This window comes from Eublepharis macularius, chromosome 11 (genome assembly GCF_028583425.1).
Source record: "Eublepharis macularius isolate TG4126 chromosome 11, MPM_Emac_v1.0, whole genome shotgun sequence".
Lineage (NCBI taxonomy): Eukaryota > Metazoa > Chordata > Lepidosauria > Squamata > Eublepharidae > Eublepharis > Eublepharis macularius.
Genome location: NC_072800.1, coordinates 8,828,076 through 8,972,254, shown reverse-complemented (window position 1 = coordinate 8,972,254; position 144,179 = coordinate 8,828,076). Strand labels below are relative to the sequence as shown.

General features: G+C 43.4%; 2 protein-coding genes across 2 annotated transcripts in view; both read left to right on the top strand.

Annotated features, from left to right (window-relative positions):
* FRRS1L (ferric chelate reductase 1 like) overlaps positions 1-7,321 on the top strand; it is a 10,139-nt gene extending 2,818 nt beyond the window's left edge. Inside the window, exons 3-5 of the mRNA XM_054991710.1 lie at positions 1,562-1,700; positions 4,526-4,772; positions 5,866-7,321. Coding sequence (XP_054847685.1) covers positions 1,562-1,700; positions 4,526-4,772; positions 5,866-6,038 — 559 coding nt within the window. The 3' untranslated portion in view covers positions 6,039-7,321. The remainder of the gene's footprint in view (positions 1-1,561; positions 1,701-4,525; positions 4,773-5,865) is intronic.
* Positions 7,322-35,453: 28,132 nt separating this feature from the next.
* TMEM245 (transmembrane protein 245) lies at positions 35,454-114,566 on the top strand. The gene is made up of 17 exons (XM_054991071.1): positions 35,454-36,042; positions 40,358-40,475; positions 42,938-43,039; positions 44,694-44,801; positions 47,023-47,229; positions 50,054-50,223; positions 67,193-67,297; positions 68,228-68,310; positions 82,263-82,353; positions 85,141-85,239; positions 85,862-85,993; positions 86,897-87,019; positions 98,015-98,160; positions 104,028-104,128; positions 104,764-104,938; positions 107,055-107,249; positions 108,354-114,566. The coding sequence occupies exons 1-17, from the start codon at positions 35,503-35,505 to the stop codon at positions 108,397-108,399; spliced, it is 2,541 nt and encodes an 846-aa protein (XP_054847046.1). The 5' UTR covers positions 35,454-35,502; the 3' UTR covers positions 108,400-114,566.
* The last annotated feature ends 29,613 nt before the right edge of the window (positions 114,567-144,179 follow it).

Sequence of the window (144,179 nt, the reverse complement as noted above, 5' to 3'; positions counted from 1 at the left end):
GTTAGTAATGGAGTTACACTTATGAAATCGTTGTTATTGGTTGATAATTGTTATTAGAAGAACCAATTATTCACTACTTCAGTAAACAGTAAAATGTATGCTTAGGAAGTTACATACATGCAGGTTTTGACCAAAACACACAACCCACAAAGAGCTAGGTACACCTGCATGAAACCTACATATACAGTGACTGTGATTCTGGGCACCTGATGTAGGACCATATTCCTCCATATTCACTCTAACAACACAATCATTGGATTTAACAAAAGCTTATGCTACAATAAAGTTGGTTAGTCTTAAAGGTGTTACTGGACTCTACTATTTTTCATCTTCCAATGTTATATATGCCATCAAATGTCAGCAGTGCTCTTCAGCTCTCTATATTGGACAAACAAGTCAGTTCCTTCACAAAAGAATAAATGGACATAAATCTGATATTAAAAAAATCACAACATTCAAAAACCACTGGGAGAATATTTAAATCTGCTAGGACATTACATCACTGACCTAAGAGTAGCTGTGCTCAATTATAACACAAGATTGCTGAAATTGAGTTTATTTGGAACAATGAACCTCCCCCTAGATTGAATTGTGATACTGGATTTTTCTAGCTCTATGGATGCTAATTTTCTGCACTTCAAACCCATGCTCTATCAAGCTAATTACAACATGTATTATAACTAGCTTCCTGACATTCTAGTTTGCAATAGTCCTCTGTCTGAATTATAAAGACTCCTAGTGTCATATATGCCCCTGCATATCTGCCATGAATATACGTGTGTTCTGTCTATGGTTCCTGAGAGTGGGGGAAGTTCTTTATTGTTCCATGCCTGTTATCTTGCAATGCTTACTTTCTCGCTCCATTGAGCTGGTGTCCTTGACAGCCAGCCGAAGCTGGCTCTTGGTGTGCTGTGCCTGGGAATCAAAGATAAGTCCCTCTTTCTCACTGCTTGTTCTAAATAAGGTTTTTACTCCAACAGTCATCTGTCCTAAGGTGGGAAGATTCCCTATAACTAAGATTGCCAGCCCCACATACATCACTTCTGCCAATTTTCACCTGTTGATGCACCAAACACTGAATGGATCTCTAATAAAGTTACTTCAACTGGAACACCTGTGTGTTAACTGTGGAGAACTTAGGGACCCAACTGCCAGGGACTGACACCTAGTTTTGTCCACTCTGTATCTGACGAAGGGAGCTTTGACTCTCAAAAGCTCATATCTTGGAAATCTAGTTGGTTATTATTAAGATGCTACAGTACCCGAAAAACTTTAATGCATATCTCTAATGTATGATTTTTTTAAAATGTTTTTGAAATCTTTCATGTTTTCTCAAACATTAATCTATGTATTTCACCTTATATAGAAGATGGATGAATTTGAGCCAAGGGGAAAAGTAAAGGCTGTGTAGGACTGCAAGCTTTTGCATTGTTGATTTCAGTGGGATTTATTTAACTTTATCATTAAAAAAACTTTACAGTACATATAAGTGCAACAGAAAAGTTCTTTATATCTCTCTGAGTTGCAGGAAATGATGTTTTGTTTCCTTTATCACATGTAGGTATGGTAAACCTGGATGTAATGCAGAGACCTGTGACTACTTCCTCAGCTATCGCAGAATAGGAGCTGATATAGAGTTTGAGCTGAGTGCAGAAACGGATGGCTGGGTGGCCGTGGGATTTTCCTCAGATAAGAAAATGGTAAGGTGGTACTAACTGTTTAAGTAAGCATTGATTTATTCAGCAGAAGAGATGGCGGTGTTTTAATGGGGATAAATGCAACACAATTTTCTGCTTGTGCAAGTGGAACTTTCCCTGCCTATCCCTTCCCCAGCACCATCTCCATCTTCTCCATCAAGGGATCCTTGTGGAAGACAATCCAAGTGATATGCAGGGCTACAGTAAGGAAGAGAGTGCAAATGGATAGCTTGTAAAATCCAGCCCCTGCTGTTCCTGAAACTATGCCATTCCGGGTCTGTCTGACAAGATGCTACAAAATCTCTGTATTCTCACAAACATTTACTGTCAGTTTGTGTCAGAGATTGTGCTGACTCTGTGTTCATACTTCAGAACTCTTCAGGCACACAATATTTATTTCATAGAATCATATGGTCGGAAGGGCCATCTAGGGCCATCTAGTCCAATCCCCTGCACAACGCAGGAAATTCAAAAATATCCCCCCTCGACTGCCCCAGTGGTCCCTGCTTCATGCCCAGAAGATGGTGAAACACCTCCAGGATCCCTAGCTAAACCAGCCTATGGAAAACCGCCACCCGACCCCAAGGTGGCAATAAGTACCACCCTGGGCATTTAAGAAGGGCCACTGATGCAACCCCTTCTGGCCTCCCCCTCACAATCTGCCCAAGCTCACAGAATCAGCATTGCTGTCAGATGGCCATCTATCCTCTGCTTTAAAACCTCCAAAGAAGGAGAGCCTACCACCTCTCCAGGAAGTCTGTTCCACTGAGGGACTGCTCTGTCAGGAAGTTCTTCCTAATGTTTAGCCGAAAGCTCTTTTGATTTAATTTCAAGCTGTTGGTTCTGGTTCGAGCTTCTGGGGCAGTGGAAAACAACTTCGTGCCATTCTCTATATTGCAGCCCTTCAAATACTTTACTTCAATTATGCCTTGCCTTTCTCCCTAATGGGTGTGGGGTGTGAGACCCAAAGCATCTTATGACAGTCTCATCTTCTTCATAATGCATATAAGGCTAATTCTCCCGTTTTAACTTCACAGCAGTCCTCTGTGGTAGGTTAGGCTGGGAGTGTTTAACTGGCCAAAGGTCACCCAGCAAACTACCATGGTAGAATGGAGAAATGGACTAGACCAACACTAACTAACAGATGTATGCAATATCAACCTCTGTGATTGACAAACTGTATGAATCTTCTAGAATGCCTGGGTTTGGAATGGATCCTAGAAGCCTGGCCTTCTGCCTTTACCTGGTCAATAGACAAATGAATTCTGCTTGCTGCACTTAGCTGGAGATACTGGGCTATGCTGCACAATCTGCAAGTCAGAATTTTCCATTTATCTTGACAATCTGAGTAAAGTTGGAGATTTTCTTAGTGTCCAGCAGAGAAGAAGCAGAAATAGTAATTGGTTAGTGCTTAAGAGGCAGATTCTTCTCATTTGAAGTAAATAGGATGAAGCAGTAGGGTGTGCCCCTCCAAGTAAACTCCTTTTTCTCTTAAATGGCAGTGTGGTGATTCTTTAGTTTAGCAAGCAAAGCACTGCAGGCATTCTAAACAATACTGCTTTGCCTGGGGAATGTACAGCTGTTGTCCCTCCCCCCCCCCCTTTTAATGGAGGATCTGGCAAGCTATTCAACAGCTAGTACATCCATTCCTAAGAAAATGCGAACTCCTACCCATCCATGCACAACAAGATGGACAATCTGATAGCGAGTTCTATGTAGATGGTATGGGCTCCAGCTGGAGGATGGACAAGTCTCTCCACCTACATTTTTATCACTCCTTAAAAATAATTTCCTGCATTCATCACAGAGCAACAGTCCTCCACAACTTGTGACCTAACAAGATGTATGCAGCCCGTTAGCCATCTATGGCAACCCAATGGGATTTTTATAAATCTCTGGTTTTGACTCTCTATCTGGGACTGCTAAAGTGACAGGATTATCAAGCACTAGTAGGCAACAATTCTTGTCTGTATTCGGTTTGACATATCACAGGCCCTTATGATGCTTTGGCATAGTTCTCCCCTTGACAGGGAAATTTACTAGTGGTTTGCAAATTGCTTGTCTCTACAAAATAAAATTACAAATTATTTTTTACTAGGCAACATGACAAGTATTAGGAATAGGATAACTGCTATTGCTGCTTTGTTTTCTGAAAAATCAAATATTTCAAAATACAGAAAAACTATCAGTTTGACCTTGGGGCCAAACTAGACAGGATTGGGGACAACCATGTTAATCATTACCTCAGTATACATTGCTCTAGGCAGTTTCCCCCCCAGCCTAGCTTGCTTCTGTTATCAAAACTGAGCTAGGAGAAAAGTGTTTGGGGTAACGGGCCACAGGGAAATGAGAGAGAGGTGGGGATAAAGCGACTGTCCCCACTCTGGTACCCATTAAATCTTAAAAGGTAGACCCCTGACCTGTTGAGAAGTCACCTGGAGAAAACTACACATAAAGAAGGCCTCTGTTTCCAGCCTTACATTTTATAATTTAAAGTACTCACATAATATATATATATAGCAGGATTATAGCCGCATGCAGGACATAGATGGGGTTAATGCCACCTGCCTAAGCTGCAGACCATGACAGACTGTCCAACAACCTGTGATTATTTGTTTATATGGATACAATTCATAGTGTATGGTGAAAAATAAAACTTCATCCATGCCTGCTTAAAGGGGGAAAATAATATAGAATATACATGGGGACGCTCTTCTAAGAAGTAAGAGATGTACTGTCTCAGTTTAGCCTAATAGTCAGTTGTCAAAAACAAACCCTTGTTTTTTCAGCTATAAACAATGCAATCATGACTCAGTTTTATCATTTAGGGTGGAGATGATGTCATGGCCTGTGTTCATGATGACAATGGAAGAGTCCGAATACATCATTTCTATAACGTCGGTCAGTGGGCAAAAGAGATCCAAAGGAATCCTGCTAGAGATGAAGAAGGTATTTTTGAAAACAATCGTGTAACGTGCCGATTCAAGCGTCCTGTGAAAGTTCCCAGGGATGAAACTATTGTAGATCTTCATCTGAGTTGGTACTATTTATTTGCTTGGGGCTCAGCAATTCAAGGTAAGTTGACCTTTTTCTGTTTCCCTAATTACACCACTGTAGTACTATGAACCAAACTGCTACGAAACTGAGATATCTGTACACTGATCTCCCCTTTTTGTTTCAGGTCAGTAAGATCTTTGAAAATGGTCAGTTGGCAGAGAGGTGTTCAGATCTTTCCTGCCACACTATTTTCATGATCTCATTCAAATCCTCCAACTGACTCCTTGTCCCAGAAGGGGTAAACAGGAGCTCAGGGTGAGGAGTATATGACTGAGGCCAGGACAATAAGTAAAGGATTAAAGAACACTGTCTCTCTGTACCATAACCTGAATCTAAATGCCTCCCCCGTTAGCTGCTATTTGTATTTAAAATATATTTTCTTTGGTGCTGTAAAACACTGGTTTTCCAAGTGTGTCCTTGGAAATTACCTGAAACAGTTCTAATCTACCACTTCAGTGAACAGTTAAAAGTTTGGAACAGTCTAAGGTGTATCCTTAGTTCATTGAAGGCAGTCGGATTACATGTGAATTTCACCCTAGAGTCTCACAGAATCCTCTGTGATGCATTGGAGGCTTATAGGAGACATACAGATGTTTCTTTGTCAGCCACACTTTAAGCTTTCCACAATGATCTAAAATCTTTGAAAATTACTGCTGTAAAATAAATCCAGATAGGTTGCAAAAGGTTATCAATTTCTATTTACTTTTACCATTTTTTTGAATGGTAGCAGAAAAGTAACAATGACCATGTTGCTTATTACCTGTATTCCTGTCCTGCAATGCTACTAGGGTGTTCATAGGGTTATAGTAGAGAACCTGGTGCCTTAGAGAAGGAGCAGAAGAACCCATGTGTGGCTCTCCTGGCAGTAAGAGGACCCAGATGGATTTTGTTGTTTTATTCCAGCATAATATATTTGTAGGCCTTTTCAGAAAAAGCAAATTTATAATTTCAGGATGAAACCATTCATCCTGAAGCAGGATGAATGGCTGGAAATATGGCTGGAAATATGTAATGAAATATGGCTGGAAATATGTAATGAAATATGGCTGGAAATATGTAACGAAAGCTTAAGCAACACTGCTAATACTTTTTCTTCATTTATCCATTTAAGGTTCTATAACTCGGCATGACATAGACTCTCCCCCTGTCTCAGAGCGCGTGGTCAGTATTTACAAGTACGAAGATATTTTTATGCCATCAGCTGCCTATCAGACCTTCTCTTCCCCGTTCTGCTTGCTGCTTATTGTTGCACTGACATTTTATTTATTGATGGGAACTCCATGATCACAGTTGCTGTGTGTGTGTGGCAAACAAGGAGATGTCAGCAAATCTTTTCTACTGGAATTTTTATTACTGGACACTTAGCTGTTTGTTCAACGTGATCTCCTTGGGTGACATAAATTAGGAACCTTGCTGCTGCTTGAGCCATAGAGATGTGCCAAATAGTCATGCCAGTTGCGAAAAAGCAGGGGGGGCACTGAAATTGACTCATCACTTTTATTAGATATGTTGCTTGTTTAATTTAAAATGGTGTAATAGAGTAATATTTTGAATAACATATACAGTTTCACTTTCTAAGTTTAAATTGCCTTGAGAGAATAGGGGAGATGCATCTTATTCATATAAGGATTTAGGTAATATTTTGGTATAATTAACATTTATTATTTAGGCTTGGGATCCAAAGTTACCGCATTTCTCATCTTCCTGAGAATTCTACATCTAACAGAAATAGTTGACATGCTTAAATAGGTGCAAATGACTCATAAACTAGCCAATACTACATTGTCTGTAAGGAAAAATGTCTGGAAAAGAGGAAGCTTTTGTGCAGAATGAGAATAATTGGCTTTGCTGCCACAGTAAATTGCTGGCATAGACCCCTTTCAGAAAATGGTTGCTAGTCAACTAGTTTCATAAATAAACAAAATTAGTGTCATTGGAAAGGCTTTTTCTACAACCATATATGGGCATGAAAAAAATAACAGCTAGCTTTCTAGTATGGTTAACAAATTTTTCTTATGTTCCCCAAAGTTGGCACTATATGAGTTAAGCGAATTAAAAAGTAACGTGTTTCTATATATTTTGGAATAGTTTGTGTTGTTGAATACATTCCTCTTTTATTATGTATGCATAAAAATGAACAAAGTGTGAGAAGAAAAAATACCAATTTATAGTTTTCATGTTCCCTTTTTCTGAGAAGAAAAAAAACATGTAGGTCAAGCAAAAGATTGAATTAGTATTGAATACATCTTTGAAACTAGAAATAATATAATCCCTAAGTATATACAAAGCAGTATATTCTTAGGAAAAATAATACATAAAAAATGTAAAATGAGATCCCTATTGCCCTCAGTGAGAAGTACCCTGTGAAATATGAAGACGATCAGTAAACAATGTTTAAGTCAAGTTTGCGTATTACTTATTAGGCTTTATATTCCACAAAGATAATTAGCATATTTAACAAAATTTGTCATGGATGCCAAGCATCATCTCCAGGCAGATTGTCCATATAGTTCAAATACATTGCTGGCAAAAATTGTTTCTGCTTGGAAAAGTATGCATTCGTTAAACCATATTTCAAGGGATAATAGCCAATCACATGAAAATCTGATCATGCGAGCTTTTTCCATGACACCATAATAGATTCAACGATGTTTTTCAGACAGTGACCAGGATTTCAGCTGGTCATTGTCTAAAAAACATTGTTGAACCTATTATGGTATCATGGAAAAAGCTCGCATGATCAGATTTTCATGTGATTTGCTATTATCCCTTGAAATATGGTATAACAAATGCATACTTTTCCAAGTGAGCAAATTTAATGTAACTCATTGGGTTTTTTTTCCCTTATGAAATTTATCCATGGGATGGGAATGCAGACACCCCACATTTTTCTGAGTCTTACTCATATGCAGTCATTATTAAATTTCTACTGAAGGTTCCTAGTCTCATATTTGTACATTCCAATTTTTTTTGCAAAAATAATTGTTTGACAGAGCAATAGTAGCACCCATGTTTTCAAAGTTGATTCCAAATCCTGCTCATTTTATCCAGATCACATAAATATGGGAAGAGATCTGAATTTAATATACATAAGCATGTTAAAGCATAAAATATGTCATAAAGTCTTATAGCCGAATCCCCGACCTTCTGCCAAACACATTCTATGTAAAAGAATGGACCACAGGCAAAAATATTTGACTTTTGCAGTGAAGCATTTAAATGTGATCCAATAGGGCATGTTTATTTGAATGGATTCTGTAACTCCCATAACACCTGCTTACTAGAGAATAGAGAATTGTAGGATCTCATTTAAACAAGCTACGGATTTTTAGACAACCAGCCCAAGAGAATATTTACTTTGAGTCTCACGAAGAAACACTGTTTTGCCAAATAATTACTAACCCTTACTTCTAGAAAGGTCTTAGGGTGGCACTGCAAGTCTTCAGGTCAGTGATGTTGTTTACTGTGCAATCTTATGCAAGAGTTATTCCAGGGTGTGGGTTTGAATGGGCTTAAACCTGGGTAACTGCTTAGGGTCTTTAGAAATATACCAAGAAGTTCTTGATTTCACAGATTTGCTCCCCTCTCTCAAGCAGATAATTTTTTTGCAGAGTGGAAAGAAGCCATGTGGGCTTGGGACTGCTGTGAGGAAAGGAATCAGGCGAGATCAAGCAGAAAAGTGGGCGGGCTCCAATCCATGTTAATCAGGAAAACTGAAACTAAACCAGTTTTTTAAACAAGATTCTTCCCTTGATTTAAACTAGTGATTTAAATTGCCTGAAAGCAATTCATCCTGTTAGGCAGGGGAAGGTTAAGTGCCATCTTTTCCCTTTTTTGCAGGCCTGGAAAAAATGTCCTGTCCCTTCAACAGAGTTTTAATATGTGAAAACGGACAGGTACAGCTTTTCATGGCATGGAGGTAAATAACATCACATGATAAATAACACTCCATTTATGAAAGGAACAGGATATTCTTCTCCAGTCCAGTTGACAGTTCCACAAACCACCACATCCAAAGCTGATTTTCCTTTTTAAAAAAGAGCTGTTGAGTTTTTTATTGCATGCGCTTGTAACATGTAATTTGGTCCTAAGTGATCGGTTGAAATTGCTCTAACTTTAATAAGTAATCTCCTCTCTCAGAAAGCAACCACTGGTGTTTCCACTTGTGACTGCTGTTGCTGGGGCTGACTGAAATGAGATGGCAGCAAGGCAAAGAGCTCTTCATGAGAACGGGCAACGGCCCAGTGTCTCTTTTGCATTGTGCTATAATTTTTACAAAACAGCTCTGTAGGCTCAGTTGCCATGCCAGCGCAGTTTCCAGAAGGTGTGCAAATTAAGCACATAGAGCTGCAGCACAGTTTTCATGAGATGCTGAGTCCAAGCCAGCTTGGCTGGCAAACTCTTTCCTGTGCCAGCATTATGTTTAAATCAGACCTCAGATGTGATTTTCAAAGCATTTGCCTTGAATGTGGCTCTGTGAAATGTTTTCTAGTGCTTTAGAACTGGTGATTGTTGTCATAACAGCTTTTTGCATAACTTTGTCACAGTTATTTATTATTAAATGTTTAGCTCTACCAGGGTGCAGAATGCTGTGTGGAACAGAGAAATACTAGTGAGTTTACAAACCAGAAGTTATAAAAACTTATGTTTTCTGATTAAATGAATTGTATCTAAAGGAGAGATTATCATGAGAGGGTTTTTAAAAAAATGCTTTTGAATATTGTGTACACTGAAACAGAAAAGCAAGGTAAGCTGATTCTAAAATACAATTGGAAATTGTTTTTTTTTCTTCAAAAAATGAGCTGATACAGTATTTGGAAATGTTGCACAAGGAAGAAAAGCAGGATTTCCAACAGCCTGGATATAAAAGAAAAATAAAAAACCCATGAGCAAAAATAACCAAGTTGTTGGCAGAACAATTTATTTCTCCATGTTCACTAAGACAGTGGCAAAGGAAACAAGAAAAAGCAGCGAGGATCCCTCCTACTTGACAGTAGTGGAGATGAAACCAAGAGACAAATGTACACTTCTTCCCTCCCATTTTGAAGGAAGAAGTGAGGGCTCAGCTACACACTACGAAAAACTTATACATGACTGTGGCTGCAAATCCTAGGACACTTTCCTGGTAGTAAGCCCCACTGACTAATATGGAATGTCAGAGTGGACCTGCTTAGGATTGCTCTCTGTATTTTGCTGCCTGTGTGTTTCCCCAGTGGGGTAATTAGCAGCTCCCTGAGGCCTTTTCAGATTAGGAAAACTGCAGGGGAGGGGAGCATATTGTTGAGCCCTCATGTGATAGGGGTGTGCAAGGCCTGCCTGTTTCGGTAAACCTGATTCGGTTTTAACTGAATCAGGAAACTGTTTTGGTATTCGCGTTTCGGTAATATTTTCGGCTTTTTGGCTTGATTTGGTCATTGTTTTCAATGAGAAAACCTCCTGGCTTTCCGGGAGTCTGGGGGGGGCATTTTCTGTCCGAATCACACCAAACTTGGTGGGGACCTTCTCCTAACTCTCCACTAACTACCCCCCAAGTTTCACAAAGTTTGGACTTTGGGGGGGCCATGTTAAGCCCCCCCAAAAGTGCCCCCATCCTCCTACATTCTCCATGGTTCTCTATGGGGAAAAACAAGTCATCTTTCTAGGTGGCTTGGGGTGGGATTTTGCAAGCAAAATGCACCCAACTTTCAGGGGACCTGCTCCCACCTGTCCTCCCACCCTCCACCAAGTTTCAGGCAGATTCCACTTTGAGGGGCCATTTTATTGCCTCCCAAAGAAGGTGCCCCTATCCACCTCCACTCCACTATTCCCTATGAGGGAAATAAGAGAGGCTTGTCTGGCTAGGGGTAGCATTTTGCATGCAAAATGCCCCCAACCTTCAGGGGCCCATCTCCCACATGTCCTCCCACCCTCCACCAAGGCCCAAGTTGATCCCACTTTGGGGGGCCATTTTATGGCCGCCCAAAGATGCTGCTCTTAGCCCCCCCTTCATTATTTCCTAAGGGGGAAATGAGAGAGGCTTGTCTGGCTAGGGGTGGCATTTTGCATGCAAAATGCCCCCAAATTTCAGGGTCCCATCTCTCACCTGACCTCCCGCCCTCTACCAAGGCCCAAGCTGATCCCACTTTGGGGGGCCATTTTATGGCCTCCCAAAGATGCTGCTCTTAGCCTCCCCTTTCTCCATTATTTCCTATGGGAGAAATAAGAGGCCTGTCTGGCTAGGGGCGGCATTTTGCATGCAAAATGCCCCCAACCTTCAGGGGCCCATCTCCTATCTGTCCTCCCAGCCTCCACCGAGGCTCAACCAGATCCCACTTGGGGGGGGGATTTTATGCCCCCCCAAAGGTGGTTCTCCTGCCACACCACTTTGTCTTTCTACTGTGGGGAAGACTTCCACACCACAAAAACACATGGGATTGGGGCTGCCAATGGCCACAACCACAGTCCACCTGCACCCAAACTGCCAAATACCATACACACCCTCCCCAAAACCTAACCTCCCACAGCAGGAACCCACAGAATGTGGCATCTATGGCCACAGGCACAGTCCCCCTTTTAAATCCACCCCCCACAGCCCCACACTGACCCAAAGACACCCTCCCCAACATTCCCACACCGGCCACTACCCCAGGAGCAGGCTGGCCAGCCATCCCCCATTGTTCCCTGTGATGGGAACTTTTAAACTCTCTTTCCCAGGGCAATTATGCACAGCCCAGGGGTGCCACAATGGTGGGCATACTCCTGAGTGCAAGCTTGTCCCTCTGAAAGAGCACCTGAACCACAGACACCCTCCCCCAAATTCCCCCACCACCTACAGAGATGGCTGGCCGGCCAGCCCCATTGTTCCCTATGATGGGAACCAACTGCACAACAAAGAATAAAACACAAACACACTGAATAAAGTTTTTAAAAAATATTTTCTCACTTTCAAAATACAAGTAGGCAAAGCATTGTGACACATTACACCAGCAGTCCCCCACACAGAAAAATAACACAACTCACTTAACATCAGAGAATCACAAAAACACAATTCCTGTCAAAAACACTTTATTTCTTTAACAGCTATAGGTTACAGAGCAAGGGGTGGGGGGCACACCAAAGGGCATTCCAGCATTCCTCTACACAAAAATAACAACTCACTTCACATTAAAGAATCACAAAAACACAATTCCTGTCAAAAACATTTTATTTCTTGAACATCTTTAGGTTACACAGTAGGAGGGCACAACAGGGCATGAAAGCAGTCTACTACACAAAAATAACACAACTCACTTCACATCAGAGAATCACCCAAAACACAATTGCTGTCAGAAACACTTTATTTCTTTAACTGCTTTAGGTTACACAGTAGGAGGGCACAACAGGGCATGAAAGCAGTCTACTACAGAAAATAACACAACTCAGCACTGTTTTTGACAGCAATTGTGTTTTGGGTGATTCTCTGATGTGAAGTGAGTTGTGTTATTTTTGTGTAAGATACTGCTGGCATGCCTGTTGGTGTGCCCCCCTGCTGTGTAACCTAAAGCTGAATACTGAAAAAAACCGAAACGGCTCTGGTTCGGTACCTTTAACCTAATCAGAACACCGAATTGCACACCCCTAGTGATCAGATCCCTCAATTAACATCTCATCTCATTTTTCCAAACGAACTGGTCAGCCCGTTAGATGGTCTACTCTGCTTGCACTACTTGGACCTGTACTCAGCGTCTCAACCTGTGGACTTTTTGAACTTTACATAAGAATTTGTAATTGTATCTGTCCTGAAGGTATACCAGTTGTTCACGAACTATAACATCATTATGATTATGCTCTAGCACTTTATGTATGGGTCCATATGAAGACTGTGTGTACTGAGGAATACTGAATGGCAATTTTCTTCTGGCAATAATACTATAAGTTGTTTGTAAGTGGTTGATAAGTCTATTTCGTTAGCATGTCATGTTTCATTGCTTTTGGTATCAGGAGCAGAGCAGGTGCCAATGCTTGCCCCCCCCTTTCAGCCAGCTAGGATCAGGAACGGAGAAGGTGCAAATGTCCGCTCCCGCTTTACCCAGCTGGGACCAAGAGTGGAGCAGGTGCAATGTCCGCCTCCCACCTTCACCCGGCCAGGATCAGGCGTGGAGCAGGTGACAATGCCCACCCCTTCACCTGGCCAGGATCAGGACGGAGCATGAGGCAATGGCTTCCCCCCTTCACCCAGCCGAGATCAGGCATAAAACAGGTGGCAATGTCCCCCCCCCCTTCACCCAGTGGGATCAGGAGCGGAGCAGCTGGCAATTCCTACCTCCTGTCTTTCACCTGGCTAGGATCAGTCGCAGAGCAGGAGGCAATGCCCGCCTGTCGCGCACAGGGCTGGGCTCAGCAGGCAGGAGGCCCACTGGTACTGCAGGGCAGAACACAACAGGCAGGAAGTCAGTAGTCCAGGAGTCAGGTCAGGTGTCAGAGCCAATATGTCAGTCAGAGAGAGGAGCAGGCAGAAGAGTAGTCAGAAAGCAGGCCGGGGTCAAAATCCAATCCAACAGCAGGGCAGGGCACAAGGCAGGGCAAGAGCGTCCAGGCGTAGAGCTCTGGTAGCAGGGAGTGGCGAGCTGAGTTGCTTCCACGCTTGGTTTCCTCGGCGTCTTCCTTTTATGCTGTCCTAATGAGGAACAGCTGTTGCCTCTCTCTCTAACAATTCAGTTCGGTGTTGCGCCTGTAAACGGGCGCTCCTTCGCCTATCCAACAGAGCTGACTTATCTCTATGTTTCCTCCTTTCAGCTGGCCCCAGGTGCTCAGGTTTCGCTTTTGCCCTGTGGGAGTCTTTGTCTCTTACAGCCTCTGTGGAGGTTTCTGGCTGTTCCTCATCCCTGACAGTCTCTGCAGAAGCTCCAGGCTGTTCTTGCTGAATTCCTCCTGGAGCAGCAGCAGTGGTTTCTGACTGCTCTTCCTCTCCAATAGCTTCTGAAGGGGCTTCTGGCTCTAGAGAAGACCCTTCTGGCCCTTCCTGCTCATCTTCTGAGGAGGACTCTGAAGCAATAGGTAAGGTGGCCAGCCGGGGCTGGGGCTGACTCATGACACCATCCCCCCTCCCAAGGCCCCCTCCACCCGAAGGTCCGGGTTTGCTAGGGTAGGTCCGATGGAATTGGCGGATGATGCGGGGTGCGTGGAGGTTCTCGGCCGGTTCCCATGATCTATCCTCGGGTCCATAGCCCTTCCATTCCACCAGGTACTGCAGACGGCCCCGGTGCCAGCGAGAGTCTACGAGCCGTTCTACCTCGTACTCTTCCTGTCCGTCTACCAGGACCGGGGGAGGCGGTGGTACAGGTTCCCGGAGGGGGTGTGGAGGTGCTACCGGGGTGAGCAGGGAGCGATGGAACACGGGGTGGATCCGGAGTGTTGGCGGGAGCTCCAATCGGTAGGCAACAGGATTGATCTGGGCGGTAATTCGGTAGGGCCCGATGAACCGGTGGTCCAATTTCTGGGAGGGCCGCTGTGACCGAATGTGCCAAGTGGAAAGCCACACCGAGTCCCCCACCTTCAAAGGGTCCCCTTCCCGCCGTCGCTGGTCCGCGGTTGCTTTGTAGGCCCGTTTGGCGCGGTCTAACTGTTCCCGCAGAACCAGGTGTAGGGCCTGCAGCTCCCGGACAAAGTCATCTGCTGACGGTACTGATGAGTTTGGCGTTGTTCTGGGAAAGTAACGTGGGTGGCGTCCGTAGGTGGCCAGGAATGGGGTCTGGCGTGTGGAGGCGTGCACTGAATTGTTATACGCAAATTCGGCCATGGCTAGGAGGTCTGCCCAATCATCCTGCTGGTAGTTTATATAGCAGCGCAGGTATTGCTCCAACGTGGCATTGGTCCGCTCCGTCTGCCCATCGGACTGTGGATGATGGGCCGAGGACAGGTGAACCTGGGTTCCGAGCAGTGTCTGGAGGGCCTTCCAGAAACGCGACGTAAATTGCACCCCCCGATCTGAGACCAGGTGCCGGGGAATCCCATGGTGCCGGAACACGTTTTGGACATACTGGTATGCCAAATCTTTGGCCGTAGGCAGCGATGGGCAAGGTACGAAGTGGGCCAGCTTGGTGAATAGGTCAACAAACACCGCAATGCATGTGTGCCCTTTAGAGGGTGGCAGGTCCGTGACAAAATCCATGGAAACGGTTTCCCAGGGCCCCTCGGGTGTGGGCAGCGGTTGTAACAGTCCTGTTGGCTTCCCTGGAAGGTCTTTGGCCCGCCGGCATGTATCGCAGGAGTGCACGTAGCGAAACACGTCCACCTGCATACGGGGCCACCAGAAATCCCTGGACAATAGGTGCAAGGTCTTGTATCTCCCAAAGTGACCAGCTGCTAGGGTGTCATGAGCAAGCTGCAGTGCCTCCCCTCGTAGAGCACCCGGGGGAACATAGACTCGGCCTTCATATGTAAGGAGGCCCTGCTGCAGGAGATAGCCTGGGGGGTCTGGCTGCGCGGGGTCCTGTAGTCCCTGGGTGATGCGTTGTGTCCAGGGGTCTGTGCTTTGAGCTTGCCGGATCCGATCCTGCAGGGCATCTGGGGCATTGGTGGCTGCAAAGCACTCAGGAGCCAGAATGGTTGTGGCTGGCGGCTTCTCTCCTGCCTGCTGGCTGAATTCAGGTTTCCGGGATAGGGCATCCGCCAACTTGTTCTGTGAGCCAGGGATGTATTGGATAGTAAATTGAAAGCGGGAGAAGAACAACGCCCATCGGATTTGGCGTTGCGTTAGGTTTTGGGTGGTTTGCAGATGTTCTAGGTTACGGTGGTCTGTATATACCACCACCGGGTGCCGAGCTCCCTCCAAATGGTGCCGCCAGGTCTCAAAGGCAGCCTTGATGGCCAACAGCTCCCTCTCCCAGATAGTGTAATTCCGCTCAGCTGGAGTGAGCTGTCAGGAGTAGAAGGCACATGGTTGGGGCACCTCGTGGGAGGAGCGTTTTTGTGCTAAGACTGCTCCCAAAGCGGTGTCAGAGGCGTCAGCCTGCACTATGAACGGGAGGCTCGGATCTGGGTACACAAGGACCGGTCCAGTCGTAAACCGGGTCTTCAGGGTTTGAAAGGCCTGTTGGGCTTCCTGGGTCCATTGGAATGGCAGGCGGGGCCGTGTCAATCGGGTCAAGGGGACGGCTAGTGCAGCAAAGTCAGGGATGAACTGTCGGTAGTAGTTTGCAAACCCTAAGAAGCGCTGAACCTCTTTACGGTTTCGGGGAGCCTGCCAGGAAAGTACCGCCTCGACCTTAGTGGGATCCATCTGTACTCCTTGGTTGGACACTCGGTGTCCCAGGAACTCAACTTCTTCCCGGTCAAATTCGCATTTCTCGAGCTTGGCATACAACCCATGCTGTCTAAGTCTCTCCAACACAGAACGCACATGCTCCCCATGCCTGGCAGGGTTGCGGGAGTAAATCAGAATGTCATCCAGGTACACGATGACATAGTGGTTGAGGAGGTCCCGGAACACGTCGTTGATGAAACGCTGGAAGACCACTGGCGCGTTGCATAGACCAAAGGGCATTACCAGGTACTCGAACTGGCCGTAACGAGTCCCGAAAGCTGTCTTCCATTCATCCCCTGACCGTATCCGGATGAGGTTATATGCTCCCCGCAGGTCTAGTTTGGTGAACCGAGTTGCTCCTTGGAGCCGCTCTAGGAGGTCAGGGATCAGAGGTAGTGGGTAGCGGTCTCTGACTGTAATCTGGTTAAGGGCCCAGTATCCGTTGCATAACCGCAAGTCCCCTCCCTTCTTTTTGACAAACAGGACTGGTGCAGATGTCGGAGAGGCTGAGGGTCGGATAAACCCCCGCGCTAGGTTTTTTGCCAAAAAGTCCTTGAGGGCCACTCGTTCTGGCTCCGACAACGAGTACAGGCGTCCGCTGGGAAGGGGTTTATCAGGAATCAGGTTGATGGCACAATCGTACGGTCTGTGCGGAGGTAGTTGATCAGCCCCCTTCTCGAACACGTCCGCGAACTCTGCATAGTGGGGTGGCAGCAGGGATCCCTGGACCTTGGCGTCTGTGCTGGCGAGCAGCTTCGGGAGGGGATCCGGCTTCCTGGTCGGGAACTGGACGACTTGGCGCTTCCAGTCGATGAGCGGGTTGCTGCCCACGAGCCAGGTCAGCCCCAGCACCACCGAGAAGTGCGGCATGCAGACTACATCGAACTGGACGCGGTCCCGGTGGCCTTCCACAGCTACCTCCACCAGCTCAGTCTCGTGGGTTACTGGACCGGATTTCAGTAGCCGCCCGTCGATGGCCTCCACTAGGGCAGCAACAGGTTTTTCGTGCAACGGGATGTGGTGCTGATGGGCAAACTGCCGGTCCATGAAACTCCGGGAAGCGCCGGAGTCGACCATGGCACGGGTTTCCACGCGCCGCCCGTCTGGCAACTGGATTTCTAGGTGGAGGAGGAGGTGTCTCCCTCTGACGTCAAGGGCCCCATTGGTGTAAACCTCTCGCCCCAGTCCGCGTGGGTCGCCGCGAGCCGGGGCTGGTCTTTTGCGGCACCTTCTGGGTGGCGCTTTTCCGGGCAGGCGTTGGCATAGTGGCCGGCCCCGCCACAGTACAAGCAGAGCCCCTGGGTGCGTCGCCTTGCTTTCTCCACGGCTGTAAGACGGGGTCGGGCACCGCCCAGCTGCATGGGCTCCTCCCCCTCCGCCCCCTTTGGAGCTGTGGGGGCAGAGGAGGGGCCTGCAGGCACCAGCCGGGGCATCCTTCCCTGCCAGGCCCCTTCGCTGCGCGCCTGTCTCCGGGCTTCCAGGCGCTGGTCAATGCGCTGGCACAGCACTACAAGGTTTTGAAGGGAACTGGGGCGTTCCGTTCGGGCCAGCTCATCTGCAACCGCATCAGACAAGCCCTCTATGAACTGGTCCTGCAGCGCTGCCTCGTTCCACGCGAGGTCCTGAGCCAGTAACTGGAATTCTGTCGCGTAGGTGGCCACGGACCCCCGTCCCTGGCGGAGCCGTCGGATGCGCCGGTTGGCGCTCTCAGCCTTAACGGGGTTGGCGAAAGTTTGCTGGAGCCGCTCCACAAACCCAGTATAGTCTTGCAGCAGCGGCGATGATTCCAGGAGCAGAGGGGTAGACCATTTGGCCGCCTGACCTTTCAAGAGACTCAGGATGAAGCCCACCTTGGTCTTATCATCAGGAAAGTCTCGGGGGCGCAGGCTGATGTACAACTGGCACTGGGCTAGGAAGACAGGAAACTCCTCCACATTGCCCGCGAACTTTTCTGGTGGACTCACTGGGCACTTGGGCGTGGCCGGCGGCGGCACTGCCGCAGCTTGCTGCTGAAGCTGTTGCTGAAGCTGAGCCACAGCATTGCTCAGTTGGGTCACCGTCTGCTGCAGCGTCTGGTTCTGAGCTACAAGTGCAGCAGCTGTGGCTGCATCCATGCTGCCAGTAGCTGCTGAGTTGTGGGTGGAAGCAACGTGTCGCGCACAGGGCTGGGCTCAGCAGGCAGGAGGCCCACTGGTACTGCAGGGCAGAACACAACAGGCAGGAAGTCAGTAGTCCAGGAGTCAGGTCAGGTGTCAGAGCCAATATGTCAGTCAGAGAGAGGAGCAGGCAGAAGAGTAGTCAGAAAGCAGGCCGGGGTCAAAATCCAATCCAACAGCAGGACAGGGCACAAGGCAGGGCAAGAGCGTCCAGGCGTAGAGCTCTGGTAGCAGGGAGTGGCGAGCTGAGTTGCTTCCACGCTTGGTTTCCTCGGCGTCTTCCTTTTATGCTGTCCTAATGAGGAACAGCTGTTGCCTCTCTCTCTAACAATTCAGTTCGGTGTTGCGCCTGTAAACGGGCGCTCCTTCGCCTATCCAACAGAGCTGACTTATCGCTATGTTTCCTCCTTTCAGCTGGCCCCAGGTGCTCAGGTTTCGCTTTTGCCCTGTGGGAGTCTTTGTCTCTTACAGCCTCTGTGGAGGTTTCTGGCTGTTCCTCATCCCTGACAGTCTCTGCAGAAGCTCCAGGCTGTTCTTGCTGAATTCCTCCTGGAGCAGCAGCAGTGGTTTCTGACTGCTCTTCCTCTCCAATAGCTTCTGCAGGGGCTTCTGGCTCTAGAGAAGACCCTTCTGGCCCTTCCTGCTCATCTTCTGAGGAGGACTCTGAAGCAATAGGTAAGGTGGCCAGCCGGGGCTGGGGCTGACTCATGACACCCGCCCCCCATTCAACCTGCCGGAATCAGGCACAGAGCAGGTGGCAATGCCCCCCACTTCACCGAGATGGAATCAGTCAGAGAGCAGGAGGCAATGCCCTACCCTGCTTCACCTGGCCCGAATCAGGTGTGGAGCAGGTGGCAATACCCGCCCCTTCATCTGGCCAGAATCAGGCGCGGAGCAGGTGGCAATGCCCGCCCCCTTCATTAGGCTGGGATCAGGCCCAGAGGAAGTGACCATGCCTGCCCTGGAGGGGGGGGACATCTTCATTCGGCTGTTATCCATGACGGAGGATGGGCCCCAAATGGCATAAAGGGGCTGAAAATGGCCGAAAAGGGGCCCAAAATGGTCAGGATTGGACCACTGCTGAACAGGAGAGTGATCCACCACCCATCAGAGGCCCAATCCGGAGGTTTGAAGCTGGAGGTTTGGAAGTCCTTGGCTGTGCTTCGCCTGTGGTGTTGGAGCTGGAGGGTGTTGGTACCTCTGCCTCAGCTGCTGGCTGTGGACGCTGATCAGCCAGCAACTGTTCTTCCTGATCCCTGGCCTCTGCTGAGTTAGGGCTGGCTACACGAAGCTCTTCTCCTCTTGAGAAGTCCTCACTATTACTGAGCCCCATAACAGCTACACTGGGAAACGGTTCTCATAACAGCCACCTGTGGCTCTTGAGCCACTGCGTAAGTATCACTGCTTTAAATGATCTGTGATTAGATACCTTTAAGGAGTGCCTAATCTTATATGAACCCGCTCAACCTGTCAGAACCTGTTTAACCTGCGTAATGCCATGTTTAATCCTGTAGTGTTTAGTCTTCTTTCCCTCTAGGCACCACCACCTGCAAAGAGCCGATTCCATGGGAAAGGATACTGTCTTATCTGTCGTCTCGACCTTGGCCAGCTCAGCGCTCCTCTGAGAAGTTTGCTGTGTGAACTCGGGGGGGAGGCTGGGCTCGGGGAGTGTGAAATGTAACAACTTTCGTTCTATGATTCATTCCTAACAACGCTTTGCTCGGCCAGGACCTCTAATCCTGGAATATGTACATCTGGGCTTGAATGCTGTCTTTCACAATAAACCTTTTGAAACCAAAAGACCTTGTCTTCTTGCAGAAGGAAGTGAGACAGACTACCAGGTCTGGAATGCCATAGTCTGACATTTTGTTAGAAAACATCCTTGAAGTCTGCAACTCCTCACCCAGGGAGGATGGATACCGAGGAATCCTTGATTGATCTAGTCGACCCTGGACACGGGGGGATGACTCAACACTGTTGGTACCAGTGCATGGACCAGGGGAGGCTCCGGATCCAGGCGAAATACCCATCGAAGCGCCTTCCGTGGTTCCTACCGGAGGAGCGGTGTCGGTTCCCGCCACCCAGACGGAAGTTGTGCCCGTCAGAGGAGAGGAGCAGGCTGACCCGGCTATAGCAGGTGCACGACTGAAGGTGTGCAACACTACCAAACAGAATCAGTTTCTGCCGACACCGCAGCAGTGGGGCTCCCAACCTTGAGAGGCAAGGGAGAGGAGAGCGGGGACCATGTTTTCCCGGTCGATGATCGATGTGAGACGCACTGTCGGGTCAATGGAGCAGGAAGGCCCCAGCATCATATGGGATCTAAGGAGAGCAGCACGCACTCCGGAAGAAACGCGGGCCAGCAATCAACCCTGGTATAAGTGGGATGTAGATGCTGGCCACCTGGAAGAGTGGGATCCCAGAGGTGGGGCAGAGGATCTCCAGGATTGGGAGACCACCCGGCAGGAACTCATGAGCTGGGATTATACGGACGTGAACTCAGCCAAAATTTGGGAGCGTGGACGCACCTGGCAGTTGGAATATTGAACCCAGGTAGTGGATACCGGGATTTTGGCAATTACTGGCTTAACAAAAGGGATTTTAGCCAGCATGACTATAAAGGAGGAGCAAATTTTACAAGGTGGTGCAGTAGTAGGTCCGACACAGCCCTATGATGATAGGAGTACGGACCAGGAATGGAGGACAGTCGGGGGTGCAGAGGGACCAGTTAGGCCGTGGCCCACGGACTATATCCCTCCGAGAACATCTGAACCCAGTGAGAGAGGGGAAGAGGGGGCTAATCAGGAAGTCGCAGAAGTCGCAGAATATTACCGCCGAATAGAAGGACGGATGGGAGCGATGGAAGATGAATTAGCTCAAGCTGTCTACCTTATTGGTGAGTTAGTGAGAGGACAGAGGGAGGCGCGAGACACGGCCGATCAAGTACGGCAAGTGCCGGCGGTAGCGCAGGGACAAGTACCTACGAGTGACCCAATATCGGTAGACACACAATCCACTCCGGCATCTGGAGTGGGCCCATCGCCAATACAATAGCAACAGCCGCCAGCCCAAACTACGCCAGCCCAAACTGCCGTCCCGCAGCAGTTAGTCCCGCAGGTGCTACCAACCCCTCTGCAGATGTTACAGCCCCCAATTCAACCAGTGCCGCTTCGGACAATCCTGCGGCAAGTACCACCACCACCTCCACCTCAGATCGTTCCTCAACAGCAAACACTTCCTCCCCTCCAAGACGGGTGCCTCCACCACCACCTCCACAGATACCTCCTATACAATTGACACCCCAGCAACCACCAACACTACGACCTCCGCCTCCAATGCAAATTCCTCCGGGGGCCCCGGGGCCAATCCCGAGAGCTCCGCCGCCTGGAAGCCTGCCCAGACCTCGGCCGCTAGGGATTCCCAGAGATCCGCAAGACCGGCCTAGAGGACTGATGCAGGGGCCGATGCCACCGCCCGCCCCGGTGCAGCTACCGCCAGACAGACGGAGAGAACTGGAATTACCATGGGGATGGATTAAACTGGAAGCCACTTTTGATGGCGATACACAAAAGTTGGGATTCTTCATAGTACAAGCACTCCAGTTTTTTAACCGTTGGGGACATCTGTTTCCGGACGAGGAAAGTAGAATTGATCACCTGGCATCGAGATTGGAAGGCAAAGCAGCCGAATGGTATGTAACTCTTTATGACTCTGGCGCTCCAGAATTAGACACTTTGCAAAGTTTTATGACTGCGTTACGTGCCCAGTACGAAGATCCCCTTGAAAAGGATTGTTCCCGCACAGAATTGCAGACTTTACGGCAAGGTACTCAACCAATCAGGGATTATGCGGCCAAATTCCGGCAGCTGGTGGCCAAATGCCCCCACTGCGAAGAAGGGACTAAAATGTGAGTTTCACAAAACAGAACTGGATTATTTAGGCTACTGTATATCGGGGCATGGATTAAAAATGGATCCTGCCAAAATCAAAGCCGTACAAGACTGGCAAATCCCCTCCACCCGTAAACAATTACAATCTTTCCTGGGATTTGCCAACTTCTACAGAGACTTCATAGAAGGATTTGCCCAAATTGCGTTGCCTTTAACTGAGCTCCTCAAAACGAAAGGGAAAGGGGAGCAAGCAAAAAAGCCCACTTCCAAATTAGAGTGGGACCACAATTGCCAGGCAGCCTTTAATAAACTCAAACTTAAATTCACCTCAGAACCCGTTTTGCAAAACCCCGATGAAAATCGCCCTTTCATAGTACAAGTCAATGCCAGCGATGCAGCCATGGGGGGTGGGGTGTACTTCTGCAAAAGGGGGAAAATGGGAAAGCCATATCTCTCTAGAAAATTTTCTGAATCTGAACGGCATTAGAATGTATGGGAAAAGGAAGCCTTTGCCGTTAAAGTAGCTCTCACAGTATGGCGCCACTGGCTTGAAGGGGCCCGACACCCCTTCGAGGTTTGGACTGATCACAAAAACTTAGAAACACTAAAAAGCCCTAGATGACTTAACGCCAAACAACTCAGATGGGCGGAATTCTTTTCCAAATTTAATTTCACCCTCAACTTCCTGCCAGGAAAGACTAACTTCTTAGCAGACGCTCTCTCGCGCATGCCCCAACATCAGAGCAAGAGAGAGGAAACCATTGACACAGTATTCACTCCCCACCAACTAGGAGGAGTGGTTACTACTCGCAGCCAAACTGCGCAAACTCAAGCAGAGGAAAAGGGGTGGAGAGCAAAAGTGAAAAGCGAGGTGGAAAAAGAAGGGGAGGGAGCGCCCAAAGCAAAAATGTCTCAAACGGCGGAGGGTTAAAGAGGATAGACTGTATATACCAGCCAGTCTCAGAAAGGAAGTTCTACAACGTTGTCATGATGCCCGCACTGCGGGTCATTTCAGCTATCTAAAAACCCTCCACTTAATTCAGAGACAATTTTGGTGGCCTGGAATCCGAAAAGATGTATCCCAATATGTATCTTCATGCCCAACCTGTATAAGTGCCAAAACTAGAAAAGGGAAACCACCGGGACTTTTACAACCGCTGGAAACCCCCAGTAGACCCTGGGAAGTAATATCTATGGATTTTATTACAGATTTATCTCCCTCCAAGGGTTGCTCCTGTATTTTAGTGGTTGTGGATTTGTTTTCCAAACAAGCACATTTCATCCCCTGTACAACCATTCCCACCGCCAAAAAACTAGCTGAAATATTTATGAAACACATTGTGAAGCTGCACTCTTTTCCTTCTAAGGTGATATCGGATCGCAGCGGACAGTTCATTGCCAACTTTTGGCGGGAGCTACTGCAATTAACTGGAATGGAACAAGGAATCAGTTCTGCTTTCCATCCACAAAGTGACGGACAGTCGGAAAAAACTAATTAAATATTAGAGCAATTCCTCCGCTGCTATATTAACTTTCAACAAGACAACTGGGCGGAGCTTCTCCACTTTGCCGAATACTCTTATAACAACGCAGTCCACAGTTCAACCGGTGAAACCCCCTTTAAAATTGTACACGGCTTCGATGGCAAAGCATTCCCCTTTGAACTACCCAAGGGTAAACAGCCTGCGGGAGACCTTCACCAATGGTGGACTACCCTATTCTACAACACCTCTTCTGTTATGTCTGTATTATTTATGCCAATAAAGGTTGTTGCTGTAACTGACTAGCCTCAGTGAACAGTGGACGGCCATCCAAACCGCCCTAAACAAAGCAAAAGCAGACTACAAGAAATATGCAGATCGCCACCGTATGAAACAATGGGAATTGCACCCAGGAGACAAAGTATACATTTCTACAAAGAACCTTAGGATGGATCAAGCCAGCAAAAAGCTCGCTTTAAAATATTTGGGACCGTTTCCTGTCAACAGAGTGATTAATCAAGTGGCTGTAGAAATCAGTCTTCCAAAAAACCTACTCCACATCCACCCAACATTTCATGTCAGTCTCTTGAAAAAGGCTCCTGCACCAGACAAATGGCATCCATCACCAGCCACCCCCATTCCCACCATGATCAATGACCAAGTTCACTATGAAATTGAAGAAATTCTGGACTCTAAGATCAGATATCACAAACTTTTTTACTTGGTTCGCTGGAACGACTTTGAAGAAGGGTACAAAGAATGGGTAGAGTCCATCCATGTAAAAGCCCCCCGACTTCTTAAATAGTTCCATCAAGCATATCCGGACAAAACGGGGGGTGAGGGATCTTAAGGGAGGCAGAATGTCAGAACCTGTTTAACCTGAGTAACGCCATGTTTAATCCTGTAGTGTTTAGTCTTCTTTCCCTCTGGGCACCACCACCTGCAAAGAGCCATTCCATGGGAAAGGATACTGTCTTATCTGTCGTCTTGACCTTGGCCAGCTCAGCGCTCCTCTGAGAAGTTTGCTGTGTGAACTCGGGGGGGAGGCTGGGCTTGGGGAGTGTGAAATGTAACAACTTTCGTTCTATGATTCATTCCTAACAACGCTTTGCTCGGCCAGGACCTCTAATCCTGGAATATGTACATCTGGGCTTGAATGCTGTCTTTCACAATAAACCTTTTGAAACCAAAAGACCTTGTCTTCTTGCAGAAGGGAGTGAGACAGACTACCAGGTCTGGAATGCCAGACCTGCTCAACCATTACAACTGGCATTTGAGGTCTTGTTGAGTATGCCATGGACTTTTGCATGAGGGGGGTGCCTCTGTGGTAGAACATCTGTTTGGCATGCAGAAGATACCAAGTCCAGTCCCCAGCATCTCCAGCTAAAATAGGATCAAGGTAGTATGTCATGTGAAAGACAGTCTGAGTAGCCAATACGGACCTTGATGGACTGGTGGTATGATTCAGCTTTTTTTCCCCCTGGTGGTATGTCAGACTGTGGCTAAATAAGGCACTCACTACAGGGTTCCCTTTAGAAGCAAACACAAGTCCATTGTTTGGAAAAGGAAACTTTACTGCAGAAAAGGTCCATTATAGTCCACTGTCCTGAATAGGAGAATCAGGATGGTACATGATCATTGTTACCAATGAAGAGCAAGCATAAGATACAGAGTAACAATACCCATCTGGATCAGCCTCCCCCCACAGTTCTCAAAACAACATCTCTCAGTCCTGGGAAGCTGCTCTCCTTCAAGGCCAATGCTTGGTGGAACGGTGTTAGACAAAACAGTCTCCTCCGGTGGGAATGCTGCCTGGGAACTGGTGCACCTGGGAAGAAAACACTCAAACACTAGAAGCATTAGAAAATGGAGTCAGTACAGTTTAGATATACACTGGACCTGACATTCTGCCCCCCTTAAAACAGATCCCCCCCTGGCTTATATGGGTAGCGAGTATGAAAAGCTTTGGTTAATCTAGGAGCATGAACATGTGCAGAGTTCACCCATTCATCGTAACCAGAATCAAAGTCCTTCCATCTAATGAGGTAAAAAAGCTGATTTCGTTTGAGTTTAGAGTCCAAGATTTGTTGTACCTCATAGTGTATTTGGTCGTCAATCAAAGTTGGAATGGGTGGAGCTTTGACGTGCCATTTGTTGTCGGTGGGAGCTCTCTTTAGAAGACTGACATGGAACGTATCATGCACATGGCGCAGGTTCTTGGGCAAAGTTACAGCAACAGTCACTTTATTTATTATCTTGCGCACAGGAAAAGGTCCTAGGAATTTCAGAGCGAGTTTGCGGCTTGTCTGAGCGAGTTTTAGATTTTTTGTGGAAATATACACATGATCTCCGGGTTGTAATTCCCATTCGGCCACACGATGGCGATCTGCGTATTTTTTGTAATCCAGTTTGGCTTTTTCAAGGTGTTTCTTAATAAGAGTCCATTGCTGCGCCGCCTCCCCCCACCACGAAGATACATCTGGCAATTTAGAGGAATGGAGAGGGGGTGCATCCAACGGGAAGGGATTGAAGTGAGTTCCGTAGACAATTTTGAAGGGGGCCTCCCCCGTTGAAGCGTGTACACTGTTGTTATATGAGAACTCGGCCAGAGGGAGAAGGTCCACCCAATTATCTTGTTGAAAATTGATGTAGCAACGAAGAAACTGTTCTAATATTTGGTTTGTTTTTTCGGATTGCCCGTCGGTTTGTGGGTGGTGGCTTGAACTGATGCCTTGTTCAATATTTAACATTTTCAAAAGCTCCCGCCAGAAGTTGGCAACGAACTGTCCGCCGCGATCCGAAATCACCTTGGACGGAAAAGAATGTAATTTTACGATGTGTTTTAGAAACAAATCTGCTAGTTTTCGAGCGGAGGGTATAGCAGTACAGGGGATAAAATGAGCTTGTTTGGAGAACAGATCTACCACAACTAAAATGCAATTATGTCCTTTTGAGATAGGTAGATCAGTGATAAAGTCCATAGATATTATTTCCCAGGGTCTGTTTGGCGTTTCCAATGGTTGCAGGAGACCCGGAGGCTTCCCTTTCCTGGTTTTGGCGCTGAGGCAAACAGGACAGGAACTAACGTATTGGGAAATGTCTTTGCGCATGCCCGGCCACCAGAATTGTCTTTGGATTAGGTGCAAAGTTTTCAGATACCCATAATGTCCAGCAGTGGGAGCATCATGACAGCGCTGCAAAACTTCCAGTCTGAGGCTGTCTGGGACATAAAACTTGCTCCCGGCTAACCAATCCCCTTGTGGGGATTGGGTCAGTTTGCTTCGCGGAGCTCTATCCCCCTCCTTCTCCACTTCAGTTTTAAGTTTCGATTTCCACTCTTGGTTGGCCGGGAGGGGCTGCTTGGCGCGGCTGCGAGTAGTCACCACGCCCCCAAGTTGCGTAGGCGAGAAGACCGTGTCGACAGTCTCCTCCCGTTTGCTCTTATGTTGGGGCATGCGCGATAGGGCGTCTGCCAGAAAGTTAGTTTTGCCCGGGAGATAATTTAGAGTGAAGTTGAATTTGGAAAAGAATTCCGCCCAACGCAATTGCTTGGCATTCAGTCTGCGTGGGCTTCGGAGGGCCTCCAGATTTTTATGATCCGTCCAGACCTCGAAAGGGTATCGCGCCCCCTCCAGCCAATGTCTCCAGTTAGTAAGGGCCGCTTTTACTGCAAAGGCCTCCTTCTCCCACACATTCCAATTCCTTTCCGCCTCCGAAAATTTTCTAGACAAGAAAGCACAAGGCCGCAGCCTACCATCCTCCCCCTTCTGTAGTAAACCCCCCCCTATCGCCGTATCGCTGGCGTCGACCTGTACTATGAAAGGGGATTGTTCGTTGGGGTGGGAGAGGATGGGTTCTGTTACAAATTGCTTTTTTAGACAATCGAAGGCCATTTGGCAATCGGGGGTCCATTGCAGTTTGGCAGAGGGTTTTTTAGCTTGGGCCCCTTTATCTTTGGTTTTTAGCAAGTCTGTTAAAGGGAGCGTGATTTGGGCGAAATTTGCTATGAAGTCTCTATAGAAGTTGGCAAAACCCAGGAAGGATTGTAGTTCTTTACGGGTGGTGGGTTTCTGCCAGTCCTGGATCGCCTGTATTTTGGCTGGATCCATTTTCAGACCTTCTTGGGAGATACAATACCCGAGGTAAGTGAGTTCGGTTTTATGGAATTCACATTTGGACAGTTTGATGGGCAGCTTATTCTTCATCAGGGTGGCTAAGACTTTTCGTACCGTTTGAATATGTTCTTCCTCGGTGTCCGAGTAAATTAACACATCATCAAGGTACACCACCACCCCTTTGTACAGAAATTCGTGTAGAACTTCGTTTATCATGGACATGAATACAGACGGGGCTCCCGTCAAACCAAAAGGCATAACTAAGTATTCATATTGTCCGAGGGGCGTATTGAAAGCGGTTTTCCACTCATCCCCTGCCTTGATACGAACGTGGAAGTAAGCATCTTTTAGATCTAATTTCGTAAAGATCTTACCTTGGGCCACGACGTTGAGAAGGTCTCGGATGAGCGGTATAGGATAGGCGTTGTTGGTGGACACTGCATTCAAGCCTCGAAAATCTGTGCACAGTCGAAGTCCCCCATCCTTCTTTTTCACGAAGAGGACTGGAGCGGCGTGGGGGCTAGCGGCTGGGCGGATGAACCCTCGTTGGAGGTTGGTGTCAATGAATTTCCGGAGCTCTTCGCGTTCATGGAGACTCATGGGATAAAGTCGTCCTTTGGGCAGTGAGGCTCCGGGTAAAATTTCTACCGCACAGTCCGTTCGTCGGTGCGGGGGTAGAGTATCTGCTTCCTCTTCAGAGAAAGTATTTAGAAAAGGCCAGTACGGTTCGGGTATTTGGTTGACTTCTTCTTGGGTGAGAAGGGCCTTTTCTTTTTGAGTTGGATCTTCGCCCCAGTTTTGATTCCAACGGTGATTTTTGCAGTTGGTATGACTGAAGGTAATACATCCTTGTGCCCAGTCTATGTAGGGATTGTGATCACATAGCCATTTGCTGCCTAGAATTAACGGGTACTTGGCAGTAGAGCTGATGACAAAGGACCTCTTTTCCCAATGTTGTCCCATGCCTGTGATCACTGGGATGGTTTCAGTTGTTACAGGATTCATGTTGGTACCATCCATTTGCTCAAAGATTACTGGATTTTGTAGATCCCGAGTTGGTAGGACTAGTCCATTGACTAGAGCAGGGGCGATGATGTCTCTTGAGCAGCCCGAGTCAATAAGAGCTTGCACTCGAATGTGCATCTTCCTCTCTGGGTTAATTAGAGTCACTGGCATGAATAAGATGGACCCAGGCGGCCGGTTCCGTGCAGGGACGGGCTTAGGGCGGATCTGTCGTTTGGGTCCTTTCACGACAGATCCATTTCGTTTCCCGACTGGGGACTTTCTGGATTGGCTTCTGCGGTTGGGGAAGCGGGATCGTATTCCATGACTTCTTCCGCTTCCAGCCCTCTCTCCGAGGCTGGCCTTTGGGAAGCGCCGCGGCCTCTATTTGCTCGTGGTGCTGGAGTCGGGCGTTGGAGCGTAGGAAACGGAGCAAGGGTTGGACGCCGTAATTGGAGCGGAGGTCTTTGCACAGGCCGGTAAGGGCATTGTGCTGCAAAGTGACCAGCCTGTCCGCATTGCAAACACAGCCCTTGTTGCCATCTAGCATCTCTCGCTCCACGGGTGGCGTAGCTAGCTCCCCGTGTTCCCCTCTGTAAGGTCAATGGTCTTCTTTGTCCCGTTTGTTGTTGTTGTTCAACCAAACGGACTTCCAAAATGCGATTCTCTACTTCGCAAACAAGTTGGATCCACCCTAACAGCGTGGGGGGATTGTCTTGCATGAGGGCTCTGTCCAAAAGTCTCGGGTTAAGGCCTTGTTTGAACAAAATAATCTTGGTGGACTCCTCACACCTAGGGCACTTGGCTGCTAATTGCCGGAATTTTGTGACATAGTCTCTTGCTGACATGCTGCCTTGTTTGATGGCTTGCAATTCTGTTCGGGCCCTGGTTTCTTCTAAGGGGTCTTCATATTGCGCTCGGATAGCATCCACTAACCCCTGGAGAGTATCGAGTTCTGGGGCCCCGACATTGTATAGTCCTACATACCAATCTGCTGCTTTGCCCTGTAAACGAGATCCAAGATGTTCGATTTGACTGGCCTCACTGCCGAAAAGGTGCCCCCATCGGTTGAAAAACTGTACCACTTGTACTAAGAAAAATCCCAGTTTGGAGGGATCCCCATCGAAGGTGGCTTCCAGCTTCACCCAGCCCATCGGGAGTTCTTGTCTCGGAGCAGGCGCTGGGTAGAAGTCCATCGGCAGTCTTAGTTGCGCCTGAGGCACAGGAGGAGGTAACTGGAGTCTCGGTCGGGGCAACGGTGCCGGCTGTACTGGCGGTGGTTGAACCGGCGGTGCCGGCTGGGGTTGGGCTGGCTGTGCGGGCGGAGGTTGGACCGGCGGTGCTGGCGGAGGTTGCCGTGGTTGCGCTGTCGGGGTTGGTCTTGGTTGGGCCGGAGGCTGCAGTGGCGGGCGAGCAGGAGGCGGCAGTCTCGGTCTGGCTGGTAACACGGGAGGCGTTGGCGGTAGCTGTCGAGGTGGAGGAGGTTGGTGTGGTTGAATGGAGATCGGCCGCTGAGGATGGGGTTGGAGGTGTCGTAGTGGTGCAGGCCGTCCCGGTTGGTTCGGGGGTGGTAAGACGGGCTGGTCCTGGGGCTGCTGCAACGGTATGAGCTGCGGTCGAGGTGAGAGGGGCCGCAGCGGCGAGGGTTGAACAGGTGGAAGGCCGCGCGGGCTTGCCCCTCCGGGCGTTGTTAATCTGGGAAGCAACGGCTGGCCTCTTGGCGCTGTTAGACCGTCTCCCGTAGGTTGCCCGACGGGGACAGTGTCTCGCGGTTGACGAGGGGCTCCCTCCTCGGATGGAGCCGCGTGTGCTCCCGCTTGGTCCGGCCGGACCGTTATAGGAGAAGTAAGAGGGGGTATCACCGGTGTATCACTTGGCTTTTCTTCCCCTTCCGTAGGCCTCTCAACGGGAGTCTCGTCTGGCGGCGTATCCCCTCCCTGGTTAGGAGGTTCGGTGGGGGTCTCTCCGGGTGGCTCAACTGGGTCATCCCTTCTCGGTGGAATTTCCTGCTGTGCGGGAAGTTCCTTGGGTTGCTCTCCCGATTCGCCAGGATAGGTGCCCCCCTCGCCGGTAGGTGACGGCCGCTGCTGGACATCCTCCACCGGATAGGAGATGACACTTTGGAGGGTAGCTATCTGTATCGCCATCTCTTCAGGAGACAGTCTTTCCCCTGCTCCCATTGCCGAAATTAAATGGATGGCATGAGCCAAACTTTCTTCCATATCCATCAGTTTAGCTTCTAACTGTTGCATTCGACTTGGCCCCGGTTGCTCGCTTATGGAACCTTCATTCGTTGCACTCACCGGGGAAAAGGGGCCCCAAGGAGGAGGGTCCCCTTGGACGACTCTCGATCTCGCGGCTAGAATTCCCTTGGCCATACCCGTCACGGCCGAGATGCTGGTATCCACCGCATAGGTGCGACCTTGTATCTGCTCCCAACTTTGTTCAGGGACCTCCGTTGGCTCTTTCCACGGAGCAAGTTCGGAGTAATCCCAACTCAGGGCGCCGCGGCGAGACGTGTCCCCCTCCGTCTGCTCGAACGTCCTGTTCCAATATCGCCATGGTTGGCTGCTGTCTAGCTCCGGGACGGTTCCTAGGCTTCGGCGCCCTTCCATCGAAACTCGTGGATGGAGTCCACCTGCCCGACGCTCTCTGGTTTCTCGGGGTCTGGCTCCCCACTCCGACGGGGTGGGTACCGAAATCAAGGGGAGAGCGGTCGCTTTCGGCCTTGCCCCTAGGTCGGCTTCGGTCTCGTCCCGAGTACTGAGTTCGATGAGAGGCGGGGTGGAAGTGGAGGCTCCGGTTCCGTTCCCGGCTGCTCCCAGCTCCTGGGAGTCTTGGGCTTGCACGGGTTGCACAGGTTGATTGTCGGGAGACGCATACGGATCAAACAAAGGATCCCTGTCCGGGACAACCTTGGATTCCGCTGGGCCCGACTCAGACATGATTGGTAACAAAATGTCAGACTGTGGCTAAATAAGGCACTCACTACAGGGTTCCCTTTAGAAGCAAACACAAGTCCATTGTTTGGAAAAGGAAACTTTACTGCAGAAAAGGTCCATTATAGTCCACTGTCCTGAATAGGAGAATCAGGATGGTACATGATCATTGTTACCAATGAAGAGCAAGCATAAGATACAGAGTAACAATACCCATCTGGATCAGCCTCCCCCCACAGTTCTCAAAACAACATCTCTCAGTCCTGGGAAGCTGCTCTCCTTCAAGGCCAATGCTTGGTGGAACGGTGTTAGACAAAACAGTCTCCTCCGGTGGGAATGCTGCCTGGGAACTGGTGCACCTGGGAAGAAAACACTCAAACACTAGAAGCATTAGAAAATGGAGTCAGTACAGTTTAGATATACACTGGACCTGACAGTGGTACTCAGTAGTATGAAGTACTGGAACTTTTTCTGGGGAGAATCTCCCATGTCCTGCATGCCCTCGATCTGCTTTGAGTGAGAGTCTGAGTAAAATATGATATAAATTCAGGGCATTGTGTGCTTTATACTTACAAATACATTTCTGTTTTCCAGGGCTTTCAATGATTAGCTTGATGTATGTATGGCTGAATTTCTTAGTCATCAGATTTGTTGGATTTGTACTGCTGCTAAATTATATTCATTTTTATCTTGCTATCTCATCTGCTGCTAAATTGAAACTATTGTCCTTACTGGTTTAATATTACATTTGCAGATAGTTTCATTTACTGTTTTTATTCTTGTACTTTGCCTTGAGAATTTACCATGACAAGGTGCTACAAAGTTAAGTAAAAATTAATAAAGAAGCAATGAGATTCCTAATTGATGATTAAAATGCTTGGAAATGTACATGATGTCAGCCTTGCATATGAAAAATAAAAGTACAAGTTTTAGACAAAACATTTTAGACAAAATAATGGAAAGTACACTTAGAATGGAGCAATTTTTATTTAACTAATTAACGTGGAAGAGACTGAAGAGGTTGTTCTTTATTAAGTTAAATCATATTAACATACTATTAGCAACATACACACTTAGAAGAAAAGATAAACCAAAATGGATATTCAGTAATCTATAATGATGTATTGTCGAAGGCTTTCACGGCTGGAGAACGATGGCTGTTGTGGGTTTTCCGGGCTGTATTGCCGTGGTCTTGGCATTGTAGTTCCTGACGTTTCGCCAGCAGCTGTGGCTGGCATCTTCAGAGGTGTAGCACCAAAAGACAGAGATCTCTCAGTGTCACAGTGTGGAAAAGATGTAGGTCATTTGTATCTACTCAGGAGGGGTGGGGTTGAGCTGAGTCATCCTGTAAGAGTTTCCCAGGGTGTGGAATGTTAATGGCGGGAGGCTTCACTGTATTCTGAAATGTAACAACTTTCGTTCTATGATTCATTCCTAACAACGCTTTGCTCAGCCAGGACCTCTAATCCTGGAATATGTACATCTGGGCTTGAATGCTGTCTTTCACAATAAACCTTTTGAAACCAAAAGACCTTGTCTTCTTGCAGAAGGGAGTGAGACAGACTACCAGGTCTGGAATGCCAGACCCACTCAACCATTACAACTGGCATTTGAGGTCTTGTTGAGTATATAATGAATTTAAAAAATTCAAAATGAACTATGAAAAAAAGTTTTCATAATTGCATCACTTTGGTCATGAGAATCACAAAGGAGGGACCCAATGTAGAGCTGGTTCATTTTATTCTCTGAATTGGTCATGGCATGAATGTCCTGTCCACCACTTTTGTGCGTCAGGCATAATTTCTTTTGTTCTGTTTTTGTTAATTTTGGGCTGTGGTTAGTTTAGCTTGCTTTCTGGTTATGTTTCAAATTACTTCTGCTTTGATGTATTGTCTCCTCTGCTTCCTCTGTGGGTTATCTAGCTGTTAAAGTCTTGTTGCTTGTTTATTTAATCTTGGAGATTTTGTTGCATAACTATTTTAAACAATATAGTTGGGTAAAACAAGACCATTTCAGATAGTGTGTGGGGTTCACATGATTTAATGTGTGTGTGCACATGTGCAAATCCCTGCCAAGCAGAAAACTCGATTTTAAGGAGAAGAGTTCTAGTCTAGCCTTCTCATCACGTTCGTTTTCTATGAGAAGTTAAAAAAAAAAGTTAAGAAACAACACGTGAGCTCACAGCTGCAGTCTAAAATTATATAACCCAGGCATGTTGTACAGAACTCTTCTCCGGAGACAGCACCTGCTGCTTGCTCACTCAGAAATCTGATAAACAAACAGACAAACAGACAAATACAAACAAACAGACATCCAGTTGGCAGACCATAAAAAAACCTTCTTCCAGCAAGTTCTTTTGGATAGAACTGTGTGCCAAATATTCTGGTTCTTTAATTTGGTTTCCAAGTTAATGGTGTGTCAAGTAGTGGAGGAAGACAATATTAAATAATTAAGCCAACAATGTTTCTTTATCACTACAACCCATCACTCTCTGTCTTTTCTAACCATGATTTGGGATGTTGCCTTCAGTTTTTAGCAGCAGAGGTTTCCAACTTTGTGTTTGCTCACTGACACTCCAGATGCTGTTATGATAAGAGTTCTAGGAAGTAAAAAATGTGCTATAGAATTATACTCCAAAACTTTAACCTTTATTCATTTGTTATTTATAGTCCACCTGAACCAAAAGAATTATTAAGAAATTCTCCTTATCTGTCACAGCCCCTGCTGACTAACTCTTTGGGCTAGTTCAGCTTAGACAACCAGTTTGGTGTAGCGATTAAGAGTCACAGCCCCAGCTGACTAACTCTTTGGGCTAGTTCATCTTAGACAACCAGTTTGGTGTAGAGATTAAGAGTGGCAGGACTCTAACCTGGAGAAGTGGGTTTGATTCCCCCCTTCTCCACTAGTAGGCCAGCTGTCACAGCTCTCTCAGAGCTCTCTCAGCCCCACCCACCTCACAGGGCGATCGTCATGGGGATAATAAAAACCTACTCTGTAAACTGCTCTGAGTGGGTGTTAAGTTGTCCTGGCGAGATATAAATTGAATGTTATTTAACCTTTAACTTGGGTTAGATTAACCAAAAAACAATAGAATGCTTTAGAAAATTAAAGTTCAGTTATATATATTTCATTTTAATGAAATGATACACGTGGGCACACACATTTAATGGGAGATCCTGGGCCTAATGCTGGGGCCTTCCCTATGCAAAGCAGCTCCTCTGCTGCCCCTGAGCCAGTGCCTGAGTGTGTTTGTGCGTGCACACACTGTACAGAGACAGTGTTGTGTAGTAGTTAGAGCAACTAGGCCCTGGGAAACCCAGGTTGGACTCTCTGGCTGACCTGGGCTTGTCGTTCTGTCAGCCTAACCCATCTCACAGGGGAAAAGAGCAAGAGTCCAGTAGCATCTGTAAGACTAACAAAATTTGGGGTAGGGTGCTTTCGTGAGCCAAGTATACTTCTTCAGTTACTTCAGTTGCAGCACTTCTGAAGAAGTGAGCTGCAGCTCACAAAAGCTCCTACCCTACCACAAATGTTGTTAGTCTTATAGGTGCTACTGGACTCTTGCTCTTTTCCACTGCTACAGACAAACACAGCTAAACATCTTGATCCACCTCACAGGGTTGTCGTGTGGATAAACTAAGACGACTGATTAAGGCTGCTTGGGGTCCCTATTGGAGGGGAAAAGCGGGCTCAAAAAAACTCAAATCAAGAAGCCCGTTTTGCCGTTGCTCCGTCATCAGCGTGACGTCGCGAAGCTTGGGCGCAGCCCCCGGGAGGCGGCGCAGGCCCGAGGGGACTACATTTCCCAGCACCGCCCGCGCCCACCCTGCGCTGCTGCGGACTGCCCGGCTCGGAGGCCGCGGCTGAGGGAGGCGGGCGAGGCGGAGCGCAGGGCCGCGGGCATGGCCGAGAGCGGGGACGGCGGGTCGCCGGAGCCGGGCCCGTCCCCGTCCCCCCCGCCGCCGCCGCCGCCCTCGGCGCCGCTGCCGCTGCCGCGCCTGGAGAAGCCCCTGCGGCAGGCCTTCTACAACACGGGCGCGCTGGTGCTGGCGGGGCTGTGCTGCGGGGCGGCCGTGCTGGTCTACTTCATCCTGGAGGCCTTCCTGCGGCCGCTGCTCTGGGCCGTGCTGTGCGGCACCTTCCTGCACCCCTTCAAGAGCTCGCTGACGGCGCTGGGCCGCGGCTGGCTGCGCCGCCTGCGCCGCTCGGGCGCGCCCGTCCTGCCGGCGGCTCTGCTGCTGCCGCTCTGCTTCGCCAACGCCGCCGGCGAGGCGCTGGGCAGGCAGGTGCTGCGCCGCCGCCGCCTCCTCCTGCTGCTGGGCGCCGGCGGGCCGGCCGCCTACGGCCTCTACGCCCTGGGCTCCTCCCTCGGCGTGCAGGCCGCCCTGGCCCAGGCCGCCCGCATCATCTACCGCGGGCTGGACTGCTTCAGCAGCCGCTGGGTGAGCGAGCGAGCGAGAGGGCGGGCAGTCGGGCCTCTGAGCGCGGGCAGAGGGCAGCGCCCTTCTTCGGAGCTAGAGTTGCCAGCCTCCAGGTGGTGGCTGGAGAGCTCTAGGAATGACAACTGATCTCCAGGCCATAGAGATCAGTTCACCTGGAGAAAACGGCTGCTTTGGAGGGTGCACTCTAGACCCAGTTGAGGTTCCCTCCCCTCCCCAAACCCAGCCTTCCTTAGGCTCCACTGCCAAATCTCCAGGAATTTCCCGACCAGGAGCTGGCAACCCTATTTGGAGTCGCGGAAGGAGACCGCCCCCCTGGGCATGTGCAGAGGGTCTCCGTGGTCGGGTTGCCGACCTCCAGCTGGGGCCTGGAGACCTCCTGGAATGACCAGGCTGTAGGGAGGGGGATTCTCAGGCATCACATCTGAGTTGAATTCCTGCCCAACCCCCCCCCCCCCCATCCAGGAATTTCCCTGCCCACAGCTGCCAACCCTGCTCCCCTCCCCAAGCTCTACTCTGGAAGCTCCAGGGATTTCCCTAGCAGGAGTTGGTAACCTTTCTACAAGGCCTCCTGTTTATTGTAACCTTTTAAAAGCCCCCCCCCCTCCTCTGTAACTGACATGAGCAGCAACCCCTGGGTTGAAGAAGAAAGAGGAGTTCAGCTCAGCAGCACTTCAGAGGCTTAATAACATCTGTTCTAGCAGACGTTTTTGTCAGCCAGCGGCTTGCTTCATAAGATGCATGAAACCTAGATTTCATGTGTTGGATATATTTATACCCACAGCTGCAGCCAACAGAAAGGCAGGGGGTGTTACAAAAAGAGGCCAGCGCCCATCGAAGAAGTAACCAAGCCATTAGGAGTGAGCGAGGAAGATTCCCCACTGATAGTAGATGGGAAAAGTAGGATAAGCATAATTTCGGAAAGTACGGGGTGAAGTATGTTGAATAGATTTAGCTAGCAAAGTGCAGGTGACGTGTTAAAATATAACTGAACTGATGAGAAAACCCTTGCTGGGTTCTACAAACTTACTTAGTGTTCGAAGAACGTAACATTTATTTATTTACTTCGTTCATACCCACCTTTTCCCCCAGTGGGGATCCAGAGGGAGCAATCCTGTTGGTCTAATCAGAAGGAAGCACCATGTGAAACGTGGAAATTTCCTAGAAAGGCGCATACCTGCATCAACAGACATTACCCAGCAGTGTAGCATATAGTCCCTGTCCCTACCAAAGCATCTCTCTGAGAGTTTCTTTTGATATAGCCTTATAATTTGGGTAGAAAGCCTTCCTGAATAATTCAGTTTTACATAGTTTGCAGAAAGCCAGGCGTCTGGGAGCTTTCCTGACCTTCTCCGGCAGGTCGTTCCGTAAGGTGGGGGTTATCACAGAGAAAGCATGTGTGTGGGCAGCTGTTGATTTTGCCCAATTGCAGGGTGGTATCTGCAGAAGGTCCTGACCAGATGAGCAACGCTGCTGTGGTGGCAAATGGAGGGTGAGGCGGTTGTAATGATATGAGGGGCCAGGCCATGAATGGTTTGAATATGATACTCATGATCTTGAATTGATCCTGGTAGCCAATGGAGTGACTGCAAAATGATACAGACGCTCCGGTTAGCTCCTGAGAGTAAACGAGCTGCAGCATTCTGCACTAGCTGGAGTCTCTGAGTTGACTGTGAGGGGAGACCTATTTATTAGAATGCATTCCAGTAGTTTAGTCTCGATGTTAACTTTGGCATGAATTCAAGAGCAATAAACTGTCCCTGCAGTAACCAGATGCTGGGTAGCAGGAGACTGGGCACAAGGCAGGGGTGTGGGGAGTTTGTTGGCCCTTCCCGCAGGCAATTCCCACAAAGGCCAAGTGGTGACAGCAGGTGCAAGAGAGAAGGAGCACCACATGGGTAGCAAGTACCAGGCAGGGACTTGGAGCCAAAGTACATGAGATGCCAGACACTTGGTCTTCATGTGTTGGGTCTGCAAGGTTCCCTGGGTAGTGTAGTCTTACAAAGATGTGATTGTCCACTGGGGCGGCGGGGGGGGGGAGGGGAAGAATGGGAAGGATTCTGTCTCTTGCAAAAAGCCTTGCCTTGGCTTTTCTTTGGGACGGGGCGGGGCGGGGGGGGATTAACAGGAGGCAGGAGTGAGAGAATCCCCCCCCCACATCTCTTCTCCGTGATGGAGAATCTCTCTCTTGCAAAAAGCCACCCTGGGTTTCCTGCCTCCTGTTACACCCCCCCCCCCTTCAAGTTCCCAGAGAAAAACCCGAGCCAAGGCTTTTTGCAAGAGAGAGACAGAGAGTTCCTCCCATCACTGTTCTCCCAATGGAGAATCACATTGAGTGACTGATCTTTGTAAGACTACACTACCCAGGGAACCTTGCGGGACACAACATGCACCCAGGTGTCTTGTGTAGTTTCCCTGTTGAACAGGCACTGGTGAACCTCAGAAACCCCAGAGGGCAAAGAAGGGCAGTACTCACAGGTCAGCAGGGCTGTTCCAACACATTTTGGTGGTACAGGTAGGATAAGAACAAACAGTGGATAAGAATAAGCAGAGAACTTGATTGGTTTCGTAATTTGAATTTGGCATGCACGTGCACAGAGAAAACAACAGAAGATTGTTTTGTGAGGTGGGAGGTTGACTGGGTCCAAAGCAAGGGAGTTGTCCAAGAAGGCCTGGAGTTGGTCAGCTGTTGCTCTCTCGACCTCTTTGCCCTGAAAGGGCAGATTGGAGACTGGGTGATAAATGACGTCATCTAAATGATTACCCATCCTGTAGCAGAAGAATGGTGCAAGTGTTATTTCATAGAGTGAGGCAGTAGATGAGGGGGATAGCGTTTTGGCCTATAGTCCTTCAGACTGTGGAGCTTATTATATTGCGAATGCTTCCTGATAATTAAAAAGCCTCCCAGAATCATGCATGTAGTAAACTAACACGTGTGACACATTAGCTTAGTGTTGTGTAGTGGTTGGACTAGGATCTTGGCGATCCAGGTTCTAATCCCCACTCTACTATTAAAGCTTGCTGGGTGACCTTGAGCCAGTCTCGCACTCGCAGCCTAATCTACCTTACAGGGTGGTTCTGAGGATAAAATGGAGAAGAGAATGAGGCAAGCTGCTTTGGGTCCTCATTGAGCAGAATGGTGAAGCATAAATAATATATTTAGGGAGCTCTCTACATAGAAAAGCAATTAAAAATCTTCCACCTGCACTCTGGGGTAGAACAGTGTAGTCTTCTACCATCTCGGCCTGTGTAGGACAGTTTCACTGTTGTGACACTTAAATGTGGGGTCAACTAACTGACCAGGCCACTTAATCCCTGTCTTACTATAAAGGTTGTGCAAACTTCGTTTGAATGCATGACTGTTGAGCGTGCACTCAAATCTTCCTACTTCTCATTTGATTTTGTTGTATTATCAACAACAAAAACTACAGTTTGCTTACTGTTGTAACATGCCTGAGTCTTGTGATTAAAGATGCTTTTGAAAATGCAAGGTCACGTGGCATGTGATACAAGCATTGAACCCTCCACTTCCCCCCCCCCCAAAAAACCTTTATGACATTTACGGCTGGCAGTAATCTTGCCATTAAGATCATTTGGAGGACCCCATTGGCATTCCTTGCCGGCAGTACCACCAGGGACGTTCAGAAGATGTGTCTGTATCAAATCGCTGCACTTGGTGCTTAGAGAGATTCTTTAACAAGCCTTTGAGGTTGCTGTTTGCAGGCCTTTGCCTTTTTCTTTGTTAATCAAGGCACACTTTGGGAATTATGACACGAACCATTGTGAGACTTCCTGGAGACTGCTGGGTTTTTTTCACGCAACACTCACACTGCAGATCACTGTTTGGATTTTTGTTTCTCTAGTGATATCTTCAGAAAATAGCTACTTAGAGATTGCCAAAGCCTGCAAGAAAGAGATGGGGGAAGAGAGAGCAATAGAACATTCTCTAAATAGGAATTGCATATATAGTATTCACATTGGCATACATTATTCTCATTGTTACTCCTGCTACACTGTGAAATACAGGGAGGGACTCCAACATATGGAATGCTTAGTATTAAGGACATCATTTTTGAGCTCTCCATGGCATTGTATGCAGATCCAAAAGTTTAGTATTAAATGTCATGTAGAAATTGGAAAACATTCTTCCCTTTGAATAATGTTGTCAGCCAAGTTTTTGTTGTACCTTTGAGTAACAGTAGGTATGGTAGAATAACTTGGTCTGAATCCAGCGTCTGGGTTGCCAGTCAGTTTGACCTATTGACTTGGGTCTGCCGAGAATGAATATTGATGGGTGTTTTGCCTTTCCCTCCCTAAGATATGGACTCTGATTGTTGGCTACTTGTTAACTGTATTATTCAAGTGGAATCCGAGCACTGAGCGTTACTTAAGAACAATCGCTGTTCCTGTCTGGATTGTATTACTTTTTCATTTGGGTGAGTTGATGTATAACGTTATCTACATGTGTAGAATATTTCTGTAGACAGTTGAAAGAAATACCATATTGAACATTTGTCAGAAATCTGTGCTTATTAGGTGGCGGTTGTGGTAATTAAGTCATTGGCTCCAACTAAAAATTACCCCATGGGACTTGGTGACCTCGGAGCCTCGTATTTCCCTGAAGCTGATAGATGAGGAAAAGCTTCTGTCGCTCCAATGGGAGGAGGTTTTAGGATACGAGGTGTTTTGGGGGTAGTAGTAGTAATAACAGTAACAACAACAACAACATCTGTATACTTGTTCTCCTGGACAGATTAGTGCCCACTTAAAGCAGTGAATAAAGTCACTGTCATTATCTCCACAGTACATCTGGGGAGCTGGGGCTGAAATGAGTGGTTTACCCAGGGCCACCTGCTGAGTTCGTGGCAGAAGCGTCATTCAGACCCGCAGAGTGCTGCATCACAGCTCAACCGCTACGCTGCACCAGCTCTCACAGTGCCTGCCTAAAAATGCTTTCCAGGGAGTAAGCCCCACTGAACAGACCCAGTTAGAACTGGTCTCTTAAACAGGTTTTTGTTATCTCGTCCTTGAAGTAATGCTTAAATTAAGAAGGCTGTTTTTAATAAAGTTGTACTTAGAATACATCAAATTGCCTGAAAATAGTGACGGGGAAAGCTCCCTTGGAACAGTTTGGAATTGGGGTTGGTTAACAAGTTGGAAAATGGCTCCCTGCCCAAACCCAGTTTGAACTATGTCGTACTATGAATGGCCTAATTTGGAGCTTAAAAACAAACCAGGATCACAGTGTAAAAAACACAATTAGCAAAAAACAAACAATTGCTGTTATTTATGGCTACTGTATATTATAATAGAAATAACTTGTGGTCCTTACATATTACATAGATAACAGAAAATCATCACAACATATAATGTGATCCTGTATCACAATTTTAGAAAAGTCACGTCCTTGTGATAGAGTAGAACAGCTTTTGTAGTATGTAGAAGTAAGACAAGCATCTAGATATAAGCCCGTTTCATAGTGAGCGTTTTGCCGGCTAATTAGAACAGTGGGCTTTGTACCAGATTAAGGAAAGGCTGTTGGACTGGCTTGCTTCTTATGTAAATAATGAATTGTAAACAAGAGGGAGGTAACTTCTGAGGAAGGTTCACTGAGAATAATTTCTGAGGAAGGTCCATTATGAAACGGACTGCTCATCTTCTACATATTACAAAAGGTGTTCTACTATGTCAGAAGGACGGGACTTTTCTAAAATTGTGATACAGGATCACATTATTTGTTATGATGATTTTCTGTTATCTATGTAATATGTAAGGATTGCAAGTCATTTCAATTATTATAATATATGGTAGCCATAAATCACATTGATTGATTGCTTTTTGCTAATTGTGATAATTTGGAGCTTGACATAGTCAGAATCCTGCCCCCATCCTTTCCCAAAACTCCCTGTATCTTCCAAATTCCCTTACTGCACATTAGAGGCAAGCAGAAAGGGAGGTGTCTTTCTTGCCCTTTTACCTTGGCCCCTAGAATGCTGCTTAAAAGCAGCATCTCAAACATCAGGGAGACTGGATTTCCTTAGCATTCCAGATGATAGGGAAGGCAGTGAGAGATAATTGCCTTTCTCGCTTCTTCTATAAGGGTAGCTGGGTAGGGTTGGGAAAGAGAATTCTTTGTTTTAGATTACAGTCACAGCCAGAGCAGAATTCTGGGGCTCTCCTTGGATTGGTGGTGAGCACTGTGTGTTTGTGAAGTTTATGTACCAAACCAGGGAATTACAAACTTTAATAATCCAGGACCTGTAGTTTGTTTATCTTTACAGGGCATCTGCAGTAGTAGTCCTAAATATCTGTGTGTCTGTTACCATGCACAAAGATAGTTTGTGTGGCCATTTAGGTTAGATGCTGTTCCTTGGTTGTTTTAGTATACTGATAAAAATCATTGCAGGAGTTTAAAAAAGAAACAGCTGTTACCCAAGTGGAGAAAACCTTCTAACTCTGAATGGACACTCAGTGAGACAAAGCAAATGCATTTCTTTCCCATGCCAGATTTTAGAGTCCTTGGAGTCTTCAATTTCCCTGAAAAGCTTACATTAATTTAAATGCATTAAAAGAATATTTAGAGAAAATAGACAGATGATGCACTTTTTGTACTGTGAAATATATCATGCTATTCAGCTGCATAAAATGGATGCTTGCAGGACCAGAGGAAATTTAGGAATTTTGCAAGCAGCAGCTGAAAAGTGCTTTAGAAATCTTGTAAATAAGTATGTTTTATTCTAATGTTCAAGTTTTAATTTTTTTGTCCATTGATTTCTGTGACAGTCTGCAGTAAGCAGTGTAAATATGGAATTTATTTTGTTTATACTTTTTATTACATATGCATTTTATTTATCTGAATATGAAGTGTGTTAATGGGAAAACACTGCATGTTTTCCAGCTTCTGCAGCAGGCTCTTGGAGAATTCCCGTATTTCTGGTTATAGTTGTCTTGATGACTGTAGGCATGGTTCATGAACATCCAAGCGGGAAAGGTCCTTCGGGTAAGAAATGGGCTTCTCTTGTAATTTCATTTAAGACACCCAGTTGAGAATCATGCAGTTTGGCGTAGTGGTATAGGTATGCAGGCCCTCTTGACCTTCTGAAGTTGCTTCAGAATTCTAAGGTAAAGTGGGGATCAGTAAATGGAACAATCTGTGATGAACAGCAGTTCTGGGATATTGGGGCAGTACAATTTGTTCTTAGTCCATAATTGGGAAGTCAAAGCTCTAAGGGCAGAAACACTTCCAATTTGCACTTTTGAAAATGTAGTCTTTTACTCAATCAGACCCCTGGTTCATGCGGCCTAGTAGTGTCAACATCGATTGACTGTAAGCTCTTTCAGGCCCTGCAGCCTGAGATCCTTCTAGTGTGAGATGCCAAGAACTGAAACTGTTTGTGGCATCACTGAGCACAATATGGTAATTCCCTGGAAACAGTTAATCTGAAAAGGGGGAGATGGCAGCAGAGTTCAGGAGCTCAAGTCCTTTTCCTTCTCTGTACCTTAAGGGGAGTCCTTTTCCCTGTTACCCTTCCCTATGTCTTCCTCTTTGAACCCCTACTCTAGTTTAAACCAGAATTTTCTAGAAATAGTTTCAGGTAAAAAAGTATAGTGACATATAAGTAGGCAGGTTTGTGTAAATGGCCTGCGTCAGATTCACCAGCAGGATCTCCTAAGACTGTGGGTCATGACTGTCTCTTGCAGGTGGGTTGCAAGGCTCAAATGCATGAGCCTGAGAGAGGAGGCTCTGGGAAGGAGAAGAAAGGGCAGAGCTGCTGTACTCCCCCCCCCCCGCCCCGCTTCTGCCCTGTGGTCTTATTCATTCCTAGGGGCTTGGCTGCTTCCAGCCACTGGCAGTACAAGAGGTGGTGGGGAGAACAAATTCCTATTAAGGCTCAAAATCCCCGCCACCACCACCAATCAGTGTCTGAGTCTAAACTAAGCTCTGCAGTCTCAGAAGCCCAGCTTGCTCTGAGCCAACAGCAGCTGGGAAGTGACAGGTGGAGCTTAATAATGCATGTTACCTTCTGGGCGGCTGCTGCTGAGGTTAGGATTGGCAACCTCAGAGTGTGGCCTGGATATCTCCTGGAATAATAGCTGATCTCCAGATGACAGAGATCAGTTCCCCTGGAGCAAATGGCTGCATTAGAGTGGTGACTCTATGGCATTATACCCAACTGAGGTCCCTTCTCTGCCCAGACTCCATTCCCAGATCTCTAGGAATTCCAAACCTGAAGTTGGCAACTCTAACTGGGGTAGACATAGATCCATTTCATTAGCAAATGGCATTTTCCTCTGGTGCAAGGAGATCTTAGATTGGCAGAAGTTCCTCGTCCCGGAGGAGAGTGCCACCACTAGTCGAAAGGTTCCACAAGATCCAGCTTCCTATCATTATCCAGTTGTGTTCATAGACGAAATCGTATCAGAGTAGTCAATACTTTGTCCCTGTTTTTAAGACATAATTGATGCCAGATATTTAAAGTAAATCACAATTTTAAAAAATTCTGAGTTTTGTATATAACTCTACAGTCCTGTGCTGTAGCAGTTGAACTGGAATATGTTCACTGGGGAAAAAACAACAAAAGCCTATTACGAAAATAGGATTGAGCCTCTGCTTGTTTTTTTATTTACTATGTACTGATATCTTTGTTTTCAAGGGGCAGAATTTCCTGGCCAGATGATGTCCATCGCAGCGTCTACGATTGCCATGGCGATATCAGTCACAGGGTATGAGCCAAGTAATGAGCATCCACCACAACCCTCAGGTGACTGAACGCGCTGCAAGAGGTCTAGACGCCTTCCAGTCCGGCTTGCATGCTTTTGTTTGCTGTTTGAATTTACCTTTGTGAGGTGGTTGGTGGATTCAGGGGCATTCCTGGCTCTGGAACTAGTTCCTGGAGGCTGGTTCTTAGTATGTCTTCTGACGGTTAGAATTTTTCCTTCTTATTCAAGCTGTTTTTCTTTCTGGTGAAAGCTTAGCAAAAATGAGGGAGGCCCAAGATTCAAGAATGGATAAAGACAGAATGGAATAAACAGTGGCAGCTGTGCTACTCTGCTACAGCCAAAGTAACGAAAGGAGCTTTTTGATACTTCAAAGACTAATACATTTATTATGGCATAAGTTTTGGTGAACCAGGGCTCCCTTCATCAGATGCATGAAGTTTTACAGTCAGTTGGCAGAGGTTTATACTCAGAGGTACAAACACCACTGTGAGCAGAAGTTACTACAAAGGGGCCAGAAGGCATGCTTTTCCAGAACAAGGAAAAGCACAGCATAGATTAAAGCAAGATCCAGTTTAAAAAAAAGTAAACATCTCTTCAGAATAGGCAAGAACTATTTCCAGTTATTAATGAATTGACTGGATCTTGTCTTCAGATGTGTGCTGCAGTGCGTCGTAACACATTTTGTCCTAGGAAACTGGGGCTTTTGGCCTATGTGAAATAGCTCTCCCACCCCAAGGTTTATAGCCTTTGGTATAAACCTCTCTGTCATCTGAAACATGTCATGTTTATAAAAGCTAATGCTTTAATAAATGTGTTAGTCTTTAAGATTCCCCCAAGACTCTTTTATTAGTGTATCAATTACAGTGTCTGTAAATTCCATTCTAAGCTGTCAAGTCACATGAGTAATTACTTTAGGTAGTAATGGAGTATGATGAAAAATATTTTCCAGGTAAGTTCAGCCCCATTTACAATGATTGATTGGCAGATTGAAAGAATAACATTTTAGTTAAGTTTATGTTCAACATCTAGATGGATGACTATTCATTTAAATGAAGCAGCTTACCAACCAGCACTCCATAGCATGTGTTGGTGCTTGTGAGCTCCTTATAGAATTGTAATATAGGAAGATCATGTTTCTTATTTCAGGGTGCTGGATTCTATTGGTTACCTCTGTTTTATGCTGTAATTTACAGACAGTAAAGGCTATTGCCTACAATTCTCACCATTTTGTAGAATGTAGTTTAAGTTATGAAATCAGAGGCATTTTTCTCTCTAAATTGTCCAGTTTCAAAAACATATTTTTCATTATCGAACTTTGTGATATATTGTACAAATTAGTAGCAGGGATATTGGTGCCCATATACTATAATCAAAATATGTGAGACTTAATTCAGACATTTCACACAAATCATAAATTTGTCTTACAAAGTTAAATCATGGTCCATAGTTTAAGCTTTCAAATGTACAGGCAAGCTTTAATGTAAGGTGAGAGTCTGCCGTAATTTTCCATCTCCTTAATTCTCTAGTCTGCAAGTTCAGAGACCTTTGGAGGTGCATCTTGAGAGACTTTGCCTGTCAGTTTGGACATCAGGCAAAATGATGATCTGTAAACTCGTAGTTTTTAAAGTTTATTTTAACTGTTCAGCATCATGAGGTCCTTAATTGGGTGGAAAGGAGGGATAAAAATGTTTTAAATAAATTAATACATTTCAAACCATGTTTTCTGATTCTGGTTTGCAAACTGTTTGAAAACATAGTTTTTCAGTTTGAACATGATGCCACACTGTAGGTAAGTTTAATTACAGAAGAACTACTAGTACTGAAATTTACATATAGAATGTTGGGAATGCCTGGGTGTATCACATTTTTGGTTAAAAACCAAAACACTTGTAGGCAAGTGTTGATTTCTGTTGAATTTTTATACGAAAGATATTCCTATATGCTGAAAAATCAAATATTCCCTGAAAACTTCATTCATGGAAAACAGTATGCAATTTTAACAATGGCTTAAGTTCTGGTGGTATAGGGAATAGGTGGCAATGGGGGCGAGGTACTTAAAAAGCAACAGTCTGCTTGAGTGTGACATGGAAGTGACAGAAGAGTGATGAAGGTGCGTGGGGCTTCTCACCGCTACGGCTAATGAGACTGGAAATGGTTCTGGTTGCTGATGTTCTTTTCAGCACCAAATCCCATCAACACTTGCTGGCCCGTAAGGAAATATTTCTTGTAGAACATATAAGAGAGAGTTGGTTCTTCTCCTAGGAACCACAGACAGTGGCAATCCTTCTTCATCGGCTTCATCTCCTTCTCCATCTACTGTGAGTGGCAGACCGAGACCTGAGGTTGGAGCTCTTCTTAGAAAGAAGAAGACCAGTGACGTCTATTTTGTGCTGCTTATGTGGGCCATTGTGATAGTGCAAATCTGGTTGAACCTCTGGATAATTCAGTTGCTGCCAGTTCCTATTGCAGGTGATTCATTATTTTCTTACCTTGTCAGGTAGAATATTCTGAATGGCAGCCCTGACAACTTATGTAATGTTGGGTGGTTTTATTTTTGCTATTACATGTTGAGTGTTGGTCCCGCTCTCCCTTCCCAGTCAAGCCTTTCCTAAGTCAAGGCTAAAACGGTTGAAATCTCCAGGTGCAATTGTGGGAGGGCAGGGAAGGGAAGAGAGAGGGCATATTCATAACATCTGTGCTAACTGTAAAAGTCCTCCCCCCCTTTGCTACTCTTCGCTTTATCCCTGCTTGATGCTTCCTCTTGCCCCTTGTTCTTCTGCTTCAGTAGAGGTTTTTCACTTCACCCGCTACCGAATCCTCTAAACTGGAATTGCTGGGGATGGAACCTGGAACTTTTGTGTGCCAATAAGGTTCTTTGTCACTGAACCACAGTCCTTCCCAAAGTCATCTGTCTTACCGGAAAAGGTCTCTACTCAGTTATACTTTGGTACCTAATCATGGCTCAGTTCCTTAAATGCTTTTGACCGCTGAATCTAAACAAACTACTTACCAAACCACATACCTCTGAAGAGTTTGGAATTCTTACGTTTTTTTCCTCCATTTATTCTATATACCCTTGGATAAGAGATGTTTATAATAGTTTCTCCTAAAGTTACAGTAGCCCCATGTTAATGCTAACTTTCCAACTTACTTGCTTTTTAAAAAAGTGCTTTGTTTGATTCTTAATCCAGTATGATGAACTTTACATAGCAAATGGCAGCTTTTGAGAGGTTCTGGTTGCTAGGGAGGCTGTAGAATACCTGGGGCTCAGTGACAGTTAAGAAGAGTCAGTTGGGAGAGTTGGAAAGGTATTGTTGGCACTGAAGAAGCTCCGAAGGGACTGGAAGGTTGTCAGACCTGGACAGTGGCGTGTGCGGGCCAAATCTGCAACTGGACGCAGTGTAACTGATAGTGTATGCAGCTCAAGAGAGAAGCTGAGATACTGACCCAGGAGGAAGCCATTTGGACAAGGCTAAGCAGTCACATGTGAGCTTTCGAGGAAAGGAAAGATTAGTGGACAGAAGAACGTAGAAGTGCCAGAAGAACCAAATTGAAGAGAAGGCACATAACCACCAATTAACTCCATTTCCACCTTGCCTCATATGTTGGGAGGCAGCTGTTGTGTGAGTGTATATAGATAGAGAAGTAAATATATATTTAATATTATTCATTTAAAACTTTTATGAGCTATCTTTCCACCTAACTCTGGGTCCCCAAGGCAGCAGATAATTTCAAATGTTAAAACAGTATTTAAAATACAAGTGTGTGTGTGTGTGTAATATTTCAAGCAATTAAATGAAACATATAAACATACAAACAGGAGGGTTATTAAGAGTTGGTGAGGAAACACTAAAAACAAATAGTTTTGTTGTAAATATTAGTCAGGATTTATTCAATCACTTAACTGTTTATTATCCCTAAATAAACAAAGTTGGCTCTCATTAAGACACTGTTATTTTCATATCGTAATTTTTGCTATCAAAGTAGGAAAACATAGAAGTAGAAAACAAATTTTGTAGTAAATAAAAGAGCGTGTTATTTGTACACTGTAATAATTTATCATCATTAAATACATTATAGATCATGATGGGTAGCCGTGTTTGTCTGTAGCAGTAGAGAAGAGCAAGAATCCAGTAGCACCTATAATACTAACTTCTGAAGAAGTGAGCTGTGGCTCACGAAAGCTCATAACCTACTACAAATTTTGTTAGTCTTAAAGGTACTACTGGACTCTTGCTCTTTTCTAAATACATTATAGTATATTGTTACCAAAATTATTTTTTTAAACTAAAATAATTCTTGAACATGTTGTTTGGGTTCACGTAGGAACTATACTTATCTAATGCTGTAGATTTTCATACTACACATTTTGAATAAAACCTTTGTCTTTCATTCATTCGGATAGGGGAAAAGCATAAGAGGTTTTTTCTCAGGACTCCAAATTTCTCAACATTTCCATTGGAATAATTGGAATAAAGTCTTTTCTTCCTGAATTTATGTGATTTCCCCCCCTCCAGGTATTCACATCTTGACTCCTGTCCTTAATGCTTCTAACAGCAAAATCACAATAAAATGTTTGGCTGTATATTCACAGGAAGAAAGTCTGATTGGTACAACTGTGACTTTACTTGATTTCCCATTAATGCTATGCATTTCAAGCTAGATAAATCATTTTAGGGTGTATCCACCTGCCCACATGGGATTAAGCCAGTTTTCAGGGTTTTATTGTCTTGGTGTGTCACTTGTTTGACTATTCTAGACAAGTCAGTACATTCATGTCAATATTTGCCTCCTTAAATTTGTTTTCCTCACTCGTTTCCCACCAAAACCTGAGCTTCCCACTGAATACTAAATGCTACTTGGCTTAGTGAAACTGAGGCTGCTGAGTTCCATAAAGTAATAAACCTTACTTTATTATACTTTTAGAAAACAGTTTTCCCCAGTGTTAAATATATTAAGTCTGTGCATTGGATATATAATCTATGAGCAGAAATTAAACACTTTGAGTTTAAACATGCTTAAATATTATATATATTGAAATCAATGGGACTTCTGAATTGTGCCCCTTGTATGAATATAGATTCTTTGTATAATTACTGAAGATATAATAGTTTGTGGTGATAAATTAGAATCATGCATTATGGAAAGCCTTTGTTTAAATGTTTTTTCAACCTGTAATAAGATTCAGTATATTTGGGGAGGGTGGAGGAGAAACATCCCCGTTTAAGCCCATTTCAGTGTAGTTAAGAACATTTTTCATTCTTTTCACTTGCGCTTTTCTTGCTGATTGCAGTCTGGGTCGTCAAAAATCTTGTGGTCCACTTTGGAGTCGTGAATTTCCTGATGAGCCACTGCAGCAGCTGGTGGTATATCCTCGAAGGCTTTCTGCGAGAGCGCCAAGAGGCTCTTGCGCCATGGCCAGTTAAGGGGCTTGGAAGAGTCCTTCTCAAACTAGACAGTAAGGTATTTAAAGTTAATTTGTTTAACTGGTCCAAGGAAATTATTTTTTTCTTTGTATGTATTTGTGTGTTTATCGAATCTGTATTCTATGCACTGTAAATTAAGAGCTTGAGGTGAATGTATTCATGTATTTAAAATCCTTCCCGATTATAATTATACTAATAGGGTTCTAGTCTGTAAGCAGTTACTTGACCCATTCAGTTTTCAGAGTCTTTAATCATGTTACAGTCCGTTTCTGTTAGTCATTATTCAGGGGCAATCAGGGCTGAATCTGAATAAACCCAGCGTTTACATGATTGTATGTAAACAAACATTACATTTCACTGTAAATTAATCTAAAGCGGCTGCTTTGTTAAACTCAGCTCCAGTCTACATGAATAATGTTAAAACACTGACTGAGAGGAATTCCATACATTTGCCCAGGCTGCTATGCACTGCATGTATAAAGAATTAAATACTCATTTTCTACCCTAACATGAAGATCCTAGTAATCTCCCAACTAGCCAGGTTGATAATTGCTTAGTTTTACCAATTCTAGAGCATCAGATACTTGCTGGTTCACCCAGTGCCCTTTCTGAGGACGGGGAACAGTAGGCAGGATTGGGCCTGCTATTTCTATGATGCAACTATAGCAGACAGTAAAATTAACCATAACTGGTAAAGGAAAGCAGGGTTGTCACAAGTAATTTGCCATCTCAAACAGGGTATTTTGCTTCTCTTCCCTAGCATAACAATGTTTCATGAAAAATAGTCAACCATGTCCTAGGGTATAAAGCAAGTCAGAATTATCCCCATACTACAGATGTGAGGTAAGAGAGAGCTACTTGCCCAAAGTCCTTTTGTGAGTATGGTGGATGTGTGAGATTTGAATCAAGGTCTTCCCCATGTTTCACACAGCCAGTACAGTAGAACAGCTGTCTAGATCATCAGGGTCCAACATTTGTAGACAACTGGTGAGTTGTGTGCTCAAAAGTGCCAAAGTGTTTTGTTTTTAAACCAAGGCCAGCTAGATAAGTAAGAAGCACCACAATCCTTACAAGATCACTTGTCCAAAAACAACAGCCTCTGGTTTACTTACACATTCACAAAACAAAACTTTACAGACTGTTCACAGACTGATGGCACAACTCACAAACACATTAAAATCCCAGCACCCCTTTCTATAGAAAGCATGAATCCCATCAGCAGACTACAGCTAGGAAATGTGTAAATCCTACTCCCCTTGACTCTTTTCCCCTTCACCTCCACACCTCATAAAAGCAAGTTCCATTTCATAGTCTCCTCTTCTACCTTCACTTGATTTATTTTGTGCCAGGACCTCAAAAGGGGCTTAATCTAGGAATTTGTTTCCAGCAACAGGACTAAGAAAAGTACTTTTGAAAATGTGCCGTGTGTGTTTGCCTCTCTGCATAATGTTTGTAGGCTAGAGAAGAAGCTAGCCAATAGCAAAAAACATTTAAGTTGCATTTTACTCCTAGGTATTTTGGGAAGAAAGTTCAGAGAGAAAAACACTCAACTTCTGCATTATGTTGTATGCAAGTTTCTCAGTTTGAACTTGAAGGACTAGGGATCAAAATTCTTAGGTGTCTCAGCTCCAGTATAGATCTCAGAAGTAAAGGGCAATCTAAAGACAGCTTGGTAGGGCTCATAATATTTTTGTGCTTGTTATGGGCTTCAGCTGCCACAGGCCATTAGCAACAAGAAAGGGGAAAGGTGCAACTGTTGCTTTAAAGTAAGGATGCCTTGCATCCAGTATGGTGCCTGCTGCCAGTGATCCCTCAAGAAATGGACAGGGAAGAAAGGGGAGAGGAGAGCATTCCTGTGTAGCGAGAATCCCTACCCATTCTGTAGAAGACTGTAGAAGTCAGCCAGTTTCTGTAGTTGTTAATGTTGATGATAATCTTTGCCACCTTTAGCATTTGGACAAAAGGCCACCATCTGCATAGATTTTTGTTCAACAGTGCCCTGTTCTGTTCACTGTGTGTGGTACAGTGTCCTAGTCATCAAGCTGTGATCCATTCCTTGAAACTTGACAGGGTTTGCCCCTCCATCTGTAATACTGTTCCCTAAAATCATGACGACATGGAAATTCTTTCCTTGCATTGCTTTTTCAGATTATGTTTTCAGATCAGTGTTTTAGTGTGTGGCATAAATAGAGGCTAACTCATTCTGGCGTAGGGGTGTGTGCTTCGGGTTTCTGATTCGGGTAAAATTCCCGAATCGGACCTAATCTCTAAAGATTTGGGATTTGAAAATCCCGAATCAAAGCTTCCCCGAAGCATTCAGGTTGCTTCGGGAAGCTTTGGGGCCAAGTTTAAAGGGTCCTTTCCCTGCCTCTTGCAAGCAGCAGGGCCCTTTAAACATCCCCCCCCAGCCCCAGTCCCCCATCCCACTTACCTTGGCTCTGCAGCCGCAGAGGTGATGGGGTGGCAACGGCGGCTCCAGCCTTGAATTTGTTAAGGGTTCTCACAGAAAACAAAGATTAAGCTTGTGTAGACTTTGATCAGAATTGCATTCTTAGCACCTGGAAAAGCAGAGGGGGTGGAGGTGTCTGTAGAGAGAAGATTCACCTTGGTATTTGTCTTGGGTACTTGAGTGGAAAAACAGCTGGATTTTAAAAGGTATCTTTTGTTTGTGTTGGTACAGATCTCTTCCATGTATGTTGAAGCTTTAGATGTTTGCTTTAAAAATGAGCAGTGTGATGGAAATAATCTTTAGAGTCACCTTGTGGCTTACAAGTAGCATTGATACACAATGATCTTAATGAGTTAAAAGGTTTATGCGCCTTAAGACTTGGGGCTTCTTACAATTCCAGTAATTCACTGGAGAGGCTTTTTTAACATAAACACACATGGTAAATGGTTGGAAAGCATACTGACTGTAGTATCTAACCGTAACAAGAAGTGTAAATAAACACTGTAAATTGAACAGTTTTTCCATTCTAGTTTTCATTACTGCAAAGCCAGAGAATAATTCTACAATTGTAATTGCCATGACCTCCTCTGACAAGGCCAGCGACTCAGGCCTGGAGGGCTCATATGAAGAGCCTGGAGACCAGCAGGGTCAGGAAGGGTCTGGTGCTAGCAGTGCCAGAGACCACCCTGCCAGATCCTGCAAGCAAGCCCTTGCCTCCTGGCTCAGGAAACACCACGAGGTCCCCGCTAGGCACGACACATACCCGTAGCATAGCCCCTCAGGACTGCTTCCCAGGCTGCAGAAATGGCAGTGGCGAAAGGCCCAATCAGGTGGTGCAAAGGAGGTAAAGTGGAAGGCTGGCAGTGCACCACTTCCCTGCAGCCTCAGAGCAGAACACTGAATGTGGTGCTTTCCTTGCAGGATCCTGGCCAGAGCACAGTGCAGCCTCTTGAGCTCCAGCTTTGCCAGCAAATGCAGCTGAGCCGGATCACCTCGGCTTGAGAGAGCGGCATTGCTGGTCCACTGGTCCACGAGGTGCAAACCCTGTGTTTCAAGCTCTAGCATCCAGCCCCACCCACTCTGCACCTCTGAGGTCAGCTGGCCAAGTGAGTGACTGACTCTGGAGGGGAGTAGAAAAGAGCAAGACTCCAGTAGCACCTATAAGACTAACCAAAATTTGTGGCAGGGTATGAGCTTTCGTGAGTCACAGCTCACTTCTTCAGATATGGTATCTGACTTCAGGTATCTGAAAAAGTGAGCTGTGGCTCACGAAAGCTCATACCCTGCCACAAATTGCGTTGATCTTATAGGTGCTACTGGACTCTTGCTCTTTACTACTGCCACAGACAGACTAACACGGCTCCCCATCCTGATCTGACTCTGGAGAAGTCCTGCTGACTAGGTATAGGATAAGAATGCTGAAAGTATTGTAAAATCCAGGCAGTTTGTCTCATCAGTCTAAAATTTGTCACAGAGGATTTATGAGTGATGTAATCTTTTCAGATGTCAGAAAAATCTGATTAAACTAGCTGAGTTACAGCAGTTCTAACAATTTGCTTTGAGCTTCCAGGGGCACAGAATTTACTACTTACATTTTGTGCAAGTGTATTTTTTTTCTTGTTTAAAACTCATTAAGTCTGAGCTGTTAGCATTGGAAATGGGGAAGGGAGTTGGGGCTGCTGGAAAAAAGCTTTTTGGATACATTTTGATGGGGTTTTTGACTGTTTTTATCTTTTTTATTATTATCTTTTTTGTTATTCTATTGCAGTTTTGCAAAAAACTGAAACAGATTTAAAAAAAAATCTCCTACAGAGGACTTGCATTTCCTTGCTGCTTGTATGGCATGATTGTCCACCTTCCTGGTCTCCTGGCTGGCTCCATGTGGCTTGCAAAACTGACAGAAGGCTTAATCTGGGCAGCTGAGGTTGTGGCCCATGACAGTTGCTGCCAAGTTGCATGGCCTCCCTTTTGCACACTCAGGTAGCCTGTGGTGGTCCAGACAGCTATTGGGGCAGTGGCAGAGGCACGTGGCCTGGCTGCTCTTGAGCCTGCTGCCATTCAGCAGAGGACTGGATGCACCACATATCATCAGATTATTGGCAAGGGGAAGGGATCCGTAGAGTGTGTGCGTGTCTCTGGGTGTGGAGAGAAAAAGAATGCTGCGGTGGGGGGGAAGGACAGTGACCGTGTGTATAATGGGGCAGAAAGAGAAGTGGGATACCTAGGTTTGATTAGGGCACAGAGAGAGAGAATGGAATGTCTTGCCTTCTCTCCCCCCTTCTTTGCCAATCTAGTGTTCAGAGTTATATTCTGGCAGAATATTTTCTGGCTTAGCTATTATAATTTTTGAATGTTTTTCCTTTTTACAGATAAGGGAATATCCTAGAATTCTAAACAAACCCCATCAGCACTTAGAAATTCTCCCCTGCTCTGAAAAGCGTGGAGTTAAGTAAATGATAGTAAGCCTTAGTTCCCTGTGGCATAAGATTTGAAGACGTTGCAGAGACTTGCATAAATCATGCACATACAGGTGAGGCTGCTTGAGGCTCCGCCTCGGACTTTCAGCTCTATATTGGGTGCAAGGGATACATCCAGCTAGAAACGTAATAATAGTCAAGAGATTTGCTGAGGAATCCTGCAGTTCCCATAAGGATGGGCCTGTGCGTACCATGTTGTGGTCTCTGGAAGTTTCTGAATCTAAGCTCTGCACAGGCAAAAAGTTCCATCAGTAGGAATGCACAGTTGCGCACTCTCCAATAGTTCCAGGTAAACCACCTGTTTTTCCCCTGCTTCAGCTCTTCATAACATAGTCCAACCCGCTGCCCAATGCAGGATGAGCCTAAAGCATCTCTGACAAGTATCCATCCAGCCTCTTCTTGAAAACTGCCAGGGAAGGGGAGCTCACCACCTCCCTAGGCAGCTGATTCCACCTTTGAACTACTCTGGCTGTGAAAAAGTTTTTCCTAAGATCCAGCTGGTACCTTTGTGCATGTAATTTAAGCCCATTGCTTCGCGTCCTACCCTCTGCTGCCAACTGGAACAGCTCCTTGCCCTCCTCCAAATGACAGCCTTTCAAATATTTAAAGAGAGCAATCATGTCCCCCCTCCTCAACCTCCTCTTCTCCAAACTAAACATTCCCAAGGCCCTCAGCCTTACCTCATAGGGCTCAGTCTCCAGACCCCTGATCATTCTCGTCGCTCTCCTCTGCACCCTCTCGATTTTGGCCACATCCTTTTTGAAGTGAGGCCTCCAGGACTGCACACGGTACTCCAGGTGCAGCCTGACCAAGGCAGTATAGAGAGGGACTATGAGAGAGACTTCCCTTCCAAATATAATAAATATATAATAAATTGTACTTTGAGTGCCCCCCCCACCTAATGATTCATGCATGTGCCAGGATGCTTACACAAGCACAGTAATTAATTTTGATGTACATACTAAAGGTCTTTGTGAGATAATGTATGGATGTTGAGTGCACAAGTAAGTGATCAGGGGAGGAGGAGAAGAATTAGGGTCCTGCCCCATTTGTTTGCCCCCATGTTAGATTACTCAATTCAGTAATCCAACTGTGCTATTGATTTCTTCTTGCAGAGTTTCCTAAATTGTATACATTTGCATTGTATAAATGTATCTGGCAGATATTCAGTAGATGCATGCATAGCAAGTGTTTGAGAAAGATGCACCTGTCTCTATAGATATTTGGTACAGCTGGGAAACACTGTGCATCTGGCAAATGTATGAGAAAGCTGCCCCAAGGCCTTGTTGAAAGTCCAGAGCAAAGGGCAGGTGCATGTGATCTGAGTTGTAAGCAGGCTGTACAGGTGACACTGCAGTGTGCGCTAGAAGACATCAAGGTGTTGTCACTAGAAGTTCCTGCCCAGTTTTCCTTTCAGGCATCTCCCTTACAGCAAAGTCGATTTCTGTGCTTTCCTGTTCAACTGATGGGACTCACTGCAGTCAACTGCAACATTACGTCCAACTTTTGAAGAAATACTTTCTCTGCGTTCTGCATGTGAAAACCATGCTGCGTTTTTTCTAAAAGGGGCAGAGGGAGTCCACATAGCTTATTTGATCCTTCCTGCTCCAGACTCACTGCATGTTGCAGACTGTTGTGCTGAAATCAAAAATCCTCCTCTTTGTACGCTATCCAGTTTCCCTGGTCTGGCATTACCTCTTCTTTTCCTATCCATCCATCCTTTGGATTTCTATTCTGCCCTCCGCACGAAGGGCTCAGGGCGGATTACAACATTTTAACAACACATTAAATTTAATTTATACAATTAAAATCATAAATAATTTTTTTAAAAAACATTTTTTAAAAAAAACATTCACACGTAAAAATATATACCTGTCACCTTCCCAAGAACCAGTGGTGGCCTGTCCATTTCCCTGTGTAGGCCAACTTCTTTTGGGGCTGCATGCGTAAGAGAGTTAGGTAACATAAGGTGTGGAAACAGACCGTTCCTCTGCTGACTAGTCTCCAGTACTTCCCTCCAGCTTCAGGGTTTTCAAGCACCCTTCCCCATTGATGCTGCTGTGAAAGGCTGTGATGGAGTGGTTAAAAAAATAAAAATCCATTATTTATCATTTTTCCCAACTTTTGTCTGAGTTTTGCAAAATTGTTACTAGTCACAGGGAGACAAAAGGAGTCGTGCAAAGTATTGAGGTCACTCCTTGTGACCAGTGGAAAATCTACTGAGTCATAAGGGATGTGATTGTCAAGTTGTTGAATTCCACACCTGTTCTTTAATTGTATGTTTGTGAAGGATCGCTGAGGTCCACTTAGGCTGGCTACTCTGGTCTAATTCTGGTGGAGATTCTCCAGTGGGAGGACATGGTGCTCAAAGAGCAGTGACAATGCAAATTTATGGATAAGTTTTGAGCAAAGTGTCACCTGATGGAAACAGAATAAATGCTAGGAACATGTATAAGATCATACTTCTTATTGTTAATAGATTAACAACTCAGTTCTATACTTAAAATCACTATAACTCCCTCCCCATAGCATGCTTACAAGGCAATCTAGTGTAACTGTTCTGCAGTAAATAATCTAGGAAGCCATTCTGCTTTGGGGCAGATCTGTATTCTAGCCTACAAGTTAACAGTAGGAAACAGTGTGAGGCTTCAAGCATCACTCATCCTATTTCTTAATGAAGAGACTGTAAGTTGTTTCAGTTCTTCATTAGCCTTTCTGTACAGTGATTTGTCTTCCCAACCCCTGAGATTCTTATTTGAATGTAGAATCTCTCATTTCATGGAAGACTGAACCCTCTAAAGAGTAATATCCACCCAGTCCCTGAATCAGTTTGGCATCTTTAAGTAATTTTTTTATATATTTTGGTTAACAACCATAGTCCAACTTCAGCCCAAAATGACACCAGTGTCAACCAGCAGTACCTTGGTACTTGTAAGTACAGTGTGTGTTTTAACTTACTTGAGATCATCCATTTTTTTGGTTGAAAAATAATGGCTTTAATGGTACCTCCCACTTCCTGCTGTGATGAATCTTGGAATCTGGAATGGTTTCATTTCATTTCTTGGAAAATTGTGTGTGTGTGTTTTTCTTTTTTGCGCTGTGATTGCATTCTTCAATAATCCTTCACTGTCTTGTCTTTTTTCTCTTCTCTGTTTTCCCACTTTCCCTTCCCCTAGCTGTGGCATTGGCTTAATAAGAAGGTAAATGGCAGACAGACGGTGTTTCCAGTTCATAGATGATTGTGCCCTTTTATCAGCGTGGAGGTGTCTCTCCCTCTGTGTGTGTTTTGCGGGTTTTTTTGTAACATGCTTTGCTCTTGATTTATGTCACAACTGTTTTCTTGTTCCAGGTTGTGATATAGGCTACAGAAGGTCATTCAGTCCCATCCTTTGGGGAAAACCATGGCATAGTCAATGTGGAATGCAGGGAGACTGGCTACACTTAGTGATGAATGTTCAAATTTGGCTCCAGTTGAGAGTTTTAGTTCCACTTAGTTTGCATTTGCGTACAACTCAAAAATTAATCCTAATTTCGCAAGCTCTCTTTTTAAGGATGTTTTCAATGTTAATGAAGCTGAGGAATGTATAGTTATGCAGAACTCTCATAACTCTTAGTGTGATTTAAATAGGATGATTGATGAGTCTACGTAACAGTCGCACAGGGCAGAACTATATTTATGTGAATGTTTATACCCTGCCTTCCCTTCACGGAGGCTCAGTGTGGCCCACTGCTTCCCTCCCTGTAACCCCCCTCACCCCCATTTTGCATGGTGGGCAGATAATGTGGCATCAGGAATCGCATGTTAGTGTCATAGATGCAGAGGAGTTAGCCGTGTTAGTCTGTGGTAGCAAAATCAAAAAGAGTCCAGTAGCACCTTTAAGACTAACCAATTTTATTGTAGCATAAGCTTTCGAGAACTTGATTCTCGAAAGCTTATGCTACAATAAAATTGGTTAGTCTTAAAGGTGCTACTGGACTCTTTTTGATGATGTTAGTGTCAGTTTCTGTTCAAGGGATCCTCTCAAAATATCCGCGCCGATCAGATCAGGGCAAAGGCAGATTCAGTAAACGGTTTTATTCAGGAATTCCAGTACAACCAACTAACATAAGGCAATTGCCGGGAATGACTGTTTAACTGCAACAAGGCTGACTATATACTCCTTGCCCCTCCCCTTTTCCTACGGAACGGAACTCTTGGCTTTGACAGCCTTTCAACGCTAGAAAACTCAGCTGCAACTATGTCACTTCCCTACCTTCTATGACTGACAGGTTAACCCCTGTCTGACAGTTAGCTAGTAAGTGAGTGTGTGGCTTCTGGGGAAGAAACACTTCTAAAACAAAATGTGAGGGCAGTATCTTTCATTGTTGTGACAGCTATTCCAAGAACCTGAAACAAAGATTCCCCAGTTTCGTTGAAGCTGTAGGTACTTTTGGAATTCTCAGCACTACAAAATGGCTGTCACAAGGGGAGGTGGGTTATGTAGGCCTAGGGGCAGCTGATTTGGAATGAATGGTCCTGCAATTGTTTCAGTTTCCAAAGAAGGCAAAGGGTTTGCTCCATGAATGGCCATGGGGAGAAATTTCCAAGCCCAGAGACTAGGGTTGCCAACTTCCTGATGGAGCCTGGAGATCTCCCAGAATTACAATTCATCTCCAGACTACAGTGAACAGTTCCTCTGGAGAAAAATGGCTGCTTTGGAGAGTGGACTGTATGGCATTCTACCGTGTTAAGTTCCTTCTGCTAACCTTACCTCCCCTAGGCCCTTCCCCCAAATCTCCAGGAATTTTGTAACCCAGAGTTGGCAACCTTACCAGAGACATAACATCAGTCTCTGGTGAAGCCTGGGGTGTACAGATGTAGCATGTTGGCCCAAGATGATCTCAGGGCTTTGCTTGTTGGTCAGCTGGTAGGCAGCCATTCAAAGGTCTCTGTTGTTCAGTGCTCTTGCAAATTCAAGAAGTTTTGATTTTATCCTCAAGAGGCAAATGGGCGCCAGGAGTCCCACTTTGAGAGTGCTGTGCTAGAGATTGCGTGTCTAGAATGTGGATGAAGATAGGTTTTCTGGGGGTTTCATTTGTAGCTAAGAAATGATCAATTGATAGATAGGAAGAGGCATGGTAAGGTAGGGGAGCTTGGGAAACCAGGCTTTATGTTTGCATCAGACTGTGTCTCAGTTCATTTGCTCACAGTTATAGTTTGTTAGGCTATCATTTGCACTGCCTTAATATTTGGAGTGGTCTTCTTTGGGACAGTGCAGAAATAACTCTTCAGTATGTTTTGAAGGATCACAATAAAAGCAAAGGGATTGTGTGCTCTGTCTTCCTCTCATGTGCAAGTTCCCTAGCTGTTCTTAACCATGGTTCATTGTTGTTCTTGCACTGATTAACTTGTCCGGGAGCTTTAGTGTCTTAAAGTAGAAATAACATCTGGCTGTTCAAATGGCAAAATCAAAGAAAGTTCTTTATCAAGAAGACTTTAAAAGGGTGTAAAATTTCTCATGAATAGAAGTGTTAGACATCACACATCTTTGAAACCAAACTTGTTAAATTTGTTTTATTGCATTGGCTTATGTAAGTTAATTGATGCCCCCCAGTGATTGCAAATACTGAATTGGGCCGAATTTGAACATTCATTCATGTGTACCCTGTGTGTGACATTCCATATGTACATATTCTTTTGTAAGATAATCAGCTCAGATGTTCGTGAAAGCATTTGTTTTCCGTTCTTAAATGATTGTCAGTTTATGCATGAACAGTGTGCTTAGTTATGAACAGAAACACCAAAGGATTTGGTCTCCCTGTATGTATGAGTCTCATATTTCATACTGAGTTCTAGGTAGACAAACAGCTGTTACTGAATGCAGCATATTTTGTTCTCTGGATTATTTTAAGAAAATAAATCAACAGATAAGAAGATATTTCTGTTAAAATTGTAGTTTATTAATGTATTTGGTACTGTTGTTGTGAATGCAAACATACATTTTTAGCACAATTTTTAAAACCTTTTTTAAAAAAAGAGGTTCCATTGGCTGAAGTGAATGATCTTCTGTAGTTTACAGGGCTGGTTTATCTAATGCTTAGATGCAGTCATGGCACCTGCTTACTGTTAATAATTGGGTTTACTTACATGAAAGCAAAACTAAAACACTAATGTCTCAGGGCATTTCTGGTGGAAGAGTGTGAAACCAATGGTCAAGACAGCATGGGAAGGGAAAGAGAATTCTGTATTTAATGGAAAGTAGAACAGTTCAACTTACATTTTCTTCCAGCTCCTCAGAGATTAACTCTCCAGAGTTTATACCCTGGAAACTCTCTGTTGCTTTATAAGGTTCAATTGGATTCGAACCTTGCTCACCAACTCAGATTCAGTTATCTTGTTCCATGGCGTGGGATTAATGGTGACTGTCCCTCACAATGAGTATTTCCTTTGTAGCCCTAAGTCAAAATATCCTGGAATGAAAGTGCCCTTCTAAGATGTACGTTTCATCATGTACCAAGTGGTCAAGATATTTTGGCCTTGCATGTTTGTGTTTAAAATGGCTTTATTTATGTCCACATAGGTAAGCTGAATTGAATTGGACCTTGTCAGATGCGTCCTGCTTATGTGCCACGTGTGCCTATTATACTCTGTATTCTGAACCTCTGAGAATGTGTAAAGAACTATCTGTGTAGGTGTCTAACTGTGTAGCTCTGAAGTGCTTATCTTGCAGGTGGTTGCTTTCACTTTCTCGACTGGCATGTGAAAGTGTCCTTGAAATGCTGGCCGAAACCGTATCTTCCTGAGATATGTAATGAGTGCATCCTTGTCTTCCCCTGTCCTACCCCCTCCAACCTTCTCGGCCCTGTGCACCTAAATTCTAACAGTCTCTGTCCCAAGGCGGGAATCCTGCCCTATAACTAACATTGCTTGTCCCCTCTACATCACTTCTGCCAATGCTGTAGTCTGAGTGCACTGATACTGATGGATCTCTAATAAAGAAACTTTGACTGGACTCTTGGAGTGTCTTCAGTGAAGTAACTGGGGATCTAACTGGCAGGCCCTGGCAGACCCATTGCTTGGCGTAATTAATGTACAGAAGGCCTATAAGAGAAAGGGGTTCTGTAAGAAGGCAGTTTGGAAAAGAGAGAAGGTATACAGTAATATATAATAAGAGTATAATCCACTCTCAGGCTTCTTCAGTAGAGCTCCTCTTTGTACCGATTGATCAATTTTCAAGAGTCATTTAGTTAATAGCAGATAACAAGAAAGTATTCATTATAGCTGCACTTCAGTTTAGCATTATTGACTGGCATCTGAATTCTTGGTGCTCTTTATCTTTAGTTCTCTTATTGCTTCTAGATCCTCCCGCTGTCTGGAGTGCACAAAAACCTGGGAGGTATATTTGACTGAGAAAGAGTGACTGTCCCAAGTTCACCCAGGGCATTTCATGACCGAGTAGGTGTTTGATTCCCCTGACTGAGGTCCAGCTCCCTATGCCAGTCCCATCTTTCTGAAGCTGTCACTTCAGTAGGCATAATATATTGATAATGATGTCATAGGTATCAAAGGAAACTTCTGTATGCAAATTTAAGAAAAGAAACAAAGTAACAGTTTTAGAGCAGCTTTATGTTAATGTTTTAAAAGGTGTTCTTCACACATCCTACTACAGAAAGAACCTTTGCTGTGACTAATATCTACATTGAGATAAAATCAAGAGATCTTTGCAAAGGTTCTCCTGCCCTTTTCTCAGGGGAACAGTGCTTCCATCTATCTGGAAGGAAAGGTGGTTTTTCTGGTGGCTGGGTGCTGTATTGCAACTGTTGGCTTCAGAAAGTGAATGCCATCCTTATGACAAAATCAATGCATGTTAGAGTCTGTGTTTGAGGATTACATTGAGAGCCAGTTTGGTGTACAAGTTAAGAGTGCTGGATTCTTAATCTGGAGAGCCGGGTTTAATTCCCCACTCCTCCACTTGAAGCCAGCTGGGTGACCTTGGGCTACTCATGGCTCTCTGGAGCTCTCTCAGCCCCACCCACCTCACAGGGTGTTTTGTTGTGGGGATAATGACTAGGGGTGTGCACCCGAAAAATATTCGGGTTTCCTGCTTCGGTTTTACATAAAGTGGGAAAAAGCTTCAGAAAAACCCTGAAATCAGAAGCGGCATGCTGCTTCGGATTCGAGTTTCTAAGTCACTTCGATATGCTCTGTAAAGATTCAGAGCATACTGAAGTGACGGGAGGGGGAAAGCCACCCCCACCCTTAAACTCCCACCTCCACCCTTTAACTCCATCCCCCCACCCCCACCCCACTTACTTAGGCTCCAGCCACCAGTGCCCAGCTGGCCAGTGGAGAAGGCCTTTCCTGCTGCTGCCATGGCTGGCTGGCAGACAGGGCCTTCCCTGCTGCTTCCGCTGCCAGCATGGCTGACCGGCAGAGAGGGCTTTCCCTGCCGCTGGCACTGCGCCAGCGCGGCCAGCTGGCAGAGAGGGCCGCCACTGCTGGAGGCCAGCGGGGAAACAGGAGGGCCTCCTTCTCCAGATGGTGCCACTGGGGGTGGGGAGGAAAGGATGGGAATAAAAAAGTTTAAAGGGCCCTGCTGCTTGCAACAGGGCCCTTTAAACTTAACCCCCAGGGCCCCTGAAGCTTCCCAAAACATTACGAATGCTTCAGGAAGCTTTATTTCAGTATTTCCAAAGTTTTCCGAATCAGGCCCGATTCGGGTATTTTACCTGAATCGGATACCCGAAGCGCACGCCCCTAATAATGACATACATTGTAAACTGCTCCAAGTGGGCATTAAGTTATCCTGAAGGGCAATATATAAATTGAATGTTGTTGTTGTTATTGTTACCTTGCTGCTGCTGCTGCTGCTGCTGCTGATAACATATCTGGGTTATTGAAGTGGGAAATGCTATAAAACCCATGAAACCTCTGAACTGTTGCCCAGAATAATTCGGTTTCAATAAAATATAGTATCAGTTACGTTATTTTTTAGGAGATGGGGAAATGTAGGGAGGAAGCCAGAAGTTAAATTGTTTTGAGTCGTCAGAAAAGGCAGACTACAAATGCCTGTAGTACATAAATCATGACAATGTTTAGATTCTTGTGTGTGCTTCAAGAGCAATAATGCTCATTATAAAATTATAGCACCAGAGCCTGTTGTGTGAAACAATACAATGGGCTCTAGCTGTGGGACCACACCTGGGCTGCTGCCTCATATCTGGGCCACACAGGGTCATGCCGGACTGGCCACCACATCTTCTTGCTGCTTCCACAGCCCCTCAGAAACCTGGCATAGGTGCACCCGCAGGCCCCTCACTGCACCTGCACCAGGATAAAAGGTGAGTCGTCACCAATATGGCTCACCTTTTATGTAGTAGGATTGAAAATATTTTAAATATTCCATATTGTTCCCATAATGTCAAGTTCACACGAGCACATATTCTGAATGCCACTATAATGTAAACATATATTTGTTCTCTAACCAGTGTTTTCCCCTACGCCTTTTTATCTATTTTGACTTTAACATAGTTGCCTTTCTCTAGGTCTTATTCATATTGAACTATACTGAGTGATCTTAGAGATGTTAAACTTACAGAAATGTTGGAGGCATGGGGGGAAATACTTTCTCCCCAAGGTGTTGTGTGTGGGGGGGGGATTAAAGTCTGTGCAATATTTGCCTTGTACTTATTTGCCTTGTACTAAACTTATTTTACTGCTTTAACTACTTAAAATGTATCATTTCTAGCTTAAAGCTTTACTATTTGGCATGTTTATGAAATTTAGAAATATACATGCCTTAGATTTCTATAAGCAAAATTACAAACTTACTCAGTACTTGAGAAAGCATGGTATGGACTGCTGAACTTTATGCCAACCCTAACACATGTATCTCTTTGCTCTCAAAGAAATAGGAAAAATAAAAGTTAAAAGGCGAAGGCAATCTCATTACAATCACAGTAGGACTGGCAGCTTACTGGGATATTAAGTTAAATGTTATTACATTGAAAGCATTAAACATTTTAATGGTGTATCACCATCCTACACCAAGCATATTAATTGTGGACAAAAGTAGTCACAGTTAAACATATCCTTGAAAATAAGTTGTGTATTTTGTAGCTGCAGGACTTATTGCCTAATACTGTAGGATGTCTTAAATAAAAATTTTCATATTTCACGTTTTGAGTTAGTTAAAGCCACATCTGAAAGCATTTCACTAATTCCAGAAGAAAAAACAGTTTGTATGAGGTTTTGGTTTTTTCCTGCATCTGACGAAGAGAACTGTGATTCTCGAAAGCTTATGCTACAGTAAAGTTGGTTAGTCTTAAAGGTGCTACTGGACTCTTTTCTATTTTGCTACTACAAAGACGGCTAACTCCTCTGGATCTATGGTTTTCTCCTGTTTTCCTTTTTTTTTTTGCAGGATTTCTCCCCTAAACCTTCACATCTCTGCTTTAAATACAGCAGTACAGTTTTAAGACGTTCCAGGATCAAAGTAGTGATCTGGGTAAACGAGTGGGCAGGAAACTTGTATATTTGCTAGTTATAGGATATGCTCAGTATTAGGAAGTCAAACATAAAAATCTACCTCCTGTCATTTTATTCAGGGCCACAAGAGACTCTAAACATAAGATTCAGGATGAGGTATTGCCATTTAAAAAACAAACAGTTGATTAGCAGGCCAACATGGTTGCTTTTGAAGATTGGAGAAGGGCTACTGTGAAAGAGGGTGTTTAAGTCTTTCATCCTCTAGCTCTTTCAAGATTTAATTCCTTCCACCCAAAGCTGCTGGGGAAAGATACTACAAATTCATGTATTTAAAGTACTAAAGTGCTCAATGAAATCAATTCAACCATACAAAATATCTTGCTTCATATACACCAAAATTCAACGGTGGTAGAAAGAATCAAAGTTCATTCATACAATGCGTACAGCAAAGTGCTTGGAATCAGTTCATAACAGTCTGTAACAGAGCAAAGTTTTGCCACGATCATGTAGATTTCAATTGGTAGATGCCTCCTCATGAGTAATTCATGCCACCTCTGGGTTTCGCTGGCATGTAAGGAGTCCAGTCCTGTTTCGCACAAAAGTCTTCACAGGCAAAACATAACGATCTAGATCGTCCAGAAGTAATTGTAATGGTGGAATGATACTGCTTGTTATGCTCGTTATGTTTTGCCTGTGAAGAAGCCTTTTATGTGAAACGGGACTGGACTCCTTACATGCCGGTGAAACCCGTTTGCTCTGTTACGGACTGTTATGAACTGATTCCAAGCACTTTGCTGTACGCATTGTATGAATGAACTTTGATTCTTTCTACCACCGTTGAATTTTGGTGTATATGAAGTAAGATATTTTGTATGGTTGAATTGATTTCATTGAGCACTTTAGCACTTTAAATACATGAATTTGTGATATTTTTGGTTATTGTATACTCCAAAGGGCTTTTTGTACTTCATGCTAGTTTGGTGCCCCTGGAGCAGCTCTCTTGTTTCCTTCGGGGAAAGATCCTGCACATACTTGTGCCTGAAAATATCTCTTACCGCACAGAGTTAACTGCAGGTTTGGTGTGGTGTGGTAAATCATGGAAGAGGCATGGAGGGAAAGGTTAAATATCCTTCCCTCTAGGGCACCTTCCTCAATCTTCTAAGTAGATTTTTTTTTAAAGCGTAGAAGGTCCTAATCACAGATCTTTTGCACTGTGTGTAGTGTGGCCCCTGAAGTGGATTCCTTTAGAGTCCACAAAGAGTTTCAGTGCTTGCAGGGCATCAGGTTATTCAGTACTAAACGATGAGAAATCAAGCCATAGTCTATGTCTGAAGTGTTGCGGAGTTTTGATAATTAAATTTTAAGCCTTTGAGTGCTTTGCTAGATGTTCACTTGGTGTTGTGGTACTGAGTTATGGAATCACTCACACTTTAATATTTCTAACTTTTCATACTATGTGTTTAGTTCTTGGGTATGTTCAGCACCCTATCTTGCAGTCAGTCTCCATGAAAATTATCTTGCTGAGACAGCAGCTGCCAGAAGGGGTTCTGTATGTGTACAGGTGGTTTTGATTCTTGATTTTTCAATGACTTCTTTTTTTTTCTTGACACAGATGATTGTCTGGCTGGAGAAAATGCTAGATAAAATCATTAGCATTTTTATTATATTTGTGCTAGTGATAGGAACCCTTCTGCTTGCTCTTCTCCTCACCGCCAAGGTACTGTGTCAAATTATTCCTGTCTGCTGAGCTTACTCATGTTCCATTGTTTGTTTCCACTTGCAATTGGAGTAATGCTGCTGGCTGGGGGCTTGATCAGTATCAGTGTGTATTAATAGGTTATTTTGACATTTCGTAGAAGTATACCTTGGGAAATAATGCCTCACACACAAAATAATAATGCTAGAACTGTAAACAGAAGTGTTGTTATTAAAATAAGTGTTGCTAAACCACAACGCAGGAAGTAAATACATGGAATAGTTGATGGGAGGGGGTAGAGTGTGTGCTCTGCATGTGGGAAGTATCAGACACAGTCTGTAGCATCTCCAGTTAAGACCCTTGGGGCACAAGATCTGGCAGTTTAATGGTCTGACTCATTTTAAAGCAGATTCAAATATTCATATAATCAGTTGTCACTTTCATGGTGAAGTTCTGCTTTACATAAGAGAATATGTAAAATGTCTCGTTAATTTTTTCACTTTGAATACATATGGAGCTATGCCTCTCTCTTCTGAACTCAAGTACTGCTCCAAATGATTGAATTAAGAAATACAAATCAACCATGCTTTTTATATAATTAGACCGTTGTCTCACCAGAGCTCTTTCAAAATAGTTCATATTGTGTACAGTAAGTACTTTAAATTAAAAAAAGGTTTTAAATTCATGCTTTATAGAAGCATTGTTGGAAACTTATTTGAATGTTGTTTCAGGTGGGTACTGTGTTGGTCTGTAGTAGAACAGCAAGATGAGTTTTCGAGAGTTTGACTGATGAAGGGTGCTTTGCCTAGTTGGTCTTTAAGATGCTACTGGACCCAAGTCTTGTTTGAATGTATTCCAGTTAGCTTAGAACGTACTATTTATAGGGTCATGCAGCGTTGCTGTTCTTACCTTGATACTTTATTTTCCTCTCCCTCTCTCTGTTGAACGTAGGTGCATCAAGAAAGCGTACACATGATTGAAGTCACAAGCAGCTTGATCAATGAAACTGTAGCTAATCACCCAGAATGGGCCAAGTAAGAATACTGAAGTAATGTGACAGAATTCAAAAGGACAATCCTGTGAATGCCATACCCAATCGTGTATGAAGGTTCTCTTAATACTTGAAAGCAGGGGGCTCTGCAACAGCAAGCATTTTTTTACTTGGCAAGAGTGTCTGTGCTAGGCAAAGGGGGAGATGAACATAGGCTTCTTGGTAATTGATTTAAGTTCATATTTAATTATGAACAGGTCTTTTTTTCTGGGAAAAGAGGTGGTGGAACTCAGTGATGGAACGCAGGACCGCACAGTGACATCACTTTGGGTCAGCTGGAACAAGGGGGGAATTTTTTAAAGTTTAAATTGCCCTCCACGAAAATGGTCACATGACTGGTGGCCCCGCCCCCTGATCTCCAGACAGAGGGGAGTTTAGATTGTCGCTTGGTGGCACAGAAGGCAATCTAAACTCCCCTCTGTCTGGAGATCAGGGGGCGGGGCCACTGGCCATGTGACCATTTTCAAGAGGTGGCGGAACTCCCTTCCACCGCGTTCCAGCTGAAAAAAGCCCTGATTATGAAGTAGGTCATTAGATGCACATGTCAAACAAACAAAGCAAATTTAAGATTAGCTGTGCTCTAAAATGCAGATCTAAGTGTCCTCCAGGTTCAAAAGTCTATAAAGGAGAGCAAGATTTCCCTAAAGGAAGCAAAATAATTTAAAAGTGCCTTTTATGGCAGCCTAGAATTAATTTTGTGGCTTCTGTGCAGGATTACATTGGGGCTGTCCATGCACAGGCCAGCCACGGAGAAGAATTCCAGAGCTTTCTAGAAGACTAGGTGCACCACTCCTTCCTTTGCTGTTTCCCTGCCAAAAAAAATCACATGACCAGGAGGAGGGGCACTCTTCCCTCAGTTCTCTTTTTGCTGCAGCAGAAAGAGGATCTCCATTGCTTTTCTCTGCTTTTCCCTCACCTCATACTTGAGGCTGGGAGACATTTCTCTCATAATTTTTTAACTATCAATAGTCATTCTAATGAAGAATAAAACTGCATTTAAAGAAGTTAGTAACATAATGACAAGTCTTGGATCCATCAGTGTAATGATTGGGGCTCCTTAGCTGCTTCTTTTCTGTCTGGGCATGCATCTCTAAGCCCAATGCTTTTTGAAAGCAGTTTTTTCCTGTTGGTTCCATATGCGTGCCCACAATCCTTTTCCTACTAGGGAATGGTACTGGCTCTCCCCAGAGTTCTCAGTCTCATTGCTGTAAGATTCAACAGTCAATGAGTCAGAGGGTCTCTTTTGGTCAACACAGAGTAACTTTATTCAGCAGAAATAAAGAACACAAAGCCTAGCACAGGCCTTCTTTAGTAGTCCTAACATGAAACAGACTCTACAGCATTACAATTGCCACTGCTAGAAGGGAGTTCTTGTTGCAGTTATGTTCATCCTGTCTCTGGGGTCATTCCTGTATGACACTATTTCTAACTAGGAATGTGCGATTCGGGTTTCCGATTCGGAAAAAATACCCGAATTGGACCCAATTCGCAAAGATTTGTGATTTCCGAAACAGCCCCAGCATGATAGGTCTGTTTTGGAAATCCTGAATCAAAGATTCCTGAAGCTATTTGTATAGCTTCGGGAAGCTTCAAGTCAAGGAGTTTAAATACCCATTTCCCTGCACAGCGGCAGGGAAAGGGGAATTTAAACCCCTGAATCAGCTGCTCGTCAGCAGCCTGGTGGCGCCCTCCCGATGCAAGAGGGACAGGGAGATTCTCTCTGCTTCTCTTGCATCAAGGGAAGAGAATGGCGGGGAAGTAGGCTTAAGCCTGCACCTCCCCGCTGGACACTCCATTCACCCGCAGCTGTCGGGGGCAGGGAACTCTCCGGTCCAGTCAGCGGGTGAAAGGGGCGGTGAGGAAGCAGGCATAAACCTGCACCTCCCCACCGGGCACTCTGTTCACCCGCTGCTGATGGGGCCAGGGATTTCCCTGGCCCTGTCAGCGGCAGGTGAAAGGGGTGATGAGGAAGCAGACATAAGCCTGCAAGTCCCCGTCCAGCACTCCGTCTCTTTGACACTGTAAGAAACAGCCTAGCGTGCTCGCTCTCCCAGTGAGGGGGGGGAATCTCCCCTCCCTTTTGCATCGGGAAAGTTGGTGCCGCCAGGCTTTTTCTCCCTGATGTCAAAGAGACAGGGAGATTTTCCCCATCTCGTTGACACCGGGTAGAAACAGCCCAGTGCGCTCGCTCTCCCGGTGGGAGGGGGGAAATCTCCCCTCCCTCTCAGCACCGGGAGAGTCACCGCCAGGCTTCTGCCGGGTGTCAGAGGGTGCAGCCCTGCTGCCTGCCAGCTGATAGTTTAAAGGGATCTTTAAAGGGCCAGGTAAGTGGGTTGGAGGGGGGGTAAGTGCAGGATTTGGGGTGGGGGTGCTGGGAGAAAACCCTGCCCCCTGAATCACTTTGGAATGCTCCATATCTTTACAGAGCTTTCTGAAGTGATTCAAATACCCTAATCCGAAGCAGCTTGCCGCTTCGGGTTTTTATTCGGTATTTCCGAATATTTTTGGAGTGTACACCCCTATTTCTAACAAGAGCCAGTTTGGTATAGTGGCTAAAGCATTGGGGTAGGATCTGGGAAATCCAGATTCAAATGCCATTGTGTCTGAAAGGCTTGCCTGTAACCTTGACCCTGTTGCATCCTGCATGTTGCATCTTGGGCCTGGCCTGCTTTGCAGGGTGTGTGGATGGAATGGAAAGGCATAAAATGTTGTAGCCTCTTTGAGTTTCTATTTGGGCTAAAAAGTGGGGTTTAGATAAACTCCATGCTAATCTTTTTAAAGAACATCTTATGTTTGTCTTCAGAAAGGGTACCCCTGGACAAGAAGTCCTTGACACACAAACTTTCATTACATTGGCTGTTGTCAGGGCCCTATTGCATTCCTTTAGCAAATTTATACTTTATTCTAGTGGTCATCGTTATTGTTGTTGATGGCCAGCAGATTAAGTAATGCTTCTTCTCTGATTCAGTCACTGTAGACTGCAAATGCTGTAAGCAGAATTCCCCTGCTCCAATTTTTCCTTGAATCTGCTAATGGGGGCAGTGGGAGGGGGGCAGAGCTGAGCTGAATAATGGTGGATGCTTAATAATAACATCATAATAATAACATTCGATTTATATATCGCCCTTCGGGACAATTTAATGCCCACTCAGAGCAGTTTACAAAGTATGCTATTATTATCCCCACAACAAAACACCCTGTGAGGTGGGTGGGGCTGAGAGAGTTCCAGAGAGCTGTGACTAGCCCAAGGTGACCCAGCTGGCTTCAAGTGGAGGAGTGGGGAATCAAACCCGGCTCTCCAGATTAGAGTCCCGCGCTCTTAACCACTATACCAAACTGGCTTAATCTGAGTGCTCCACACCTAGATGCTTGAAAAGCCTCTAAATACAAGCTTAATAGCATCAGCCATAGGCAAACCCAACCATAATAGAAACCAGATGTCTTGAAGAGTTCAAACATCCAGCATAAACAAAGCCTCCTTCAAGAGATAATGGAGAAAATAAGCCTCTTATAACAAGCCGAGCTGATAACATGGCTGCCAAGTTTGCAGAGAAAGATAATGAAACTGCAAGAATCTTAAAAGGTATAGAAGGCCAATTATTTCAATTAAAACAGAACTTGAAGCAAGGATTAATGGATGGATGGAGGGAATTGTTAAAACCAATAAACAACCAATTAAAGGAATTGGCTGATAATGTGAAAACAGTAGCAAGAGACTGCCAAACAACACATTGTATGACTAAAGTGCATCATGAGAAGATTTTAAAATTGGAGTACCAAAACAGAACTATGAGATCGAAAATAGCAGACCTAGAGGACAGAGGTCGCCATACAAACATTCGTATTCATGGGGTGGAGGAGTATGCAGAGGGAGAAAATATGGTCGGATTTCTCATCAACTGGTTTAACTTCCTGGTCCCAGACACCCCACTAAACAGAACAGTCTTGGAAAATGCTCATAGAATTGCGACTTTAAAAGCAGCAGGTACTTCAACACATAGAGATATTGTATGTTTTGCATGTTATGCAGTAAAACATGCAAGACTTAAGCTCAGAAATGCTTGGGAGAAGATGCACTCTGCGCCCAGTTACAAAAAAAATTACAGGAAGCTAAGATAAAATACCGTTGGGGATTCCGTTTCAAATTAATTATACAAAGAGAAAATAAAATTTACACTGCTACCTCTTTTAAAAAGGCAGTGGGAATCTTGAAGGACTTACACCTGGAACTCTCAAGCGAGTGTGACAACATTACAGATAAGGACTCAGAAGATGAAGAAGAAAATGATGATGGTGGTGGTGGAAAAGAACAAAGTAAATGGCAGGTACGGCGAAGGAGAATAAAGAGAAGGAAATAAACTCAGCAGACAACACAAAAAACTGGAATGCATCCTTGTCCCAAACTTCCAAGACAAGTAAAGGTTAAATGAGGGGAAAGCTACAAAGGTGAAGGGTCAGTTTTAACTTAAAGATACAATAGATTCAAAATGAAAGGATTTAAATTAAAATATCAGTCTTATTGAGAAACTTTGTTAAAAATGCTATTAACAATTTAAGTAAGATGGGTTAAAGGTGTGAGTGTGGAGAAGAAGTTGGGAGGATGAATCCCGTAAAGGTGTCACAGTATGGCATAGGTGATAATAACTTATGCTGTCTCACTTCAGAATTGAGTGGATGGGACACTTAGACAGTTTAAGTTTGTTTTACATGTTTGGATGGAGGGATTAAAGCAAGGAGGGGAGAGAAGAACCCAGAGTAAATATAGAGGGAGTGAATATGGCAACAAATCTATACATGTAATTATTTAAATATAGAAGAGAACACAGGAAAACAAGTTGACAAAAATATTACTGGAATTCAATCTCTCAGATGCTTGGAGAGCAGATAATCCACAGAAGATAGATTTCACATATTATTTACATAGACATAATACATTTTCCAGAATAGACTTCATTTTAATAGCATCAAATTGAATACAAAATAGTCACAGTTCTCTGGAGCTCTCTCAGTCTCACCTACCTCATAGGGTGTTTTGTTGTATGGATAATAGTAACATACTTTGTAAACCGCTCTGAGTGAGTGTTAAGTCATCCTGAAGGGTGGTATATAAATCAAATATTATTATTATAAAGCAGAAATTGACATTTTAAAAGTCATACCCAGCACACATCCCTCCCTCCTGCCCCACTGTGAGCTCTCTGGAACCTTCGTTTCGGGGCGGTGGGTCTCTGGTAGCAGCATGGAGAGAACTGAGAGAATAGCGGTCGTCCTCTTGGACATGTGATGTTTTGGTCGGAAAGCGCCAAAGGGAGGAGGGGCACTCCTAGTTTTCTAGAAAGCTCTGAAAATCTTCTCCGTGGCTGGCCTGTGCATGCGCAGTCCCAATGTGTGCCTGCACAGAAGACCGCTTGAAAAACAGTAGTTACAGGTAAGTGCAACCCTGTTTACAGGGCCATAAACTGGGTGCTTATGTCTGTTGTCTTCCTTGTCATCATATAACATCAGCATTGTGGTATATAGGAATATGTGCCTACCTCTCTTCCAGCACTGTCCTCTTCAGCACTGATAGACCTAATAGATAAGTAAAAATGAGGCAAGGCATTTGGGAAAGAATCGAGTTAAATTGCTAGCTGATCTTTATTTACAGCCTCTGCATTCCTTTTCTTGGGAATGGGTCTGAAATAGTGCATCTTGGCACGGCCAAAAGGAACAGTTTTGATATCAGAGTATTGACACAGAATTGCCATGCAGTCAGTCCTAATTATGAACTTTATGTAGCTTGGGAACTCCTTTCTGGAGCAAACCAACATTTAGTGTGTAGGCTCAAAGTTTTCCTCCAAGCTGACTTTTTAAAAAATACTTTTTATTTTATTAATATTAAAAGTCCAATGAAAGGGCAGAGAAAAGAAAAAAAAGAATAGAAAAAGAGAAAAAGAAAACAAAAATTAAAGAAAGGAAAAACAAATAAAAATAATACATATTTCATTTTCCATTTTCCTCTACAGCACCTATCATACCTTTAAACACATTATACTTGGAGTTTTAATACCTCTAAAATTTACCTTTTCGATACTGCCCTCTTCTATTTATTTTTCTCAAGTTTATCTTCTTAGAAATCAAATCTGCAAATCATCAGTTCATTTTTTCTCATCTCACACAGAAAGTCAATAAGGAGTTTCCAATTAATCATAAAAGTAGACAGTGTTTTATCTCTGATCAGAGCTGTAAGTTTAGCCATCTCCACTAACTCCCATCATTTTCACAATCGAGTCATCCATTGAAGCTAATACTGTACCCGGATACCATATATATTTTCCAACTATTGTCCATTAGTCCCAACAAAAGGCTTCTGGTTTAAATTGTATATTGATCTTCAAAAATTTTTGTATTAGCATATACATTTGTAACCAATTTTTTTTTGCTTTAACCCTCCCAAGGAAACAGGGTTATTTTGACCCCAAAAGTCATGAAAAAAATAGGTTTACCCATTTTAAAACTCTATGGACACCAAACTCTTATGCCTTCTCCTCAATGAACTCCAGTGCCCTGAAGTCCCTCTCTTCCCTCCACACTTCCTTTCTTTTTTAAGTCTGAGGTTCATCAAAAGTGGGTCATTCTGGTCCCCAATAGACTTGGCTTGAAAATGAAAATACTTTGCATACTTGTAAATGAGGGTTCTGTTGACCCCAACAAATACTGAAAAATGATTTTAGCACTGTTTCCATGTATAAATAGATGGACTAACACCCATTATCTCCATTTTATAGGAAGGTGGAGCAAATAGTGAAAAGTAACATTTCTCTCCATAATTTATATCCATAGATATTTGTTCTGCAAAAATATCACACTTTTGGCTTTGGGGTATTACACTACTTTTGGAATTGAGGAGTCACAGTGACCCCCAAGGAAACCACTGTTTGCAACCTGAATTGTTGTTTATATAGTAGAAGCAGGTAAAAGCCCTGTGTTTGAGCTCTCTCAAAACTTACCTTTTGTCCATAGCTACATGGAAAAGCTCAAATTGAAATGTATTGCAATTTTGGGAAATGGGGTCATTCTAGCCCCCTGCAAGCCAAGCCTGGGAATGTTTTTAGGTGTCCTTTGAACCTCTTCACATTTTCCAGACTTGAAGGAGCCATTCAGCATGGAATTTTAGATGACTCCTAGCCATCTGTCCACTGAGCTGATTGTTTCCCTCTGTTGTGCTCTATCAAAGCTTCCTTTCTGCCCCATAGCTACTTTGAAAAGCTCACATTGAACTGTATCAAAATCAAAAAGAGTCCAGTAGCACCTTTAAGACTAACCAATTTTATTATAGCATAAGCTTTCGAGAATCAAGTTCTCTTCGTCAGATGCCTGATCAAAACTGGGCAGATACAGAAGAGGAGGGGGAAAGAGAGAGAAAAAAGGGGAGGGGGCATAAATCACAAGAAGGCAGAATGCAATTAGCATGGAGGCTATCAAAACATTCCTTTGCTTGGAAATGTAAACATTTCCTTTTGGTGTGCAGTCAGTTTGTAGCAGTGAAGGTATCCAATTCCTATGTAGTATAAGCCTTCGATGACCACAGCTCTCCCTGCCAGCTGCATCTGACAAAGAGAACTGTGGTCCCCGAAAGCCCACACCAGGCGTCACTGGGCTCCCCCAGATCACGCCTCTGTAAAGAGAATCTGTTACCTGTGGTAATGTGATAACCATTCATAGTCTCTATTCAGTCCCCGCTTGACAGAGTCAAATTTGCATATGAATTCCAATTCAGCAGCCTCCCGTTGGATTTTGTTTTTGAAAGGTTTCTGTTGAACCACAGCGACCTTTAAGTCTTTGGTGGAATGTCCTGGTAGATTGAAGTGTTCTCCCACTGGTTTCTGGACGTTTCCATTTCTAATGTCAGATTTGTGTCCATTTATTCTTTTGCGTAGAGGTTGGCTGGTTTGTCCAATGTACAGAGCAGAGGGACATTGTTGGCACATGAGGGCATATATCAGGTTGGAGGATGAGCAGCTGTAAGAGCCAGAGACAGTGTAGTTGATGCCATTGGGTCCTGTAATTGTATTCCCTGGGTAGATATAGGGGCAGAGCTGGCATCTGGGTCTGTTGCAGGGCTTGGTACCTGTGCTGGTGACTCTGCTGGCCGATTCATGATTGTAAGTGAGAAGTCGTTTAAGATTGGGGGGCTGTCTGTAGGCAAGGAAAGGTCTTCCACCCAGGGCTTCTGAGAGAGAGGTATCATTTTCCAGGATGGGTTGTAGCTCACTGATGATACGTTGGATCGGTTTGAGCTGGGAGCTATAGGTGACAACCAGTGGTGTTCTGTTGTTAGTTCCTTTAGGTTTGTCCTGGAGCAGACTGTTTCTGGGTACTAGTCTGGCCCTGTTAATTTGTTTCTTCACTTCATTTGGTGGGTACTGTAGTCCCAAAAATGCTTGTTGTAAATCTCTTAAGTGTGAGTCTCGGTCGAGAGCATTGGAGCAGATACGGTTGTAACGTAAGGCTTGGCTGTAGACAATAGACCGAGTGGTATGTTTAGGGTGGAAGCTGGAGGCATGTAGATATGAGTATCGGTCTGTTGGTTTCCGGTATAAGGTGGTATTTATTCGTCCATTATGTAGTTGTACAGTGGTGTCCAGGAAGTGTACCTGTTGTGTAGAGTGGTCCAGGCTTAAGTTGATAGTAGGGTGAAAGTTATTGAAGTCCTGATGAAATCTCTCAAGGGCTTCCTTCCCATGGGTCCAAATGATGAAGATGTCATCCAGGAATCTTAAGTATAGTAGTGGTTCCAGTGGATGGGAGCTGAGGAAGCGTTGCTCTAAGTCCGCCATGAATATGTTAGCATATTGTGGTGCCATGCGTGTGCCCATGGCTGTGCCATTAACCTGTAGATATAAGTTGTCACCAAATTCGAAGTAATTGTGAGTGAGCACGAAGTGACAAAGTTCAGTGGCGAGGTTTGCTGTGGTTTTGTCCGGGATAATATTCCGTATGGCTTGCAATCCATCTGCATGTGGGATATTGGTGTACAAGGCCTCCACATCCATGGTTGCTAGGATGGTGTCATCTGGTAGGTTGTCAATGGATTGTATTTTCCTGAGGAAGTCAGTGGTGTCCCGTAAATAGCTGGGTGTGCTGGTGGCATAGGGCCTGAGGATAGAGTCCATGTATCCCGAGACTCCTACTGTGATGGTGCATTTTCCTGCAACAATTGGGCGTCCTGGGTTACCCGCTTTGTGGATTTTGGGTAGTAGGTAGAATCTTCCTGGTCGTGGTTCCTGGGGTGTGTCTGTATGGATGCATTCTTGTATGTCCATGGGGAGTGTTTTTAATATTTTATTGAGTTCCCTTTTGTATTGTTCAGTGGGGTCAGAAGGTAGTATTTTATAGAATGTTGTGTTGGAGAGTTGTCTTTCTGCTTCTTGTATATAATTTTGTTTATCCATGATGACAACCGCTCCGCCTTTGTCAGCTTCCTTGATTACGATGCCAGAATTATTTTGGAGGCTGTTTATGGCCTCTCTTTCTCCACGGCTGAGGTTCTGCTTTAGGTGTTGTTGTTTGTCAATTATCTCAGCCTGAGCCCGTCTACGGAAGCATTCAATGTAAAAGTCCAATGAGGAGTTATGGCCCTCAGGCGGTGTCCATGTGGAATTCTTTTTCCTGGAGTTTTGTAACGATGGTTGTGTATTGCTGGGTTGGGGGGGTGGGGGCTGCAGAGGCTGCTGTGATGGTGTCTGTTCAGTGCTTTGTTCGTCATTTTGTCCAGCAGAGTAGTTGAAGAATTCTTTCAGTCTTAGGCGTCTAAAATAGGCCTCCAGGTCTCCACAAAGTTGTATGGTTTGTGTGGGTCTGGCTGGGCAAAAGGATAGTCCACGTGAGAGGACTGATTCCTCTGCTGGGCTCAGCTTGTAACTGGAAAGATTGATGATGTTGCTTGGATCCCAAGTGTTTTTGCTCTCTGTTGCAGGCAGGAGTTTTGAGAATTTCTTCTCCTTCTTGTTCTGTAATTCAGTGAATAGATTACAATAAATAGTTTCTCTGGTTGTGGCAAACATCTCCCAGTTACCGGTCTGTGCAGAGGGGGTGCACTTCATGGAAGAGTCTAGTTCAGAGACCTCTTGCTTGATCCATTGTTGCTTGCTGTACATCAGTCCAATGAGGTGAATTAAGAGTTTCCTGGATAAGGTGTTGCATAGTTTCTCACTGTAGTCTGTGTGGTAAGTGGATTTCAATGGATTCCTCACACGAAGTCCCTTGGGTAGAATGTCCAGTCTTTTGCATTTAGAAAGAAAGATGATGTCTGTTTGTATCTGTGCCAGTTTCTTCATGAGGTTGATGGATTTCCTCTCCATTCGGCTGAATGCGGTGCTTTCCAAGGTCATAGATCCAGAGGAGTTAGCCGTGTTAGTCTGTAGTAGCAAAATCAAAAAGAGTCCAGTAGCACCTTTAAGACTAACCAATTTTATTATAGCATAAGCTTTCGAGAATCAAGTTCTCTTCGTCAGATGCCTGATCAAAACTGGGCAGATACAGAAGAGGAGGGGGAAAGAGAGAGAAAAAAGGGGAGGGGGCATAAATCACAAGAAGGCAGAATGCAATTAGCATGGAGGCTATCAAAACATTCCTTTGCTTGGAAATGTAAACATTTCCTTTTGGTGTGCAGTCAGTTTGTAGCAGTGAAGGTATCCAATTCCTATGTAGTATAAGCCTTCGATGACCACAGCTCTCCCTGCCAGCTGCATCTGACAAAGAGAACTGTGGTCCCCGAAAGCCCACACCAGGCGTCACTGGGCTCCCCCAGATCACGCCTCTGTAAAGAGAATCTGTTACCTGTGGTAATGTGATAACCATTCATAGTCTCTATTCAGTCCCCGCTTGACAGAGTCAAATTTGCATATGAATTCCAATTCAGCAGCCTCCCGTTGGATTTTGTTTTTGAAAGGTTTCTGTTGAACCACAGCGACCTTTAAGTCTTTGGTGGAATGTCCTGGTAGATTGAAGTGTTCTCCCACTGGTTTCTGGACGTTTCCATTTCTAATGTCAGATTTGTGTCCATTTATTCTTTTGCGTAGAGGTTGGCTGGTTTGTCCAATGTACAGAGCAGAGGGACATTGTTGGCACATGAGGGCATATATCAGGTTGGAGGATGAGCAGCTGTAAGAGCCAGAGACAGTGTAGTTGATGCCATTGGGTCCTGTAATTGTATTCCCTGGGTAGATATAGGGGCAGAGCTGGCATCTGGGTCTGTTGCAGGGCTTGGTACCTGTGCTGGTGACTCTGCTGGCCGATTCATGATTGTAAGTGAGAAGTCGTTTAAGATTGGGGGGCTGTCTGTAGGCAAGGAAAGGTTGTAGCTCAACGGGAGGCTGCTGAATTGGAATTCATATGCAAATTTGACTCTGTCAAGCGGGGACTGAATAGAGACTATGAATGGTTATCACATTACCACAGGTAACAGATTCTCTTTACAGAGGCGTGATCTGGGGGAGCCCAGTGACGCCTGGTGTGGGCTTTCGGGGACCACAGTTCTCTTTGTCAGATGCAGCTGGCAGGGAGAGCTGTGGTCATCGAAGGCTTATACTACATAGGAATTGGATACCTTCACTGCTACAAACTGACTGCACACCAAAAGGAAATGTTTACATTTCCAAGCAAAGGAATGTTTTGATAGCCTCCATGCTAATTGCATTCTGCCTTCTTGTGATTTATGCCCCCTCCCCTTTTTTCTCTCTCTTTCCCCCTCCTCTTCTGTATCTGCCCAGTTTTGATCAGGCATCTGACGAAGAGAACTTGATTCTCGAAAGCTTATGCTATAATAAAATTGGTTAGTCTTAAAGGTGCTACTGGACTCTTTTTGATTTTGCTACTACAGACTAACACGGCTAACTCCTCTGGATCTATTGAACTGTATTGCAGTTTTGGGAAATGGGATCATTCTAGCCCCCTATTTGCAGGCATCCTTTGAATCTCTTCACATTTTCCAGACTTGAAGGAGCCATTCAGCCTGGAACTTTAGATAACCTATAGCCTTATTCAGGAAGAGCTCTTAATTGTAAGGCTCCAACAGATTTAGCCTGAGGACTGGCCATATGGTGGCAATGGCGGGCAAGTCACACGTGGTGGCAGTTTCAGTATAACAGTTAAAAATGATTGCTTTCTTTAAAATAAACTGTCTTGTGCTTTTAAAATGGCGGGGGTCAATTTTACCCCATTTACATTTCTGTGAGGATTTGATGTTTTCAAAGAGGGGTATTTTTGACCCTGATTCCAGATTTTACATTTCTTTGTCCTGCATTGCTGAAGAAAGTTATTCTTGTGGCCTAATGTTCTTTTCTTAGTAGCTAATGCCATGATTGAGAGAGCTATCAGGTTTCCATTTGGGGGAGGGTTGTAAGTTGGGGTTATTTTGACCCCAATTCCAAAGTAATGTAATTTGGTTTTTTCCTTGTTAAGACAAGTCCACCAAAGATGATAAAATGTTCTTTCATATTGCTTACATTTCCAACATTTGTTTAATATACCTTTACTCATTTTTGCTAATTTATTAGGAGACATATACCACCCATACATCATTTTGTAAAAATTTCTTTACGTGTGGAACTCCTTTACCCACATACTTGCCCACTGGTCCATTTGTATATTCTACCCAAAATGTTTAGCCTATTTTACCATACAGACTTTCACACATTCTTCTTCCCATTTAAAATTTCGGCAAAAGTTTGTACAAGCCGACTCTTGACAAATTACTGCCAATGTCTGGACCAAAAGACTTTAGTCCACAAAAGAGGAAACGAGTAATAATCCATTAAGATAACTTGTCAGTCTAATAGCTAAATAGTTAAATTGAAAGTGGGATTCAGTTTCCTTTCCCAGATCGAATGGTTGTCATCTACCTATCCCTCCCAACCCCTTCCTGGAAGGCAACTAGGTTTTAATTGTCTCATTCCAGTGGATAAGTGTTATTGTAAAAACATGTTTATCATTTCCTTAGAGCATACTGAGGGTTGTGGTTGGCGCACAGGCCCCTTGGGTCACCCGGTTCTCAGCCTGACTTAAGTCCCAACTTACCTGCCTTTTTTACATGCAGATCCCATGATCTCCAACATAACCTTTTTTGCAAGCAAAGGAAACCCCTCCTTCCTTTTTCACCAGCAGAAAAGCTAGCTGGATCCACCCCACTATCTGTTTATATTTATGAAGTTTAAAAGCGTGAATGCCTTTGTCTTCTACAAGCAATGCTAAAGAAAGCTATGAACTGTCACATCCTGTGCTACCTTAACACACATCCTTTTTTTAGGTGTCTGAAAAAAGGAGAAAACACAAACCTTGTAGTAAACAAAATTAAGTGTGTTGTTTATCCAGAAGCAATCTTATATACGCACAATATGACTAGCAGCATGTTTTGATACTGAGTTAAACTTTATAGTACTGAAAACATGAAACTCTTCATTCGAGTATTATAACAGATTAACTGTGGGCAAAAATAAGTTACATTTAAGCAATAAATTTATAATTGAAAATGTGCTGTATGTATTTATTGTTTCCATAGGAAAAATAAAGGGGAAAAATCTGGTGGGGTGGGGAGTTTCTTCCTCCCCCCCACCCCCCACCCCCAGCCTTTACATCTCTGGGAACAGAACTAAAAGTATAAAAGCTTGGAGGAGAACTTACAGATTCCCAAACTGGTTGATATTCCCAGAGTTCTTGTCCTTTCTAAAATGAAAGAAGATAAGGGTATCCTTTTTAATACTCAACCCCCTAATTGCATTTATAGTGCAGTGAATTTACCTTACTTTTTGAGTAATTCTTGCAGAAACAAAGCCAAGTTACTCTTGGTTCATGGTGATCTGTGTAAGGCTACTATAGCTAGAACACATGATGTATATATTTATGTACTATGGCATGAAGCATCTGATAACACAGTTGGCTTTTTTTTTTTACCAGCTGGCTTCCTGAAGCTCAGGTTATTCAGAAGGCTCTGAATTCTGCTGCCAATAATGTCTATCAATATGGTCGAGAATGGATAACGCACAAGGTAAGGTTGTGATGATCCTATAGTAATGATCCTGGTGTATCTGGAATATTCTACGGAAATGTCAATACAGAGAGAAAATCTCTTTCCGTGCTCACTTAATGTCAATAGAACTGGTGATGAACAGTTTGCAAACTTTCTGCACCCATTGGACAGAAAAGAACGTTGCATCATTATTAGTTATTTAGTTTATGGCCTAAGTTTAATATTCTTAGGAAAGTAAGGTAGCCATGTGTCATGTCTGTACCCCTACATCCATGCCATTGCTGATGCTGTGCCTTGATTTCATTTTGCAAATGCTCTAACCATCACTTTCGTTTCTCCCTCTAGCAGCCTGAGAACTCAGCTGTCTTACCATTTTTTCTTTGAGGCTCACAGAAGTGACCTTGTACAAAATGCTGCCGTTGACTCTTATGCCTCTTTGTCCTGTCTAGGCTGATGTACAAACTCCAGAAGAAGTTCCCAGACCTTTTCCCGCGCAAACCAGTGGTCTAAGTGGGAGGGGGGAAATGATTGAGTATTTAGAGCTGTACTTTCTTCAGGTTCCTATTCCTATCAAGGAAACATGTACGACTTAGATGCTTTCTTGCCTCTGAGTAATTCTGTGGACATATATATGGAAAAGATTGGAATTCTGAATAAAACCATTTAACCAAGAGCTTGGACTTCTTGTTGCAGCGGTACAGGGACCTGTCTACCATATCCTGTCATCCATAGCCTGACACCATGTCTATTGAAGCAAAAATAAACAAGAGCCTTGTGGCACTTTAAAGATTAATAAGGTTTTATTCCAGCATAGGTTTTGGTGGACTTGGTGAAATGTGAGTAGTGGGGCCTCACTAAGCGGACATGTATGTATGAGGATATGAAGGAAAAAGGTTGTACTTGGCAGGTTCAAAGGGCATGAAATGCAAAAACTACATGATGGTAGTGTGCTTTTTCTGGATGTTGCCATGTTAATGTCAGATTTATATTCATTTATTCTTTTGCATGTCTGACGTAAAGAGAAGAAGACATTGTTTATATTATGTTGAAGGATGAGCAAGTTTGTGAACCCAAGATGACAGAACTGTTATTATTCGGCCCTCAGCTAGTGTTGCTTGAATGGATATGGGTACGCAGGTGGCATCTGAGTTTGTTGCAGGGCCTTATCCCTGGGTTTCTCTCTCTTACTGGTCCATTGCTATTGGTAAGGAATTGGCTTTGGGGGAGGGCTTTTTGTGAACAAGGGGAGGTGTGGCACTCATGTCCTTGAGAGAGAGAGAGAGAGAGTATTGTCTAGAAATGGTCTATGGATCACTGGTGGTGCCTTGGACTAGTTTGAGCAGGGAGCTGCAGGTGACAAGTGGTATCGTTCCCTTGTTACCTCTTTGGGGCCTGTGTTAAACTCTTTGAGTACCAAGTCTGACTTTGTCAGCCTCTTCATTGATTGGGTATTGTAATCCCAAGACTGCACATTGTACATCATTCAGATGTGCGTTCCTGTACAGGGAATTGGAGCAAATGCAGGTGTAGCACAGTGCTTGTCTGTAGACCATGGATTGTGTGGTGCGCTCAAGGTGGTAGCTGGAAGCACATAGATGAGTGTAATGGGCACTGATCACACTTTTTAATGGGGGGAGGCAGTTTGAGGGCAGCAAAAGTAATCACTCTGGCTATAGTTCACTTCCTGAATCCTGAGGCAACTTCTCTTGCGGTCCCTCAGTGGCTAAATTTTACCTCATAGTATAAGGCTGTATGCATGTTTCCCACAGCAAGGCAGGACTCAGGCACACATGAAGGCTTAAGCAGTGAGGAAGAAGAAACTTGAGAACAGTTCTCTAATTTTTGTTTTGGTTGCCCTTGATCATGCTAAAGAAGGTTACGCTGCTGCTTGATCAAAGTTCCCAGTTCCAGTAGTTAATGAACTGCCGTAATTAGACCTTAGGCGAAGTATGGTTCTGTTGCATCTCCCTGGCTAGCAGGACGGCAAGCAGGGCTCAATTCTCAAAGAGGTCTGAATTTTAAGGGTTTCTGCTTATCAAGTAAAACGGGCAGAGGAGGTGATCTCACCCCGTCTGTTGGACTAATAGCAATATGATACCTCTGTGCAAGGTGGATCTTAAGGGCCCAGTCATCTTCAGATCCATGGCGATGTAGTGGAGAGAGTGTCAGACAAGGATCTGAGAGACGCAGGTTTGAATCTCCACTCCTTGGGTGACCTTGGGCCAGGCAAATGATTTTGACCCCAAATGGGAAGTCATTTATTTATTTTATTTATACTCTGCCTTTCCCCAGTGGGGACCCAAAGTGGCTTACCTTGTTCTCCTTTCAGCTTAACGTTCCTCACAGCATTGTTGTGGAGATAAAATGGGGGAAAGGAGAATGATGTAAACCGCTTTGGGTCCGCATTAGGGAGAAGGATAGAGGGTAACTGAAGTAAATTTTAAAAATTCGCATGACTTCTGCAATCTGGTTTAGTCAGAAATCAAAATGCTTACAGGAAAAGTGATCATGTTCACTGTTCCCTGTGGGAATATCTACTAGCCACAATTATAACATCTCAGTACTTCAGGGATTAAGGGTGAAAGAGAATTATTAATCACTCCTCAGAAGTTTAGCCAGCCAGGTCACTGAAAATATAGGCTTCCATGGGTTTTTTAAATATTGTTTGCAGGAAGAAGGGTGAAGGGAAGGAGTAGAGTAACGTCTGCGTCCATCCAAGATGGCCTTTTCTGTACTTGGCAACCACAAATCCATGTTGAATACTGAAAACAGCTGCCTTTCAGCTCTTCCTTTCGTCTCTTTCAGCTTCATAAAATATTAGGAGAAAAAGTGAACAACACTGCTGTGATTGAGAAGCAAGTTTTGGAGCTCTGGGACAGACTATATCACTCTTGGTTTGTGAAAGTAAGTATCTTGGGCATGTTGGCAGTGTATTGGTTCGTGAATGATAATTTCAGAAGCTGTTGTCCATCAGTTTTAGGAGGTTCTCATATTCAAATACAGATGGAGCTCCAGGTTCCTGATTACCTTGTACCTGCATGAGGAGAGTTGATGGAGGGATTGGCCTGAGTTCAAGGGCGATTCCTATTCCACCCTGTGTAGAATTCAGGGAGCAAATCAGGACCTGAACAGCTCTAAAGCGTTGTTCAGCCCTTTTCATAGGAGCTCTTTAACCTGTTTTGGCTTCTGAAGGCAAATGGTGTTTTTAAAAGGTTTCGCACACTTAAAGAGCGACAATAACAAAACAGAACAAAATAGGTTTAAAAAAAACCCTGTGAAGTAAATAAAGCAGGTTTTTAAAAACCTGGATTAAGGCTTCATTAACAGCAGGAGGGTAGCATCTTATCATTAAGGTGTGTGAAATCTTGAAAAAGATCCATTTGCCTCCAGAAGCCATAGCAGGTGAAAGAGCCCCTAGGAAAGGAACTTACATCACTAATATATATTCATTAGTTTGGGGGTGGGATTGTCCCTTACGTATTCTTACGCATATGTTGTTTAAAGTTCAGTCTTTTTTGTTTGGCAGAATGTGACACATTCAGGAAGACACAAAGGGCACAAGCATCATTTAAGCCGTCAGAACAGCTGGCCGGGGGAGATTCTAGATTGGCAAGACGTAGCCTCCTTTGTTCATGAAAACATTGAGACATTTCTTTCGGTATGTAAAAGTTTTTAATTGTGAAACAGAGAAAATGCTTCTTTCCATAAAATAACTTTTTCAGTTCCCTCACAGAAGCTACACTTTCCATAATTGTTCTTAACACAAGTCTTTCCCCATGTCAGCTTCTGTGTCATATCCTAATGATGTAGCTGTTGGCCCAGCACTTGCCAGGATCAGGCAATGAGGTTTTTGGAAACATTGAGATATGTTTCATTCTGCAGTCTGTGTATGCTGGTGTATATATATTGCAACAACCTGTATGTGTTCCCTGCCATTTGGTATTAGTGCCAAGGTTGGATACAGACTAAATTGATACTTTTCACTGGTTCCCTTCCCGCTGTGGACCCTACTTACCGTGTTCTGCAGGGTCTCCTATCCCTCAGCATCAACATTTTGTGGAGATCATGGCACTGATGTAGTCGGTGGGGGAAGGCAAGAAAGTACTATTCAGGTGATAGAAAATTTAGCCCAGATCCAGCCCTCAGCCTATATATTTGGTTTTGCTAGTCTTTTAGGAAGTCACTGTTGCATATAGTTTGTCCAGGTGAGTAACTCCTGTCTGCCCCGAACTTCTGTCTTTTTTGCATGGGCTGAAGTACGAAACTTTTAGGAGAGCAACATTTGAGTTTAGTAGTGCCTTAAAGACCAACAAGATTTGCAGGGTATAAGCTGCTTTTATATTTTCCCTGTAACATTGTTTCTGTGTATTTTGAGTCAGTTTGTGTTTTGCAATATAAAGAAATGAGTGTGACTTCCTTGGCATGCCGTACTGCAGGTGCTGATGCTAACAAGGAACTCGTTCTCCTTATAAGGATGAAGTGTTGTGTACTTCAGTCACTCTGTGTATTAACAGTTTTGCCAAGCTGATGTCTTTATGCATTCCACTTTGTTCTTTTCCAGATCTTGGAATCCCTCTGGATCGTTATGAGTCATAACGTGAGCCTCCTTTTTACCACCGTTACAACTTTAGTAACTATCCTCTTCTACAGTGGCACTGCTCTTCTTAATTTTGTGCTTTCTCTGGTAAGCACGGTTCTTTATTTTGTTTATGTGGTACATTTCTGTCAAGCATCATTTTTTCATGGAGTATGTGTAGATTTGGTTGTTGTGGATTTTCTGGGCTGTATCGCCGTGGTCTTGGCATTGTAGTTCCTGACGTTTCGCCAGCAGCTGTGACTGGCATCTTCAGAGGTGTAGCACCGAAAGACAGAGATCTCTCAGTGTCAAACACTGTTTGTTAACACTGTTTGACACTGAGAGATCTCTGTCTTTCGGTGCTACACCTCTGAAGATGCCAGCCACAGCTGCTGGCGAAACGTCAGGAACTACAGTGCCAAGACTACGGCAGTACAGCCCGGAAAATCCACAACAACCATCGTTCTCCAGCCGTGAAAGCCTTCGACAATATATGTGTAGGTTTGGTCACCAACATTTTACTCTGTCAGGCCCTGCCATTTAGATCACCAGATACTTCACTGTAGACACTCCAAGAGTCCAGTTAATGTTTCTTTATTAGAGATCCATCAGTATCAGTGCACTCAGACTACAGCATTGGCAGAAGTGACGAAAAGGGGGAAAGCAATGTTAGTTATAGGGTGAGGTTCCCGCCCTGGGATAAGGACCATTAGAATTTAGGCATGCAGGACCTAGAAGGATGGATGGGGTAGGGGGGAGGGGAAGAGGAGGATGAGCTCATTCCATGTTTCAGGGAGATACGGCTCTGACCGGCACTTCAAGGACCCTTCCCCATGCCAGCTGAGAAAGTGAAAGTAGCCACCTGCAAGATAAGCGATTCACAGCTACACAGTTAGACAGCTACACAAATATTCCTCCACACATTCTCAGAAGCCCAGATACAACGCAGAGTGCAATATACATACATGGCAGATACACAGGGAGCATCTGACATATTCTTTAGTAGGAGTTGTTTATTTAAGGTATGTTATACAGGCTTCCATAAATCCACTGGTCACTGGGCCCATCCTATGTGTCCAGCATAAAGATGCTCTTTCTGCCGGGTTTTTGCAGCCTCTGCTGCTGATGGAGCCAAGGTAGCCAACACATCTTGAACAGGCAGCAACCCCACCCCCACCCCACTCATCCATTACCTCACAAGAAGGAAAGGCTGCCCGTGAACCCATTGGCCAGTGTGTCTAGGACCACTATGCCCATGTCTCCTGAGGCCCCGGAAGTCTGCTTCTGTCTAACGCCTCCTCCCCAGAAGGTCTGTGTCCTGTTCCAAAGTCTGTCTCCCCCTTTTTATATCCAACAGATCTGTATTAGCCCATTCCAGGTATTTCAGAACATCATTTGCGTGCAGTTTATAGATTGAAATATGCCCTGACCTGAATAGCCCAGGTGAGCCTGATCTTGTCAGATCTCAGAAACTAAGCAGGATTGGTCTTGGTTAGTGATTGGATGGAAGATCTGCAATAAAGACCAGGATTGCACAGGCAAGAAATGACCAACCAGCTCTGCTAGTCTCTTGCCAAAAGTCAGCTATGACACCTCCATAGACTGAAATATACCAGTATGTTTGCTGAATGAACCAAGATAGGTGAAACGGTGCTGTACAGTCCCTGTGCCTTGGGGTGGGGGAGGTTCACCTGGTGAGCATCCACTTGGGTGTATGCTGTAGGAATATGAACAATAGGTAATGCCTGCATGTGAGAAGAAAACAAAAACTTCCAAGAAATGAGGGAAACTTCAGGGGGAATGGAGGATGACAATAGCAAGCACCGTGGTCTTTTCCAGTAAGGAACCAAGCATAAGCATATCGGTGGGGATGTCTGAGTGGAATAGGTAGCCAATTCTGAGAATATACAGTGTGTGTGTTGGGGGGGGGATGTGATTGTTGGGCCCTTGGGTGTTTGGTTGAGTGCACCTGTATGGGATACAGTTAGTCTGTTGTGGGAAAGTCACTTTCCTTGGTTTGGGGGGTGGGGGAGCAGTTAATACAAAGAGAGTAGACCTTCATGGGTGTCTGAGGAAGGTGCGTGTATCACCTGCCTGAGGCAAGCATTTAACTTTTCCCTGGCAATTTCACCAGGCAGTGTAAAAACATTCGCTGGTGGAACAAAGCCTTTGCTTTGTTGGGGGCTGCAAATCATGCCGGAATAGCAGCCCGGTCTCTGCAGAGTAAAGGCGATGAAAACCGGTGTTTTGTTGGAGCAAACCCAGATTTGAATTATTCTTGGAGAGCTGAATCCCAATTCCACAAACCAGCCATAGCTAAAATAAGCTACAGGCTCATGTGACAGCTGAACAGAGTCCAAAAATGGTGATATTAGTGAAGTGTGAGATGACTTCTTCCCGTTTCAGCTTTGTGTTATGACAGCTGGTATACTTGTGAGAAAGGCAGCAGGTGGAACAGGGCCCTGAGGCCTGCAGGCCCCCCTGACCTTGGATACTGAGCTGGCTTGTGGCGGGGGGGGGGGGGGGTTGCAAAATGCTGGCATTAACTAGAAGACTATTTATCTTAGATTTAGTTTTGCTGTGTGGGGGGATGTTTTTCTGGTTAAGAACTTGATTAGGGAAATGTGGGAAATGAATTCAGACTGTGAGAGAAATGTATGTACTAAAATATTTTTTAAAGCTTGGACCTCTATAATAAGGCAAAAACAATCTTGTTGATTTATCTGTGTTTTGTCTGAAGAATAGGAGTGCATATGGAGAAGAGGAGAATATCCCCTCCCACCATTCATGTACTCCACAACTCATAAAACATATTTTATCCTGAAGCTTTTAAGAAGTCTCTGCAGTATACATGCTGTAATTTGTAGTGCCCCTTAACAGCAAAGATTCATAAAATGACAATAAACAGTTTTATGCCTGTGTTACAGTGCAGTCCAAAACAGAATTATACCCTTATAAGCCCACTGACTTCAGTAGATTTAGAAGGATATCATTCTGCCTAGGAGGGCGCAATTAGCAGCAGGTTGACCTGCCTGTCTTTGAACAAATATTCACTGGACAAATCTGGCTTGTTGAAAACTACATCGCATATAAATCTGAAAATACAGATTCTGTTATTTCAAGCACACTGAAACATTTGAACTGAAGATGAGCACTGAGAACCATTTTGTTAGAGTTTGGAATCCAGATTTTCCATATAAATTATGTACCATTATTTGGTTTGTCTTGGGTGGGCCGTTGCCAGTTGGGATCAAGTCCATTTTTTAAATCATACATTTCATTGCCCTTGCGCCTGCAAGGCGCACATGTGCTGATGTATGGTGTTTTTTTCAAGAGGAATTGGGTAAACAAGACCTTTGGGCAGCTGTTTTTCCACTTAACGGCACAAAAACCACACAGAATACAGTCCACCCTCTAAACCATTGACCCACCAAGTTTTTCCTCAAGTATACTACTCATACTAACAATGGAGCCTGAAGAAAATGAGTATTGGCGGGTACATATTAGAATGAGAAACTGGTTTGCAAAGCTATAGCAGCGCTGTGGTAGTGAGGGAATGTCCAACAAGAGAGTGCTTCTATCAGCACAGTGCAACGACAGTATTAAATAAAAATCCTGCTTCTGCTTGCAGAAATATGAACAGAAAACTACATTGGTCGATGTTTAGGTGGGAACTGAGAACTGGCTGAAGTTTCATTGGGGAACAAGTTTGCCATTTTTTCCGAAAGAGAGAGGGTGCCCAGAAGGGCTATGATTGAATCTCCTGGGGCTTTTATCAGTTTGGTTGATTGAACACGCCACTTTCACTCCTCGCAGCATCACTTTTCCTCACAGTGACTGACTGTCCCTGATAGGGAGTGGGGGAGAGAGACCTGTACCTTGTTGCTGCCCCTGAGCGCATGCGGTTCTTTGGCAGTTCTTAATGTTATATTTTTTGGCCAAAGAGTTTTACATACCATACAGTTTTACATACCATCATCCTTTGTATTGATTGGACCCTTGATCTGTTCCTCTTGACTTAATGGCAGGGCCATAATATATTGTTTCACACCATACCCAAATGGGATAGAGTGCAGACGGACAGGTGTCCTCAATAATGAGAGTCAGATTTGAAAGGGAGGAGAGGGTGGAGGATCTTTGGTTTTGTTCATGGAAAGCAGAGGATGGCCCTCACCCCCCCCCAATTTTTTCCAAACCTTTGTCTGGAGCCCAGGAATGCTCTTGAGGCACTGGGCTTCACTAGAACATTTAGTCCACCTGCAAGCTGTGTGTGTGTGTGTGTGTGTGTGTGTGAGAGAGAGAGAGAGAGAGAGAGAGAGAGACCTCTAATTGTTGGAATGTGAGGCATGGAAGAAGATATTCCCATTTATTTCCCCCTTTTTTCTGTCACTATACTGATAGGGTGGAGTAGGTGCAACTGTGTATCTTCTCCCATGATTTAATCTCAGATTAGAGAGAGTGGAGAAACTTAAAAGATCAGTAGAGACTGGAGCTGTGAATACATCTACTGCCCCAAGCCACTACTTCCCCCAAAAGACCAGAAGAAAAATTATTCCAATCTTTGTAGTTTGCAAAAAAAGCTCCACCCAAACACAGTTACTACCAGCCCCTGATATCACAACATACAGTGGGGCAATCAGCAGAATTGCAGAAACACTGAGAAGGAACCCCCAGCAGAGAAGTACCTTAAAAGCTTTAGCCCCTCTCAAGTTTCATATCTCCTGCAATAAGTCTGCAGCAGGAGGCAGCTGCATTAGCAGTCAGACCCTTTCTGCTACTGAGGAGCAGTTTAAAGATATGAAATCATAAATCCCCTCCCGCAGATAGCATAAGTGGAAGGCACTACCTGGCACAACATGGGTCCCAGCCAGGTAGAAGCCTGGAAAAATAGTTCAGAAAGGATAGTCAGAGTGGCTGGCTGACTAAAGACCTCCTCCTTGCCCTGAAGAGATGTGTAATGTAGGACAATGAGACTCCCAGCAAGCTCCTAGCTAATCTCATCCACACCCTGCCTTACTTTCCCTCCAAATTTACCTTAAGTACCATCTAACGCTATTCAGCAAACCTGGTAGCTTTTCCCATCCAGTACTCAAAGGGTCATTAAGCGCCATTTACACCTATAGACCATCACAGGAAGCCTCTCCCAGGTTATTATCCACCCTCTGGAAAACTTTTCAAGTTACTGTTTTGGGTGCAAAGGCATCAGCTTGACCGAGGGATCATTTTGTTCTATATCTGGGCTCCCTAGCCGCTGGTAGTGTGTATGTGTTCTTGGATCCGTCCACATGCCCCCAAATTTGTTTGGGCATCTTCTCTGTGAAACGCTGGTTGTTTTGCAGCTGCCTCCATGGACACCTTCAATACTGGTAACTGCTTTCTCCCCCTTTCCTCCCTTGTTTTCTCTTAGCTAGCCTTGTATGTGTGCTGTGTGTGTTTGTATGTTTGCCCTTTTCTCTTTTAATAAAAAAAACTTTCCGATTGAACACCTGGTTGGTTCATTTTGAGAGTTCTCTTAAGGGAATAATCCCCATAAATATAGGCGGAGAATCCCAGTTACCCCCTCTCACTTGTCTCCTTTAAGCTAATTCCCCCAACTAATTAGGAAACTTCCTATTTGGGTAACAGGTGAATATTTGACCACCAAGTGGTGCTTGGCTCACAGGGGAAAAGGAAGGACTTGTTCCTCCCCCCGCCCCCACCACCTGAAAGCCATTCAGGAAAAGCAGCTGCTGCATCAGCACAGAGGGAAGAATTGGGCCGCACGTGCAAGCAGCAGAGCTGACGTTTTTCCTAGCACACTAGGACCCAGCTTCTGCAGGGGCTGCAACAAAGTTCCAGGGGCAACCTGGCAGCCGCAGAGATGAGAAGCGGCCGCATTTTGGCACTAAAACACCAGGGATGGTGCAGCTGCCACAGGAACAAGTGGTGGCTGCATTTGGCAGCAAAAAAGCGGCAAGAGCCCCAGAGTGAGTGCCGGAACACCTTAGTGTAGTAAGATCCTGTCGAATGGAAGGGTTGGAGGGGAAGCTGTCTCTAACTACAACGAGCTTAGAGGGAGTAACCCAGGGAAGCAGGCTAGTGGAAACCGCTGGTTTTAGTGTAACCCTGCACCTCCGTACTTTCATTTTTAGGCGGGAGAGGTTTTGGCAGGAATGGCGGCGAAAGCTGGCACATCAGAGTGCAAGCCCATGGAAGCAACCCTTAGTGGCATGGAGTCCCCAAGCTCACCGTTATCCTCACACTCGGTACGAGAGGAGAGCCTGGACACTGCAGAGCCTGACTTTTTTGGCCAAGAAGCAAAGGCCAACATTCTGGCATGGATAAGGTCAGAAATTAAGAAAGGGCTGGAAGGGGAGGTGAATGACCTTAGGAAACAGGCTATACCCCCCCAGTAAGGAGAGGTCAAGGCCAGCCTGCTCAGAGAGGAAAAGGCAGGCAAAATCCCCTGCCCTTACTAAATCAAAAAAGAAAAGGGTAGAGAAATGGCTAGAAGGAGATTCCAGTGTGTCAGAGGAGTCCCTATTGGGCTCAGATCTCCCTGACCAATCCTCAGAAAGCAAGGAAGGAGAGCTTTCAAAAGAGGAAGAGGGTAGGCCAAATGCAGGCTAGGGTTTTTCCTCAAGAGGTATACAATAAACCTCTGGTCAAGACTCTAAGAACCCTGGAGATCTCTCAGACAGCTACAGAGTCCCAAGATTCAAAACAGTTGTACCCCAAGGCTTGGAAAGGGCACTGCCAAAAATGGGGCCCAAGCAATCTGGGGTGCCTCTTCCGACTGGTTTTCACAGCATCCTCAAAGCAGAATGGGATAATCCTGCTAACCCTATGGTGTATCAATCTGTGTTCAACAAGTCCTATTCCTTGATGCCTTCTGGCTGGTTTTCACAGCATCCTCAAAGCAGAATGGGATAATCCTGTTAACCCTACGGTGTATCAATCTGTATTCAGCAAGTTCTATTCCTTGATGCCTTCCGGCTGGTTTTCTCAGCATCCTCAAAGCAGAATGGGATAATCCTGCTAACCCTACGGTGTATCAATCTGTATTCAACAAGTTCTATTCCTTGATGCCTTCCGGCTGGTTTTCTCAGCATCCTCAAAGCAGAATGGGATAATCCTGCTAACCCTACGGTGTATCAATCTGTATTCAAAAAGTTCTATTCCTTGATGCCTGATTCAGCAAAAAAGATCAAACTACCCATTGTGGATGACCCACTTTCTATCCTAGCTACATTGTCAATCCCGCCTTATGGATGCAGAGGGCATGCCAAAGGACGCATCAGATAAAAAAATAGAACAGGCTCTGCACAGAAATTATGAAGCATTGTCAGCATCTCTGAGAGCCTCGGCCACAGGATCATTGTTTGCCAGGGCAGCATACACTTGGGCCTCAGACCTGGCAGCAGGAGGAAGTGAGATCCCCAAGGAGATTAAAAACAAAGTTTAAAAGGTAGCTTTTGCTGCGGCCTTTGCAGCAGATGCCACTTTAGATTCATTTCAAATGTCTTCCAGGGCCATGGGTTTCAATGTCACTGGCTAAGGAACTGGGATGTGGACCCTCAAGCACCTAATAGTGTAGCGGCAATACCTTTCACTGGGAACAAATTGTTCGGAGAGGCCTTGGACAGGTATCTGGTGGAAGACACCAAAAAGAAAAACATTCTGCCCTCAAGGAAAAGAGAATCAAAGTACAAAGACAGGCATTCTTTTTGGGATAGCAAGAGAACTCCAAGACTGGGGTCTGACAGGACCTTCAGGAGCTGTTGGCAATCCAGACAGAGGAATGAAAATAGATCCTTCACCTTTGGAAAATCGGTCGCACAAGCAAAGGGCCAAAAGAAGGGAAATCAAGCATGACTATCAACAAACAGTCACGCAGATTGGAGGGCGGCTGCAGAATTTCTTCAATCAATGGAATCAAACAGTTTTGGACAAATGGGTGCTGGACATAGTATCCAAGGACTATTCTTTGGAGTTCGACAAGATTCCGCAAAGGCGATTCATACACTTACCAAGGAATCCTTTTCAGCAGAAACATATCAAGGTGAAGGAAGCCATTCAACATCTATTAAAGATAAAGGCCATAGAACCGATACTATTGCAACATCGGAAACAGAGTGTACTCGGTGTTCTTCATCGTTTCGAAGAAGAATGGGGATGTCAGAGCCATACTGGATCTAAAATGGTTGAATCGTCACATAAAGTCACGCAGGTTCAAGTTGGAAATAATGAAATCCACTACCCAGGCCATTCAGAAAGGATACTTCCTAGCCTCCATAGATCTATCGGAGGCCTATCTGCACATCCCCATAAGAGAGACTCACAGGAAATACTGTCGCTTTGCTTACAATGGGGAACACTACCAGTACAGAGCCCTGCCATTCGATCTGAAGTCGTCTCCTAGAGTGTTCACCAAAGTGCTGGTGACCTTAATAGCATTTCTCAGAACCCAAGGGATAGCCCTATCTCAGTACTTGGACGATATCCTTATCAAAGCCCCGTCCCTACAGTTGGCTCAGGAAGCAGTGAGGGTGATGATAGACTGTCTGGAGAAACACGGGTTTGTCATCAACAAACTGAAAAGTACATTGACACCAATGCAAAGGATTACTCACCTGGGAGTGATTGTCGACACAATCAAGGACAGAGCTTTTGTGTCTCTAGAGAGGCAGCAGAAGGTTGTGGCTACGGTACTGTCAGTACAGAGGGAGAGACAAGTGGACGTGATGCTATTGGCGAAACTGTTAGTGGTCAAGGTTCCACACAGTTTCTCCGTCCATATCAAAAGGCCATAACGCAGAGCTGGAACAAGGTAGTGGAGAGACCGGCCACCTTGTCCAAGGAGATGGAAGGAACACCACTCAGAGAGCCAAAGAGGTTAGTTATGACTACGGACGCAAGTCTGACTGGATGAGAAGCGCACATGTAGGACAGAATGATACAAGGGTCTTGGAACAACACGGAAAAGACATTCAGCACAAACCTGTTGGAACGAAGAGCCATAAAGAACGGTCTATGGGAACTACAGGATTGCCTGAGGGGACATCATGTCCTTGTTCAAACAGACAAGATGATGGCAAAAGCTTACATAAACAAGCAAGGAGGTGACAGGTTCAAAGCTCTAAACAAAGAGGCAAGGGAAATCTTCCTCTGGGCAGAGATGAACCTGAAGTCCTTGAAAGCCGTACATGTAGCAGGATAACAGAACAGTCTGACAGACTGGCTGAACAGGAACTTAGTGGATCAAGCTGAGTGGAGGCTGAACACTCAGGTTTTCACTCGGATATGCAAAAAATTCAGAAAACCGAAGATGGATCTGTTTGCACGGGCGCAAAACACTCAAGTTCTGGAGTTCTTTTCCAGACAAAAGGAGCAGCAAGCATTAGGGACAGATGCTTTGAACAAGGAATGGCCGAAGGGCCTCCTGTATGCTTTCCCACCACTAAGGATTGTGCACAGAGTAATACAAAAAATAGTAGAACAGCAGGCAGAAGTGATAATGGTCGCACCCTTCTGGCCCTGGAGACCATGGTTTCAGGAGCCAAGGAGACTATCACAGATGGAACCATGGAAAATCCCATGCAGGATGTATCTGTTAACTCAAGACAGAATATTTCATCCAAATCCGGGATCATTAAACCTCGCAGCCTGGAAGTTGAGCACAGTCAATTAAAGGAACTAGGATATACTGAGAAAGTAATTACCCATTGCGATCACAGCACATTCTCTAAGGGGAGCAGCCACTTCTGCTGCTTACAGGATATGCAGAGCAGCTACGTGGAAGTCGGTACATACCTTTACTAGGCATTACAAGGTAGACCAGATGGCGTCAGCGGAGGCAGCCTTCGGGAGACGTGTGCTGCAACACATCCTGTAAATCTAGATAATAGACTCCTGCCCCGGGTACACTGCTAGAGATATATCCCAGGAGTTAAGACTGACTACCCCACTCCACAGGACCACAGGAGAATAGAAGATTTGTATTCACTTACTGTGAAGCTTCCTTTCTCTGTGGTCCGGGAGTGGGGCAGTCCATAATCCCACCCAGTTTAAAAAAAAAAGTGAGAGAAATCTGACTTACTTATATTAACATAGTAAAGGGGTGTGAGAGAGAATTGCAGAACTGTTTAAGTTAGTATGTTCCTTGTTCACAGTTGTTGTGTTAGTGTTTTAGTTGTATAGTTCAGTCACTGACAGGCAAAGAAAATGGAGGGGTGTTCCGGGCTTGGAAACAAACTGAACAGCAGAGGGGAGCCCCTCCCCCTAGGATCGCAAGTTCATCCAACCCTGCGCAAGAGGAGGAGGAGCTACCCCAGGAGTTAAGACTGACTACCCCACTCCCGGACCACAGAGAAAGGAAGCATCACGGTAAGTGAATACAAATCTTCCATTTCCCACCATTGTGTGCACCTGCTGATACTTACCTTCCTTGGCATTCACTGTTTTGTGAGTGTGTTTTATGCTTTAGAAGAAACTCATTGGATCAGTAGTTTTTTGGACTGGGGGTGGTGGGGAATAATGGTTGATAATGAATTTGCAGGTTTTGGTTAAGCATGAATAAAGCCTCATTTCCTAAACCCCCTCTTGAACAATGTGTACATATGCAGCTGCCCAGCACCCTGATCCCTTTCCTTGAGCCGCCTTTGGGGTCTGTAAACATCGAACCCCATTTTTATGTGCATGCTCAGACTCAGCGGGTCAAGTTTTTGGAGGAAGGACTTTGTTCTGTGCAATTTTGGTACCGTTGAGTGCAGAAACAGCTGCCCCAGAGCCTCAATCCCTCAACTGCCCTTGAAAAGAACCATGCATTCGACAATTGCCTGAAACTCGTGGCAACAGAAAAGAACAAACAGATCTAAGCCGGCAATGGCCTTCCTGGAACAAACCAATAATGGAATGCAGTTTATTTGGAAGCCCTAGATCTGAAACTGAAATGGAAATTTTCTCAGTTTACTTCTCTACTTGCTTTCTCTGAGTAGGACTCACACTGCATAGGGTCACTTCTGACAGCATGATATTCTTTATTTATATTAAATGATATCCATGTGTTATTCTGTGAGGATTTGTGGTGTTTACATCCTCAGGGTATTTTTCTCTTCCTTGCAGGTTATTTTCCTGACCACTCTGTTCTACCTTTTAAGCTCCAGTGACGAATACTACAAACCAGTGAAGTGGGTGATCAACTTGACTCCCTTGTCGCAGCCTGGCCCTTCTTCAAATATAGTGGGCCAGTCTGTGGAGGAGGCCATAAGGTACCTTGTTGCTTTCTCATGACTTGTGGGAACTTGTTCTACCTAGTAGGGTGAGGGGAGGGTATTTAACTTCTGAATGGTCATAGCTATCGATATTCCCTTTAGTGTCAGAGGTCAGACAACGTACCAGGCTGTCTGTGACTCGGTACAGATTTGGTGTTCAGCGGCTATGCTGTGCCTTGCTGCAGATTAGTCTGAGAGGAAGCACATGGACACACACAGTATCAGTCTCTCGTGGGGCTTGCCTGCTTCCCTTTTGTGACCCCTTTCATGTGATAATGCTAGTTATGTGCACTGGACAGTAGCCCATGTGTCAAGGATCCAGAAATGTTTCCTTTAAAAGCTATACTGTTGAGGCTGTGGTTCTAAATCTTGTAATCTGCTAGAGGAGATCTTAACGTTAGCAGCAGCTTTGGTACCTTGTACAGAACTGGTTTAGACAGTGATGGTTAATTGGAAGATGGAAACTAACTGGAAGTTGGAGGAGGAAAAGATTGTTGATAAAAGATGGGCAGGCAGGGCCCAAGAGGCAGAGGAATATGAGGCGGTGTGGAAGCAAAAGATGCTGCAGAGGTCTGGTTAGCTCACTCCTGTCCAGATAACTGCTATATAAAAACCGAATACTCCATCCTGCAGTTTACCAGTGTCTGTCATATCCTACTCTATTTGTATGCCAAAATGCATATCTTCTCCAAAATTCTATTCTGTATCTCCTTGTCATAATTTTACTGTATAAAGCCTCATCTTAATATATAGAATTTCTCCTTTGAAAGAGTCTAACAAAGTCTAAGGAATATATTATAATCATAACTAATGCATCATGTTGTGATGTGCCATTTTTAGCTACAAAGGGAACAGAAATTGGGGGCACTTTTGACAAGTGGGAAGAAGACAAAAAGGGCATTTTTCCTGAGAATGTCTAGTCTACACGATAGTTTTACAGTCATTACCAGATTTGACCAAACGGTTCATTAATGTCCACAGTTAATGTTGTTTGATGCTTGCTGCCTTATACATAATGAGTAGCTTATTTGTCACTGATTTCGAGATAGCATCTGCTTTGCAACCTGTTTCAGCTCGTTTGCAAGAAAGAGTAGGAGCCAGAACTCCCTGTAGCTGGACATCCTCCCGTTAGGGACCTCAAGGACAGAGCTTAGAAAGGACTGGCTGGACCAATGGTCTGACTTGATCAAAAACCAGCGTCGTATGTTCATTTGCTTGTACAAACCAAATCCTACAGTTTTTGGTACACGAATTTATGCTGAGGAGCATTAATAGGTCTGGTGTGGCTTATGTTTAGATTTCCTGGTCACCTGTAAATTCTTATGTAAATTTACATTTTTCTGGTGCTGAAATACTGAGCTTTGAGTAGTGTCAGGATCCAAACACCTATCAACTGTCTGTTCTATCCAAAATTGGATGCCTTCATTTATCTTGAAGTTGAAAAGGCTTTGCTGCATCCATTGTCTTGGTTTACAGATATTGGTCTACATTTGGGCATCTTTAAAAATTTATTACCAGCCTTGTAGCTGGAAGTTCCACTCTCAGCTATTGGGCAATAATGCGCACACAGCAATTGTCAGTGGCTATGCCAAACATTCTTCTCAGATTGAATTGCGTTGTGGGATAAAGGAAAGCCCCTTGCACTGTTTGCCTGGTGGGAAGTTGGGCAGACAGTTTCAGCACCCCACCGTGAGCACTGAGATTCTTCTTCCACCCTCCACCCTCCTCCTCTTCAGCTTAATACTCTTGTCCCTTGTGAATAAATCTTGCTTTGTCCAGTTGCTTCTTGGGCAGTCTGATGTGGAATTATCTCTTAATGGGATTTGCCTGGAAAATAGTAATAACAATAATAATAACATTTGATTTTTATACCACCCTTCAGGACAACTTAACACTGACTCAGAGCGGTTTACAAAGTATGTTGTTGTTATTCCCACAACAATCACCCTGTGAGGTGGGTAGGGATGAGAGCTGTGACTGACCCAAGGTCACCCAGCCGGCTTCAAAAGGAGGAGTGGAGAATCAAACCCGGCTCTCCAGATTAGAGTCCCATCACTCTTAATCACTACGTCAGAGTGGCTCTAAAGGGATGGAGGTGAAAGAAACTCAGTCATGGAAGCAGAACAGGAGTTGTTGATTGGTCTTCTCTATGGTTGCAGGAAGGCTCCACGGCTTCCTAGAGCTTGTAGTTATTCCTTCCTAGTAAATTTTTTATTTTTTGTTATTTACTCGCCAGTGAGAATCCCAAGCGGCCTACATTGTTTGCTCCTCCATTTTATCCTCACAACAACCCCTTGAGAATAGATGAGGCTGAGCATCTGATTGGTCCAAAGTCACCCAGCAGGCTTCCATGGCAGTGCGGGCATTCAGACCTGGGTCTCCCAGAGCCTAGTCTGGCACTTTAACCACTACATCACCTGGCTCTCGAAGTCATACCAAAACCACTCTCATGGGTAGATAAAACTTGTTTAGAACAGGTGTGTGTGTTCACACGTGTGCATACGTACACAGTTCCCATCTACAAAGCTCAAAGGGCCTGCAGAAAGACAGGTTGTGTGCACAGAAGTGGTCTCATTGGAGTCTGGCTCAGACTTAGACCTGAAACAAAGATTGGAGTGGGAGGCACAATTACGGAACCATGCCCATTCTGTCCTTGCCCATTTCCTCTGCTCTGCCGCCCCTGTCTGATTTCAGCATTTTGCGTGGACTAGGTTCAAATGAAACCAGATCCCTTCCTAAACTTGAAAACTTGGTGTTGTTTAAGCTTGAGCGACAATAGCCATTCAAAACACCAAAGCCAGGTGTGGTGGAAAAGGGGAAGGCTGCACACAGTCCCACAGCCTCCCCCTTGTTTCTTACATGTATCAATCTGAGCTGTAAAGAGGGGTAACGTGTGCATGTTGACATGAAATGGGAAATGTGCATGACGGTGTAGTGGGCATGCCTGTATGAGAGACTGCATGGCCCTCCGTTCACAGTTTGCTCTGTGGACTTAGAGGTATATGGAAGCATCGCGTTACATGCCACAAGAATGGAAGTATCTGGTGCAGAAATGAGTGTTTCAGTTTTTGAAATAGGTACGATGAAGTTGGTCAAGGAAATGCCTTGAAGTGGGTGACCAAAAAGCCTTATCTATTGATCTGGTAGATATTTGCCATTTGATAGAACTTGTCTCTGCTCATGTATAAGTATGGCAATTAGTTGCTTGTGCAGTATTTGATAGTGTTCTGCTAGTGTAGCATTTGGGCAGCAGGAAAATGATTGGCTATTGATAAACTATACCAGCAATTCAGGAGACAACCATTCTCTGTTGCTACTTGTTCGTCTGTAAAAAACCCCAGCATCCTAGTGTTGCTTTTAAAGCTAACTGGGTGGTGCCTAACCAGCCTTGTTTCCTATACAAATAGGGGTAGAGATCCTTGAGCCTGCACATCTGTCAGTTGCATGCACACCTTCTGCCTGAACCGTTGTCCTTTCCCTAAGTGGCATGTTCTTCTCTTCCTGAATGCACCAGACCCTTCTTCCCTGAAGCTTCCATTCTGCTTGCTCTGGTGGAGATATTGCACATTACTAAGTTGCATGTTGTCACGGCCTCAGTGCAATTTAGTGTGTGCGATATTTTCACATGAGTGCATGCACACGGGTATGGCTGTGGCTTAAAGTTACTGCAGGTTGATGGGGATTTATTAGTTGTGGAAGAGCCATATCAGAGTCTTTGGCTTGGGACTTGTTAGCCTGGGTTCAGATTCTTATGCTTGTTTTCTGTCTGAGAAAATGTTATTGCTTGTTTCATTTTCTTCACTCATCAATGTGTATCTCAAAAAAATGCTAAATGGACAGATAATTGATAATCTTGATTATTATTTTTTAAAAGTTTCTGAAACTGCCTGAGATTCATTATGCTAGTATGAAGTTACCCACAGATGCTAGATGGTTTAATGCAAACTGAACTTAATTGTAATGACTGGAATCAATTAGGATTACTGTTCATAATTGCAGCAGGCTACTGCAGTACAAAATAATCAGTGGAATGTGAGGATGTGGCTTCCAGCATATTAAAGCTTAAATATACATAATATGCTCAGGAAACCAGTGTAAATGTTTGACTGTGCTGTAAATGCTTGACTGCAAAGTTGACATCATTTAACCGGATATCTTAAATGATGTTGATAACCTGCATGCAATTTGATTTTTTTTTAGTGCCCAGAGAATTCCCTAATTAGCTGAAACAAGACCTAGAGCACTTTATGTTGTCTCAAGAAACGTGTGTATGTATGTGTCCATATTCATAAGCAAGTTAAAGCAGTATTGAAGGGGCAAGGAGTCCAAATGTATGTGTTTGAGACTCTTTTTTTGTTCCTTTGATGGTTTCCTGAAATTCTGATGATAGAACATGAGGATTTTACTCGGCCTGAATCATGGTCCTCGGTTTCTGATTCCTCATTGGATCCATAAGTTAAAATCTCACATGCTTTTGTGAAAATATCCTTGAAATTTTCCTGATGAAATCAACTCTTCAAATAACATTATAAAAGATGCTGATGCTTAAGTGATGTTAACCTAGTTCTTACTGAGACATTAAATTGAGGTTTGGACAGTATCATTTCTGAACTGTGGGATGTTACTCCATTTTAAAAAGAGTCCAGTAGCACCTTTAAGACTAACCAATTTTATTGTAGCATAAGCTTTCGAGAATCAAGTTCTCTTCGTCAGATGCATGATAAAAATTCTCTTGACACAGAAACCTAAGATAGAACCTTTTCCCCACTGCATGCAAGTTTTCTCTGTGAATTGCAATTTTGTATGGAGTATTCAGCTACGTATGCCCCCCCTGCAACCCAGAATCAGGTTCATCACCTCTGTGAGACCATACTTGGGACTGGCTCAGTTGAAGTCGTGTTCTTAAAAGGCAGAATTCTGTCTGGAAATGTGACTCCGTTTACCATGCAGCCTACTTGAGGATGGTTACTGTAAGCGGCAAATGTTTCGCTTTATTACACTGAGGCATAGAAGTTTGTGTGTCAGGAAAGCTCCTTTTTTGAACTCCACATCTTGAATGGTTTTGTGAGCATAGCCACTAGCAATATAACTTTCCTAACAAACATCAAGCCAGTTCCTGGAACATTTTGCTGAAAGTGTGAAATGTTCAGCTGCTGCAATTAGCTGGTATCCTAGTTTTTCTTTTTCTCTCTCAAAAATGAGCCAAGGGAAGTGTAAATTGCTTTGTGATGTTTAAGTTACTGAAATATTTTCAGATGTAACACAAATTACAAGTGATGTCAATGATGTGAAAAGTTGCAGAAGTACTGATTGTGAAGTGCTTAGATTCACAAAACTCCATAGGATTATTTAGATGTTAGTTACCTAAAGATGTAAGAAGCACCACAGGTATGATCCAGAGGAGGATGAAGCCTCAAATAAGTGAAGTACACACAAAAGGAATACAAGAACAAATTTAATAGGAAAGGGTAGAGTCTTTGAAACTGCAAAATACTTAGTGTGTCCAGACGTGACAGTGCATGATACGTTGTAGTAAAACATGTTATGGTGGTGTCTCTGTGCCCCAGTTAGCAAACATCTTCCTTTTCTTTTGCTAAACTATCTCTGAATTTGATTTCAACAGAACAATGATCAGTCATTGCATTTTAGCTTTTATTAGGTTACTGCAGCCATACCGTCATGCATGTATTCTGCTGCTACATTAGGAATCTCTTGTGTCTAGGAAGCAAATCTTGTATACAAGAATTAGTAGAAATTTGGTTCGGTCCTTAAGGAACTGGTATGCTTACTTGTTTATAGCACCTTTGAAGACACTCTTGAAAATCAGCCAGTGGATTTAATTAGGGTTTCTTTGATCCTTCTAGAGGTGTATTTGATGCATCCCTCAAAATGGCTGGTTTCTATGGACTGTATACCTGGCTGACTCATACCGTCTTTGGAATTAACATTGTCTTCATACCTTCAGGTGAGAGGCAAAAGCAGTGTTGTTGGGGGTGTTTTTTAATAGTGATTGGCATGGTAACCACCAGTTTTAGTAGTGGTAATTTTTAGCACGAGATTTTATATAGACAGTTTGAGTGTGACTACAAGTGACTTTCTTCATGTGGAGAACACTAGATTTTTCTTGCAAGGTTACCTGGGAAGTGAAGTCCAAGAGGGCTTTGTTTGGGGGCAGGCAGGTGCTACTTTCTCCCAAGGCGTCCTGCAGGCTGCCTGCTCCCGGGGAGTTGCTCTGGAAAAAGCAGAAGGAGAATTTTCAGTTACCTTAATTTATCAGGCAGGAGCACAAAATCAACAAAATATTTGGGTGAAAAACACATCTTTCTGAAAGAAAAATCACTAACACAGTGGATGTGAGATGTCAGCTTCTCTACATTGTGTCTCTATTGTTGGTTACTGACCCAGTGGTATTAAAAGTTTAAGATGTCGTCCACTTAGAAATGTCCTTGATTTTAAAATACTAAAAACCAATGTGTCAGAACACTCCATCCCTCTAAATGCAGCAGTGTGCTTATGAGTATAGATTCTTGCAGAAATTCATTTCTAGTAGAATGTGTTTTAAAATTCTGATTTCTTACCACATGTATTGTTTGTCCTTAGCGCTGGCAGCAATCCTTGGAGTTGTCCCCTTTTTGGGAACATACTGGGCTGCTGTACCTGCAGTTCTGGACCTCTGGCTTGTGCAAGGAGAAGGGTGGAAAGCACTCCTCCTTTTGATTTGTCACCTGTTGCCAACGTATTTTGTCGACACAGCAATCTATTCAGATATATCAGGGTAAATATTTCAGTAGCTTCTGTTTGTATTGGGAAAGGCCCTGCCGAAATATTAATATTTCTTATAAGAGTAATCATAACATTTTATCAGTCAATGCAAAGTATTGGCCCAGTTTGGTGAAATTTCCCAAACATTGTATTATGTTTTCATACTGTTTGTATGCATAGGTGTCAGATACACCCTGCATATTTGCCATGTAGTTGCATCTGCATTTTGTTCTGCTGTTGTAATGGGTTCCTGAGTAAGTCCAGAGTGAAGCTGATTTCTAATGTGCTGTGACTAATTGCTTATCTTACAGGAGAGGCGTTTTCATTTTGTGTTCCTGCGACGCTGGGAACTCAGCCTTGGAGAAGCTGGACTCCTTTTTCCCCCCTCCCTTCTTCCCAGGACTTCCTCAAACCCCACCTGCCAAAATTCCTCATGAGCCGTTTCTATGTTGGGGGTGGGGACTTCATCCTATAATTGTCTAAGTTCTATCACCTTTGGGCATTCCAGCCAATTCCATTGTCTGAGGTGCTTGATACTGGTATTAATCCTTAATAAACATTTTAACTACTTCACCCAAGTGATGCATTGAAGTGTTTTGGGGAACTACCTGGCAAGTCCTGACAATAGGTTCTGTGCAAGTGTTACCCTTATTGTGTGGATGTGTGGCGGGCCCATAAATGAGACGGGTATACCTGGTGGGCCTGTTGTCTTTGTTCATATATATGAGACCCACATTCTGCCAGTTGGCTGATATTAGCCAGCATAGGTTATGTTGAACACATTGGTTTTATTTATTTTTTTTATCATCTATCTTTTCTCACTGGGACTGAAGATGGTGGAATTAAGCTTGTGATTTTATGATTTGCAGTACATACCTACTGTAACCTCTTGAGTCCATGTTTTCATAGGAATATAGTAAAGAGTCCAGTTATTGTAGCATAAGCTTTTGAGAACCACAGCTCTCTTCGTCAGATGCACAGGTTCTTGAAAGCTTATGCTACAATAAATTGGTTAGTCTTAAAGGTGCTACTGGACTCTTTACTATTTTCAACTACAGACTAACACGACTAACTCCTCTGGATCTGTTCATAGGAAAAGGCAGTCTGAAAGTATTTCAATAGAAGTATACCATCTGCAGAGCTTTCTCAGAACTGATCCATTGCCTAGCTTACACAACGTAAATGTTGATATTACAACTAGCAACTAACATTGACATATGAAGAGTATCTAGAATAGGGATGTGCACCCCCAAAAGATACAGGTTTCCTGCTTCAGGTTTACCCAAAGTGGGAAAAAAATCTGGAATTACCAGAATCCCGAAGCAGGAAGTCGCTTCGGGATTCTGGTATTTATCTCTCTTCGGTGTGCTCCGTAAAGATTCGAAGCATACTGAAGAGAAGGGAGGCCAATCAACTAGGCGGCAGTGGTGGCGGCAGCCCTCGTGAGGCTGGGACAGCCTGGAGCTGGCTCCTCTGCTGCCCACACTGCCCCCTCTGCCGCTGCAGCGGCCAGCTGGGCAGCAGGGAAGGATGGAGCTGGCTCCTACGCCACCCACGCCGCTGCCTCCTCCACCGCAGCGGGCAGCGGGGAATGCCCAGATCAGCTGCTTGGCAGGGATCTCACCGCCCAACAGCTGTTCTGCAGGTTTAAGTGCCCCTTTCTGTGCCGCTTCGCAGCAGTACAGAAAGGGGCATTTAAACCCCTGCTGGCTGGATCAGCTGCTTGGTGATGTTCTCCCCAGCCAAGCAGCTGATCCCGGGGTTTAAATGCCCCTTTCCGTGCCACTGTGAAGTGACCTGAAGCTTCCCAAAGCAATACGACTCACTTCAGGAAGCTTTGATTCGGGGTTTCCAAGTAATTGTGAATCCAATCTGATTCAGGTACTTTACCCAAATCAGAAACCTGAATTGCACGCCCCTAATCTAGAACAACTTTTTGGATTGAATGGTTATAGTTTCTTGAATGGTTTTAATGTGACTAGTGTGTTGGGAAATTTCTCTTCATTTAATATTCCTGAAAATATGTTGTAAATAAATGCTACATTTTAAATGCAAGTCTGCAAGAATAGCAGTATGTTGAGTTGCAATATGTAACTGCAGAATTTTAATTTGGTGTGTTGCAATTACAGAGGCGGGCATCCATACTTGACTGGTCTGGCTGTAGCTGGTGGAGCATATTACCTAGGGCTAGAAGGAGCCATCATTGGACCCATACTTCTCTGCATTCTGGTGGTTGCCTCTAACATCTACAGTGCTATGCTTGTGAGCCCAACGAACACATTGCCCACCCCATCACAAATGTCTTGGCCTTTGCAAATATACCAGTAAGCGACTACAATTTTGGCTGTGTTAAAAACATGTATCATAAATCTTCAGTAGCTCTCATATTGTGGGTGAACCCTCTGGGAGATGCAGCCAGGCACTTTGCCAGGGGAGGTGGCAGCATCCTGCAGTAGGCAAAACCAAGGACTGTTTCTTCAAAGCAGCAGAACTTTAGCATCTCAACAACCCCCAGCATTACGCGAACCATAAAAGCTGCGAAGGAGGCAGGGAACATACAGGAGCTTCCAGCCACAGCAACTCCTTCCACCTCTTGCCCACTTGTGGGGAGGGCGGGTTTAAACACTGAATAGACTAAACTCTTCCCTAAATTATTTTAGTACAGGGCATCTCCCTCCCAAGGCCAGCGTTACCTCAGGGCCCAATCCTCAGGTCTTTACGTGACTCATCTGAGTGCTGCATGATGGCTTACTAAGCAGCAGTAAAGCTTCAGCGCTGCTTTAAATTTCTTCTCAAGCTTTGCCTGAGAGGAAATTTAAAGGCATCAAGACAATAGGTCTTCTTTAATTGCTCCACAAAGGACCCTGTTACAGTCAAAAGCAGTTAGCACCCTACCTACTTCCATCCTTACCCCCCATAAAGAGAGCTCCCTCTTCAAAACCCTCTTTTATATATCAGAAGTGAGCAAGTGCCCATGTTTGTGTGTTTCTTCCAAAATCTTTGTTTTATTTGAGAGAAAACGGGGTTGGGAAATATGGCAGAACAGCTTGGCGGGGGGGGGGGGAGGTGTTGTGACAGGGTTTAAGGGCCTGAAGGGTTCCGTTTGTTTCAGAGCAAAGGAGTCTAAGGAAAGCAGCGAAGTGGCTAGACAGCAGGAGATGGTTGAGCAACCCTTAGCCAAAAGAGAGGAGGAAACTTGTCTTTCCTTGGGCTTCCTCTCATAGAGAGTGGAGTTATAGTGAGGCTTTGCCAGTGCTTCAGCGTGGAAGGAACTTAGGACAACATCTGTGGGATTTTGCCTGGTGGAAGTAAAGTAGGTAAGCTGGCTAGTGCCTGTAGATTTGTAGTTGCTTCTTTGTTTGATATGAAATATTTCTATTTTTGTGAATGGAGGTTGTTGTTGTCGTAATGACCTTTGTTTCTTGCAGGCAATCAAGAGAGAGTCCTGAAGAACTGAAGATTGCCACAGAGTGACGGACAGACACAGCGTTCCTTCTATTCCTGTTCCTTCTGAGCGCACTGGACTCGGGCAGCCACCGCCGCCGCCTTTGGTCCCATCTCCTACTGTGCCTAATGACAGCACTGAGGCGACATCCGCTTAGAAGTGCGCCCCCCGAAGCGGATGTTGCCTTAGGTCGTTGCGTATTTTGCCTTTGCCAAGTGGATGTGTCTGCTGCCCATGGTTTTCTTATTATGCAAACTGACCTAGGATTTGGGAGGCTTGGTTTGCCAAACTGTATCCTTCCACAAAAATCGTTGAGTCAAGTTTTGTTGCCTGTTGAAATTTTCTAATTCAGCGTTTATGTTTTTGATTCTACACATAAATAGATTTTTGAAAGTTTAAAATCCCACCTCACTTGCTCTTAGAATACTCACTTGATTGTAAGGAGATCCATTTTTGTATAGATGTTATGCCATTAAAGCCTAGCATCTGCTCAAGTCAAGTATAGTTTTGTGCTGCTCTTTGAAGACATTTGTAATGGTTGCTTTATAAAATGAGTGACACTTTCTGCTTGTATGCCAGCAATACTGGCCTCATGAGGATGCTGTACAGCCAATGGCTGTGTAACTGAAATCTAGCTTTATGTTCAGTATGATGTGGGAGGATGTTTGTTTAGAAGGACTGCTTACTGCTTACTTTTTCATATGATTTCAGTTTGGGAAAATTATTACACAGATATATTTGGAAGAATAAATATATTCTGGTATAGTTCAAATCCTCCCTTGCAAGACAGCAGCACATGCTATGCTACAGGAGAACCAGGAGGGCTAATCATAGGTCCTAGTGAGTCAGCAAACATTCACTGCTTCCCTGGGGTGGGGGGAGGTATAGCAAATTCTGCAGGGCCTGTGACAGGAAGAGGGCATGCAGCATGAAATAGTCTGGGACCTTCATTGCAGGGAGCCTTTCTGGTGGACTTCAAGAATAGGCATGGCCACATCAGCCGTATGGGTGGGCTCCTGGTCTGTCTGGAGAGATTGACCCAGGCCATGAGGCAGTGTGCTCCTTGGCTTGGCCGGCACCCCCTAGGATGCCTTTTCCTTGGTCCTCTGTGGCCTCCTTATAAATAGTTCTCTTTAGTTGAGTTTCCCTAGTTTGTCTGTTTGTTGCCATAGTGAAAATAAGTTTATTCCTCATTGTCCCTTAGTGTCCATGTCCAGGAACTAGTGAAGCTGTGCCAGGGCCGCCCAGTCCTATGAGGTTGGTCCTGAGACCTGCCTTGGACTTTTTATATGGCCCTTAAAAGCCTGGGCTTGCCAAAAGGCACAAGCCAAAGGCCCCGGCTCTCAGCTTGTGGCTTGCAGCCTGTGAGCCTGCTAACCAAAAGACTAGGGTTGCTAACAGGACAGGAGAAAAATATCTGGTCCCTTTAATAGAGGCTTAATCACATGTTATTTTCCAGTTGATGTTGTTTATCTATGTACCATGATAAGATTGACCTGCATGTTTCCACACATCAAGCCTCTACTAAAGGGAGAGGAGATTTCTCCAGTGTCTGCTTTGGCCACCTGGAGAACGCAACACCTCTTTAAGAAGATACTCTGTGTACTGTTGGTTTTCATTTAAACCATATTTGTCTGACAAAATTATATTGTAATATTTTTAAAGCTGCTTTCAGTTCCTATTAAAAATTCCAAACTTAAACAGATGAATCAAATCACACCTTAATGCAACGAAGTCAAGACATGTTAAAATAGCTGGATTTGAGTCCAGTAGCACCTTATAGACCAACAAGATCTTCAGGGCATGGAAGTTTACAAGAGCCAACGCTCCCTTCAGATACAGGATCTGAAGGTGGGAGCTTTTGACTCTCCCAAGCTTACACCCTGAAAACCTTGTTCAACTCTAAGGTGTCACTGGATCCAAAGTCTGCTGCTCTACTGTAGATGGACATGGGTACCTACCTGAAATGATGTTAGAATGATTTGTGCAGATTTACCAAGGTGTGTAAGTATATTCAGGGCACTGAACTAAAGCAGCTGGCTAAAAAGACTATTTTTTTAATGCAGAGAAAATAATAAATCGTGCTGGCAAGAGGAATCTGTTCCACCGGTTCTCTGGGCCAAACTATGAATTTGTGTTCTTAACAAGTTTGGTCTGGGCTTCCTGGACCCAGCTGGGGTTCTCTGCAGCCACACAGCTGCTGCTGGGAATGGTTTTTGAAAAATAAAAGAGAGTCCAGATGGGCTTGGAGCACCGCGATGGAGGAAGAAGAGCTCCTGCCTCCCTCCCAAGCCATTTTCCTGAGCCAAAACAGGGCGGGAGAAGGAGACATATCCCAGTGTTTCTGCTCTGCTTGCGCAGAATACTCCCCATGGAGCAGCAAAAATCAGGAACCAGTTCTTCCCCAAGCACGGTCTTGGTGCAGCAAAACAGCTGGCGGGCACGGGCAGGGAGCCTTCCTCCCACCTTGGCCGTGTTCCAAGGCCAAACGGGCTCTTTTATTTTTCAAAAGCCATTACCTACAGCTGCTGTGCAGCAGAAGGGAACCTGGATCCAAGTCTTTAAACAACCCAACATGTAGTTTGGCTCTCCATGTACATGGCTAAAGCCATGTGGTTGTCTGCATCAGATTAAAAACTGGTTATGTAGGCTCAAGTGTACAGAGGTATGTAGACGGTGTTGTGGTCAGGTTCTCAACATGAAATAGACATGCCACCAAAAAGAAGGTCAGTATCTTCAGGGTTAAATGACAGCAAGTCGCAAACCTAAACACACTGCTAGGTGCTTGTTTAGCGAATGTGCCTCAGGGCAAAGTTGCTGGCAAGCAATCATCGTGGCTATGCTTGTTTAAGCAAAGATAAAAGTCAGTTGGCTTTAGTAAGTTTTTGCACTAGAAGTAGACTCAGTAAATGTGTTGAATATTCCTTGCAGCGTGCAAATTTGTTGATAGTCTAGGATTCAACTACATAAGAATGTTGTGAATTTTTGCTGCTCTGCATGCACACAGCGCTCCACATGGAGCAGCAAAAACAGGAAAGTAGCACTGGGAGGGAATTATTTCAGCACCGCAGTCACAGCTCCTCCAGTTGTTTCATTCATAAAAATCCTAGAATCACATGCAGATCTATTACCAGACTATCCATTAACCAAAGTGTGCTCTCTGAACTCCATTACAGGGATTATAAAGCAACTTTGTCCTTACATTTATACATGGTATGAGAAGCAAAGCTTTCATTTGTTCACTGCATGGAGAATGTATGAAGATAACATTCTGTCTCAATCCACATCAAATGTAGCAGCCTTCCTCATCTGCAGAGGGGTACAGCATAAAGGAGCCCTGATCTCCACCTCTGTTCTCAGTGTGCATGGGCAGATGCCGGGAATGAAAGGCCTGGGCGTGCCCATCCTGTTTGTGCCTTCTGTTCCATCAAGGAACGCAGTTTCAGAGCTCATGTTTATTGACTATGTGGAGAGGGAATGCTGGGGGAGGGCATGTAGGAGGCACACCTGTGCCATCTCTTCCCTGGTGCGCTGGTCGTGTGCATAGGGAACAGGGCTCTGTTAGGCTGTGCGGTGATCCCTTTGTAAGTGTTGCGCCTGTGTTGGACTGGATTGAGCTGTATGTGTATAAGGGACAAAATGAACTAATGTACAAATATCCCAATGTATTAGGGGATACATTTGGGAAACAGAATCCTACTATAGCCAAGTATTTCCCGAATTGTAGGTGCAGATATTAGATGCCTCTAGGAAGGCTTGTTTTGTAACATTGGGATTTGTATTACTTTTTTTTTATGGTGTAGCAAATGGAAATGGAGGGCCAGCTCTTGTATTCTTGGAAGTAAATGGTCCCTGTACATTTGGGCATTCTAGCCACAGAATTGTATTTCCTCACAGTTATAGAATGAAACAATTGGCATTGTGTATTAACATTGTAAAACAGATGAATAGCATAGTCACAGTCAGCTGGAAGTGAAGAAGTCTGTCCTCACCAGTTCATTAACAGATCTTTAAGTCTGTTAATCAAGTAACGGGTTAGTTCAGTTGAATGTTAAGACACTCCCAAGTTCATTGGTCCACACATTTAAATTTTTTAAATGTAAGTACTTAATAAAAACAGCAGATGATGCGTTCTGGCTTAGGTCACTTTTGCACGAAGATATTATCCCATTTTGAATCAGTTTTGGTACCGAATATTGTAAAAGTAACATAGAATAGTTTCAGATGTGGCGCTTTCAAACAGGCCTTTTAAACTGTATGCATAGCACATTTTGATTGGATTTTTAAATTTCTGATCATGCTACATTTTCCCAGAGCACCCAACATTTTTAAGAATTTTCCTCCACAGCTTTGTGCTGTATCGAAAAATGCCCTTACTCAAAAACAAATATTAAAATAGGCAGGAAAAACAAAGTGGCTCATTGTGGAGCTCTACATACACTTCAAATTAGTCATGCAACCAGATTTTTAAAAACTTCTCAAGAAAAGTTAATTTTTTAAAAAATCAAATCTTCACAAAAAGGGACCTTGCCCTTTAAGATATCAGAAATAATTTGAAAAAACAGTTCACCATCAACATTGGCAATGGTTTAAAGAGCCTGCCTGTCTGAAATGCAACCCCCCACCACCACCTCGTTCTGCATCAGATGCCAAAACGGATTTAAAGAGCCCACCTTCTGAAAGTGTCCTTGGAGGGAGGGATTCCCCCGTCACTCTCCTAAGGACGCGAGTGCCTTTTCTAAGGGAGTGCCTCCTGCGACACATACGTGTGTACATAAAAAACGTGTGCTGTTTTCCTTTGGAAAATGTTTTACTTACATGCAGATCTAACTGATTAAACTTCATATGATTAATTAAATAAGATTACTTTTAAACAGGTGATAGCTGTGGCTTTGAATACCAGGATGTTGACTGTCCAAGTAATTAAGCAAGGTGCTACAACAGAGTTATAATTCTGGCAGTGATGAGAGTATTCCTTCTTGAAAACAGGCTGTTCAGATTGGTTTACATTTGCTCTTTTTAAAAAGCTATGCACCTTCCCAGAGTGTTCTTTCTCTAAAGGTCTCCTGTAGTGGCTTTGCATGTGTCCAGTGTGGGATTTGCGACTCTGCCTTTTAGATCCTTTCCTGACATTTGCTCCCCCCCCCCCCCCCCCCACACACACAGTCAGTGTTACTTTTTGCTCTTGAAATATTTGGCCATCTTGTTTTTTTTAAAGGGAGGATTTAGTAAAGGTACATTTATAAGGATTATACTTTCTGTTTGCCCGTGTGGAATAATTCTTTGTATATGAAGGTCTGCAATAATACAGTTGACAAGAATAGACCCAGGTAGTCATTTTCTAAGCACTATTAATATGCATTTAACTTTTTGAAAACATCTGTTTTTTAGAAGAATCCATTTGGAGAGTCACCGTTATATATTAGGAAAGATGGGGCAATCCCCCTCACTCTTGTCTGTCCTGCACCGAAGATTGTTCCCCCTTCTTCTGACCTAATTGACATTGGAAGTGAATGTTTGGTGCTTTCTTCAAAGCCTGTTCTCTGAAGTTAATAGTAATAATGTTACTTGGTCATCAGAGTATTGAGAGACCAAAAGTTAGCCTTTCCAACAATTAGGAAAGGCAAAGAAGATACCAAGGAATTCCACATTTGGTAGAGCTGTATACACCCCAAATGCATAATAATTGAGAACAAATCTGTTACATCTTCAGAATCTAACTGACCATTGTTATTCTCCTGTGTACTAGTAGGATTTGAAATAAATTTTTGATACCTAATGGATGAAAATTTAGCAAAAGAGAAATAACTTTCTGTTGACTAACTGAGTTGTTCTCATGTAGCAGTGGCCCATGGCCAACCAATGCACTTTTTTCTACTAAAGATTTCTGATGCACTCCCAATACTTTTACAGTGCAAACTTATATGGCGTTGCAGGGGTCTAAACTCACATGTTTTTACATAGGCTTGTACTGTTAATTATACAGTGTAAGAAGATGTATGCTCTAAACATGCACCTTATTACTTTCTGTTACTGTATTTCTCTCTTATGTGTTACTATCTGGTAATACAGATATTTTTTGTTGGGAAGCAGCAATAGTTGCTGGGACTGAAGTAATTGTTGTACCTGCTGCAAGGAAGCCCTTTTGCCTGATGTTAAATACCATTATAATAAAATGGATTTTCTTTTTGCATTCCTGAATTTGTTATAAACTAAAATGTTGGGAAATGGCATTTAACTGTATGAATGTGAATTTTTATAACTTACACATCTGCAAAATATCAGCATTACTCTTTGAAGTAGCGGAAAAGTTTTTAAAACCATCATTTGGCACAGTGCTTTTAAAATTGCCTAAATAACTTTTGACAAATAAATTATTTCTGTCTTCTAGGGGCAAAACAGAAGTAGAGTTTTCAGGCTGATTATTTTGGGGGGCCCACATAATGCCCCTCCCCCAAATCCTTATCTTTTCATCAGATGGCAAGGCCCTGAGCTGGCTGCATTTTCTGATTTTTAAAATGTTGAAATCCATATGTTAAACACAACCCTTTGCATTTTATGAATATTTAGTAATTAACATTTATAGTAGTATTTGCAGTTCTTTTCCATGGAAACAAAAGAAACATTATTCCTTTGAACTTAAAAATTATCTGAATATGGGTGTATTCTGCTTGTGCGATTTCACTAGAGAAGCTGAAAGACTTCCCTGTCAGTATTTGGCATTAGATGCTAATTAAGGGCTTTCGCCCCCTATTAGATACCACTTCTGTGTAGGAAAATTGCACATACACTGTAGTGTGAAAGAAATAAACGTGAATCATGCATGTGGCAAGAAGCAGTAATTGGTCGCAAGGTCACACCATGGTGAAATACGGTAAAACGATGCTTGCATGCATTAAAGTGATCTTTACACAACAATAGACCTTGATTTGCCTAAACCTCAAGTTGTTTTTACAGTAATATTAATGTATTTAGCCTTTAAAATGTTGAAAGAATTTGTAGAAGCAGTTTCTCATTTAAACCAAGAACTACCTAATTCATATATAGTGTTCACAAAATATAGCCCTTGTGTCCATTTTTGTAAGAAAAGTAACTTGAGCTGCTATTGTAGAGAAATGTTGGCAAATGGGGTGGGGGGAATAGGAAATACACTGGACTGTATAATTTCATTTCTTGTACAATGTCCTAAAACATTTATGATGAGCTTTTATCACATATTTAATTTTCACTCCTTTATTAATTTGCTTGATATTTTTCTAAATAAAAATTTATTGACTGTTCAAAAACTTTTTAAAATAAAAAAATACACATTTGCATCTTCAAACAAACCAGTATGACCATTCGACTTGGAAGCTTTCGAGATGATTGTCAGCAATCTTTTTTCCCTTAAATGGTTTCAGTCTTTACCTAATTGTTCTCTCTCTTTTGTGTTTTTGAGTGCACGTATGTACTGCAGCTGCACACACATTATACCCACACGCCCCAACTTCTTGTAATATACAGGTCATCCTCATTATATGTGCAGTGGTGGCACATCTTAGGAGCTTTCAATAATCCTCATTAAACTATATCCAAATGCCTATTTTAATCATGTAAAATAGGCCTTCTACAATACATAATAGGACATACAATTTAGGAGCTCAACCACTTAGGTATTTGTGGTCAAGTTCAGTTGAATTTTAAGAATATGTACAAATGATGATCATATAATTAAGAAAATGTATAAATTGTGAAAATTTGATATGGAGGAAGAATCAGTCGAATGTATGGCAAAATGGGCAAAGAATTTTGGGTATAATATACAAATGGAGCAATGGGAAAATATGTGGGTTAAGGCTCTCAAATTTACTTTGTGTTACACTCTCGAGAATTTTTACAAAATGATGTGCCAGTGGTCCATGTCTCCAGACAAAATTGCAAAAATGGCCAGAGGTGTCTCAAATAAATGTTGGAAATGTGAACAACAGGACGGAACATTTTATCATCTTTGGTGGACTTGGCAACAAAGCAAAAAAATTTTGGTTACAAGTACATACGTTAATGCAGAGAATCTTAGTTAATTTACAGTTTAAAGCAGAGTTCTATTTGTTGGGAATTATGGATACAAATTAGAAAAAGCATGGTATTTTAATTTTATATATGGTAACAGCTGCACAACACTTATATGTTCAAAAATAGAAGTGCAAGGAGCTACCTTCATTGGAAGATTGCGTTGGGAAGATGATGGATTTAGCTGAGATGACCAAACTTACAGTGTTAGAGATAAATCACTCGCTATATTCATGGCAAATTGGAAACCCTTTATGGACTATCTGCGAGAGACAAAAGAAAAATGAATGATTTGTAGTTTTGATTATTAAGAATAAGGTTCTGAAATATCAAGAAGATGAGACACAGAAGAAAAGATGAGACCACAAGTTGATTGATAATAAAGGGGGAAGTTTTGTAGGTGAAAAACTGTAATGGATTAATTATGTGCCTATTATGTCTTTTACTGTCTTTACTTTGTAAATTGATTGGTAGGCCATTCTTGGCCCTTTGTAGCTGTCATTTTTGTAATGTATGTTATGTTATACTTTCTTTTGTTCTATCAATTTTTCCACAAGAAAAGTAAAAATAATTGTAAAGGGCTATATGGAAACAATGCCCTGGGTTTGATTGGTTCCCCCCCCAAAAAAATTGATGACGTTTTTCCAATGTGAATTAGTTCCGTTTTTATAGATGTAACATTAGATTTTATTGATAAAATAAGGAGAGATGTTCAGTGATACTAGCCTTCTTTGATGATTAAAAAAGGCTTTTGGTAGAGTTGAAAGAAAAATCTTAAATGTTATTTTAGCTAAAACTAGCACTGAGGAGAGGTTCCATAAGCAGGTAATAGCTTGCCATGAGAAGGCAAGAGCCTCCTTCATCTGTGGATCATTTTCTAATGACGTAATGCTAGAACAAGATACAAACCTAGGATGCCTTCAGTTGTCTATTCAGCTTGTAATATTAATAGAGACATTGACATCACAATTAGGAGTGAGATGCTGACAGCATTTTGGCAAACCTGGGTAAAACAGGTTTGTTTAAAGGGATCAAGGTAAAAGATCCGTTGGGACCAGAGAAAAGATAATTCAACGACAAAAGGATTTTGACACGGCAGATAAACTGCCCTGGTTAGGGCAAATACTTTTAGTATAAATTACTGTTATGCCTGAATTCCTTTACCTCTTTTAGAATATTCTCTTAATATTAGAAGATAATTTGCTAGGTAAATGGCAGAAACATTCAGAAATTATTTATGCAAATGAAAAGGTCATGGATACAGTCTATTAATTCAAAAGAAAGATGAAACCTGCTTATCCTTCCCCAGCCTTCACACCTAACAATTTAGCATCTGAGGTTCCAGCAAAGATTGAGTAAATTAAACAGGAGGAAATAATTGTATGGATAGAATATGAATAATAAGCATCCCTTAAATATTTCCATAGGCTAATGAACATGGAGGAAGGTGGAACAAATAGCATTGTAAATAGGACTGAGGTCATGAGGTAAAATGAAAAGAGAGATTAACCCTAAAGTCTTCTCATAAGAAACTGACTATATTGATCATTTAGGAAAGTCTGTTGGGAGAATAAGGGAAAGATGGTAAGTTACAAAATATTGTTGAATGGGGAATTATTATTATTAATGAATAATAATGTCATTCAGCTCCAGTTTTCCAAGTCTTCAAAATTATACGGAATACCTCTGAAACAGTTTGAAAGCTTTGTTTAGTAATGGAAAAGGAGGAGGAATCAAAATACGTCACATTATTTTCTCAAGTAGTAACACAAATTAACAACTAATCTTTTTAAAAGTTATATTTCAGGCAGTTCTGCCTTGGGCTGCTGACTGGATGCTTTCATAAATGGGCTGGAAATGGTGCACCACCCCTGGGGGCAAGGCAGGGGAGATTTTGAAACCTTCCCAAGAGAAATTCGGTGAAAGACTGAAATGAGCGGTTGGTGTAAGCCACCAGACAAACAGTTTCTTCCTAGTTTCAGGAAAGGAGGATTTTATGGAGGGGCAGCTGGCCCATCACCACAATCTCTGCAGGCCAGTTCATGGAGCAGACTATGAGTAAATGGACCTATGAGACACATTGCCTATTGTTTGTCCCTTGCCTCTCACTTTAGACTACTTGCTCTATTTGATGAAAGAGGCTTTATCCATTAGTTCAGTTAGGATTCATTTAGCTGCTGTAGCTGCTTCTCATAAGAAGATAGATCATCGGACTGTGTCCAGCTTACAACTCAAGCATTCCTTCAGGGGCTTCAGAACAAGTTCCCACTCATGCCATTTCTAGTCTCTCAGTGGGGTGGTCCTCACCAAACTCATGTTCCCTCCATTTCTGGCCTCTGCCACTTGTTCTTTGCACCCACTGTCCTGGAAGACAGCTTTCCTGGTTGACATCACTTCAGAGCTAGGTGCCCTTAGATGTAATCCTCCTTTCTTCAAGGTGCATGAGTCCAAGTTTGTTCTCCACCCTTGCCTTACCTTTATGCTGAGGGTTATTTCTCAATTTCACTGTTTCAAGAACTTCAAATGTGCCCACAAGGTCAAAAAGGTTGGGAACCCCTAGATTAGAAGGTGGATTGTGTTCTGTACAATTTTGGTGCTCTTGAATGCAAAAACAGCTTCCCCAGAGCCTCTGGTTGGTCCTCTCTCCCCATTGAAAAGAATGGCCACAAAATCATCAGAATGGTAAAAAAAACCCCAAACCCTGATATATTTTGATCCTAACCCAGCAATGTCTCACCAGAAAACTGTCCAATCACATTAAACATTCCACTCAACAGCCCCAGATGCAAAACCACAACAAAAATATTCTAGATGCACAGCCGTAATATCTAATGCTATGCAGAATATAGAAAATATATCCTTAAGTAGTAAAGAGTCAGACGCATCTGACGAAGAAAGCTGTGGTTCTTGAAAGCTTACGCTACAATAAAGTTGGCTAGTCTTAAAGGTGCTACTGGACTCTACTATTTTGCAACTACAGACTAACACAGCTAACTCCTCTGGATCTATATCCGTAAGTAGCGGTTCATGTGGCTCATTGCCTTCCATTAAACGGGTGTAGAGCCAATACCAGCAGCTCCTTTAGCCTAGGAGTAAGAGGCAGAGGAAGGAGAGGTTTCTTCCTTATGTTCAGGTTATCTGGTATTTGGGCTCACAGTAGAAAATGGGCCCCACTCCTGTGGGCACGTGTCTAGGATACTGAAGAGCCTTCTGATCACACATGGTAACACTTGTACTTCTTTTCAAGTAAAAAATAGAGATTACCTTCCTTAATCTATGAAGGTGGCAGGAATGAATAAACACATGTCACTTTCCCTTTTACATCTAGATTGGTTGTTGGGGGTTTTCCGGGCTGTATTGCCGTGGTCTTGGCATTGTAGTTCCTGACGTTTCGCCAGCAGCTGTGGCTGGCATCTTCAGAGGTGTAGCACCAAAAGACTTCAGGAACGTCAGGAACTACAATGCCAAGACCACGGCAATACAGCCCGGAAAACCCCCAACAACCATCGTTCTCCGGCCGTGAAAGCCTTCGACAATACATCGTACATCTAGATTGCTCTTTAGCTAATGGAAATGAGTTTATCTGACCAGTGACTGTTTTGCTCTGGTAACTTGTACATAACATACTACAATTTGCAAATTTGCTACTGTGCAGGTTTCTCATCATGGTCTCCCTTGTCTCGTTTTAACTGTGGCATGTCCTTAAACAGAGTAATATGCACATCTGTGGTATTTTGGCCCTGCAATTGATTTGTTTTAATTTCTAAGGAGGCATATAATATTCCTCATATTCTGGCTAATCAATCACCTACTTAGTAATTTTCTGCTTTGGGGGATTATTGGGACTGAAGAAATTGCTGGTCCCAAAGCAGATATTGTGTCTTTGTGGTTAAATAGGAGCTCTGAGTGATTTCCTGTAAGGTACTCTGCCTAGCAGGCAAATATCCAGGGGAGTCGGCCGTGTTAGTCTGTAGTCGCAAAATAGTAATGAGGCCAGTAGCACCTTGAAGACTAACTAACTTTATTGTAGCATAAGCTTTCGAGAACCACAGCTCTCTTCATCAGATGAAACTTCATTGTAGCATAAGCTTTCGAGAACCACAGCTCTCTTTGTTAGATGCAACGATGCATCTGACAAGAGCTGTGGTTCTCGAAAGCTTATGCTACAATAAAGTTGGTTAGTCTTAAATGTGCTACTGGATTCTTTACTATTTGGCAGCCAAATGGGTCTGGATCTTCAAAAGCTAGCCTTGATCTGATGTATTTTTAAACATCCATCCATTTGATGCTTGCTTTCCAGCATACCTCTGCCCAGAAAAGTTGTTCCACTTTCCTACACTGCTATTCCTGTCCTTGAATGTTCTGTTTTTCTTTCCTTGGGCCATGTGACCTTTTCAACAGAAAGGAAAAGAGTGATCTTCTCAAAGACTTTTCCCCGGAGTAAAAAGGTCATTGTAGACTTTATTTCTAAATTTAGCTAGGCTCAAAATCATGTGATGAGGACTGGAGTGCTTGCTTAGAAAAACAAAGATCTGCTGCGGTGTGCCTTCCCCACAGTAATTACCATCAATGTCAGCAAAAAACTAAAATGGAAGAACATTAAGAGCAAAGGAGCCATGAAGTTGGCTGACAGACAAGCCAGAAGGGAATTTGTGGGCTGCAGACCAAGCTGCAAATAAAACTCTATAAACACAGGCTAGGTTAATTTTGTATTTTTAGTATGGTTGAAGTGTGTACATACAAACACAACAGCAGGAACTGGACCTGCTGCATATGTGCATGCACATATCTTGATTTCAATGGATTACACTCCATGATGGGCAACTGGTTGTGTGATTCAATTCATCAAAAAATAAAGCCCTCCAGGGGATGTGAGGTGAATGTTCTATCACTGGAGTTTACTCTTCGAATGACTGTGCATGCTGTCAGTTCTAGGGATGGCAGTCTATGGCAGATAGATCCCCAAACCCCTCACAGCAAGTCCTCCAGGGTCTTGGATGAAAAGGTTCTATTATAGAGATCCATTAAGTTCACAGGTACATCCAAAGATGGGTAAGTTGGCAGGAATGGGGTTACAAACAGATGCACTTGGATATACAGAGCATGATTCCCCCCTCCTTTTTTTGTTAATAATTTTTATTGGATGGGTCAATACAATCAAATTAAAATACATGTACAATTCATTTAATTTCCCACAGCTATATTTCCCCACCCCCTCCCCTCCCCCTTTTCCATGTTGACTTCCAACAGCACTCCAACCCCCCATTATTATTATCACATTATTTCTATACTATAGTTGTTCTTGTCTCGTTATTGGTACAGATTTTAACTATATCTTACCTGAATATCTTTAAAACCCTTCAAAAGACCATAATTGTCCCTTAACATCCTCTTTTCCATATATTTTTTTAGTTTTTTCCAATCTTCCAAAAACCTTTTCAGATCTTGATCTTCCAAATTTCTTGTTAACTTGTCCATTTCAGCCATGTACAACAATTTCCTTGTCCATTCTTCAATTTCAGGTATTTCTTTTTTCCCCAGTATTGAGCATATAACATTCTTGCTGCTGTTATCATATAATATAACAATGTCTTATCATTTCTATTAACATCTTCTAAATGCAAAGATAATAACATTTCTGGGTTTTTAACAAGATTATACTGGAGTATCAAAGACATCTCAACACAAATTTTATTCCAAAAGTCTCTAGCCTTTCGGCAAGTCCACCACATATGAAATAGAGAGCCCTCATGCTCCTTACATTTCCAACACTTATTGGATAGCTGTTTATTGGCTATGGCTAATTTTTTCGGTGTTAAATACCATCTATATATCATTTTATAGCCATTCTCTCTTATACTGGTACATGTTGATATTTTTAACATGTTTTTCCACAATTGTTCCCATGCTTCCATCATTATTTCATTATTACAATTTATTGCCCACTTTACCATCTGTACCTTGACTGTTTCATCTTCTGTGAACCACTTCAATAACAATTTATACATTTTTGAAATTACTTTAGTATTATCTCCTAACAAAAGTTCTTCAAATTCTGAGTTTTTAATTCTAAAACCTGTTTTCCTTTGGTCTGAGTCAAACAAATCTTTTATCTGTCTGTATTGTAACCAACCATACTTAAAAGGCAACTCCTCATTTGGTTTAAGCTTCAACTCTTTATCTGCTACTTCTGTCCTTGAGGGTAAGCCATTCTTTTCCCTTATACTCTAGATTTGGGTTGATCACCTCAGCTGGTATAATCCACAGTAGTTTCTTCTGATCTATATATTTTTTGTACTTTAGCCAAGTCAACAATAAATTCCTTCTCAGATAGTGGTGGTGGAACATTGCATCCGTTTTATACTTATCGTACCACATATATGCATGCCATCCAAAAAGCTTATTATAGCCTTCCAAGGTTAATAAATTATGATTGGCTAAAGACACCCATTCTTTTAACCAGACTAGGCATATCGCTTCATGGTAAAGTCGAAGATCAGGTAACTGCATTCCACCTCTTTCCTTCGCATCACAAAGTACTTTCATCTTTACTCTGGGTTTCTTTCCTGCCCACACAAACTCCGAAATTTTCTTCTGCCATTTTTCCAATTGTTTTTTGTCTTTAATGATTGGTATTGTTTGCATTAAGAACATAATTCTGGGCAGCACATTCATTTTAACTCTGGCAATCGACCAAACCACGATAAGTTTAATTTATTCCATTTTATCATGTCTCTTTCAATTTGTGACCAGAGCTTTTCATAATTATTCTTAAATAAATCAATGTTTTTAGCTGTCAGCTCTATTCCCAAATATTTAGTCTTGTGTATCACTTCACAGTTTGTAAGTTCACACAATTCCTGTTGCTTCTTCTTGGTCATGTTCTTAGTTATTATTTTTGATTTCTTTTTATTTATAAAAAATCCTGCTAAGTCTCAAATTCTTTAATTTTATCCAATAATCTTGGCAAGGTTTGTATTGGGTCTTCTACTATAAACATCACATCATCTGCAAAAACTCTTAACTTATATGAAGATCCCTTTATTTTTATCCCTTTTATGTTGTCATCTTCTCTAATCTGCTTTAGTAATATTTCTAAGACCATAACAAAAAGCAAAGGTGATAGTGGACATCCTTGTCTTGTACCTTTCCTTATTTCAAAGTTCTCTGTCAGGTCGTCATTGACACAGTTTGTCGCTCTTTGTTCTTTATATATTGTTCTCACTGCTTCTATAAATTCTTTACCTAAATCCATCTTTTCCATTAATGCAAACATAAAGTCCCAGTTCAAATTGTCAAAGGCCTTCTCTGCATCTGCAAAGAAAAAGCCAACTTCTTTGTCTGGTCATTTATCAAAATATTCAATAGCATTTATAACCACTCTCAAGTTGTCTTTTAATTGTCTGGTAGGAATCCAGCCTGATCCTCTCCTATAAAATCCATTAGCCATATCTTTAGCCTGTCTGCTAATATTCTTGCCATTATTTTATAGTCATTGTTTATCAGTGAGATTGGTCTATAGTTTTTCACATCTGACAAGTCTTGTGATTCTTTCGGGATCAGAGCAATGCTCACTTCATTCCATGTATCTGGAAGCCCTTTTCCTTGAAGTATATCATTCATTATATTTTTTAGTATCGGTACAAGGTCCTCCTTCATTACTTTATAAAATTTAGCTGTGATCCCGTCCGGTCCTGGTGCTTTTCCAATCTTTGTTGCTTCTATTGCTTGTATAATTTCTTCCTCTGTTACTGGAGCATTCAGTCTCTGCTTCATTCTTTCTGATTTCCTTGGTAAACCTGTTTTTTGTAAATATCGGTCTATTTCTTCCAAGCTTACTGCCTTCCTTTGAAATAGTTTCGCATAATATTTGTAAAAGGCACGCTTAATTGTTTGCTGGTCTTTCAATTCTTTCCCTCCTTCTATTATCTTGTTAATAATTTTCTTCTCCTTTTTCTTCTTCAGTTGCCAGGCTAGGTACTTTCCGGGTTTGTTTGCTCCTTCAAATGACTTCCGTTTTAATACCTTTAATTTCCATTCTAGTTCCTTGTTACTGATGGCTCTTATTTGTTCCTGCAGTATTTTGATCTCTTGTCTTATTGATTTTTTTCCAGGTTTTTTCTTTAGTTCCTGTTCTTTTTTATACAATTTCTCCTGTATTTCATACCATTTCTCTTGTTTTCTTTTCTTGTCCTTGTAATTTAGTGAAATTAAATTTCCTCTTATTACTGCCTTATATGTATCCCATACCATCTGGATTGAAACTTCATTGTTGTTATTTATTCGAAAAAATTGCTTTGTCTCCTCTCTCAAATACTTCAAATTTTCTTGATTTTGTAATAGATCTTCGTTTATTCTCCATCCTACTTTTCTTTGACCCATTATCGCTTTCCATAGTATTGGATTGTGGTCTGAACTCACACTTGGCAAAATTTCCACTTTTTTTGTCCATAGAGCTAGTTCTTTTGATGTCCAAATCATGTCTATTCTTGAAAATGATGAATGCCTTGCGGAGTAGTATGTAAAATCTTTGCCTTTAGGATTTTCTTTTCTCCACACATCCTCAAGTTGTTCTTGCTGGACTAATTCAAAAAATATTTTTGGCAACTTTCCGGATTTCTTGTTACCTCCCTTTATATTCCTGTCTATTTGTAAGTCCACGGCACCATTGAAGTCTCCAGCCATTATCATCTGGTCATATGAATCTTGATCCAGTTTGTCCATTATTTCTCTGAAAAACTGGTCTTTTGCACCATTGGGTGCATAAAGACCTATTATCAATGTTTTTTAGCATTTACATTAATTTCCACAGCCACATACCTTCCATTCTGATCTTGAAAAATTAATTTGGAGTCTATAGCCTCTTTAATGTAGGTCACTACTCCTTTTTTCTTTTGCTTGGACAACGTTATATATTCTTTTCCTAATTGTTTGTTTTTTAAATATTTAATGTCTTGATCCTTGATATGCGTCTCTTGTAAACAAATTATATTACAATTTTTTTAAGCCAATGAAATATTGTTTTTCTCTTTTGGGGTGAGTTTAGTCCATTTAGATTCCACAATAGTAGTTTATATTCCATTATGTTACATTCTTAATAGTCAGGTCACAAGCACACACTTAATGTAACTAAGAGTCATTTGCATTGGTCACATTGGGAAATATATTTGGTGGATGTGATTTGGTGGATGTGGATGTGATTCTCCTCTCCTGCTGCCAATCAGGGTGAAATTCTTAGTGATTCTACCCTTACTCAAAAGAATCCTCCATCACAGATTTCAGGAAAACGGGAAATCATCCCCATTTGTAGACAATTAAAATTCTCATAGAACAGGCACTGACAAGGGTGTATTGGCATGCAGGTGACCTTTCCCTTACTTCCTTAAGGTTCTTAAATGAAGATAGGGGTCTGGTGTTTTGTTTTTTCACAGAAATGGGCTTGCTGATGATGAAAGCTATACCCTAATGCTACCTGTACTTGTCCTCACTGAGCTCCATTTCTTTGTCATGTTTCTCCAAAGCCATTAATGTCAGGCTATGGATGACAGGATATGGCAGACAGATCCCTGGACCATTGCAGCAAGACACAGGTTCTTGGTTAAATGGTTTTTATTCAGAAATCAGATCATTTCCATACATATGTCCATAGGACTATTCAGAAGCTGGGTAGGCATCTAAGCAGCAAGAGTAAAAGTTGATAGGAATGACATCATGTGAGAAACATCACATCATGTGTGTCTCTTTTAACATTCAAGTCTGCTCTTCCCCCCTCCCAATCCTAAACAAGGTTTTGGCGCTCTCCTAGTGTGAGAACATTCCACATATTTGTAATATTAAAGTGAGTCACTAAGAAGCAAGACATAGCAAAGTACAAGTACAAGCAGAGTACAAAGTCATAAACACTGGAAGCTGTTACAGTCCATCAGATAAAAACCTGTGGAAGCCTGTAAGAGAAATAGTTATAACACTGGTAAAGTGACATTGAGTTACAGCAGGATACAGTGTTCAGGACAGAAGGGTCATTCACATTGGCATGGATGGGGCTCAGACATGATACTCTGCCCCCCTAAAGATGGCCCCTCTCCCTAAGGGCCAGGTTTGTCAGGATAATGTTTATGGAAGTTTGAAATCAGTCTGGGAACATTCATATGGGATTGCTCTACCCGTTCCTTTTTTTTTAAAGTTTTTTATTTTTCAATATCTAACATACAAAACTACAATAACAGTAACTACAAAAGACTACAATAGCACAAGGGAAGGAAAAGAAGGGAGAAAAAAGAGAAGGGGAAGGGAGGGTGGGAAAAAAGGGAAGGTAGCCTACAAACACTAAACGCTACACTTCAATGCTTTCCCTTCATACTACCATAATAAGAAAATAGCTTAATAAAGTAGTGATGGAGTGGTTGATCATACAAATTACAAATTACAGTTCAAGTTAAATCTTTTCCCCTCTCCTGGGCCTCGGATGCAGTCCTCTCTGAGCAGCTACCGCCACAGCGCTCATTGCCTCCCCGCTCCCTTCAGGCTTCGGATCCTCTTCTTTTTGCTTGGTGTCTGGTCCAAATTCTGGATTTTTTCCCACAAAATCCCTTAGCTGATCTTCCGAATTAATCTTGTAAGCTTGATCTTTATAAGTAAACCCGATTCCTTCCGGGAGTAGCCATTTATACTTTATGTCACATTCCCTCAAAAGAGCTGCCAACTTCTTGTACTTAAATCTTCTCTTCCGAACTAAAAATGGAACGTCCTTCAATATCTTGACTTTATTTCCCAGAAAGTCCAACTCCACATTGTAAGAGTTATATAGGATACTGTCCCGGACCCTCCTAGATGAAAACTCAATAACAATCTCACGAGGCAGCTGCCGCTTCATTGCATATTTTGAAGATGCCCGACGGACTCCCAAAATGGCGCTTTTCACTTCTTCTTTAGTTGCCCTCGCGGGTGTCGCTAAAAGTTCCGAGGCAAGATCCCACAAATCCTCGTTTTCCTCCTCTTTAACGTTCTGGAGACGCAAAATGGTCTGTGTTCGCTCCACTTGCAGTCCGATCAGCTGGTTTTCCACCAGCTTCAGCTCCCTGTTCGTTGCTCTCATAAGTGACGCACTTTCCCGGGCAGACTTCTCTGCCCCCCCCCGCTGCTTCTTTAATGGCTTTCACATCGCTTTCAATTAAGCCCACCCTTTGATCTGTTTCATTCAGCTTGTCAACAAAGGGTTTTATGGCTTCCATAACCGCTCTTTTAACCAGTTCCTCAAGCGTCTCGCCCCTCTGCAAGGCCGCCGTAACTGACTTGCCAAGAGCAGGGCTCTGCTTTTTCGCTGCCATTTTAGGGGGGGGGAAACCGCCAGTCTTCCGAGACTCTACGAGGGGGGAAAAATCCGAGTCTTCTGACCTTCAGACCCCACCACTCCTCACATACGCTTGTAGTAACAGAAGGGATTCGCTTACTTGCAGGCTTTCGCCTAATCCTGTTCCTTGCCATTTTCCATGGCCCGGCAGCACACTGGGTGCCACGCTCGTCTGCTGGCCTCCATAGGGACTTACAGGCAATTTACCCCCTGCCTCGATCTGTCAGAGGGCTCTTCCCGCCGCACCCCAGACTCAGACTCCCTGCCTGAGAGTCTGGGGGCTAACCTTTGCAGATCAGCCGCCCAGCCAGGCGGCTCGGCCACTTCTTCCTGGACCTGCCAAGAAGAGTGTCCGACATGGCCACAAAAATGAAACCGAATCGGATTGCTCTACCCGTTCCCAGTAAGATTCATCAAAATCTTTCCACCTAACGAGGTAGAAAAGCCTATTGTGTTTAATTTTAGAGTCAAGGATTTCTTCCACTTCATAGTGAACATGTCCATCCACCAGCATTGGATGTGGGGGGCCCCTTTCTGGATGCCACTGATCAGGTGGGGGAGCCTTTTTTAGAAGACTGAATACTGGGTGGAGTTGTTTCAAGTTCTTTGGGAGTTCAATTTCTACAGTCACATCATTGATTAACTTTTTTACAGGGAAAAGACCTAGATATCTCCATCCCAATTTTTTACTAGGTTGCTCCCCTTTTATGTTTTTGGTAGAGATGTACATGAAATCTCCTGGTTGTAGTTTCCATTGTTCAGAGTGTTTTTTTGTCAGCAAATTTTATGTAGTCCTCTTTTGCTGTCCAAAATCTTTTGGATGATTCCCCATTGGGAAGTTAAATTAGTCCACCAATCCTCTAGGTCTCCTGCCTGTGAGGAGTCAGGGGTTGCAGAGAAAGGCAAGGCATTTCCTTCATATCCATGTACTATTTTAAATGGTGTGGCTCCTGTTGAGCTGTGTACTGAATTGTTATACACATATTCAGCGAAATCAAGAAAATCAAACCTATCATCCTGTTCATAGTTAGTGTAGCATCTTAGAAACTGTTCAAGCACTTGATTTGTGCATTCGGATTGTCCGTCGCTTTCGGGATGATAGATGGAGCTAATGCCTTATTCAATCCCCGCAAGTTTAAGGACCTCCTTAAGAACTGTTCAAGCACCTAATTTGTGTGTTTGGACTGTCCATCAGATTGTGGATGGTAGGCGGAGCTAATTCCTTGTTCAATTCCTGCAAGTTGAAGAAGCTCCTGCCAGAAGTTGGTAACGAATTGTGGACCTCTGTCAGATATTACCTTATTTGGAAATGAGTGTAGTTTTACTATATGCTTCAAGAACAGGCAGGCTAGTTTCTTAGCTGTAGGAATTGTAGTACAAGGAATAAAATAAACCTGTTTTGAAAAAAGATCCACCACTACTAAAATGACTGTGTGACCTCTGGAGGGAGGAAGATCCATTGAAATCACAGCCCATGGTCTGGGAGGAGTTTCTAATGGTTGTAAAAGTCCAGGAGGTTTCCCTTTCCTTGATTTTCCCATTATACATACTGCGCAGGAGGATATGTGTTGAGACACATCCTTTGTCATTGCTGGCCACCAAAACTGTCTTTGCACTAAGTGTAAGGTTTTAAGATATCCAAAATGTCCAGCCGTTTTTGCATCATGACATTGGTGCAAGATTTCCTTTCTTAAGCTGGTTGGGATATAAAGTTGGCTTTCTTTGTACTATTGGCCATCCCCCTCCTGTCTCAGTTCGGCTTTGGGCACATTCCCCCCTCCTTTACAATTTCTGCTTTTACTCTCCCCATTCTGAGAGATCAGGTTTCGTGCTGCTTTGCATTTTTGCTGTCTGGCTACATGTCATTACCACTCCTCCCAACTGAGCTGGTGAGAAAACTGTATCAATTATCTCCTCCCTCTGGCGGGCATGTATGAAAGGGCATCTGCTAAGAAATTTGACCGCCCAGGGAGGTATTTCAACGTGAAGTTGAATTTAGAGATGAATTCTGCCCACCTTGATGGCGAGACTTCCGGTTTGGGATCCATGAAGGTCTAACGCAGTTCAGGGATCTGAGCTGTCCATGCCACTGTTTGTAGGGGCTGGAGGGGCGCAAATTTCCCATAGACCCCTGTTCTCAGGCGGAGAACAAGCAAGTACACTCAAGACCTCGAGAGTGCGTTGATCTCAGGTGTGAGGGGGGGTCTACGCAACGATCCCCCATACACCCTTGAGGTCCCACTCGTAGACAGGCAGCCAAGATCTCTGCAGTGGCTCTGGAGTCAATTTCTGACATAAGACCCTCATGCCCAAGCTTCAGCAACACAAAGAAGCACTTTGAATCGATTGGATAATTGAAGCAGTGATTACAACCCAAGAGAAATGCTTCAGAAAGTAAAGATTGCTATCTCTCAGTACGGGACAGATTACAATAAGAAACAAAGTGATAAAGAGAATTAGGCAACTGTGATAGACTTAATATATAACTGAGACAGTTCTGGCATACAAATTGCTAAGAAGTGACTTTTTAAAGAGAAGTTAGAGCGGAAAAATGAATATTGTTTACATACCTGCGGCTTGGAGGAGATAGTGGACTGTGAGAAAGTTTCAGTATTGCGAGAGCTGCTGTGCAACGGACAGGAACAGGAAGTGCATCACAACCATAAAGAGATGGGCGAGAAGCGGCTTGTAACCAACGGAAGTGGAATATCGCCATTTTGAAGTAGGGCAGAGTTTTGACTTCAAGGAAAACGGAAGTAGGACATCTTGGACAAGGGTAAGGGTGGCTGCCTCAAATAAGATCATAGAGAAAAGACGCCCGGCATTTTGGATTTCATAAACACTAACTTTTGGAAAAACAATTTAAATTCGGACTTTTAAAAAGGAAAGAAAAGAATAAATTTGCACCACGGAGTTAAGGAAAAGAGTGGACTCGTGGGAGCAAAGTAAAGCTAGCCCCACGATGTCGAAAAAGGACTGGCAGACAGCGTTGGAAAATTTAGATAAAAAAGTTACAGAGGGAAATAAAGAGATGGAGAAAAAAGTTATGGAAGGAAATAAAGAGCTTAAAGATATGATGCAAGAGATGGCGAAAAATTTGAAGGACTTTAAAGAGGCATTTAAATCGGAGATGGCAGAACTATCTAAGAATATGGATCAAGTCCAAAAAGACTTACAAGTCACACAGCAGAGAGTTAATGCAGTAGAAAACGCGGCTGTCACCTTGGCGGATGTGCATAGAACGGAGATGAGAGGAGTGAAGGGAAAGGAAGAATGGCCGTAGCTGTATGTAAACAAATGGAAAAACAACTTAGATTTCGTGGGATCCCGGAAGTTTTGGAAAAATCAACCCAAGAGCATATTACAGAAATTCTGGCAGGTTACCTGGGCAAAGAGGAAGTGGAAATAGCAGCTCTTCTGGATGTGGCATACAGGATTAATTCAAAATTTGTAGCTCAAAAGAAGTTACCAAGAGATATGATCGTGCAATTTACAACTAGAAGCAGCAGAGAGTCCATTGTGAGTAAACAATTCCAGGATCCATTAGAAGTTGACGGGAAAGCGGTGAGAATCATGAAAGAGCTGCCCAGATCGGTGTTGTTGGAGAGGAAAAAGTATAGAGAGCTGGTCCAGATGTTAAAAGATTTGAAAATTAGATACAGATTGGAAATACCTGAAGGGCTGGCTTTCGAATTTGGTGGAGTTAGAAGGAATATCAGATCTGGTCAGGAGATGGAAACGTTTATTAAAGACAATGAAAAAGACTTACCAAAGAGAGCTAAAATTTGATCATGGAGTGTAAAATTATATCTTGGAATGGAAACGGACTAAATTCACCTTCTAAACGTAAGATCATATTCCACTGGCTTTTAAAACAAAAATGTAATATAGTGTGTTTGCAAGAGACACATATCAAAAAGCAGGATGTAAAATATTTAAAACTTGCAAAACTTGGAAATGAATTTGCAGCGGCTTCCAAAAAGAAGAAGAGAGGAGTTGTATTGTATATAAAGGAAGAGCTGCAGCCCAAATTAGTTTTATGTGATACAGAAGCCAGATATATAGCAGTGGAAATAATTTGGAACTCAAAGAAGACTTTGGTGATCGGAATTTATGCGCCTAATGGTGCAAAAGAAATTTTTTTCAAGGATTTACAGAAACAGTTAGATGAACTGACCTATGATCAAATAATTCTGGCAGGCGACTTCAATGGAGTTACAAACTTGGAAGAAGACAAGAAATCTAAAAGTGCACAAAAAAGGAGGACTTTTGCCAAAATCTTTTTTTGCGATTAAGGAACCAGGAAGTCTGGAAGATGTATGGAGGAGACAAAACCCTAAAAATAGACAATATACATTTTATTCAGCAAGACATTTTACATTATCAAGAATTGACATGATCTGGGCCTCCAAAGAATTGGCGGTATGGACTAAAGATGTGTGAGATGTAGGCTCAGATCATAACCCGATTATGTGGAGATTCGGGAAAAATACCAAAAGAAGAGGATGGAGAATAAATGAGGATTTGCTGCAGACAGAAGAAAATATTGCGTTGCTACGGAGAGAGACCAAATTTTTTATACAATATAATATGAATAAGGATGTACCAACCTACAAGGTATGGGACACCTATAAAGCTGTGATAAGAGGAATATTAATGGACTTGAATGCAAGGGATAGAAGGAGAAAAGAGACATGAAATTATGGAGAAAATTAAAGCCAAAGAGATACAACTTAAGAGAAGACCAGGAAAGAAGAAAATCTATCAGGACATAAAAATTCTGCAGGAACAGTTGATGGCAATGAATAATAAAGAATTGGAGTGGAATTTGAAAAAAAATGAATCAGAAGTCGTTTGAAGGTGCAAATAAACCTGGGAAATATTTAGCATGGCAATTAAAGAAGAGAAAGGAGAAGAGAACTATAGCTATGATTCGAGAAGATGATAAAACATGGGTGGACCAATCAGCTATTAGTAAAGCCTTTTTAAAATTTTATGCAAAATTGTACCAAAGAAAAGAGGTGAAGAGAGACTCAATAGTGGAATACCTGGAGAAAATAAAGCTTCCAATAATTTCAGAGGAATGGAAGGAAAAGCTAAACAGGGAAGTGACAGAAGAGGAAATAAAAGAAGCCATACAATCAACTAAATTAGGGAAAGCACCAGGTCCGGATGGAATAACGGCTAAGTTCTACAAAACGATGGTTAAGGAATTGGTACCTTTCCAGAGAGAGGTAATGAATGGAATTTTGCAGGGCCAAAAGATCCCTGATTCATGGAACGAAGCCAATATATCGCTGATCCCGAAAGATGGACAAGATTTGACCAATGTTAAAAATTATCGCCCAATTTCGTTATTGAACAATGACTACAAGATATTTGCAAAAATTTTGGCGGAGAGGCTAAAGGGATGGCTGTTGGAATTTATTGCAGAGGAACAGGCTGGATTTTTACCTAACAGACAAATTAAGGATAATTTAAGGACAGTGATAAATGCTATTGAATATTACGACAAGCATTGTGACAAGGAAGTTGGTTTCTTTTTTGTGGACGCTGAAAAAGCATTTGACAATCTGAACTGGGATTTTATGTTTGCCGCTATGGAAAAGTTGCAAATGGGAGATAAGTTCATACAAGCAGTTAAAGGAATCTATAAAGACCAGTGTGCAGCGATTGTAGTCAATGACGATTTGACTAAAAAACTGAAAATAACTAAAGGTACGAGACAGAGTTGCCCATTGTCTCCATTGTTGTTTATTCTGATTTTGGAAATGTTGTTGATTCAAATACGAGAGGACGAACCAATTCGAGGCATAAAAATAAAGGAATTTTCCTACAAAGTCAGAGCATTTGCGGATTATGTAATGTTAATAGTGGAGGATCCAATATACAATATGCCAAAAATACTGGACAAAATAAAGGAATTTGGAGATTTGGCTGGATTTTATGTGAATAAAAAGAAGTCGAAGATATTGTGTAAGAATATGACAAAGCAAAAACAGCAAGAATTGATGGAGATTACAGACTGTGAAGTAGCTAACAAAGTGAAGTATTTAGGAATTGAGCTGACTGCGAAAAATATAGATTTATTTAAAAATAATTATGAGAAATTGTGGATACAAATAGAAAGAGATCTGATAAAATGGAATAAATTAAATTTGTCATGGTTGGGAAGAATAGCAGCAGTGAAGATGAACGTGCTACCACGTGTGATGTTTTTGTTGCAAACAATTCCAATCATTTGGGACTACAAACAATTTGATAAATGGGAAAGAAAAATTTCGGACTTTGTGTGGGCAGGCAAGAAACCTCGTGTGAAAATGAAGGTGTTACAAGATTCGAAAGAAAGACGCGGCCTGCAACTGCCAAATTTAAGGTTATATTACGAAGCAATCTGTTTGGTTTGGTTAAAAGATTGGATAACGTTAAAAGACCGTAAACTGCTGGCTTTGGAAGGATATAAAAAACTGTTTGGATGGCATGCCTATTTGTGGTACGATAAAGTTAAAGCGGACTCTATGTTTTTGCATCACTACATTAGAAAAAGCCTTTTCACAATCTGGAAGAAATATAAGAACTATATGGAAGGTGGTATTCCCTCATGGGTAGTACCATATGAAGTAATAGATCCGAGAGCGGTTTATAATGAACAACAATGTCTAACCTATAAAGAGATAATGTCGATGGAACATAAAATGTTAAAAATTAAAACGGAAGAAGAGTTATCTTCTCACTATGGATGGTTCCAATACTGGCAAATAAGAGATCTTTATAACTCGGACTGTTCAAAGGGTGGAATAAGATTGGAAAATTCGGAATTAGAAGAAGTGATTCTTCAAGAAGGAAAAAAAGAAATTTCGAAAATTTATAAAATACTTTTAAAATGGTACACAGAAGATGAGACAGTTAAAGTCCAGATGTTGAAATGGGCAATACATTTTCATAAAGAAATAACAATGGAATCTTCGGAGCATTTATGGAAAAATACGTTGAAGATTTCAACTTGTACCAACATTAAAGAGAATGTCTATAAAATGATGTATAGGTGGGTATCTAACACCAAAGAAAATTGCGCTAGGAAATATTAATATGTCAGATAAATGCTGGAAATGTAGGAAGCATGAAGGATCATTATATCATATGTGGTGGACTTGTGAGGTAGCTAAGCAATACTGGGGAGATATAATTAAAGTAATTAATGAGGTTCTGCAAACCCAAATAAATGACCCAGAATTGTTGCTGCTGAACTTGGGAATGGAAGATGTTCCAAAGCAATATAGAATACTGTTGTTTTATATGACTACAGCGGCGAGACTTTTATATGCGCAGAAATGGAAAGTGCAAGAAGTACCAACTATAGAAGATTGGATATATAAATTGCTGTACATGGCAGAAATGGACAAAATGACAAGAAAATTGAAAGATCTTGATCCAGGAGAATATATTGCAGACTGGGGGAAATTGAAACAATATCTAGAAAAAAAATGGGATGTGAAAGGAGGATTGTGGCAGTTTGAGAACTATTAAATTGTGATTTGAGAAATAGAAGAGAGAAGTAACTTTACCATTAATGGGAAAACTTGGCTATTAATCAACCTAAGCTAGTAATATTATTAGTTTGACTTTATTAAAAATACTTAGTTCAGTTAATGATGTAGACAATGGATATATTAGTGGAGACGATATAGTATATATAAAAGAATTTGAACAGGCTTAGATTAAGAGATACAATATATGTATGTTTTAGAAGAATATAGTAGAAAATAGTTTAAGCAATAAGATAGGTTAAGGGCTGGAAAGCTGTTGGAAGTCTATAAGGAGGGGGGAGGGAAAGTCACCAATAAAATTAAAAAAAAAAGAATTCTGCCCACCTTAATTGTTTGAACAGAAAGCAAAACTGAAAAGTGAAAACTCAATGAATACACATTAAGAACACTCAAATTATCAAAAATATAGTTATAATGTGTATATACAAGTGCTAAAGTAATCAAGATGTGAGTATTACAACAACCATCCCAGTAAATACATCACAAATGTGCTCACTGGCTCAAAACAGTAAAGAAGGGGTGCACGCAGGCACCTCCTAAGAATTATACAACCTAAGGGCAGCAATACTCAATTACAACAATACAAGGGTGCACATTGGCATTTCCATTCAATTAGGCAGCCATGAAACGGTTTACAAAGAATACCGTCCACAGCAAAAACATTTAAAGGGCGAAAATGTCCAATAACATCAAGCTGCAATTGAAGAAAAGAGGCTGTGAAGAGCTGAAGGGGTCCAACGCCAAGTCAGCAACTTCAGCCACCTCTTCAGCCACAGGACGGGATTTGCCAGCATACGTAGTATTAGCCCGTTTCGTGAATGGATCACTTCTTCAGCAGGCACATGTAGTCTTATTGCAAATAAATAATTTTACAATTACTACATAAACATAGTAAACGACATTATTGCCGTAAGCCCAAAGCCCAAAGAGCTTTACTCACTAAATCCCTGTGGAACAGTTTCGCATACTCTCTCAGTGAAGCCGCCAATTAGTCACAGACGCTGTAAGTTCCCTGTCAGCCAAACAGAATATTTATGTGTAGTACTCAAAGGGGCCGTGACCTCCTCATTGTTGAAACTGCTGAAGGCGTGTGTTATTCCAAGAGTTTTTTTTTTTTTTTGTAAAATTTTTATTGGGTTAGAACATTAATATTTTTACATTACATTGCATTCAATTATCCCCTAATTTTTCGTTTCTAACCCCCTCCCTTTCCCCCCCTTTTGTTGACTTCCAACAGCTTTCCCACCCTCTGTCCCTTTTCCCTTACTTCTATTAATTTCCTCTATCTAAAACAAATATATATTCTCCATTATATTAAGCAGTACATCTTTAACTCTTTTACTTACTAAACATCCAAACTATACTTCTTTAGATAAACAATTTATCCCATTTTCCAGTTTTGAATATTTCTGTATGTCATAAACCATAAAAATTTCCCACATTTAAATCAAACAATTTGATTTGTTCTCTCTATATTAATCATTTCTTCTTTTTATAGTATTTCTATATAACTCATCACATAGTCAGTCATTTTAACTCTTCTATACATTCAGTTTGGTGCATATAAGTCTTATCAAGTAAAAAAAAATATTGTTAATTACTCAATCCTCATGTTTAAACCGTTAATTATTCTCTATCAATATTCTATCAATTAACCTTTACATATCTATATATATCTCAATCAATTAATTAATCTAACTGCTTATAAATTCACATTTCTCTTCCTCCCCCGGTAAAGTCACCCCTCTCTTTTATACTTTTATTGTACTTCAGTAGTTCTCAAACTGCCACAGTTTTCCTCCCACCTCCCACTTCTTCTCCAGATATTGTTTCAGCTTCTCCCAGTCTGTGTTAAACTGCCCTGAGTCCAGATCTCTCAGTTTTCTTGTCATCTTGTCCATTTCAGCCATATACAGCAATTTGTAGATCCAATCTTCAATAGTTGGCACTTCTTGTACTTTCCATTTCTGCGCATACAAAAGTCTAGCTGCTGCAGTCATATAAAATATCAACGTCCTATGGTGGGCTGGGATTCCCTCCATTCCCAAGTTTAGCAGCAGGAGTTCTGGGTTCTTATTTATTTGAAACTGTAAAATTTCACTCATTTCTCTTATTATTTCCCCCCAGAACTGCCTAGCTACCTCACACGACCACCACATATGATAGAGGGAGCCCTCATGCTTTCTACATTTCCAGCATTTATTAGAAGTGTTCAAGTTTCCTAGCGCAATCTTCTTTGGTGTCATGTACCAACGATAGATCATTTTGAAAATGTTCTCTTTAATATTAATACATGTCGTTGTCTTCATTGTAGTTTTCCACAAGTATTCCCATGCCTCCATTGTTATTTCTTTATTAAAATTTATAGCCCATTTCACCATTTGTGTTTTAACTGTCTCATCCTCGGTATACCATTTCAACAGTACTTGGTATACCTTGGATATTCTTTTCTTGTCCTCTTTAAAAAGGGTCTGCTCTAGTTCCGAATTCTCTGTTCGTATACCTCCCTTTACAGAGTCCGAGTTATACAAATCTCTGATCTGTCTATACTGGAACCAATCGTAGTTCGGTGATAGTTCCTCTTGCGTCTTTATTCTAAGTTTAGACACTTCAGTTTTAGTTATTTCTTTGTACGTTAAACATTGTTGTTCATTATCAACAGCTCTCGGATCTATCACCTCGTATGGAACCACCCACAAAGGGGTTCCTTCTTGTAGGTAAATTCTGTACTTCTTCCAGATTGTATATAAACTTCTCCTTACAAAATGATGCAGGAACATCGAGTTGACCTTTACTTTGTCATGCCATAGGTATGCGTGCCATCCAAAAATTTTTTTATATCCCTCTAGGGCTAATAGTTTCTTATTCTTTAATGTCATCCACTCTTTTAACCAAACTAGGCAGATTGCATCATGGTAAAGTCTCAGGTTGGGCAGTTGCATTCCGCCTCTTTCCTTTGCATCTTGTAGAACTTTTACTTTCACTCGAGGCTTCTTGCCTGCCCAAACAAAATCTGATATTTTCCTCTGCCATTTTTCAAATTGTTTAGAGTCTCTGATGATTGGTATTGTCTGTAGCAAAAACATTACTCTTGGTAACACATTCATCTTAACTGCTGCAATCCTGCCCAACCATGACAAATTCAGTCTATTCCATTTGATCAAGTCTCTCTCTATCTGAGTCCATAATTTTTCATAATTATTCTTGAACAAATCTATATTTTTTGCAGTCAGCTCAACTCCCAAATATTTCACCTTACTAGTTACTTCACAGTCCGTTGTTTCCATTAACAATTGTTGTTTCTGCTTAGTCATGTTTTTACATAATATCTTTGACTTCTTTTTGTTAATGAAGAAACCTGCCAAGTCACCAAACTCCTTGATCTTGTCTATCACTTTTGGCATGTTCTCCAATGGATCTTCTACAATTAACATTATGTCATCTGCAAATGCTCTAACCTTGTATGAATAGTCCTTTATTTTTATTCCTCGTATTTCCTCGTCTTGTCGTATTTGTATCATCAGAATCTCCAATACTAAAATGAACAACAATGGAGATAACGGGCAACCTTGTCTTGTTCCTTTACTAATCATCAATTTCTTGGTCAGTTCATCATTCACTACAATTGCTGCAGTCTGGTCTCTATAAATTTCTTTAATTGCTCTGATGAATCTTTCTCCCAATTGTAGCTTTTCCATAGTGGCAAACAAAAAATCCCAGTTTAAATTGTCAAACGCTTTTTCAGCGTCTACAAAGAAGAAACCAACCTCTTTGTCACAACGCTTATCATAATATTCAATAGCATTGATCACTGTCCTTAAATTGTCTCTTATTTGTCTGTCTGGCAAAAAGCCTGCTTGTTCCTCCTCTATGACTTCCGAGAGCCACCCCTTCAGTCTCTCCGCCAATATCTTCGTAAAAATTTTATAATCATTGTTAAGTAGTGATATAGGTCTGTAATTTTTCACGTTAGTCAAATCTTGGCCCTCTTTTGGGATCAATGATATATTCGCTTCGCTCCAAGTGTCTGGAATTCTTTGATCCCTCAAAACTCCGTTCATCACCTCTTTTAGGAATGGTGCCAGTTCGTTGGCCATTGTCTTATAAAATTTAGCCGTAAGTCCATCTGGCCCTGGCGCCTTTCCTAGATTTGCAGATTGTATTGCCTTACTTATTTCCTCATCAGTTACTTCACTATTCAACTTATTTCTCCAAGCTTCCAAGATCTCTGGAAGTTTGGTTTTCTCCAAATATGATGCTATTGATTCTTTGGTTACTTCTTTTTTATTATACAGCTTAGCATAAAATTTATAAAAGGCTCTACTAATGGTAGTCTGCTCCAGGTACGTTTTATTTTCTTCACAGATTTTATTTATTATTTTCTTTTCCCTTTTCTTCTTCAATTGCCATGCCAAATATTTCCCAGGTTTATTAGCACCCTCAAAAGCTTTTTGATTCAGTCTTTTAAGGTTCCACTCCAATTCTTTATTACTCATTGCTGTTAACTGTTCTTGAAGAATTTTAATTTCCTGATGTATTTTCTTTTTCCCTGGTCTCTTTTTTAACTGTATTTCTTTGGCCTTTATTTTCTCCTCAATCTCTTGTCTTTTCTCCTCTTTCTTTTTCCTTGCTCTGCCATTTAAGTCCATTAGTATGCCCCTTACAACCGCCTTGTACGCGTCCCAAACTTTACTGGTTGGTACTTCTTTATTCACGTTATATTGTATAAAAAACTTTGTCTCTCTTCTCAATATTTCCATATTTTCACTTTCCTGTAGCAAGTCCTCATTTATTCTCCAGGCTTTCCTTTTTCTCCTTTTTCCAAATTTCCACATAATTGGATTGTGATCTGAGCCTACCATCGGCATTATTTCTACCTCCTTAGTCCATAACGCTAAGTCCTTTGAGGCCCAGATCATATCAATTCTTGATAATGTAAGATGCCTTGCAGAATAAAAAGTAAACTGTTTGGTTTTAGGATATTCTCTCCTCCATACATCTTCGAGAGTCTCTTGTTGAATCAACTCAAAAAAAAGCTTTGGCAATAGTCCTCTTTTCTTTTGTGCTGTTGTAGTCTTTTTATCTAGTTCCAAATCTGTCACTCCATTAAAATCTCCAGCAAGAATTATCTGGTCATATACAAGATCGTCTAAATGCTTCCTTAAATCCTCAAAGAAGCTTTCCTTTGCACCGTTAGGTGCATAAAGTCCGACTACCAACACTCTCTTTAAATTCCAATTACATTCCACCGCTACAAATCTAGCTTCCACATCTCTCATAACAAATTTTGGCTGCAGCTCCTCTTTTATGTACAACACCACTCCTCTTTTTTTCTTGTTAGAGGCCGCTACAAATTCTTTGCCCAATTTTCCAGATTTTAAATATTTTACATCCTGTTTTCTAATATGGGTCTCCTGCAAACAAACAATATCACATTTTTGTTTTAGTAGCCAATGAAAAATATTTTTCCTCTTATTCGGTGAGTTTAGTCCATTTACATTCCAAGATAATACATTACACTCCATATTCATGGTTTTGTTGGTAGGTCTTTTTCATTGTCCTTGATAAATCTCTCCATCTCCCGCTCAGATCTGATGCGTTTTTTTGCCCCTCCAAACTCAAAGGACACTCCTTCCGGTAACTCCCATCTGTATCTGATATTCATGTCCTTCAAAGTTTGAATTAGCACTCTATATTTTTTCCTGTCCAGTAACACTGATCTGGGCAGTTCCTTCATTATGATTTTCGTCTTGCCATCAATCTCCAATGGATCTTGAAATTGTTTTGTCACAATCCTCTCTTTCATGTTTCTAGTTGTAAACTGCACAATCACATCCCTTGGTAGTTTCCTCTGGGTTGCAATTCTCGAGTTCACACGGTACGCCACATCTAGGATAGCCACAATTTCCTCCTCCTCCTTCCCCAGGTAATCAGCCAACACCTCAGTCATCTGTTCTTGCGCTGACTTCCCTTCCACTTCTGGCAGACCACGAAAACGAAGCTGCTTCTCCATGTGTTTAGTTTCTGCAACTGACATCCTCCCCTTCACCAGTCTCATCTCTGTTTGTTGCGTTTCTATTAAATTCTCCATCGCGTCTTCTACTGTTTTAACTCTCTGCTGCGTTCCTTGTAATTCACTACTAATCGTTTCCACGCCTTTTTTCACTTCTGACAGCTCCGACTTTACTGTCTGTGTAACTTCTTTGACCTCTTTAATAAGCTCCAATTTCGTGTCCTTAAGTTCTTTCATCATGTCTATAAGCTTTTTGTCCAAATTTTCTATTGCCGATTGCCACTCTTTTTTCGACATCGTGGGGCTTGCTTTAGCTCGCTCCCACGAATCTGCTCTCTTCCTTAGCTCCGTGGCGTATGTTTAAACGTTTTCCTTTTTTTCAAATGTCCCAATCTTTGCCAAAATTAATTTTTTGTATCCAAAATGTCGGGCGTCTTTTCTCTATGGTTTCTCTATGTTATTGTAATCCAAGATGGCCTACTTCCTCTTCCGCTGACGCCGCGACCCTTCCCTTTTCAAAAATGGCGATTCCCTACTTCCTGTCCGTCGGCAAGGGCCGCTTCCCTCCAGCCACTCTATTGTTGTTACGCACTTCCTGTCTCCCGTCTTCCCACAGCAGGTCTCGCGATGGTGTCTTTTTCCCACAGCTCCAAAACCACAGGTATTCAAAACAATAGTCCGATTTTTGCAATAACTTCTTTAAATTTAGTCTCTTTTAAAATACAACTCCTGCCGAGTCTTCACCTCCTTTTCACTAGTCTGTTGCAGTTTAAAAATCTACTTTCTTTCCTCTCTGTTTTTATCAATCTGTCCCGTTTCAAGAGATAGCGATCTTTACCTTCTCTTCAACTTTCTCGGGTTGTAATCGCTGTTTCGATCTTAAATTCTCCTCTCGACTTCCCTCCCCGATCGAAGCTTGGGTATGTAGGTCTTATGCCAGCCGAATTGGCCCCAGAACTGCCGCAGAGATTATAGCCGACCCGTCGCAAGGTGGGACCTCAAGGATTGGGGGGGAGACTCCTTGAGTAGAGCCCCCCCTCATCCGAGATCTAGCTCACCCTAGGGTCTTGAGCGTTCTTTGCCTGCTCCCCGCCTGAGAGCAGTCGGCCGCGGGTTATTTTCACCCCTCCGGCCGGTTAAAACGGCAGTCCGGTCAGCTCCGCAAATGGAGCTGCGTTAGACCTCCATGAATCCCAAACCGGAAGTCCTGTTATTCCAAGAGTTAATGGGAAAAGAAAAGGTGGGGGGGAAGCAAATTAGCCAGCAGGGAAGTCATTGGGAACATATGCTTTACCACATGCATTGGGGCGTGGCGCAACATGCGGGCACGATGCTTGAGGGAGACCCTCCGGTTCTGTGAATTCCTGAAATACAGTGTTTTTGGTTGAAAACAAAAGCAAAGAATCCATCCACAACAAGTTTGGAGAAAATCTGTCCCAAAAAGCAGGTAGAACTGCAAGAATTGTATGTTGATTAGATACCTCAATCCAGGGCCGGCGCCAGAGGTTTTGGCGCCTGCGGCAGCGTGCCTTGCGCCTCTGCGCGGCGTGATGACGTCATCGCAGACGTCATCACGCGCCGCAGGGGGGCTGGGCGGCACGCCGACCGCCGAAGCTTCTGCGCTCGGCCGGGGCGGAGGAGTGCGCAGCGGAGCTGAGGTGGCTGGCTGCAGCAGTAGCTGCAGCCAGCCAGGCAGCCCCGTGCCGCCGCCGCCACATGCCCCAGCCGAGCGCAGAAGCTGCGAGCCGGGGCTGGGGCGGCGCACGGAGGCTGCTCCATGCGTCACCCCAGCAGCAGCTCGCGGTTTCTGCGCCCAGCTGGGGCGGAGGAGCGCACAGCGGAGCTGGCGTGGGCTGGCTACAGCTGCTGCTGCAGCCATCCAGCCAGCTCCGTGCCGCCGCCGCCGCACGCCCCAGCTGGGCGCAGAAGCCGCGAGCCGCTGCTTGAGCGGCGCACAGAGGCTGTGCCCGGCTGGCGTGTGTGGTGGCGGCGGCGGCGGCAGCAAGGGGCTGGCTGGCTGGCTGCAGCAGTAGCTGAAGGCAGCCCAGTCACTCCAGCTTCGCTGCGCGCGCCTCCACCCCCAACACCCCCTCCAGCGCCCCTCCCGTGCACACGCGCCCGAGGCCACCGCCTACCTGGCCTCCATGGGCGCGCCGGCCCTGCCTCAATGATTGGCGACACCTATCATACAATCCGACAATAAAACTGGGAGACGGAGAGTGGCACAAACCAACCAAGTCACACCTGGAAAGGAATCTCCGAACAGACAGACTTCCCCAACCAGCGCTGAAAAGGTGATTCAGTGTCATTGGCCCTGGGAGCATGCGTGCATTTTGTGCACGCACATGTGGTACTGTGAACCAGCTGCTGCCAAGAATTGCCCCCAGCGCTGGAAACCCACAGAGTCCCATCACCTCTTTTTCTAGAAAAAAAGCCCTGACAACGTTCCTGTGTTCACTGGGGAGCAACGTGAGAACTTTGCATCCAGCATAACATGGGGAATTTTGTGCACACGCGCGCACACACACACGCTCTCATTCTTTCTTACTGTGACCCAAGCAGCTTGCCTCCACTTGGTTTTTTTTTTTTTTTGCAATAGCAAACGGCATGATGGGAGAAGCTGCAGACTCCTTTCTTAAAACCACAGCACTTAGTTACAAGGGAAGCCCATAGTAGCTGCACTGGGCAGTCTACAGAAGCAGAGAAGGCAGGGGAGAGAGGCCAAAGCTGCTTTTCTCATCCTGCTCTGGTCTCCAGCAGAAAAGAGCAGGACGGGGAGACAGAAAACCCATATTGCGTATTGCAGTTCAGTGCTCAAAGTTGTGCATGCAGAAGGAGGTTCTTCAGAGG

Bases quoted from the DNA above. Each gene is read 5' to 3' on its own strand.
- TMEM245 (XM_054991071.1), top strand. From the start codon at position 35,503: ATGGCCGAGAGCGGGGACGGCGGGTCGCCGGAGCCGGGCCCGTCCCCG. The intron at 40,476-42,937 runs GTGAGTTGATGT...CATGTTTTCCAG, and splicing joins TGTATTACTTTTTCATTTGG to CTTCTGCAGCAGGCTCTTGG. The intron at 82,354-85,140 runs GTAAGGTTGTGA...CGTCTCTTTCAG, and splicing joins GAGAATGGATAACGCACAAG to CTTCATAAAATATTAGGAGA.